This window comes from Mya arenaria, chromosome 11 (assembly GCF_026914265.1).
Source record: "Mya arenaria isolate MELC-2E11 chromosome 11, ASM2691426v1".
NCBI lineage: Eukaryota > Metazoa > Mollusca > Bivalvia > Myida > Myidae > Mya > Mya arenaria.
In genome coordinates, this window is record NC_069132.1 from 68,904,851 (window position 1) to 69,049,029 (window position 144,179).

General features: G+C 35.3%; 6 protein-coding genes and 2 pseudogenes across 14 annotated transcripts in view; 7 read left to right on the plus strand and 1 right to left on the minus strand.

Moving 5' to 3' along the window:
- LOC128207909 (protein phosphatase 1 regulatory subunit 27-like) overlaps positions 1-3,127 on the plus strand; it is an 8,900-nt gene extending 5,773 nt beyond the window's left edge. Inside the window, exon 4 of the mRNA XM_052911092.1 lies at positions 2,010-3,127. Within this exon, the coding sequence (XP_052767052.1) occupies positions 2,010-2,196 (187 nt within the window). The 3' untranslated portion in view covers positions 2,197-3,127. The remainder of the gene's footprint in view (positions 1-2,009) is intronic.
- Positions 3,128-6,449: 3,322 nt separating this feature from the next.
- Positions 6,450-9,510, plus strand: LOC128208727 (protein phosphatase 1 regulatory subunit 27-like). Its single transcript, XM_052912277.1, has 4 exons — positions 6,450-6,458; positions 6,698-6,740; positions 7,202-7,352; positions 9,324-9,510. Exons 1-4 carry the CDS (start codon positions 6,450-6,452, stop codon positions 9,508-9,510), a joined length of 390 nt encoding a protein of 129 aa, XP_052768237.1.
- Positions 9,511-24,378: 14,868 nt separating this feature from the next.
- On the plus strand, positions 24,379-25,348 carry LOC128208728 (protein phosphatase 1 regulatory subunit 12B-like; annotated as a pseudogene).
- A 3,283-nt stretch (positions 25,349-28,631) lies between these two features.
- On the plus strand, positions 28,632-41,895 carry LOC128207910 (protein phosphatase 1 regulatory subunit 27-like). Its single transcript, XM_052911094.1, has 3 exons — positions 28,632-28,812; positions 29,222-29,366; positions 41,709-41,895. The coding sequence occupies exons 1-3, from the start codon at positions 28,632-28,634 to the stop codon at positions 41,893-41,895; spliced, it is 513 nt and encodes a 170-aa protein (XP_052767054.1).
- A 4,609-nt stretch (positions 41,896-46,504) lies between these two features.
- LOC128208729 (protein phosphatase 1 regulatory subunit 27-like) lies at positions 46,505-50,022 on the plus strand (annotated as a pseudogene).
- A 1,208-nt stretch (positions 50,023-51,230) lies between these two features.
- On the plus strand, positions 51,231-69,030 carry LOC128207912 (protein phosphatase 1 regulatory subunit 27-like). 3 transcript variants are annotated; one of them, XM_052911104.1, is made up of 5 exons: positions 51,231-51,931; positions 52,891-52,929; positions 53,695-53,901; positions 54,447-54,597; positions 68,776-69,030. In XM_052911104.1, the coding sequence occupies exons 3-5, from the start codon at positions 53,721-53,723 to the stop codon at positions 68,960-68,962; spliced, it is 519 nt and encodes a 172-aa protein (XP_052767064.1). In that variant the 5' UTR covers positions 51,231-51,931; positions 52,891-52,929; positions 53,695-53,720; the 3' UTR covers positions 68,963-69,030. The 3 variants fall into 3 exon arrangements, with proteins under 3 accessions (XP_052767064.1, XP_052767063.1, XP_052767065.1); XM_052911103.1 differs by lacking the exon at positions 52,891-52,929; XM_052911105.1 differs by lacking the exon at positions 52,891-52,929 and having other exon boundaries at positions 51,231-51,850.
- A 414-nt stretch (positions 69,031-69,444) lies between these two features.
- On the minus strand, positions 69,445-112,639 carry LOC128207911 (uncharacterized). 7 transcript variants are annotated; one of them, XM_052911096.1, is made up of 17 exons: positions 112,294-112,639; positions 110,393-111,085; positions 99,242-99,356; positions 97,731-97,856; positions 96,608-96,672; positions 95,853-95,985; positions 95,337-95,458; positions 94,486-94,689; positions 93,457-93,549; positions 91,159-91,356; positions 88,262-88,545; positions 82,645-82,759; positions 80,910-82,146; positions 79,928-80,339; positions 78,601-78,861; positions 76,981-77,038; positions 69,448-73,503 (listed from the first exon to the last, which is right to left on the minus strand). In XM_052911096.1, exons 2-17 carry the CDS (start codon positions 110,846-110,848, stop codon positions 73,336-73,338), a joined length of 4,047 nt encoding a protein of 1,348 aa, XP_052767056.1. In that variant the 5' UTR covers positions 110,849-111,085; positions 112,294-112,639; the 3' UTR covers positions 69,448-73,335. The 7 variants fall into 7 exon arrangements, with proteins under 7 accessions (XP_052767059.1, XP_052767056.1, XP_052767058.1 ...); XM_052911098.1 differs by lacking the exon at positions 112,294-112,639 and adding an exon at positions 111,736-111,793; XM_052911095.1 differs by lacking the exon at positions 112,294-112,639 and adding an exon at positions 111,399-111,520.
- Positions 112,640-131,616: 18,977 nt separating this feature from the next.
- LOC128208730 (multiple epidermal growth factor-like domains protein 6) lies at positions 131,617-143,147 on the plus strand. The gene is made up of 12 exons (XM_052912278.1): positions 131,617-131,640; positions 132,340-132,403; positions 132,573-132,728; positions 132,933-133,049; positions 134,471-134,563; positions 135,040-135,156; positions 137,107-137,199; positions 137,670-137,786; positions 138,771-138,863; positions 139,342-139,458; positions 141,406-141,498; positions 143,083-143,147. The coding sequence occupies exons 1-12, from the start codon at positions 131,617-131,619 to the stop codon at positions 143,145-143,147; spliced, it is 1,149 nt and encodes a 382-aa protein (XP_052768238.1).
- The last annotated feature ends 1,032 nt before the right edge of the window (positions 143,148-144,179 follow it).

Genomic DNA, 144,179 nt, shown 5'->3' on the forward strand with positions numbered 1-144,179 from the left:
AACCCAGGAAAGTTGTATACCATGTATCGGTGCTTTTACCAAGCGCGTTAAAGAACCGAAAAGTTTAATTGCAAAGAGCACCCGGACTTTATTGCAATCACTTCCATCTAAATTCACTAATGGCATTTAAACACAATTTTTGACTTGAGGTCAAGCCACAATGCAACCAAAAGCACGGGCAGACATTATTAACCCAAATAAACAAGCAATGCGTCCGCCTCTTAGTTGCAAGTTCCATGTTAGAGAGTGGCAGTAGGCTTTCTCTGATGTTTGCAGTGGATTGACTGGGTACAGCTGCACTTGATTCGGTTTCATTGTGTGTATTTGGGCGGAGAAAAAGTTCCTATCATTTAATGCTGTAAAAAACCTTCAAATTCGCATTTGCAAAGAGTAGTTTCACGGCTAAAATGCATTGCAATTCATACTAGTTAGCTTTGACGAATCAAGTTGCTCAAAGTTGTAATCTCAAAACGTTAAGGCACTAATATAACTTCAGCTCCAAATATATAGCCACAGCTCTATTTTAGAGCTACATCTGTAGGCATAAATGAAGAACAACATCAGTCGTAAAATTACAGATGTAGCTATATTTGCTATACCTATCAACTGCAACAGTCTGGTGTAAATGTTCGGCTATAGCGGTATTTTTGGCGACAAAAGAATAGCTACAGTTGTATTTTATAGCTGTACCAATACAATGAAATACAATTGCAGCTATAATGTACAACTATAGCTATAAACGCATAAATGTTATTCAATTTGAAAGGTCACTGTTATAATATCGTGACTTTTTAGCCACATGGAACGCCATAGTAGGCACCATGTCTCAGTACTTCTTGTAACGTTGTGTCTCTTGTTCGATGTTTGTTTAGCCTTAGTGCTTACACCTTTAAACAGCGTTTTGATCTGGGGATCTTGTCACGTTGTGTCTCTTGTTTGATTTTTGTTTAGTCTTGGTGCTTTTATATTGAAGCAGGGTTTTGATCTGGGTATGTTGTAACGATGTGTCTCTTGTTTTGAGTTTGTTTCGCCTTGTTGTTGGTACCTTTAAACAGGGTTTTGGTATCGGCATCTTGTAATGTCATGTCTCTTGTTTGATGTTTGTTTAGTCTTGGTGTTTATATCTTGAAGCAGGGTTTGGTCTGGGTATGTTGTAACGTTGTGTTTCTTGTTTGGTGTTTGTTTAGCCTTTATGTTTGTACATTTAAACAGGGTTTAGCCTTGATGTTTATATTGCATTTCTGTTCATTGAGTTACCGGTAGTGCCCACAAAACCAAAGAAATTCTGGAAGACTGAACATTTTACAGGAAAACGGTAACATGAAAAAACTTCTGGCCATCATTATCTAGTTTATATTTTGAAAGAAGGGCTTATTGACAAGAACTTTTATCTTTATGTTGTTCATGAATTACATGACATTTGAGCTGTACATAAACATTCCCAAGATGTCCATCTGTTGTTTCAACCTTCTATTTAAATATAGTTAGCAAGAACACTCCCTTTATTCATGAAATATGCCAATCTCTCGGTCTTTCTTATGGGGCCTACTCATTAAGCTTTTTAAATTAAATTTTAAACTTATTGGAACATTGCCTTTATGTAAATTGATTTTAAGACATTTTACATAGTTGAGTACCAAAGCTATGAAAGTAACAAGAACGTTGTATATATATAATGAATACATTTGGACAGATTTAATGAAAAAAAAGTAAAATATTAGTATTAATTATGACAAAATACCCCAAGTTTTATGCTTAGAAGTTAGACCAGCAAAAATAATATTAAGTACAAGTATGTGCTGTTTCAGGTTTCTACATCTATGTAGGCTTACCGGTCTAAGGAGGATTTAAGATGCTGAGCAAACTTGTTTGAGAAAAAAAGAATACCATATAATCACTATGTTCATCTGTTCTCTCAGTTTTCCACTTGAAAGATGAACTGCCAAGCATCGTTGGATAGTAGTTTTCCTGAATTAATATTCCTGACAATTATAAAATTGTTGTTCCAGGTTTCTACTTGAAAGTGGGGCTGACAAGAACATCTTGACAGACGAAGGCGAGCGACCCCTGGATCTGGTGGAACCGTCTGACCTCCCAACCATCCGGGTCATGCTAAGTGACGTTAAACCAAATACTGATAACCAATCAGAAGACGAGTTGGACGATGACGTCACTGATAATGATGTCACTGGATGACATAGTTATATGTCTCGCGTTTTGGTGCTATTGTAAATAACTAATCAATTTGTGAAAACTCATAATTCATAGTGTGTGTTTATTGTTTCTGATATGAAGAACTGGACACTTTTTATCGTGTATGACGTCATCGCAGTCATATTCAAAAACTCATATTAGGCAGCAAAATGCCTGCATCAACATTGCAGTGTACATATTGGTCAGTCATTTAAATGCAGTATTATAAAAGGGTGTTTTAAAAGTATAAATAAACATTTAATAAGGCAATATTGCAGTAAAATGCAGTGTACATATAAATCAGGGTATAATCCAAGTGTTTAGAATTGTAGAACATCATCTCAGAGTCCTCATTTTTCCTAAACACACAAGATCTGGTCATTATGTAGTTTGCAAGTGTGTATTCAATTTTGGTCAATATAAGCCACATTTCACTAAACCTTTTGCCATGTTGGTTAATACATTTACCCGTACTTAATAAATTGATATATCCTTGGCAATCGGCTTGCAATGTTAGAACAATTAACCACCAAATATTATGAATGCCTTTAAAATGAGATCAATGATTACAATAACTATGACATTTAAAACAAGGAAATATTATGAAAATAACTTATGAAATGATATTATAAACTACGGCAATGTTTCCTTAATAGGATTAACCTAAAGTGTTACTGGATATGAAAACTTGGCTATAAATATACATCGGATATATACTTTTTACTGGAATTAAAGCGGTCATGTGTTCAATTACATTAAAATTATTGACTTAAATTTTGTGTTACAGTATATAACAGACAAAAACGATTGATGCGTTTTCACTTACTGGTATCATTTTAGGACTACTATGGTCATTTAATATAGAAAATAATACAATTCAAAAACGTTTGATCGTGAGTTGCGTATAAAGCCCATATTTATTTGATAACATATACATTACACCATTTAATCAATCGTTTTCATTACTTGAAGCGCTTTATTTGAAAGCTTTATAAATACCCTGTGATTGCTTTCAATGAGTGTTGTTAATTATTAAGTGATTATTAAGGTATCCCTTAAATCAAATAAATTGATATGCACTGCTTGAAGAGATATTGATTGTTTTGGGCTCTTTTTTCACCATAAATACTTAATCGAACCCGTCCGGAGTCTAGAGTGCAATACGAGAATAGAATTTCCAGCTAAAATATGTTTTTCACACAATTATACACTCTGGAAAAATTGCGGAGCAGTCTGGGTATTGCAATACAACATATAACGATCATTGGCTCTTTGAAAAAAAACACTATCTAAACGAGGTTTGTTTGCATATTTCGAGGTGCTTATAGTAAAAAATAGAACATTTTTTTGAACAAGATTCATTAGTCTAAATAAATTTGGGATAGCAGTGAAAATAAAGTTTTGAATATGTTTAAGGGGTCGAAACTTTGTATATCTGGCATTTGAATGTCCTTGCTTATTTGGAATGACATTAAATGCTAGCGAGTAACTAGTATAGTAGTATTTGGTAACAAATGGAAAACAGTGCATTCAATTTAAAATATTAAGTGTTTCATTGGAGGCTACCTGAGAAAAAAATTGTGCATTGATTTTTGACTAATGTGAGTAAAAATATCTCTGTTCCAAGGCTTCATGGTTGCAAACAAGAGGCTAGAATCCAGAGAGGCCTAGAAACCCAGTAGGTTTACACGCTTTTAATCTTGTTATGTGTTGTTATAGGTTGCGCTTTTAAAATATATGTAAAAACAGATATAATTTTTCATTAATTTTAGGTCTATGTGGTAAAATGAGTTGAGTTAGAGATTGCGATATGGCTTAATTACTTTTGAGATATTGGGGCCTGGACCTTACCATAAATAAAATATGTTTCAAGGCAACCGATCAGAATGTGATTGTGATGCAAATGGGCGATATCGAGATGATTGTTATATCCGAGTTCACTTTGTGGAGTTCCTCGTTCTGTTCCTTATGAATTATACAATCTATATGGACAAGGTACTTAAGCTACTTGAATAGTGTGACATAAGTCTTGTAGACTCTGATATATGTATACGAGCTGAAACCTGATGTGAAATATATGGATATTAGCAATGCAATACAGGGGTATGTGTTGGAGTTATAACCATGCTTTTTAAAGAGCAGGGTATTTAAAAAAAATGGGGCAATGTTTCAGGTATAAAGGGCACATTGTATCGGGCTAAAATAGGATATGAATTTGAAAGAAATGTTTTACAAATGTGTTTATATGAAATGTTAATCTACTTCTCCCAATTAGTTAAAGTTTTGTACATATTTTTACATCTAATAATAAAATAAGTTTTTAAACAAATAATTGTATGATGATATTAAGCATTCGATGCGATAAGGGCAGATATTAACACATCACCAAACTTTGATTGTTGAATTTGATTCAAAGACCGAAAAAGGGTACACAAGGTGGTCCCCAACAGGTCGCGGGCTCTACGAAAAGGGGCAGGGTGCATCAACCTTTTAAATTAAACATTCCGCTATTACCCTATTTATATGCACACAAAGATATCTTTGTTGACCAATTTTGAAATATAATTTTATTAAATGAGTTATTAAATTATAGGCCGATGCTTCAGTTGATTTCAACAAACCTGTTTGCCAAATTAACCCTTAAGCCTACACTAACTATACATTTTCCAGTTGAACTGATTAACTTTTTCATGAGCATTGTACTTGTTAGTGGAGAACTGTCTCTTGTTGCTCCTATTTGTCTAGGTGATGGAAAATGCTATTACTAATGTAAGAAAATTATGTACCAATGCAATAGATAACCTGTTGAATTCGTGTTTGGCTTGTCCCTTTTGTCAATGCAAAATGGGAACCGGACACGTTTTTGGGGGGTCAGACATCGAGAAAAGTAGTTTCGCTTGAAGTTTATTTTTTTTCAATCTAATGATAAAAATTCGCGAGCATATTATACTTTCCAGGACAGTAATTCAACTTTTAATAGCGTTTCTAACGCATTTCTCAAATATATAGCATTTGCTACGTTTTTTTTAACAAATATATAACTATTTTCCGCCCAGGTTTCCAATTTCTTTTTCGTGTTTGCCCCTTTAAAGTTACATAAACGTTTGTTGATAACCCGAAAACAAATTGGTTAACAATGAAAGACCTCTGCGTTGAAGAACACAATTAAGACACTTTAGACGCTTGATTTTATTAAATCCCGCGGATCATCGACTTATTTAGATGTTGAGAGGATTCACCGTTCTCGACATCACTGATGAAGGCAGAATCCTGTGTTTTATCGCAATGTTGTTTTTTTTGCAAAAACAAACATTAGTTGACAATACGTGCCATTGTTAACACAGTTATTGCCTAACTGTACAAACAGACCATAAGCGTCTGTTTCGATTTAAATGCGATATTCAATGTATTGATTGTGTGTATGGTAAATAACCCTATGTTATATATGTATTCATAACGTTTTTTTTAACAGAAAAACAAAATGAACTAAACTAAACTAAACAAATTTTCGTTTTGCGGGTTCGGGTAACGGGGCTCAGAATGCCCTTCATCCAAACTGTCGCATTTAATACGCTTCACTTCTATACAATTCTGACTTGTGTTCGTTTAACCAACAAACCTAGTTGCGATTTTGCATCTTGGAGAGATTTTAAACAGTAGAACCAAAATGTTTCAAGTATATGCTTTGAATGTTTCCAAAATCAACAAAAAAAGCTTGATGGTCTCTTTTATATAATACACGAAAACTGGTTTTGTATCTGGAGTGCAAGATTCTTAATTGCGTTGTGTATTTCATATAGATGGCACTGGCTAACAGTGAAAACGAAAACTTGCTCGGATGTAATATCTCCATGGACCATGTATTGCTTTCAAAGGGCAATATTTCTACATGTACTGAATGAGTCAAAAGTCGTAACAATATATACGAACTCTCAATCAGATAAGTACGGTGGCATAGGGTTGACACATTAATTAAAAAGAAATGGACATGACTTTCTTATTTTTCGACTAAGAATATCGTGGCTACAACTTACAACCTAATACCCACGACTAAGCTTGTCGTGGTCAGGACTTATTATCTCATTCCCAAGCAGATGGCTATATCGTGGCCACGCCATAGTGTTCCTCAATGCAATAGAAAAGCTTTTGAAAATACTTAAGTTTTAAAAGAAGTTTTGTTATTGCTGTTTGTTGCTATTTGATAAACGTAAATAAAATAACTCAATTAAAACATTGGTTGGAAAAAATAAACCAACATGAAATCTGTGAGCGAGTGTCTTTAAAACTAGATAACGGCATCAGCACTCAAGTTCTTTAACGGGAGTTGTAATGCATATAAGATAGGACCAAAGTACAATCTATTGTTGCTTTTAATCATTACTATGATGAGGAAATATGCTTGAACTGAACTTAAAAGTACACCAACGCGCTTGTCAGTGTTGTTTATATACTGCGATATCTTCTTTTTATCTTGAGTCGCCGAGCGAGTTTGTTCGCAAAACAGACCCCAAGTCTACAGGTGGATATCAGTGCAGTTAACGACGCAGGTGGGTAAGATTTCAGACATGAAAAAAATGTAAAATATAGCACTGAGTGCCATGTGCTATGGATTGGATAACAGCGCTGTTAATGTCACAGTTTGGGTTGAGTTTAGTATAGCAACTAGTGCCATGTTAACAGTCTACAAGTGGTATCCAGAGCAGTCAATGTCGCAGGTGGTTTCAGGTTTGCTTAAAATGTAGAAAAAAAATAAACGCTGGGTGCCATGTGTTAACAATCAAGAATAGTAGCTATTAGCCATATTAACGACGCAGGTGTAATAATAATAATAAGATTCAGTTAAGAAGTAGATACGCCGCGCGTGGATTCGGCATAGCTTTGAATTGTTTGATTGGGAAGATAGATATAATTATTGATGAGACACATAAACAGTAGTTTGATGTGTATATCACATCATATGGTATGGACTGCGGAAAAATAATGATAAAACATTATGTGTTGTTTCCAGGTCTGACGCCGCTGCACCAGGCGGTTCTGGACGGAAACGAGGCGGCCGTCCGACTGTTCGTGGCTCACGGGTCGACGGTAAACAAACAGGACGAGGATTCCTGGACACCGCTGCACGCCGCATGCGCAGACGGACACGTAGATATACTCAGGTAAGCTATCACTGTCCAGAATGCTTTGTATATTGAATTTAGTTGATGATGATCAAGCCTGGCACATGTGCCCCCCCCCCAGACACTTTGGTTTCCCCCAAAACATATAATCCAACATTTTCTCTTAACAGTATGTCAACGAGCGCGATCAGGAACCGTGTATAATAGATAATAAATATCGCGATCAGGAACCGTGTATAATAGATGATCAATATTGTAATATAGTCCTGAATCATGATCAAGCTAGAAAAAACAATCTATAAATGAGGTCCATATCCCATATATGGCCAAAACTATAATCCAGTACGTTTGAACTAAGTTTTTATGTAAGGCCCATGTCCAGTGTTATTGATTAAAAAAAATAGTACATGAAATCTATGTGTAAATTGCTCCCAAATTGGCACCCTGGAATTGGATACGTCCTGTCTGTGTTTCACGTCAGGAAAGCAGAACACCAAAATGTTTGTCAGATCGATCTTGCATTAGGTTCTCTTGAAAGCTGGACAACCAAGTATAATTGGACTGCCAGTCTGACTGGTGATTTGTCATAGCACTTAAAATAATACACTGATAAAACCTTTTACTTAAGCTGTCTCTTAGTGTTATCGATGGTGCGGAACAAGTGTTTTTGAGCCATATTGTCTTTTTCAACACTATTTCTTCTGGTCGTAATATATCATGTTACTTTAAACAATTTCCTTTTAATATGTCTATGAACACGGTAAGTTTGATATTATTTCTATAGATGAATTAATTACTGTAAGAAAACACCAACAAACATGCCTTTCCTACACATGCATCTTGTTGTTTCAGGTTATCTCTTTTGCGTATAATATCTAGTTTTTATGATTTATTGCGTTTGTCTGGTGTATTAACATACTCTATTTGCTGCAAATTCCCAGGAACATGTTGTAATTGCTCGGTTTGTACGTCTACTTGTACTTACGCTCGTAAATTAGCTTATAAAAGCACAATCAAAATGCCTTTGTGCAACGATGAGAAAGTCAATTTTCGGCAACTCAATGTTTGGTTTTAGTTGGTTGATGTGAAAGTGACGCAGACTTCAGCTGTAAAAATATATAATAGAACACTGCTATATTCTAAAGCCACATCTGTAGCCACAAATGAAGAACATCAGTAGTAAAATTACACCTGTAGCTATATTTGCTACACCTATCAACTGCAACAGTCTGATGTAATTTTACGCTGTATTTTATAGCTGTAGCAACGAGTTGAAATACAATAGCAGGTATAATGTAAGTTATAACTATTAACACATAAATGTTATTGAATTTGAAAGGTCACTGTGGTAATATCGTGACTTTTTAGCCAGGTGGAACGCCAAAGTTAGCACTCTGATCCATTACATCTTGTAACGTTGTGTCTCTTGTTTGATGTTTGTTTAGATTTCGTGTTTATACCTTTAAACAGGGTTTTGGTCTCGGCATCTTGTAACGTTGTGTCTCTTGTCAAATGTTTGTTTAGAGTTGGTGTTTATACCTTTAAACAGGGTTTTGGTCTGGGCATCTTGTAACGTTGTGTCTCTTGTTTGGTGTTTTTTAATGTTGGTGCTTATACCTTGAAACGGGGTTTTGGTCAGGGCATCTTGTAACGTTGTGACTCTTGTTTGATATTTGTTTGCCTTGGGGTTTGTACCCCATTATATTCAATTGTGTTACTGGTAGTGCCCACAACACCAAAGAACATTCTGGTAGACTGAACCTTTTGCAGGAATCCAATAACATGAAAAAACCTCTGGCCATCATAATGTAGTTTTTATGATGCTGAGCAAACTTGTTTTAGAAATAAATGTACCACATAATCACTATGATCATCTGTTCTCTCAGATTTCCACTTGAAAGAGGAACTGCCAAGCATAGTCAGATAAATGGTTTCAGGTTTCGATGTTTAGTAGGTTTCCTGTAGCGAAATGAATTAACAATCCTGACAATTATGAATCTGTTATTCCAGGTTTCTACTTGAAAGTGGGGCTGACAAGAACATCTTGACAGACGAAGGCGAGCGACCCCTGGATCTGGTGGAACCGTCTGACCTCCCAACCATCCGGGTCATGCTAAGTGACGTGAAACCAAATACTGATAACCAATCAGAAGACGAGTTGTACGATGACGTCACTGATAATGATGTCACTGGATGACATAGTTATATGTCTCGCGTTTTGGTGCTATTGTAAATAACTAATCAATTTGTTAAAACTCATAGTTCATCATATGTGTTTATGGTACTCGATATGAAGAACTGGACAATTTTATTGTGTATGACTTTATCATGGCCATATAAAAAAATTCATTACGCTGCAAAATGCCTGCATCGTCATTGATGTGTACATATTAATCAATCATTCAAATACGGTATGATAAAGGGTGTTTTAAAAGTATTAATAGGCACTGAATAAGCCAATGTTACAGAAAATTGCAGTGTTTATATAAATCAGGGTGTTTCCAACTGTCTAGAATTTAAACATCATCTAAGAAATCAATCCTTTTTTTCTAAGCTTACGCACACGATCTAGTTTTGGTCACCATGTAGATTGCAAGTGTGTATTCAATTTCGGTCAATAAAAGCCACATTTAACCAGTCCATTTGCCATGTTGGTAAAATTTGCCAACATGGATTGGTTTTATGCATGAACCAATACCAATTTGGCAATCGGCTTGCACTCTCAGAACTATAAACCACCATTTATTATAAATCATTTTTATAAGATCGATAATTTCAATTACTATGCCATTTAAAACAATATATATATATATATATATATATATATATATATATATATATATATATATATATATATATATATATATATATATATATATGTATAATTTAAGAGACTGATCATAAACAACGACCCTGTCACCTTAATAGGATGACTCTAATGTGTGTCTTGTTTTCAAAACTTCGCTATGAAATCATTGTAAATATACATTGGACACATTCATTTTTGCTAATGACTTCAATTCTGTGTTGTACGATATATTGGACAAAACTTGTGCGACAATACATGAGTATTCATCTACTGGTTTTACTTGGATAGCTTTATAAATACCCTGTGAATAATTTCAATGAGTTTTGTTAATTATTAAATGATTATTGGGTATCCCTTAAATCAAATAAAATTGTTATGCACTGCATGAACAAATCTTGATTGTTTTAGGCTCGCTTTTCAGCATAAATACCTAATCTAATACGTCCGGAGTACAACACGATGAAAGAATTGCCAGCTAGCAGATGTTTCCCACTCAATTATATACCATGGAAATAAAGTTAGCCGTGGAGCATTCTGGGCCTTACAGTAGATCATATAGCAATAACGATCACTGGCTCTTTGAAACTCTTAACGAGTTTTGTTTGCATATTTCGAGGTTCTTAGAGCAGAAAATATTTTTTGATCCATATTTATGTGAAAAGCAACAGACACAAGCTCAGTAGCCAAAGGTTTATACATAAGCCCCGTTTAACGGCACAGGGTAAACGCCAATGACATAGAACACACAAAAAAATTACAAACAATAATCATGGAACAACGGCACAAAACTCGTTTTAAATATGCATTGCAAATGTACTCTTTTCTAGATTTTAAATAGTAAGGAGTGCCATTACACTAAGGACTTTTATATTGCATTACAAAATATATCAAAACAAACTTGTGCTATGCTACATAAGTTTTCATCTACTCATGTACTGGTTGCAACAAAACCCTATATTTATTTCATAACATATCCATTACATCATTGAATCAATCGTTTTCGTTATTTGAAGCGCTTTATTGATAACTTTATAAATACCATGTGATTAATTTGCGATGAGTTTTGCTAATTAATGAGTAATTATTGAGAATCCTTCAAACCAAATAACTTGCTATGCACAGCTTGAAAAAACCGTATCGTTTGAGATTCGTTCTGCAGCATTAAGTTCGAAATCAAAATGTTGAGCACACTTGATCTTTTCCCGTCCAGAGTGCAACACGAAAAAGAATTTCCAGTTAGCAGATATTGACCTCATAATTATACACGCTGGAAATAAAGTGAGCAGTGAATATTCTGGGCCTTACTGTAGATCATATAACAATAGCGATCACTGGCTCTATGAAAAAGACAATATATCTTAACGAGTTTTGCTTGTATGTTGCGAGATGCTTATAGTTATAGAAAAAAATAAGGCAAATCTGGAATATCAGTGAAAATAATGTTTTGAATTTGTTTCAAAATTAGCGACTTACTAAACCTGAAATATGAATGGCATTGGTTATTTAAATGGTTATAATTGCTAGCTTATAGCAAACTAAGTAGTATGATTTATTACAAATGGAAAACTGTGGATCTTATTTATAATATTAAGTGTTTGTGTTGGAGGTTATCTGAGAACAAAAATTTTCGCATTGATTTTTGGCATTTGTGCGTAAAAATCACTCTGTTTCAAGCGTTAATGTAAACCAGAGATCAGAATCCAAAGAGGTCTACAAACACAGAGGGGATACCGGCTGTTGGCACGCGTTTGATTCTTATATTCGTTCATTTGAAAAACCTTGAACTACCATAAATAAAATTCTTATACGGAAGCCGAACCAGCCGATCACAGGGTAATTGTGATGCAAATGAGAGATATCGAGATGGGTTTCTCGATGTTATATTGAACTGATTGTTATATCCGAGTTCACTTTGTGGGTGTTATGTTTATGTTCCTTATAAATTATACAGATTGTATGGGCAATGGAATTATGGTGCTGGAATAGTGCGATACAAGTCTTGTACACACTGATGTATGTTTGTGGGCTGACATCAGATGTGAAATATATGGATATAAGCAACGTCTTTACAGAGGTATATGTTGATGTTAAGGCCATTTTTTAAGTGCAGGGTATTTCAGAAATTAGGCAGGGTGGCACCGAAGGTGAAAAGGGGACATACATTGTATCGGACTGTAACCAAATAAAATATTGTATGATTTAGACAGGAAATGTTAAAAATGTGTTAATTGTGTACAACAGCCAAATAGGAAGCGTTTTGTATACATCAATAAAAATAAATTAAGTTCTTAAACAAATCAAAATAATTATGTGATAATATAAAGTATTCGAAGTATACACATAACTCAAGTTTATTTTGATTGTTGAATTTTATTAAAAAAGAAAAGAAGGGCACACATTCCTGTGTCAAACAGGCCGAGTGTTGTACGAAAAAAGGGCAGGGAGCAGCACCCTTCTTAAACTCTTCAAATAAAACTCTACACGTGCGAAAGCTTTAATATCGTTGTTAACCAATCTTGAAAAATACATGTACCATATTTAAATAAATATTAAATTATTGGTCGATTCTTCAGTTGAATAACATCCACAAGTTTGCTATGAATATTTATTCAAAAAGCTACAGAAACAAGCTCAGTAGCAAAAAGTTTAAACATAAACCCGGTTCAGTGGCACTGGGCAAACGCCAAAGACATAGAACACAAAAAGCAAAGCTGATATTGTCAATATCTTACCCATTGAACTGACGAATTATGATCTATTCTTTCTTTTGTTGCTCTTATTTGTTTAGCTGATGGAAGAATGCTATGATAATAATGTACGAGAATGATATCCCAATGTGAAAACGTGTGTAAATCGTGTTTGCTTTGTCCCTTTTCCGTGGTCACTGTAATATGGCCTGTTTTATAAGGGCTCAGACATCAAAACTTTTAATTTTGTATTTAACGTTCCCAGCATTAAAGGTTAAAGCAACGAATATATAATTAACGCTTTTCAGAGAAACGTAACTGTTTCTTCCACATTTCTTGATATTTATTAAGTATGTAAGGAATTTCCTCAAATTTTGTTACATCTTGGAATGGGACGGGGTCTATGATATTGTTAAATAATCCGTAACTTACATATAATGTCATTATTGTAGACAAATGTTTTTCTTTTGTATTATTCTGAAATATACCAATTATACGTGACCTAGCAAAACAAGGACATTGCAAAGACTGTCAGTTTTTGAGTTTCAGAAACTAAACAACCGCTTGAAGCTTTTTGTAGTAATATGTAACATTATTAATGGCATACGCTATCTCTCTTTATCTGTGAAACTTTGTTTGCAGCATTAAGTTTGTGAACAATGTAAGGAACATTAGCTTTGTGAACATTCTCAGTAACTGAAGCAGCGGATAAGTAGACTGCCAATTATCAGTTTGCATATTGCTTTGTTGTTGATAACCGGAATACAACTTGGAAAACAATGAACGATGCCGACAATGGTCCAAACTTATAAACCTCGTAAATGAAGAACACTTTAGACGCTTGATTTTATTAAATACGAACCATTAACCTATTTTAGATGTTGAAAAGTTTCACCGATCTCGACATCACTGATGAATGCCCAAGGTATTCGCTGGGAGTTGTAATGCATATTAGACAGGAACACGGTCAAATCAGTTTCATGATGAGGGAATATACTTGAATAGAACGTTATAGTATCGAAGTACCCCAGGACGTTAATGGAATTCTTATACTGTGAACTCTTTATTTTCCAGTTGTATCTATAACACTGTTGTTTTCAACAATGAGTCGCCGAGCGAGTTTGTTCGCAAAACAGAACCCGGAAGAAAAGAAACCAAAATGTGTCCGCTTTCCAGACGAGCTTGTCTTTCTTGACAACATAAAAGAGAATGACGTGCATGCTCTTGGATCCATGCTAAGGAGAGCAAGTCTACAAGTGGACATCAGTGCAATTAACGACGCAGGTGGGTCAGAGTTTAGACATTACAAAATGTAGAATATAGCAATGAGTGCCATATGCTAAGGATTGGATAACAGCGTTGTTAATGGCAGTTTAGAAGTAGATACACCGCGGTTGGATTCGGCATAGTTTGGAATTGTTTGATTGGGAAACATATATAATTATTGATGAGACACATAAACAGTAGTTTGATGTATGTCAACGAGCGCGATCAGGAACCGTGTTTAATAGATTATAAATATAATAATTTAGTCCTAAATCATGATCAAACGTGAAAAAACACACAACTTAAATCAGGTTCAGATCCCCCTGGTCAAAACTATAAACTAGTACGTTTGAACAAAGCTCTTGTGTGAGGCCAAATTCCAGTATTATTACCTACGGATTTAGCGAATGAAATCTATGGGTAAATTGCTCAATTGGATAATAAGAATGTCTCTCACAAATTGGCACCCTGGAATTGGATACGTCCTGTCTGTGTTTCACGTCAGGACATCGCTGGAAAGCAGAACACCAGAATCTCTGTCAGATCGATTGGCTATATTGCTTTAGGTTCTCTTTGAAAGTTAAACAACCAAGCTTTATATGACGGCAATACCGACTGATAATTTGTCATAGCACTTAAAAGAATATCCTATTAGAATCTTTGACTCAATCTGTCTCTTAGTATTATCGATGGTGCGGAATAAGTGATTTTGAGCCATATTGTCTCCTTCAACATAAATACTTCTGGTTGCAATACATGTATGCCATGTGACTTTAAAATATCTACTTTCAATAGGTCTATGCACACGGTCCGATTTAGCTTATTTCTATAAATATGCAAAATTACTTTGAAATAAATCCAACAAAAATGCTTTTCCGACTTCTGCACTTGTTGTTTGAGGATATTTCTTTCACGTATAATGTCTAGTTATATTATGATTTATTGTGTTAGTCTAGTGTATTCACATGCTATTGCTGCTGCAAATTCCCAAGAACATGTTAATACTGCCCTTTTTGTTCGTCTACTAGTACATCCACTCGTAAATTAGCTGATAAAAGCATGATCAAAATGCCTTTGAGCAACTAAGACAAAGTTAATTTTCGGTAAATCAACGCTTCGATTGAATTAGTTGATGAGAAAGCGATGCAAACTGTACACGTATGGATCCTCCGCGAAAGTGCCCGCCTCACCGCCTGATAGCTCAGTGGTAGTGCGATCGCTTCGGGTGCGGAAGGTCGGGGGTTCAACCCCGGCCGCGTCAAACCGAAATACGCTTAAATATGGTACCAGTTGCGCTCGGCATTAGAAGGGTATTGCTGGGAAAATGGTGTTCTCAATACTGGTTCAACCCAGGAAATTTGTATCCAAACATTCTAAATGCAAGAGTTAGGATATCGCACCTGGATTTTACTGCGAATGCAATCACTTCTTAATCATGTCACTAATGGCTTTTAAACACAATCTAGGTCGCGATGTCGTCACGGCGGGGTCAAGCAATAATGCAACCAAATATCGCAGGCAGACCTTGATTAACTCAAATGAACAAGCAATTAGTTTATTATTATTACTATTAGTAGTACGTTCAATGTTATACAGAGGCAGTGGGCTTTCTCTGATGTGTACAGTCAATTAACAGGGGCTATAGATGTTGCACTTGATTCAGATTAACTGAGTGTATTTGGGCGGAGCAAAAGCCACGATCATTCAATGCTTCAAAACCTCCAAATGTTCATTTGTAAAGGGTAGTATCACGGCAGAAATGCACTCACCAAAGCAATCGATTCTAGTTAACTTAGACGCACCAAGTGGCATACAAGTATACTATCATAACAGTAAGACAAAACATATATCTTCAGCTGTAAATATATAGTAAAGCTGTATTTTATAGCTTCATATGTAGCCATACATAAAACATAACATCAGTCGTAAAATTACAGCTGTAGCTATATTTGCTAACCCTATAAACTACATTTGTACAACAACCTGATGTAAATATACGTCTGTAGCTGTATTGTTGGTACTGCTGTATTTTATAGCAGTCAGTAGTAACGCGTTTAAATACGATAGGAGCTATAATGTACAGCTGTAGCTATTAACAAATACCTGTTATTGAATTTGAAAGGTCACTGTTGTCATATCGTAACTTTTGAGCCAAGTGGAACGCCATATACAGGACCCTCCCAGCAAGCAAGGCTAAATGGGTCCCGTATGGGCTGAATCTGGGCAAAAAGCCCATATGGGGCCCAAATTGGGGAATTGATTCTGACAATCATTAATCTTTTATCCAATTTAAAAGTGCACCAAGGATCGAGGCTGTACGAGGATATGAACCAGGGTGCCACTGCTGCTAATGGTGATGAGGAGGATGATGGCCCTGTAACAGCCAAGACCAACACCCCCCCCCCCCAACATTCCAGCTACCCGTTCATTATTCGATGCTCGGCAGAGCAGAATCCAAGAAGGTAAATAGAAAATTTTAATGGAATGTAAAATGGTTTTCATAATTGAACCTTGCATCTTTTTATTATTATAAACATCAACAAACAGCCAATCACATTATTGGTTTAATGGTTCACTGTATATTACCTGAAGTGTCTTGTTTAAATTTTTATTTTTTGACAGAATGTTATTTGTTCCAGATCGGGACATCTGGATCTTTGTGATTTTGGAAAACCAGCAGGAGCAATTGCGACAGCATACGCAGCTCCTGCGTCTCATCCTGGCGAGAGGTTCAGCACAAGATGCAGTTCCGAGTGAGTTGCCAGAGGGGATATCTTTCCACCTCAAAACTGTGGTGGATTTGGCAGCTTTCAAAGAGCGAAAGACACAAGCGAATGCTGCAACATCCGTTGTAAGTTTCCGAAACATAGTTGACTGATTTTTTTATGAGGTGTCTTTAAATTTAAAAATGCATAATTTAAGCTTTAAAATTACATTTTGAAGTGACGTTATTCATTTAAGTTTGTTTTTGAAACGTGATCTTATATTATCAATATAAGGGCAGACACACAAACTGAGCCAGTATAGGGGGCGCTGACAGTGATTCAAATTTTAATATTTAATTGTACCACATTGAGTGTGATACTATGGTTCTGCTTGAAAGTTTTTGCTGTTTTCCATTCTATGTGGATTTACCGGCATTTTCATGCACAACTTTTTGTTCAAGGTAAAATACTTGGCAGAATATGGTGGGAGTGACACAGTGGACACGGTTTCCCGGATAATGAAGACGGTGTTGACAACAAATCTGGCCCGCCAATACAACCTAAAGGGAACCAAACAGAAAGAAACTGGACAGACTCCACTTGATAAACATCTTTTTTCAGTAGGTGGTTTTGTTGTTGTATATATTAAGGTGTGCTAAATGAAACAACCTATGCTGTGCATATACATCAATGGATTTAAAAAAAATATAACTGAGTATTAGTGTTAAAAAATGACAGACTTTTTAAGATACCTAAATTTATCTGCCTAGCTAAAATTACCATATATATAGTTGATGATAAAATGCTGCTTATTTATGACTAAACATTTGATAATCACTTTGATGAAATAACTGTCTCAGATATTCATCTATCCACTAACACTATTTACAGGATGTGTACAATTGAACCCAGCAACACACTTTAGAACCGCAAGGAAATGGAAGGGGCCATATAGAAGTGGCTTTCCGAGTCGCGGAGTCGTGAGGTTGGCCACAAAAACCGAGCAAGGGTCACCCCGATGCTTCCTGAGTAGAATGTTGACTTATTTACTTACCATAAAAATTCGGATTTACAACTCAGAATTAAACCAACAAAAATTGTCAGGCTATTTTTAAAATTGATAATGTACAATATGTATGCTTCTATTGTTTTATCATAAACACATCAATGTCGTGTGACATGTTATGTAGTTTGTATGCAAAATGTATCACAATAATGTAATAATGAGATATCTCTCAACTTTTTCCCTAAATTTTCATATCGTAGCAGGGTTTCAAGAAGAGCATTTCTTATCTATATATATAGGCAAATCAATGTTGCTTTTACTTTTTTTGTATAAACATAAGACAAACTGTCCATGACAAATAAGAGACCCATCAACAAGACAAATATGTTAAGTTCACATTTGGATGATTGTTCTAAAGAAGACTCTTAATAAGCGAAACCTGTTGACATTGAATAATTATCATAATATCTCGGAATGATGTCGGTTTTTGTTTTACTATAATATTTTCTTATCCTGGGTACACCATTTTAAACTTTGATACACTCACAATAAACTTATTTTAAGATGAAGTAAGAAATTTGGCTTAATGAAATAAGCTACTTAAGGGTGTTACGCTTAAGAACGTTCGAGAAATTGGGGCCAGATGACTTTAATTATATCAACCCCATTTATTTCCCTGGCGATAACAGTGATCCCAGATTTGTACATGGTAGATACATTTTTTCAACCTATGGATTGAGTGTGTATATATTAATTAATCCTTCCTGATATACAACAATGAATTAGGTCTAAATGATATAATTTTATAATGTAAATATTTGTTATAACTTATATGCTGTTGCTCTACTTTTGTTTCATATGTATTTTGTAATGTAACTCAATATACATGGAGGAAATAAGGATATATATATATTTTAACATATGTTTTAACATTCAGTCATGTCAGTTCACTAGTCAGTATTACAAGGTGCATTAATTGTGTTAGTCAATAGCTCTGGTTTGTGTTTAATTTTTTCTCCTTTTAAATTTTATTTTTATTTTACATGTATGATTTTTGTGATTGAATCCAATGAACCAATTAACTTGAAACTGTTATTTCATTTCTGGTTTGAAACGCTGCTTTATGTCTAAGCAATATTGTTATACTTGAATGTGTACTCCATGCTTTGTTTATACGAATTGTGCGTCTTTCGATTAGTGTATTTTTTTAAACACAGTCGTAAAAGCATTCGGATTTCCGCGGTCATTTTTATCGAAAGCAACCTCAGATGTATGCCGGTACATCAGTTGAAGTAGTTTGTAAATTTCTTAATTATATCATTAATTAAATGTAAGGTTTTAGAATTATATTTATTGATCTAAGTTTAAATTGATTGCCAGTGAGGTGTATTATTGCAAACATAATTAAGATTCCCAAGAGTTAAGTCAAAAAGTTTAACTGCTAAAAAATTTACTACGCGATCTACTTGCAGCGGACTTAAACGTACCGCTTTTTGAGTATGTAAACCGTCCAAATACATCAGAGGTTGTTTTTGATAAAATGGCCAAGGAGCTCCGAATGTCGTTAAAGCCTTTAAAATGTTTTTTTACATGTAATTTTTGACACGCTTTTTCAGTTTGACAGCTTTAACTGACAGATACAATCAATAAAACAAAGTTTTCACTTATTATTAAGTTATTAATCAAATTACCATATAAATCTAGATATTTTAAGCTTGGTATTGTCAAACTAAACTGAAAAAATGTGTCATAATTTCATTCACATTTTTTCTTGTGAGCCACTTTTATATTGCCAGTATTACGCAACATCTTAACATTGTCAGTATGTAATTTTTGTCGACTATTTTAGTGTACATCTTGTTTTACATTTCTAATGTTTTCATGTTAATAAACTTAATAAGATTATTGCTATATTTGTTGTGTAATGAAATATTATGTTGACATTATGTCATTTGTACTTCTCAACATAGCTGTTTGTAAAGATAATCAATGAAAGGATAGTAATGCAATAGGTGAACACTCAAGATCAAATATTTTAGGTAATTGGAATCAATATATTATAATCTGTAATGACAAAAGTAACGGTTTACCCCAAATTAATTGCTTAGGTAGGGCATATAGAGCCCACAAATACCATGTGGGGCCCATATGGGTCCCATATCAAGCCCTGTTCAAAAACCCATATGGGTCCTAAATCGAGCCCAGTTCCAATACCCATGTGGGGCCCATATGGGTCCCACATTCAGCCCATATGGGTTGCCCATATGGGACCCACATGGAGCCCTGTTGCAAAACCCATGTGGGGTCCAGATGGGTAACCCATATGTGTCCCATATGGTAACCCATGTGGGACCCATATGGGTCCCATATGTTTTGCTGGCTGGGCTGTTCCATTACTTCCTGTAACGTTGTGTTTGGTTTTGGTTTGGCCATCGTGCGTTTATTGTGTCTCTTGTTTGGTGTTTGTTTAGCCTTGGTGCTTATACCGGAACTTTGATCTTGTCTTATCCCATTTCATTCCAATGTGTTACTGGTAGTTACAGCAGACCGAAGAACACTCTGGTAGACTGAACCTTTTGCAGGAAAAGAATTTCATGAAAATAATAATTCTGGCCATCATTATGTGTTTCTTATTTGAAAGCAGGGCTTATTGACAAGAAATTTAACTTTATGTTTTTGTTCATGAATTACATGACATTTGAGCCGAACAAAAACATTCCGAAGATGTTCATTTGTTGTTTGACCCTTCTATTGAAATAGCAAGTTAGCAAGGACACTCCCTTTATTGATGGAATTAAACCATCTCTTGATCTTCTTATAGGGTCCATCATTTAAGCGACTTAAATGAAATTTTCAACTTATTGGAACATTGTCTTTTTTGTAAGTTGATTTTTAGGACATTGTAGAATAGTTGTACACCAAAGCTATAATGACAAGCAAAAATGTGGTATATATAATGAATACCTTTGCACAGAGTTGATGAAAATTAGAGTGGATTTAAAATAGTTTTAGGTTTCGATGTTGAAGGAAAGGAAATAAACAATCATGACTATTATAATTTATCTGTTGTTACAGATTTCTACTTGAAAGTGGGGCTGACAAAAACATTCTGACAGACGAAGGCGAGAGACCCCTGGATCTCGTGGAACCGTCTGACCTCCCAACCATCCGGGTCATGCTCAGTGACGCGAAACCAAATACTGAAAACCAATCAGAAGACGAGTTGGACGATGACGTCACTGATACTGATGTCACTAGATGACATAGATATATGTCTCGCGTTTTGGTGCTATTGTAAATAACTGATCAATTTGTGAAAACTCATAATTCATCATATGTGTTTATTTGACCCGATATGAAGACCTGGACACTTTTTATTGTGTATGACTTTATCATGGTCACATTTAAAAACTCATATTTCGCTGCAAAATGCCTGCATCAATATTGCTGCATACACATTGATCATTCATTCAAATACGGTATGATAAAAGGTTTTAAAAGTATTTAACAGAAATTGAATAAGCCAATGTTACAGAAATTGCATTGTGAATATAAATCAGGGTATTTTCAACTGTCTAGAATTTAAATATCATCAAAGAATCCTCTTTTTCTAAGCTTACGCACAATACTAGGCTTTGTCATCATGTTGATTGCAAGTGTATATTTAATTTTGGTCAATAAAAATCATATTTCACCAATCGCTTTGCCATGTTGGTAAACGTTGCCAACATGGGTTTATGCATGAACCCATACCGATCAAGTTATATACATTGCAATCGGCTTGCAATGTTAGAACTATAAACCACCTTTTATTATAAATCTTTATTTATTTTTTATAAGATCAATAATTTCAATAACTATGACATTTAAAACAATATTAAAAGGAATATAATTTATCAGATTTAAGTAATACTTTGATCATTTGATCATAAACTACGACCCTGTCTCCTTCATAGGATGACTAGCTATCAAAACTTTGCTATAAAATCGTTGTAAAGATGAATTGGACATTATACGATATATCAGACAGAGCTTGTGCTACGATACATGAGTTTTCATCTACTGGTATTATTTCAGGACTACAATTTTCATTTCATGTGGAGAAAAGTACAATTTAAAAACGGTTGTCGTCAGTTACGTCAAAACCCATGTATTTGATAACATATACATTAAACCATTGAGTCAATCGTTTTCATAATAAAAGCGCATTATTTGATTGTTGTATGAGACCCTGTGAACAATTCAATGAATTTTGTTAATTATTAAGTGATTATCGGGTATCCCTTAAATCAATTGAAATTGTTGGCACTGCTTGAACGAATCTTTATTGTTTTCGGTTCGTTTTTCAGCATTAATATCGAAAACAAAATGTTCATCATACTTTATCTAACCCGCCTGGAGTGCAACGCGAGAAAAAAAACATCCAGTAAGCACATTTGTTGCACATAATTATACATTCTGGAAATAATGTGAGCAGCGGAGCATCCTGGATATTACAGTAGCTCATACAACAATAAGGATCACTGGCTCTTTGAAAAAGACAAAATATCTGAACGAGTTTTGTTTGCATGTTTCGAGATGCTCATATTAAAATGTAAAACATTTGATCAAGTTTTACGATTAAATAAATTTGGAATATCAGTGAAATTAAAGTTTTGTATCTGTGAAATTTGAATGGCTTGTTTATTTAGAATGGTATTAAAGACCAGCTAGTAGCTAGTTTAGTAGTATGATCTATAAACAAATGCATTGCATTTAGTTTATAACATTAAGTGTTCCATTGGAGGCTACCTGAGAACAATTGTTATGCATTGATTTTAGGCTAATGTGCGTAAAAGTCTCTCTGTTTGAAGTGTTAGTGAAAACAAGATATCAGAATCCGGAGAGGCCTAGAAACACAGGAGATTAACACACTTTGATGCTTCCGATGGCTCTACGAAAAAGGGCAGGGAGCAGCGCTCTTCTAAAAACCTTCTAGCTAAAGCCCTATTTGTGTGCATGCTTTGATATCGTTGTAAGCTAATTTTGAAATTCGATATTATTGAATAATTATTAAATTTTAGGTCGATGATTCAGTTGAATTCCACAAACCTGTTTGTCAAGTTTACCCTTTATACCCTTAATGTACGAAAATCAGATAACCAGTAGATAATTTTCGTTTTGCGGGAACGGGGTACTGGGACTCACAATGCCGCGCCTCCAAACTGTCGCATATAGTACGCATTCACTTCTATACAATTTCTGATCTATGAGCGTTTTACCACACGCTCCTCGTGGGGATTTTGTTCTAAAAGATGTTTTCAACAGTAGAACCAAAATGATTCAAAAATCAACAAAAAATCTTGATGGTCACCTTATACACGAAAAACATTTTTATCTAGAGTGCAAGATTCCGAATTGTTTTAACTATTTCAAATTGGTTGTCCTGATTCACAGACTCGACTACTCGCTCGGATATTAGATATCCATGGACATATTAACACATCACATCATCTATAGTGCAAGATTCCTAGATGTCCTGAATGTGTCAAAAATCGTTACAATATATACGATCACTCGCTCCGATATGTATGGTGGTATTGGGGTGACATGTGTAATTTTATCTGTTGGCTACGAATTACATTCCTCTTCAAACGACTTCGTATGTCGTGGCCACGACTAACAACATAGTACCCAAGACTAAGTCAATTATGGTCACGACTTACTATCTCGTTCTCACGATTTACTATTTTGTTCCAAGGACTTGGCTATCTCGTGGCCACGACCTAGTTATGTCGTGACCAAGATATAGCAAAATAGCTATCAGATATCTAGGAATATGTTATGACAAGATTGGAAGACAATATTTCCTCTGAAAATCCTCATAAGTCCATGAGATTTTTCTTGAAAATAACACACTTTTGTTCGAAGAAAATAGTCTGTACACTTACAAATCTAATTTAGATCTACTTGAAAGATGCAAAAAAATATCGATTAAACAAAAACACAAAACATAGGTCAGAGGTAGCTTAAATTCACATTTCAAAGGGACAGGTTTGAATTTCGTTTGAAATGGGAACACAATCATCAAAAGTTCGAAAAGATGCTCTAGTGATGATAATACAGAAATGTTTTATTTCATTTCAATAGAGTAAAGAGACTGTTTGTTGTAAGTTTATAAACGAAGGTAAAGTAACTCGGTTAAACGGTTTGAGAAAAAATATCCTACCATGAAATCTCATTCGGAACACCTCGGCCATTTTTCATCTAAAACAACTTCTAATGTATGCCAGTACATCAGTAGAAGTAGTTCGTAAAATTTTAAGTAATAGTTGATTGTAGTGTTTAAATGTATATTTCATATAAATAAGTTTATTTCCAATGAAGTGTATAATAGCATAAAAAATTAAGATTCTCAAAAGTAAACTGCTCTATTGAAAGAAATACACAATCTACTTGCAGCGTAGTTAAACTGACTGCTTTTAATCATGTTTATGGTAAGTGAATATACTTTAACAGAACTAGTATCTAAGTACAGCAAGACGCTAGTCAATGGATTTCCTATAGATATCTTTTTTTTCCAGTTGCATCTATTACACCGTCGTTTTTAACAATGAGTCGGCGAGCGAGTTTGTTCGCAAAAGAGAACCCGGAAGAAAAGACACCAAAGGGTGTCCGTTTTCCGGACGAGTTTGTATTTTTGACAACATAAAAGATGATGACGTGCATGCTCTTGTGTCCATGCTAAGGAACGCAAGTCTACAAGTGGATATAAGTGTTGTTAACGGCACAAGTGGGTAAGAGTTTAGTTTTGAAGTAATTTAGAATATAGCAGTGAGTGCCGTGCTAAGGCAAGCTGGTCTTGAAGTGTATATCAGTGCGTGTCAATACACAGTTTGATTTGAGTTTAGAATTAAATGTAGAATAAAGAGCTGAGTGCCATGTTAACACACTACAAGTGGTAACCAGGACAGTGAACGTCGTGGTTCGGTTACAGTTAAGCATATCTGAATGTATACAAAGTAGTTATATAGCGCTTGGTGCAACATTAGCAGTCAACAAGCAACTATTAGCGTTGTAAATGCAAAAGTTGGTAGCATTTGAGCATAGCTCTTGGTGCCTTTCTACAAGAGTATATCAGCGCAGTTAACGACGAAGATTGGGTTAGCATATAATATAGACTATCACGCTAAGAGTCATGTTAATAAGAGTAAGTCTACAAGTAGATATCAGTATAGGAAAAACGAGGACTGGTTCGGCATAGCTTTGAATAGTTCCATCGGCAGCTTTAATACTTTATAAAACACACACAGTAGTTTGTATATGGTTTGTATCATTTCATTTCTTTCTTGTGTAAAACCAGATGTGTTTATCACAAAAATTTTGACGTGAATCAAAATTTATCTGACTCTTAATAATAGAGCGGTCTATGTAGTTTCTTAAATCTGACGCCGCTGCACCAGGCGGTTCTGGACGGGAAGCGGCTCATGGCTCACTGGGCGACGGTCAACAAACAGGACGAGGATTCCGGGACGCCGCTGCACGCAGCATGCGCAGAGGGACATAAAGACATAGCCACGTAAAGTAACACTGCCTAAAATGCTCAGTTTTTTTAAATGGTTCGTAAAAAATATATTATTCGTTTTTAAGTTTGGTTAGTGGTCATTAAGCCTAAAGTACGGTGCCTTCAGGAATATCGATTCCCTCGAAACATGTAATACCACATTCTCTCCGAACAGTTTGGCAACGGGCGCAATCAGGACTCGTGTATGATAAATGCTTTATTTTCGTGGCCGTTGTTGACATGTCCTGTATCATGATCAAACGAGTGAACACAACTACAACTATATACCATAAATACAAGTCGAGATCCACCTTGTCTCGACTAAACAATTGGAAGTTTGAAGGTCAAGTGTTCGGTCCATTCTTAGTATTATAACTTGTTTGAATTTTGTGCGTGCCAACTTAAGGACTTTCATATTGTATTACAAGATATATCAAAAACAACTTGTTCTATGCTAAATAACTTTTCATCTACCTATGTTCTGGTTGCGTCAAAACCCTATATTTATTTGATAACATATCCATTACACCATTGAATCAATTGTTTTCGTTATTTGAAGCGCTTTATTTGATAGCTTTATAAATACCATGTGCTTAATTTGCGATGAGTTTTGCTAATTAATGAGTAATTATTGAGAATCTTTCAAACCAAATAACTTGCTATGCACAGCTTGAAAAATAATCTTAACTTTCAAGGTTCGTTCACCCGCATTAATTTCGAAATTGAAATGTTCAGCACACTTGATCCATGCCCGTCCAGAGTGCATCACGAGGAAAGAATTTCCAGCTAGCAGATATTTACCTCATAATTATACACTCTGGAAATAAAGTGAGCAGCGGAGCATACTGGGCCTTACTGTAGGTCCTATAACAATAGAGATCATTGGCTCGGAGAAAAGGACAAATCTCTAAACGAGGTTTGCTTTTATGTTGCGAGGTGCTTATAATTATAGTAAAAAATAAAGTCATATCTGGAATATCAGTGAAAATAATGTTTTAAATTTGTTTCAAAATTAGCGACTTAGTAAACCAGGAATTTGAACGGCCTTGATTATTTGAAAGGGTAATAATTGCTAGCTACTAGCAAGCTAAGTAGTATGATTTATTACAAATGGGAATCAGTGAATTTTATTTATAATATTAAGTTAGATTGGAGCTTATCTGAGAACAATATTTTTGTATTTATTGTTGGCTAATGTGCGTAAAAATTACTCTGTTTCAAGTGGTTATGTAAATAAAAGATCAGAATCCAGAGAGGCCTACACACACAGACGAGATACCGGCTGTTAGCACGCTTTGGATTCTTATATTTTTTCTTGCGAAAAACCTTGAACTTACCATTAATAAAATGTGTTATAAGCAGCCAAATCAGTCGATCAGAAGGTAATTGTGTTATCGAGATATGGCCGTGATGCTATATTGAACTGATTGTTATATTCGAGTTCACTTTGTGGATTTGATGTTAATGTTCCTTATAAATCATACAAATTGTATGGGCAAGGGATATTAGGTGATGGAATAGTGCGACATTATTCTCGTAGACTCTGATGTATGTATGTGAGATGAATTCTGATGTGAAATATATGGATATAAGCAACGTCAATACAGAGGCATGTGTTGATGTTAAGGCCATTTATTAAGTGCAGGGTATTTCAGAAATTAGGCAGGGTGGCTCCGAAGGTGAAAAGGGCACATACATTGCATCGGGCTGTAACCAAATAAAATATTGTATGATTTAGATAGGACATGTTAAAAATGTGTTTATTGTGTACAACAGTCAAATAGGAAGCGTTTTGTATACATCGATAGTAATAAAATAAGTTTTTAAACAAATCGAAATAATTAGATGATAATGCAAACATTAGAAGTATACACATAACACAAGTATATCTTGATTGTTGAATTTTATTAAAAAAAAGACGGGCACTCATGCCTGTGTCCAGCAGGCCGCGGGCTGTACAAAAAAGGGCAGGGAGCAGCACCCTTCTTAAACTCTTCAAATAAAACTCTATTCGTGCGCAAGCTTTAATATCGTTGTTAACCAATCTTGAAATATACATGTACCATTATTAAATAAATATTAAATTATTGGTTGATTCTTCAGTTGAATAACATCCACCAGTTTGCTATGAAAGCTGATATTGTCAATATCTTACCCATTGAACTGACGAATTATGAGCTATACTTTCTTTTGTTGCTCTTATTTGTTAAGCTGATGGAAGAATGCTATTTTATTTATGTACGAGAATGTTATCCCAATGGGATAACATGTGTAACTCGTTTTATATAGGGTCAGACATAAAAACTTTTAATTTTGTATTTAAAGTCGCCAGCATATTATTATTTAAGGTTAAGGCACAAACTAAAATAATTAAATTTACTAACGCTTTTCGGAAAAACGTAACAGTTGTTCCACAATTCTTGATATTTATTTAGAATATATGGTATTTCCTCAAACATCATTTATACATCTTGGGCTGGAACTATAGATATTGTTAAATAATCCGTAACTTACATATAATGTCATCATTGTAGACAAATGTTTTCCTTCTGTATTGTTCTGATATATAAAAATTATGCGTGACCTGTCAAAACAAGGACATTGTTTGTCTTTACGACTGTTAGTATTAGAATTCAGAAACTAAACAACTGCTTGAAGCTTTCTGTAGTATTATGGAACATTATTAATGGCATTAGCTATCTCTCTTATCCTGGGAAACTTTGTTTGCAGCATTAAGTTTGTGAACAATGTAAGGAACATTAGCTTTGTGAACATACTCAGTGACTGAGGCGGCGGATAAGTATACTGTCACATATCAGTTAAACTGTTCATATTACATTGTTGTTAATAACCGGAATACAACTTAAACGATGCCGACAATGGTCCAAACTTATAAACCTTGTAGATAAAGAACACTTTAGACGCTTGATTTTTATAAAATCCGAACCCGTAACTTATTTAGGTGTTGAAAAGGATTCACCGATCTCTACATCAGTAATGAATGTCGAATCCATTGTTTAATCGCTTTGTCAAATGTTCGAAAACAATTTGTGAGCGAGTATCTTTAAAGCTAGAAAACGGCATCAGCACCCAATGTATTCGCTGGGAGTTGTAATGAATACACAACAGGACAAAGGTACAACTTATTGTTGCTTTTAATCGGACAATGATGGTTCAAAACAGTTTCATCATGAGGAAATTAACTCGAAGAGAACGTGATTGTATCCCAAGACGCTAATGGAATTCTTATACTGTGATCTCTTTATTTTCCAGTTGTATCTATAACACTGTTATTTCCAACAATGAGCCGCCGAGCGAGTTTGTTCGCTAAGCAGAACCCGGAAGAAAAGAAACCAAAAGGTGTCCGTTTTCCAGACGAGCTTGTCTTTCTTGATAACATAAAAGAGAATGACGTGCATGCTCTTGGATCCAAGCTAAGAAGAGCAAGTCTACAAGTGGATATCAGTGCAATTAATGACGCAGGTGGGTAAGAATTTAGACATGCCAAAATGGTTTGAGTTAAGTATAGCAGCTGATGCCATGTTAAAAGTCTACAAGTGGAACAAATGCAGTCAAGGACGCAGGTGGTTTCAGTTCTTAGAATGTCGAATTAAGCGCTGGGGGCCATGTTTTAACGGTCAAAAATAGTGGCTATTAGCCATATTAACGACGCAGGTGAAAGAATGTTGAATATAGCGCTGAGAGCCATGTTAATAAGATTCAGTTTTGAAATAGACACGACGCGGATGGGTTCGGCATAGCTTGGAAGTGTTTGATTGCGAAAATAAGTTAATTTTTGATGAGACACGTAAACAGTAGTTTGATGTGTATATCACATCATATTGTATGGACTCCGGAAAAATAATGATAAAACATTCTGTGTTGTTTCCAGGTCTGACGCCGCTGCACCAGGCGGTTCTGGATGGGAACGAGGCGGCCGTGCTCGTGGCTCACGGGGTGGCGGTCAACAAACTGGACGAGGATTCTTGGACGCCGCTGCACGCCGCATGTGCAGAGGGACACGCAGATATAGTCAAGTAAGATAACACTGTCCGGAATGCCTTGTCCTAAGATGATCCTGAAAAAAAAAATCGTTTTAATATTAAATTTAGTTGATCATGATCAAGCCTGACACATGTGGCCCAGGCACATCAGTCTTCCCCAAAAAAAACATATAATACCACATTCTCTCTTAACAGTCTGTGAACGAGCGCGATCAGGACCCGTGTTTAATAGATAATAAATATTGTAATACAGACCTGATATAAATCGGGTCCATATCCCCCAGGCAAGACTATAAACTAGTACGTTTGAACTGTAGTTCTTATGTAAGGTCCATGTCCAGTATTATTACGTAAGGATTTGATGTATGAAATATATGGGTAAATTGCTTGGATAATAAGAATGTCTCTCACAAATTGGCACCATGGAATTGGATAAGTCCTGTCTGTGTTTCACGTCAGGAAATCGCTGAAAAGCAGAAAACCAAAATCTCTTCAGATCAATTGGCTGTCTTGCTTTAGGTTTTCTTGGAAAGCTAAACAACCAAGTATAATATGTCGGGCAGACTGACTGATGATTTGTCATAGCACTTAAAAGAATATCCTGATAGAACCTTTGACTCAAGCTGTCTCTTGGTATTATCGATGGTGCGGAACAAGTGTTTTTGAACCATGTTGTCTTTTCTAACATTAACATTTCTGGTGTAGTATATGTACGTCATGTGACTTTAAAAAATCTACTTTCAATAGGTCTATGAACACGGTCCGTTTTAGCTTATTGTTATAGACGAATGCTAAATAAATCCAACAAACATGCTTTACTGACTACTGCATCTTGTTGTTTCAGGACATTTCTTTCACGTATAATGTCTGGTAATTATGATTTATTGTGTTAGTCTAGTGTATTATCATGTTATTGTTGGTGCAAATTCCCAAAACAATGTTAATACTGGCCTTTTTGCTCGTCTACTAGTACATCCACTCGTAAATTAGCTGATAAAAGCATGATCAAAATGCCTTTGTCATTGTGGGGGAACGGACACCGGATATAGTTCAAAAAGTGATAAATCGATAAGTGTTTGATTGTGACACCTGGTAAGTTTTTCTATCAGTTTTTGTGTTTCATGGTGATATATATCAAAATCGAAGAGTTTCGAATAGCCTCATCCTATGCAATATAGGAATATGATGGAAATGTGTTTCCTCTTTTGCATATTAATAGCACAATTCTCGCCGAAAGTTGCATGATCGCTCACAAATGTTCATTAATGTGGTACGATTTCAAATATAAAACAACAAATAGAAAATAAAAATAAAAACTGAATTGAGCGATTTCATTGTAATTACAACATCCAGTATTGTGTAATATATCAATACGAAATATTTTGTTGTTACGGAGATATTCATACTTTTTGATGACCTGATGGATGAAGCAAATACATAACTGAACAGGGGATAGCTATTAAGTGGACTGAGGATAGTAACGATGTATTTAGAATAACGAGTCTGTGGTAATGATTACGGCTTTTTACGGCAAGCTTGGGGGGAAATTGTTCGATGTTGTCCATATCGAGGGATGAGAGCAAAAAATGTTGTTGTTTTTTATCGGTATGTACTTAAAACTGTTTCATTCATATAGATTAGTTAACCCTGATGTGTTTTTCACAAGCATCAACGTTCGAGTTGCAAATATTAAAATATTTGAAATAAGCCATAATCTGATTTATTGAGGAACACAAAACATATGGCCGTAGATTTTATGTGGTGTTTGCTATACATATATATGGTATTGCTTTGTAAATCAAGTAGGTGAATCTAGTAGTAAATCTATCAGGTGCCAGATTATATCCTTGTACTCATGAAATCACTGTTTGCAATAACAACATCGGTACTGCATTGTTATTCTGAAAGTTAAGTAATTGTGTACGTAATTCAACAAGAGTCGAATAGTTGGTAAGGAAGATGATATTAAAGGTTGTTGCCTTGGACCTATCAGCCTCTGGTTAAATGTGATACGTCTCGCTACAACTTGCAAACTACTTGGATACTAAATTAGACGTGCGTATGATAAATATTTATTAATTTTTATGAAGACTGGAGTAAACGAAAAAGTTCCAATTAGACATACATGTATAGTGTACATGTATATAAACAGTGTTACTATCATATTTTGTCCCATTTTACATGCTATCCCCAGTACACAATTCTCAACTTTGTAACTATCATCAGTACATAATACGGCTATCTCCAGTACAGTACAGTGAACATTTTAAGGGCATATCTTTAACAGTTTAAATGTTCATTGCCAGTTCTTACAATAAAATTAGTTTAGCTCATGCTTATAAAATCGTTCGATTTATTATTTATTCGATCTATTTCCTAAAAATAACAATATTTGTCGAAATTCTGTGAATTTTGAGGTGATCATCTCAGATTTGAAGTAACATATTTCATGGCCTGCTAAATCGTAAGCATTATAAAGTACACCATAGGCCAAATTTAGCATTCAGCTTTTACTTCAAACACTTGTTTCATTTGTGGATACGGTAGATAAGCGTTAACACAGCAAGATCTTACCGCTTGTAAAGAAAAAACAACTGCATATTTGTCTGTTTACTTATCTTTTTTTGAGCTATATCCGGTGTCCGTTCCCCCAGAGTGTTTGTGCAACGATGAAAAAGCAAACTTTCGGCAATGTTTCGATTTAATTGATTGATGTTACCGATGCAAACTGTACAATTATGTATCCTTTGTGAATATACCAGCCTCGCCGTCCTGATAGCTCAGTGGTAGCGCGTTCACTTCGAGTGCGAAAGGTCGTGGATTCAAACCTCGGCCGCATCAAACCAAAATGAGTTAATATGGTAGCAGTAGTTCCCTTGCCTAGCACCGAAAAAATGCTGTATTTAGTACCGGTTCAACCCAGGAAAGTTGTATACCATGTATCGGTGCTTTAACCAAGCGCGTTAAAGAACCGAAAAGTTTGATTGCAAAGAGATAGGGTATCGCACCCGGACTTTATTGCAATCACTTCTATCTGAATTCACTAATGGCATTTAAACACAATTTCTGACTTGAGGTCAAGCCACAATGCAACCAAAAGCACGGGCAGACATTATTAACCCAAAAAAACAAGCAATGCGTCCGCCTCTTAGTTGCAAGTTCCATGTTGAACAGTGGCAGTGAGCTTTCTCTGATGTTTGCAGTGGATTGACTGGCTTTAGTTACACTTGATTCGGTTTCATTGTGTGCATTTGGGCGGAGAAAAAGTTCCTATCATTCTATGCTCTAAAAACCTTCAAATTCTCATTTGCAAAGAGTAGTTTCACGGCTAAAATGCGGTCACCATTGCAATTCATACTAGTTAGCTTTGACGAACCAAGTGGCTCAAAGGTATATCCAAACGGTAAGACATTAATATAACTTCAGCTCCAAATATATAGCAACAGCTATATTTCATAGCTACATATGTAGTCATAAATGAAGTACAACATCAGTCGTAAAATTACAGCTGTAGCTATATTTGCTACACCTATCATCTGCCACAGTCTGATGTATATATACTGCTGTAGCTGTATTTTTGGCGACAAAAGAAGAGCTACAGCTGTATTTTATAGCTGTAGCATCGCAATGAAATACAATTGCAGCTATAATGTACAACTATAGCTATTAACACATATTGAATTTGAAAGGTCACTGTTGTAATATCGTGACTTTTGAGCCACAAGGAACGCCATACTTAACACCACGTTTCATTACTTCTTGTACCGTTGTTTCTCTTGTTTGATGTTTGTTTAGCCTTGTTGCTTAAACCCGAAGTTTGGATAGCTGGTAGTATTCGGCCCATTTATAATTCCGCAAGATTGTAAAAATTAGAGACCAATAACAATTCTAAGTCATCTTGGAAAATTATTCACATCGCTGTTAAATAATAGATTAAATAAATATTTGGAAGAAAATTCTATACTAGAAGAAAATCAAGCTGGTTTTAGAGCAAAATAGGCAACGACAGATCATATTTTTGTTTTGTATAAACTTATAGATCTACTACGGGCTAGAAAGAAAAAATATACCGCTGTTTTGTCGATTTTTCCTCTGCATTTGACAATATTAACAGAGTTTATTTGTGGAGAAAACTACTCCAGTATGGCATACCAGGCAAATCTGATGTATGATATACAATTTGTACAGCGATATCAAATCCTGTGTTTTCGGTGATAATAACATACTATCACAATTCTTTGAAAGTAAAAAGGGGGTCCCACAAGGAGAAAATTTGTCACCGATAATGTTCGCAATTTTTCTGAATGATTTGGCATCCTATCTTCTTAATCGGAACAATACAGGAGTCGAAATAACTGTACGCAACGAACAAAACTTGGTTACCTATCTAAAAATACTCGCCCTACTTTACGCTGACGATACAGCGCTACTTAGCGAAACTGAAACAGATTTGCAAAAAATGATTGATGATTTTGATAATTATTGCAGTACATTTGATTTAAAGGTCAATATCGATAAAACAAAGGTAGTTGTTTTTGGCACTAATAGGCCGACTCCCTATAATTTCAAAATAGGAGAAAATATAATAGAAACGGTTACTAAATATAAATACTTAGGAGAACTTTTTTCAAGCTCTGGAAGATTTCTTAACGCAAAAAAACCCATTTAGTTGAACAGGCCAGAAAGGCAATGCACTTACTATATAAACGTATTTACAATCTAGATTTACCGACTGATTTACAATTACAATTATTTGACCATACAATATTGCCATTCTAGTATACTCTGCTGAAGTATGGGGCTATGAAAACCTAAAAAGTATTGAGCAAGTTCATCTTAGTTTTCTCAGAAAAATAACAAAAACTAAAATGAGCACGCCTGCTTATATGCTGTATGATGAAACTGGACGATACTCATTAGAAATTACCATAAAATGTAAAATGATAAAATTCTGGATATCCATTCTTCGAGGTAAACAAACTAAATTAACACATATTTGCTATAAGTCTATGCAATATGATAATTCCAGAACTTTTAAATGGACAGATAACATCAAATCAATTTTAGATAATACTGGGTTTTTCAATGTATGGTTAGAACAATCTACAAACATAAACGCTAATTTACATTAATGTGTTAAACAAGTCCTTATCGATCAGTTTAAACAAGATTGGCACTCTGTAATGAATAACTCTTATAAAGGCAAAAACTACTCACTGTTCAAGGAAACCCTCGAATTAGAAAAATACTTTTTAAATCTTGCTCCTAATTTGAAACTATTTATGAGTAAATTCCGTATGGCGAACCACAAATTCCCGATAAAAATAGGAAGATATAATAATGTTGACTACGCAGAAAGATACTGTCATATTTGTAGGTCAGACCATGGTGATGAATACCACTACTTACTAGTTTGCCCATCCTTTTCAAATGTCAGAAGAAAATACCTACCAACCTATTATTTCAATAGGCCAAATACAATTAAATTAATTATACTGAGTTCCCCAATACCGTTTGCAATTTATTTATACGATATGCTTGTTCAAGGCACAGCCTTTGAAATCTGCACTATATTGAATATCCCTTTCATCCCTCATATTTTGTAAAGATATTTAAAATAACTGTCTCCCTCTTTTCCATGATAAGACACATATTTCATAGATGTACGACAATATAAAAAACAACATTTTATTTCCGCCACTCGAGACAAAGTCATCCTTCTTCGTATTAGTATAATTAAGCTTTTATTGATACTGTTGACTAACCTTATTTGTCCTCATGTTGTCATGTATGTATGACCTGAATGTAATAAAGATATTTGTTGCTGTTGTTGTTGTTGCTTAAACCTTTAAACAGTGTTTTGGTCTGGGCATCTTGTAACGTTGTGTCTCTTGTTTGATGGTTGTTTAGCCTTGGTGCTTATACCTTGAAGCAGGGTTTAGGTTTGGGCATCTTGTAACATTGTGCCTCTTGTTTGGTGTTGTTTTCGCCTTAGTGTTGGTACCTTTAAACATGGTCTTGGTCCGGCCATCTTGTACCGTTGTGTCTCTTGTTTGATGGCTGTTTAGTCTTGGTGCTTATACCTTGAAGCAGCGTTTTGTTCCGGGCATCTTGTACCGTTGTGTCTCTTGTTTGATGTTTGTTTAGTCTTGGTGCTTATACCTTGAAGCAGGGTTTTGGTCCGGGCATCTTGTACCGCTGTGTCTCTTGTTTGATGTTTGTTTAGTCTTGGTGCTTATACCTTGAAGCAGGGTTTAGGTTTGGGCATCTTGTAACGTTGTGTCTCTTGTTTGGTGTTGTTTTCGCCTTAGTGTTGGTACCTTTAAACATGGTCTTGGCCCGGCCATCTTGTACCCTTGTGCCTCTTGTTTGATGTTTGTTTAGTCTTGTTGCTTATACCTTGAAGCAGAGTTTTGGTCCGGGCATCTTGTACCGCTGTGTCTCTTGTTTGATGTTTGTTTAGTCTTGGTGCTTATACCTTGAAGCAGGGTTTTGGTCTGGCCATCTTGTACCGTTGTGTCTCTTGTTTGATGTTTGTTTAGTCTTGGTGCTTATACCTTGAAGCAGGGTTTTGGTCCGGGCATCTTGTAACGTTGTGTCTCTTGTTTGATGTTTGTTTAGTCTTGGTGCTTATACCTTGAAGCAGGATTTTTTGTCAAGGCATCTTGTAACGTTGTGTCTCTTGTTTGATGGTTGTTTAGTCTTGGTGTTTATACCTTTAAACAGGGTTTTGGTCCGGGCATCTTGTAACGTTGTGTCTCTTGTTTGATGTTTGTTTAGTCTTGGTGTTTATACCTTTAAGCAGGGTTTTGGTCCGGGCATCTTGTAACGTTGTGTCTCTTGTTTGATGGTTGTTTAGTCTTGGTGTTTATACCTTTAAGCAGGGTTTTGGTCCGGGCATCTTGTAACGTTGTGTCTCTTGTTTGATGTTTGTTTAGTCTTGGTGCTTATACCTTTAAGTAGGGTTTTGGTCCGGGCATCTTGTAACGTTGTGTCCCTTGTTTGATGGTTGTTTAGTCTTGGTGTTTATACCTTTAAGCAGGGTTTTGGTCCGGCCATCTTGTAACGTTGTGTCCCTTGTTTGATGGTTGTTTAGTCTTGGTGTTTATACCTTGAAGCAGGGTTTAGGTCTGGCATTTTGTAACGTTGTGGCTTTTGTTTGATGTCTGCTTACCTTGATGTTTGTATTGCATTTCATTCGATTGTGTTACTGGTAGTGCCCACAAGACCAAAGAAATTTCTGGTAGACTGAACCTTTTGCAGGAAAAGAGTAACATGATTCAAAATTCTTGCCATACGATTTATTTCAAAGCAGGGCTTATTGACAAGAAATTTTATCTTTATGTTTTGTTCATGAATAACATGACATTTGAGCTGTACATAAACTTTCCCAAGACGTTCATCTGTTGTGTCAGCCTTCTATTTATATAATGTTAGCAAGGACACTCACTTAATTCATGAAATATAGGAAGCTCGTGGTCTTTCTTATGAGGCCTACTCATTAAGCGTTTAAATTTATATTTTGAATTTATTGGAACATTGTCTTTTTTGTAAGATGTTTTTAATAAGACATTTTACAATAGTTGAGTACCAAAGCTATAAAAGCAACAAGAACGCTGTATATATATAATTAATAGATTTGAACAGAATTGATGAAAACTTATCATGACAAAGTAATAAGTAATAAGTAGTTTGGAAGATGCTTTATGCTTAGAAGTTAGACCGGCATGAATAATATTAAGTAAACTTATGTGCTGTTTCAGGTTTCTTCATCTAGGTAGGCTTACCGCAATCGTAACAACTCGGCCATCTCCGGCAAGCTTCGAGATAGACCTCGTAAATAGTAGTAAGGATATACGAAAGTGCGATGCGGCTGCCGGCGATTAACACCGTTTTCAATCCGCGTAAAGAAGGCCCATTGTAACAACAAGGAAATGGATTGTGTTAAATTAAATGTGCTTGTTTAAGAGAAGATATTTATTGTAACCTCAAAAAATGTTCGTTTTATAAATATTAAGATGTTTTCTTATAGTTGAAGCACTCTATTTTCTCTAGAAAAATCGTGAGCACACAGAAAATGTACTTGACAGTCATTGAAATGATCATACAGTTCATGGCATGCATGAATCATTACATCGGATTAAATGCATGCATGGACTAAATGTCAACAATTTCTCAACAGTTATAGGAATACCCTATGAAATGTAAGTTTTAAGTCATACTTTGCCGTGTTATTTTTCACACCATGCCTTGCCATTAAAACAACATTACTATTCTGTAAAATCATTGATTGCATTGTGCAGACTTTTGTGGATTGGTAGGATGGGTGTGAGCTTGGCACCCAGTCAGCTTTACCAGCTGAAATCTATGCATGCCTTTACTTCAGCATTATTGGGTTTGGGCTGCAGATTTTTTTTTGTGTAAACAGTTCTGTGAGGTTGAGGTGGGGCGGTGACTATCCACGCAGTAAGCTCAATTGTTAGAGTACCAATACAACGTTCATGTGGATATGCACCAGACAATTGTAACCACAGCCTCCCCAGGTCTGGGGAATAGTGGGGACTTTGACTTTCAGTACAGCCAACCCCAGCTAAAATCCCCACCCCACGGACGATCCAAAGGCAAAATCCCTGCCAAATGCCCCCACACCCCAGGGACTCTAGGTAAGGTCCATTCCCCTTTATATTTTAAGCGAAGATAAAACCACCGCATTCAACCAGCACTGCAGGGCCACCTGATAGGTAAAAACACGGCCTATTTCCCCTGGTTAACCCCAGTATTCCCCCGGACCTGGGGTGGGGGGGGGGGTACAATTGACTGGTGCACTAAGTTGACAAACCTTGTCTTAAAATTGTATTTGTTCAAGGCAGATAATGCTTCACTTTACCTCCTAGGCTGTGGATAAAACCCACTCATTAGAAGTTTCCTTACACATTATACTTGTCTAAATCTATAATTATTAGTCTCAATATCTTTGAGTGAATTGTTATTTGTTATTAAAAACAACAACACCAAATGAGTAACTGATAAGATACTCAACTGATTTATTTTTTTGTAAATAAAAGCCTTAAACAAATATTTAGCCAGGTTACTAAGCTTTTCAGCAATGTATACCAGACTTTTTTCAATAATACTTAATCTATTTTGAATATAATTAGCCTTTAGATCACTCTTCACCAAATGACTCTTTTATGTCCAACTCCATAAAATGCAAACAAGAATAATTACAGTTTGGATCAACATGTCTCTTAATTTTATTTCTAATATTAGTCAAGTAATAACAGAGCCATGTGTATGCAATCCAATGTAAAACTAATGATAAATTAGGTTTTGCTCCCATTTTTACTTTCATTTCTGTGCCAAGCCCTTTTAAGTGCATTGAGTCTTTTGGGAGACTTCACAATATTTCTGGCGCTTAATCTCCATATATGGCTTTAAGTTGCCATACAAATTTAAGTCTTCATTACAAAATATACTGTATGTCTCCACTTTAACCATAAACACACAATGAGAGGACTATTTAAAGCATTACCATGTGTCAGAATTATAGATCTTTCTTTACATTTTATTTGTCTAATTGTATTACCGGTCTCTTTAGCAATATCCTTGTGCCTCTTTGAGTACTTGGCTTGACAGTTTGGTTTTTAATACATTGTTTTGAATGTTTTATTTGTACACAACAATGATGATGATGACACTATGCTATGCAAAAACCTCAACACATTTTCTTCAAACAAAAAAGGACAGTCATTCAGAATAACTTTTATTACATCATTTGAGAAAATAAACTCATACAATCAACGAAATAAACATGCATCTGTAAAATCACAAGTCATGTTATGTGTTCGTTAAATTCAACTTAATAAAGAAAATAAATATTGGTTGCAGTAAGCAATGCGCATCACTTCTAATAAACATTCCAACAGACTGAAAAATAAGTCAACACAAATGGAAAAACTGTTTGCGAGTCAGCTAGTATCTTATTTTATGCCTTATCAGATTGCTATGCAAGCTGGAAGCTTAGAAAATCACTCTTATGTCTGTTGCCTAAGAAGAAACAAGTATGGACATCCTTTTCCTGAGGTCAAGAGAAAGTATCTTGGAGGTCTTGAACTCACAACCTTGAATTTGGGGCTCTAGACCACTTTCACCTTTTCACATTTTAAAGAGCCCAGTTTACAATATGGCATTTGCAAGGATGTGCCCTATTAACAGATTTTCTGAAGTCTTAAAAATTGAACTGAACAAAATAGTTCTCCTTTATTTGGTCTGCCGATGCCATCTGTTTCTGTTTTTGTAGATATCTTCCCTCCATAATATAGGAAAACCACTTAAAGCGTATATAAATTCTTTACCATTTTACCCTTTTAAAATATATGTTCGGATTTATTTAATAATCACGGACCAACAGATGACTTTTATCTTCAACTTCACATCGGTATGTAAGTCATCAAATATTTGAGACGACAAGATGTTCCACTGAACGCTTTGTTTCCATCTTGCACTCATTTTTCCAAGGAAGGCGTTGCAGTTGTGTTAAGATGATTGCCATGTATTGCAGGTCAATCCTCATACAATGGCATTTTTGATTACATTCGGATTCCAGTGCCTGAAAGAGAAAACAGAAAATAAGAAAAACAATAATAGGAATTATATTTTCAGATCAATTATTTTAAAAGCCTGTACAACAACAGAAAAGTATTCACAAAACATTAAGTGCAACACCAATTTAAAGCTGCATCCTCACAGTTTTACTGTTCTGACACCTTTTTTATTTTTGTCTTTAAACGAGCCAATTGGCAATTATTGTGCAAATGTATGGAAACCAGTGATATTAGACTGCTGACATAATATCAGATCACAGTCTTTCATATACAAGTTTGAAAATTTGGTAAAAATTCCTCCAACTAGTCATATAAGGTCACACATAATAGAACAGATTTCAATTGTTTGGAAAATATTTATTTGCTATTGCTTTAAGCCATATAATTAATTATATGTGTAATTTTAATTTAATTACTCCTTTGGGCTTTTGAAGAATGACCAAGAAGAACTGACAATCTGTGAGAGAGCAGCTTTTAGCTCTGGACTACTGGTTAATTGAAAAATATGAAATGAAATTGTTTTCATGTTTAAATTCATCTACAATGTTGATATTTTAATACTGTCAATCCTTGTTGGTTAATTGTACAAACATGCAGGTACTTTTGGGCTTAAACCAATAGGATACTTGACTGTTAAATTATTGTCCGAATTTCGAAAATAGCACAACTATTACCTCATCTGCCTTTTTTCATTAGAACAAGCCGGGAATCAGAGTCAGCTGCACCCCTGGTACCATACTCTTCCCTGAAAATGACAATAAGATTAAAATTTAAATGTCTGCATTTCATTGGCACAGTAAAAATGTCAGCATTTTTCAATGTTTCTGCATCACCACCACTGGTGGATATCAAAGAATTTAGTCTTGAAAGAAATGTGTGCTGGTGTATGCGTTCAAACTCATTTTGTTAAACCAATAGAATGAAGATCTAATTTATTTAGAGAACTATATTAGTGAACAGGGCCGAGGTATTCAATTGTGCCATTACATTAAGTTGTTCGCTACCAACACTCACGGACATATAAACCATACATCTTTGGTTAAAAGAATGTAAATTTTAATTATAAAAAATTAAAGTTAATGATATGAAATGTATGAGATAAATACACTGAGAAAGAAAGTCTAACCTATTACTGTATCGATCTAAGTAAAGTCAGATTCAGACTTATTTGTTATTAAAAAAAAAACACAAATAGAGTATTTGTTTTGTTAATTTTTGCCACTGATCACTGGAGCTTCAAAATTGTTATTTACTAAATTACTGTAGAATCTGTCAAATGAAAGAAGACTTTACCCCACCCACTAAGAATTAATGACATTTCCAATTAGTTTCTCATTAGGGCTTTTTTAAAACTATTTTTATATTTTATTAAAATACAATAAGTATAAAAATAACACTTACACACAAATAAGTGGTAAAAGTTTGCTCCTCATTCTGTCTTTGGACTAACATATCTCTTGGTTATTTAAATATCTTCTTGGTCGGCCATGATGGACTATTTTCTTACGACCCGTATTATATCCGAGGCCATATCTTGATACTAGCCGAGGAGTTCCGATTGGGCTTACCGGTCTGAGGAGATGCTGAGCAAACGTATTTTAGGAAAAAGAATACCATATCATCACTATGTCAAACTGTTCTTCTCAGGTTTCCACTTAAAAGAGGAACTGCCAAGCATAGTCAGATTAATGATTTCAGGTTACGATGTTTAGTAGGTTTCCTGTAGCGAATGGAATTAACAATCCTGACACATATGAATCTGTTGTTCCAGGTTTCTAATTGAAAGTCGGGCTGACAAGAACATCTTGACAGACGAAGGCGAGCGACCCCTGGATCTCGTGGAACCGTCTGACCTCCCAACCATCCGGGTCATGCTAAGTGACGTAAAACCAAATACCGATAACCAATCAGAAGACGAGTTGGACGATGACGTCACTGATAATGATGTCACTGGATGACATAATTATATGTCTCGCGTTTTGGTACTATTGTAAATTACTGATCAATTTGTACTATGGTACCCGATATGAAGAACTGGATAAAAAAATTTGTGTATGACTTTATCATGGCCATATAAAAACTCATGTTACGCTGCAAAATATTTGCATCAACATTGATGGGTACATATTGATCAATCATTCAAATACGGTATGATAAAAGGGTGTTTTAAAAGTATTTATAGGCATTGAATAAGCCAATTTTACAGAAAATTGCTGTGCTAATATAAATCATGGTGTTTCCAACTGTATAAAATTTAAACATCATCTAAGAAATCAATCCTCTTTTATCTTTCGCACAAGATCTAGTCTTGGTAACCATGTAGATTGCAAGTGTGTATTCAATTTTGGTCAATAAAAGCCACATTTCACCAGTCCCTTTGCCATGTTGGTAAAATTTGCCAACATGGATTGATACCTTAATAGGATGACTCTAATGTGTGACTTATTATCAAAACTTCGCTATGGAATCGTTGTATATATGCATTAGCACATTCTTTTTTACTTGAGTCTGATGCTCTATCACATTAAAATAAAGGTCTTCAACCCCTCTTGTACGATATATTGGACAAAACTTGGGCTACGATACATGAGTATTCATCTACTGATTTTATTTTGGGACTACAATTTTCATTTAATGTTAAGAAAATACAATTCATAAACGTATGTCGTGAGTTGCGTCAACCCCCCATATTTATTTGATAACATGTACATTACACCATTGAATTGTTTTCATTATTTGAAGCGCTTTATTTGATAGATTTATAAATACCCTGTGATTAATTTCAAGGAGTATTGTTAATTATCAAGTGAAATTGTTTTGCACTGCTCGGCTCGGTTTTCAGCATTAATACTTAATCTAACCCGTCCTGTATACAACACAAGGAAAGAATTTCCAGCGAGCAGATGTTTTCCACACAATTATATACTGTGGAAATAATCTGATCAGTGGAAAATACTGGGCCTTACAGTAGATCATTTAGCAATAACGATCACTGGCTCTTTGAAAAAGACGATATCTCTTAACGAGTTTTGTTTGCATGTTTCGAGGTCAATATTATTGTGAAAAACTACAGAAACAAGCTCAGTAGCCAAAAGTTTAAACATTAACCCCGTTTACTGGAACAGGGTAAACGCCAATAACATAGAACACAAAAACAATAAAAACACAAACAAGAAACATTAAACAACAACACAAAACTCCACAAACAACACAGTGCATATATGCTATATAAAAAAGCTAGGTATGTTTATCAAGGAGTGTTAGGTACTGCCTTGGACCGGTCAGTAAACTGTAAACTGGGGGTTTAAACCAGTTTACGTGCACAAACCTCACTCTTATCCCAACAATCCTGAATAAAGTAGAAACGTAAAAGTAAATCTTACCAATGTATGCATTAACTTGAAGAAACTTAATAATAAAACAAATAATGATAAACTAATAGGTTAACCACAAGTACTTCAATGATTAGGGATCGCGACTCCATCTGCAGACGAAGGAATACAATCCAGACTACCTAATGAAAAAAATTAATGATACGATGCAGTTATTGTTTGTAACAATTTTTATGACTGAATGTCCTTGTTTCTTTGAAATGGTATTAAATGCTAGCTAGTAGCTAATAGCTAGTTTAGTAATATGATATATAACAGATGAAAAACAATGTATATAATTTAAAATAGTAAGTGTTTGATTGAAAACTAAATGAGAATAATTTTTGCGATTTTTGACTAATGTGAATAAAAATATCTCTGTTCCTGTTCCAATGTAAACAAGAGGTTATAATCCTGAGAGGCCTAGAAACCTAATAGGTTAAAAGGCTTTGATTATTGTATTTTTCCTGAGGATATCTCCAATATCTCATAAATACTCAAATCGCAATCTCAACTCATTTTACTACATAAAAGCATAGCATGATTTAAAATTTGCGTCTTGTATAATTTTTGCAATCGATTTTTTTCCATAGAATGTGATCATTTTATCAAAAGATTTTATCCATATTTTAAGGAAAACTAATTCTAGAGCAAAACATATACTTGCGTCATTGTTAAAAAACAATGAATTGCACGCAAACACATATTGGCAATGGAATAATGTTCTTGGACTCTTGATCAAAGGTTTTGATCAACAGGTTTTATTATAGATAAAACATTAAAAAGGTGTGAAAACATATATTTTATAATAAATTTATGTCTATGCGGTAAAATGAGTTCAAACTGAGATTGATGATTTTGACTTGATGTTTTCGACATATTGAGGTTTGGACCTTACCATAAATAAAATCTTATCTAGGCAGCCGATCAGAGACTAATTGTTATGCAAATGAGTGATATCGAGATTTGGCCGTGATGCTACAATGTATATTGAACTGATTGTCATATCCGAGTTTACTTTGTGGATTTTATGTTTATGTTCCCTATTAATCATAGAGATTGTATAGGCAAGGGACATAAGGTGCTGGAATAGTGTGACATTAGTCTTGAAGACTCTGATGTATGTGTGTGGGTTATGGCCATATTTTTAAAGAGCAGGGTATTTCAGAAATAGGGCAGTGTGGTTCAGGTGAAAATGGCATATTGTATCGAGCTGCAGCCAATTAAAATATTGAATGAAGTGGACAGAAAATGTTATAAATGTTTAAATATGAAAAAATGTGTGTAATAGTTAACGTTTTGTATACATTGGTACGTATAATAATAAAATAAGTTTTTTCAACAAAATAAATAATTGTATGATGATATTATTCATTTGATGCCATAAGGGCAGAAGTATACACATCACCGAAGTATTTTTTTGTTGTTGAATTTAATTAAAAAAGACCGAAAAAGGGGTACACAAGGTGGTCTCCAACAGGCCGCGGGCTCTACGAATAAGGGCAGGGAGCAACACCTTTTAAGCTAAACATTCCGAAATTACCCTATTTATATGCACACAAAGATATCTTTGTTGACCAATTTTGAAATATGATTTTATTAAATGATTATTAAATTAAAGGTCTAATGATTATACTTTCCAGGATTGTATTTCATTTTTTCAATAGCGTTTCTAAAACATTTCTGAAATATAAAGCATTTGCTACGTTTTTTAGCAAATAGTAGCGATATAGCTGTTGAACTATATTCCGCCCAGTTTTTCAATTTTTGTTACGTCTTTGCCCCTTTAAAGTTATATAAACTGTTGTTGATAACCCGAAAACAACTTGGAAAATAATGAAAGACCTCTGCGTTGAAGAACACTTTAGACACTTCATGCGCTTGATTTTATTAAATCCGGATCATCAACTTATTAAGATGTTGAGAGGATTCACCGATCTAGACATCACTGATGAAGGCCGAATCCTGTGTTTTATCGCCATATTTTTTTTTTTCATAAACCATCAGTTGACAATATGTGCCATTGTAAACACAGTTATTGACTAACTGTACAAAGAGACGATAAGCGTCTGTTTTGATCTAAATGCGAGATATAATGTATTGATTGTGTATATGGTAAATAGCCCTATGTTATATATGTGCCCATAACGTTTTTAAACAGAAAAAAAAACAAAATGAACTAAACTAAACAAATTTTCGTTTGGCGGGTTCTGATAACGGGGCTCAGAATGCCCTTCCTCCAAACTGTTGCATTTAATACGCATTCACTATACAATTTCTGACTTCTGGTCGTTTCACCAACATCCTAGTTGCGATTTTGCATCTAGGAGAGATTTTCAATAGTAGAACCAAAATGTTTCCTGTATATGCTTTGAATGTTTCCCAAATCGACAAAACAAGCCTAATGGTCTCTTTTACATAATACACGAAAACTAGTTTTGTATCTGGAGTGCAAAATTCTTAATTGCGTTCTGTATTTCATATAGGTGGCCCTGGTTAACAGTGAAAACAGCCACTTGCTCGGATGTAATATATCCATGGAACGTGTACTACTATTCAAAGGGCAAGATTCCTACATGTACTGAATGTGTCAAAAGTCGTTACAATATACACGAACTCTCGCTCAGATATGTACGGTGGCATAGGGGTGACACGTGAATTTAAAATCAATGGACATGACTATCTTATTCTTTTCAACGACTAAGTATGTCGTGGCAACAACTTACAACCTAGTGTCCACGACTTAGTATGTCGTGGTCACGACTTATCATCTCATTCCCAAGAAGTTGACTTTAACGTGGCCACAACAAAGTGTTCCTCAAGTCAATAGAAAAGCTATTGAAAATGCTCAAGTTTTAAAAGGAGTTTTGTAATTGCTGTTTGTTGTTATTTCATAAACGTAAGTAAAATAACTCAATTAAAAATAGTTTGAAAAAACTATACGAACATGAAGTCTGTGAGCGAGTTTCTTTAAAACTAGATAACGGCATCAGCACTCGAGTTCTTTACTTTGAGTTGTTATGAATATTCGACAGGACCAAAGTACAATCTACTGTTGCTTTTAATCATTACCATAATGAGGAAATATGCTTGAACTAAACGTAATCGTACCTAAGTACACCAATGTTATCAATGTTATTCATATACTGCGATCTCTTCTTTTTCCGTTTAACATATTACAACGTATTTTTTAACAATGAGTCGCCGATCGAGTTTGTTCGCAAAACAGATCCCGGGAGAAAAGAAACCAAAGGGTGTCTGCTTTCCAGACGAGCTTGTCTTTCTTGACAAGATATAGGAGAACCACGTGCATGCTTAGGAGGGCAAGTCTACAGGTGGATATCAGTGCAATTAACGACGCAGGTAGGTAAGATTTTAGACATGACAAAATGTAAAATAAAGCAGTGAGTGCCAAAAGCTAAGGATTGTATAAAACCGCTGTTAATGTCACAGTTCTAGTTAAGTATAGCAGCTGGTTCCATGTTAACTGTCTACAAGTGGTAACCAGTGCAGTCAACGTTGCAGGTGGTTTCAGTTTTGCTTAGAATGTAGAATTAAACTCTGGGCGCCATGTGTTAACAACCAAAAACGGTTGATATTAGCGCAAGTGTAAGAATGTTGAATATGGCGTTGAAAGCCATGTTAATAAGATTCAGTTTAGAAGTAGATACGCCGCGCGTGGGTTCGGCATAGCTGAGAATTGTTCGATTGGGAAAATAAATATAATTATTGAAGAGACACATAAACAGTAGTTTGGTGTGTATATCACATCAAAATGTATGGACTTCGGAAAAAAATAATGATAAAACATTATGTGCTGTTTCCAGGTCTGACGCCGCTGCACCATGCGGTTCTGGGTGGGAATGAAGCGGCCGTCCGACTGCTCGTGGCTCACGGGGTGACGGTCAACAAACATGAAGAGGATTCCTGGACACCGCTGCACGCCGCATGCGCAGAGTGACACGCAGATATAGTCAGGTTACACTGTCCAGAATGCCTTGTCCTTAAAATGGTCCTGAAGAAAATCCGTTTTAAGTTTTGTGCTGTTCTTCCATGTTTCTTGTTTGTGATTTTATGTTCTATGTGCTTGGCGCTTACCCAGTGCCATTAAACCGGGTTTATGTTTAAACTTTTTGCTACTGAGCTTGTTTCTGTAGCTTTTCGCATAATATTGAATTTAGTTCATGATGATCAAGCCTGACACATGTGGCCGCCCAGACACTTCGATTTTCCTCAAAAATATATAATACCACGTTCTCTCTTAACAGTCTGTCTACGAGCGCGATCAGGAACCGTGTATAATAGATAATAAATATTGTAATATAGTCCTGAATCATGAACAAACTAGAAAAACTTTTGTAAAGTTCATGTCCAGTATTATTAATTTAAAAATTTAGTAAATGAAATCTACGGGTAAATTGCTTCATTGGATGATAAGAATGTCTCTCGCAAATTGGCACCCTGGAATTGGATACGTCCTGTCTGTGCTTCACGTCAGGAATACGCTGGAAAGCAGGACACCAAAATGTTTGTCATATCGATCTTGCAGTAGGTTCTCTTGGAAAGCTGAACAACTAAGTATAATTTTAAGACCAGACTGACTGATGATTTGTCACAGCACTTAAATGAACATCCTGATAAAACCTTTGACTTAAGCTGTCTCTTAGTATTATTAGTGGTGCGGAACAAGTAATTTTGAGCCATATTGTCTTTTTAACACTATATTTTCTGGTCGTAATATATCATGTTACTTTAAAAAATCTACTATTAATATGTCTATGAGGACGGTCCGTTTTATATTATTTCTATAGATGAATTAATAACTGTGAAAACAAACATGCCTTTCCTACCCATGCATCTTGTTGTTTCATCTCTTTCACGTATAATGTCTAGATTTTATGATTTATTGCGTTTGTCTGGTGTATTTATAACCTTGTTTGCTGCAAATTCCCAAATGCATGTTATAACTGCTCGTTGTGTATGTCTATTAGTACTTACACTCGTTAATAAACTGATAAAAGCACAATCAAAATGAATTTGTGCAACGATGAGAAAGTCAATTTTCGGTAAATCAATGTTTGGTTTTAATTGGTTGATGTGAAAGCGACGCAAACTTCAGCTGTAAAAATATATAATTGAACACTGCTATATTCTAAAGCGACATCTGTCGCCACAAATGAAGAACATCAGTAGTAAAATTACAGTTGTAGCTGTATTTGCTACACTTGCAACAGTCTGATGTAATTATAAGGCTGTAACTGAATTTCTGGCGACAAAAGAAAGCTAGATCTGTATTTCATAGCTGTAGCAACAAGTTGAAATACAATACCAGCTATAGTGTACAGCTATATCTATTAACACATCAATGTTATTGAATTTGAAAGGTCACTGTTGTAATATCGTGACTTTTTAGCCAGGTGGAACGCCAAAGTTAGCACCCTGATCCATTACATCTTGTAACGTTGTGTCTCTTGTTTGATGTTTGTTTAGTCTTGGTGCTTATACCTTGAAGCAGGGTTTTGGTCTGGGCATCTTGTAACGTTGTGTCTCTTGTTTGATGTTTGTTTAGTCTTGGTGCTTATACCTTGAAGCAGGGTTTTGGTCCGGGCATCTTGTAACGTTGTGTCTCTTGTTTGATGTTTGTTTAGTCTTGGTGTTTATACCTTGAAGCAGGGTTTTGGTCCGGGCATCTTGTAACGTTGTGTTTCTTGTTTGATGTTTGTTTAGTCTTGGTGCTTATACCTTGAAGCAGGGTTTTGGTCCGGGCATCTTGTAACGTTGTGTTTCTTGTTTGATGTTTGTTTAGTCTTGGTGCTTATACCTTGAAGCAGGGTTTTGGTCCGGGCATCTTGTAACGTTGTGTCTCTTGTTTGATGTTTGTTTAGTCTTGGTGCTTATACCTTGAAGCAGGGTTTTGGTCCGGGCATCTTGTAACGTTGTGTTTCTTGTTTGATGTTTGTTTAGTCTTGGTGTTTATACCTTGAAGCAGGGTTTTGGTCCGGGCATCTTGTAACGTTGTGTTTCTTGTTTGATGTTTGTTTAGTCTTGGTGCTTATACCTTGAAGCAGGGTTTTGGTCTGGGCATCTTGTAACGTTGTGTCTCTTGTTTGGTGTTTGCTAAATTTTGGTGCTTATACCTTGAAACGGGGTTTTGGTCAGAGCATCTTGTAACGTTGTGTCTCTTGTTTGATTTTTAATTGCCTTGTAGTTTGTATCCCATTACATTCCATTGTGTTACTGATAGTGCCAAGAAGACCAAAGAACAATCTGGTAGAACCTTTTGCAGGAATACAATTACATGAAAAAACTTCTGGCCATCATTATATAGTTTGTATGATGCTGAGAAAACTTGTTTTAGAAAAAAAGAATACCATATAATCACTATGTTCGTCTGTTCTCTCAGATTCCCACTTGAAAGGGGAATTCCCAAGCATAGTCAGACCAATGGTTTCAGGTTTCGATGTTTAGTAGTTTTCCTGTAGCGAATGGAATTAACAATCCTGACACATATGAATCTGATGTTCCAGGTTTCTACTTGAAAGTGGGGCTGACAAGAACATCTTGACAGACGAAGGCGAGCGACCCCTGGATCTGGTGGAACCGTCTGACCTCCCAACCATCCGGGTCATACTAAGTGAATTGAAACCAAATACAGGTAACCAATCAGAAGACGAGTTGGACGATGACGTCACTAATAATGATTTCACTGGCTGATATAGATATATGTCTCGCGTATTGTAAATAACCAATCAATATGTGAAAACTCATTACTCATCATATGTGTTTATTATACCCGATATGAAGAACTGTACAAGGTTTATAATGTATGACTTCATCATGGTCATATTAAAAAACTCATATTACGCTGTAAAATGCCTGCATCAACATTGCAGTGTACATATTGATCAATCATTTAAATACGGTATGATAAAAGTAATAATAGACATCGGTTATGCCAATGTTACAGGAAAATGCAATGTACATATAGATCAGGGTGTTTCCACCTATTTAGATTTGTATAACATCGTCCAAAAATCCTCATTTTTCTAAACTTACGCACAAGATAGTCTTGGTCATCATGCAGATTTCACATGTGTATTCAATTTTGGTCATCTTTTCCACCAGCATGGGTTTATGCATGTACCAGTACTAAATAAAATTGCCAATCGCCTTGCAATGAAACCACCATTTATTATAAATGCATTTATAATAAGATCAATTATTAAAATAACTATATTATATAATTTAAGATATTGATTATAAACTACGACCCTGTCACCTTAATAGGATGGCTCTTATGTGTGACTTGTTATCAAAACTTCGCTATAAAATCGTTTTAAATATGCATTGCAAATATACCATTTACTGGAATTTAAGCTGTAAGGTGTTCCATTACATTAAAACTAAGGACTTTAATTTTGTGTCAATAGATATTTCAGACAAAACTATTACGATACATGAGTGTCCATCTACTGGTATTTTTAGTGCTACAATTTTCACTTAATGCGAATAATAATACAATTTTAGAACGCTTGTCGTGAGTTGAGACAAAACCCCATACTTATTTGATAATATAAACAATTCACCATTGAATCAATCGTTTTCATCATCTGAAGCGCTTTATTTGATAGTTTTATAAATACCCTGCGATAAATTTCAATAAGTTTTGTTAATTATAAAGTGATTATTGGGTATCCATTAAATCAAATAAAATTGTTATGCACTACTTGAACAAATCTTGTCTGTTTTCGGTTTTTTTTTTAGAATTAATATCGAAAACAAAATGTTCACCATAGTTAATCTAACCCGCCCGAATTGCAACACAAGGAAATAATTTCCAGCTAGCAGATGTTTTCCACATAATTATACACTCTGGAAATAAAGTGAGCAGCGGAGCATTCTGGGCCTTACAGTAGATCATATAACAATAGTGATCACTGGCTCTATGAAAAATACAATACATCTTAACGAGTTTTGCTTGTATGTTTCGAAGTCCTTATAGTTATAGTGAAAAATAAGGCATATCTGGAATATAAGTGAAAATAATGTTTTGAATTTGATTCAGGAGTTGCGACTTAGTAAACCTGGAATTTGAACGTCCTTGTTTATTTGGAATGGTATTAAATGCTAGCTACTAGCTAGTTAAGTTGATTATTTGTAACAAATATAAAGATAAACAGTGCATTTAATAAATGATATCAAGTGTCAGATTGGATGTGATTATTATAAACAATAGTTTTGGCTCACGTGCGTAATAAAACTCTCTGTTTATGTAAACTGTTGACGCACTTTTCATTCTTGTTATTCTTCCTGGGAAAAACCTGTAGCTAACTATTAATAAAATTGTGTTTCTAGGAAGCCGAAAAGGCCGATCTGAGGGTAATTGTGTTGTAAATGAGTGATATCGAGATGGGTTTCTCGATGTTATATTGAACTGTTTGTTATATATATCCGAGTTCACTTTGTGGATTTTATGTTTATGTTCCTTGTAAATCATAGAAATTCTTTGGGCAACGGACTTAAGGTGCTGGAACAGTGCGACGTAAGTCCTGTAGACTCTGGTGTATGTATATGAGCTGAAATCAGATACGAAATATAAGGATATAGCAACGTCTATACAGAGGTATGTTTTGGGGTTATGACCATGCTTTTAAAAGAGCAGGGTATTTAAAAAATGGGGCAATGTTTCAGGTATAAAGGGGACATTGTATCGGGCTGTAACATACTAAAATATTATGAATTTTACAGAAAATGTTAAAAAGTGTCTTTAATTAAAATAAAATTGGGGTTCAGCTGCCAAATAGGTTATGTTTTGTATGCAGTTATACTAATTAAATAAGTGTAAATGAAATAAATTAAAATGATTAGCTTTTAATTCTATGAGGGCAAAAGTATACATCCGACTCAAGTGATTATTGAATTTTATGGGGGATAAAAAGAAGGGTACACATGTTAGTCTCCATGAGGCCCCGGGCTCTTGGAAAAAGGTAGGGCGCAGTACCCTTCTAAAAATCTTCAGCTGAGCCCCTATTTGTGTGCATGCTTAACTATCGTTGTAAACCAATTTTGAAACATACCATTGTTAACAAATATTATATTATAGGTCGATGCTTCAGTTGAATTCCAAAACCCTGTTTGCCAAGTTAACCCTAAAGCTAACATCTATAATACCTTTTCCCATTTAACTGCCAAATAGTTTTATTGGAATTGTTGCTATTACATGTTCAGTTGATGGAAGAACGCTATTATTTTAATGTATGAGAATGGTTGATCAATGTGAAAAATAACTTGTGTAACTCGTGTTTGCTTGGTCCCTTTTCTCTGGTCATTGTAATAAAGGATTTGTTCTCGTTTTATGGCGTCAGACATCGTGAAATGCAGTTTCATATGAATACAGATTTATTTTCATTTTATTTAATGATAATAACTGGCCAGCATATTATTCCTTCCAGGATAGGCCAAGACTATAATAATTCAATTTTCAATAGCATAACAACGCTTTTCTGAAAAATATAGCATTTTCTGCTTCATTATTGACAATTATCAACGATATAGCTTTCATTTGAACTATATTCCTTCCAGGCTTCCAATTGCTGTTTTGTGGTCGCCCCTTTGAAGTCGGTAAAATAACTCTTTAACACAGTTTAAAATAAAAAGATAAATAATTATTTTCAATTATTTTCTTAGATTTTAATCGAATATATATGGTATTTTCCCAAGTTTTGTTACATTTGCTTAAGAAAATCTGTTAAACTCGTCCGTGACCTGTCAAAACAAGGACATTGTTTTAAGACTGTAAGATCTAAAAATTCAGAATATTAACAATCGTTTGAAGCATTATATAGCGTTATTTAACATTATAAATGATATCTCTCTTTATCTGTAAAATAATGTTTATATCACTAAGTTTGCGAACAATGTAAGATACATAAGCTATGTAAACATTCTAAGTAACTGCATTTAATTGAAACAGCGGATAAGTACACTGTCATTTATCAGTTAATAACTGTTCATATTGCATCGTTGCTGATAACCGGAATACAACTTGGAAAACAAAAAACGATGCCGACTATGGTCCAAACTTATAATCCTCGTAGATTTAGACACTTTAGACGCTTGATTTTATCAAATCCGAACCATCGACTTATTTAGATGTCAAGAAGATTCATCAATCTCGACATCAGTGATAAAGGCCGAATCAAGATATATCGCTGTGTCAAATTTTGCGAAAAATAATATGCAACTTATTGTTGTTGTTTTTATCAGGCAATGATAGTTCCAATTGTTTTTTCATGAGAAAATATTCTTGAACAGAACTTAATAGTATCGAAGTTCCCCCAAGACGCTTGTCGATGGAATGATTATACTGTGACCTCTATGTTTCAGTTATATATATCACGGTCGTTTCAACAATGAGTCGCCGAGCGAGTTTGCTCGCAAAACAAATCCCGGAAGAAAAGAAACCAAAGGGTGTCCGCTTTCCAGACGAGCTTGTCTTTCTTGACAACATAAAAGAGAATGACGTGCATGCCCTTGGGTCCATGCTAAGGAGAGCAAGTCTACAAGTGGATATCAGTGCAATTAACGTTGCAGGTGGGTAAGAGTTTAGACATGACATAATATATAATATAGCATTTAGTGCCATGCTAAGGCACGCTGGTCTTTAAATAAATATCAGCGCGGTTAAAGACAAAGTGCGTGTTAATTCATGTAATCAAAAAGTGGTTACCAGCGCAGTGAGCGTCGCAGTGGTATTATTGTTTAGCGATGTATGTATAATATAGCGATTGTTACCATGCTAAGGAAACCTGTCTACACGAGTATATCAGCGTAATTAACGATGCATGGGAGTCAAATTATTTAGTTAATTATGTCTAAGACCGGAGGCCCATGGTTATTAGAATTAGTATCCAATTATATATATCAATGTTGTAAACAACGCCGGTGAGTTCGGCATAACTTGGAATGGTTCCATCGGCAAATATAGCACTTGAGAAAACACATAAACAGTAAGTTGTTTATGTTTTGTATCATTACAATTTCCCTTGCGTGGAACCCGATGTATAAATATAAACGAATTTGATAGACTTTTGAATAAATTTGTTACTAAATAATAATGCGTTATATGTCGTTATCAGGTTTGACGCCGCTGCACCAGGCGGTTCTGGATGGGAACGAGGCGGCCGTACGACTGCTCGTGGCTCACGGAGCGACGGTCAACAAACAGGACGAGGATTCTTGGACGCCGTTGCACGCCGCATGCGCAGAGGGACACGCGGACATAGCCAAGTAAAGAATCACTGGCAAGAATACTCTATCCTTGGAATGGTCCTGAGTTTTTAATAATTAAGTTTGGTTGGATGTCATCAAGCCTGACAAATATTGGGCTTTCTGGCACTCCGGTTTTCCCAAAGGCATATAATACCACTTTCTCACTTAACAGTCTGTCAACGAGCGCGACCAAGACCCGTGTATAATATATAATAAATTCGTTACTATAGGTCCAAGTCGATTTCAACGTGTCCTGAATCATGATCAAATGAGAGACAAAAACAACATTAATCACACACTCACACAAATCAACATGGTTGAAACTATAAACTAGTACATTTGACCTAAGTTCTTGTGTTAGTTCCGTTCCGAATATTATTATTTAAAGATTAAGTAAAATAAACAAATTGCCTCACTGGATATTAAGAATGTCCGTCGCAAATTGGCACTCTGGAATTGGACACGTCATGTCGGTGCTTCACGTCAGGTGTTTTATGTAAGCATGAAACCAAAATCTCTGTCTGACGCATGGCCGGTGTAACGTTGTAAAGTGACCCCCATAGAATAATGACCCCCCGGTCATTATTTTATATAAAATAATGACCATTTTCTATAAAATACTGACTCCCCTTATAAAATAATGACCCCCCGATTTTATCTGTAAAATATTGACCCCCCCCCCCCCACTTAGCCTGTTACTAACATATCTATATCAATTCAAGTCACTGTCGTGTTTCTATGGCTTTTATATTTGTTGTTGTTGTTTTTGCTTCTGGAGCCGCTGCATGTTACTGCTGCAGAAGCTGCTGTGTCTACATCTATTGAAATGAAATATAAAATTGCTTCCATTTGAATTTCATTTAAATTATCATCAATGTAATACAATATACATAAGTCGCTTTAACGTAGCTGTATATGATTCAACTTCAAAGACAACATTGTTCTACTTCATCTGACGTTAGATAGCCTTTGTTCATACCGTGGAGGCATTGCTTAAAACGAATGTGTTAAAAATGCAAGGCTTTGAGGAGCTATTTAAGCAGTCACTGTTCGTGCCATGACTTACATCAAAGTCCATGATGTCACTGAGCGGTGTTTTTTATGTTTTATGCAGACTGCATCATTTCTAAAAATAGTTCCTTTGATTTACCTCAGAAAAGCCGCTCGTTCAACATCAAAGAAAACGACAGCGACACCGAAAGCAGTTCTACGTAAACGCGTGTATATATAAAGGTCTGTGGTAAGCAGTCAGTCCAACCTTGCAGCATGGACGAGAAAGATTACACAGATGTTGTAGAGTTTGTAAAAAATGGGAAGTATCCCGTTTCTGTAAAAGACAAGAACAAAAAGAGGAATTTTCGTAGAAAGTGCAAACCTTTTATTTTTGATGACGGGTTGTATTATAAGAAAACCAGCTCATCAAAACGTTTGCAAGTTGTTAAGAAAGGGAAGACAGATGACATCATTCAGAGCATGCATGCATCAGATCACGGAGGACATTTGGGAGTTTCAAAAACGTAAGTTTGATATAATGATTTCATTATCATGACCAAAAAGGAACTTGTGATTCCTGTGAGCCTGTGTTAGATATGACATTTAAGATTATTTAAATTAGTACGAAAGCTGAATAACAAAAGCGTCAAAACGTGACTGAACTCGTAATAACGAGATAAATATCTCGTAAAAACGACTAAGTATCTCGTTATAACGAGACAACTATCTTGTTATTAGACTTGTACGGATTATGACGGACACGGACACTGAGAGCGAACAACCGACAGGCAGGGGATACTCTCAAAGTTATTTCATGCTTTAAAACAGTCATGTATGTATAAATAAGGCGTATCAGATGAGTCGTTTTACAAACTAACATTAAGCTCTAGATCTTTGTATCAGTTATGATTAATTTTCGATTATAATAACTGTAAATATATTGTGAGAACAGTCCGAACGCAATATTTTGGTTTTCGCTGACAAAACCATTATACTGAAAAAGGTAAAGAATATATAACGGTACTTGATTTTAAAGTTTATAATATAGGTGAACAGGTCTTTGGATCATTCCATTATTAGATAAAACTGAAATAAAGTGTTTTGTCTATATATTGTCCGCTTTTCATGCCAATAGTAAATGATACTGGTTTATTTTGATATGCAGTGTGCAATATTAAAGTATAGTCCGTTTAAAAAAGCTGATTATGAGATACGAGTTTATTGTCAATAAATAGGGGTGTAATGATCGGATGACTCCAGGTAAATGTTATTGTTTTGATAAGTATTTTATTTACTTGATGCATTAGCATATTCACTTTAATTTAATTGTCCTCTAAAATGCTCTGTACTTAATGAAATTACAGATATTAATTTCTCATATAGAGTCGCTGGCCCAGTGGTATCGTTCAGATCTATGACGATAGCGGTTGTGGGTTCGAACCTCAAGTGAGGAAGTTTTTTTTATGCCCCCCCCCCCCCCACAAAGTGGGAGGCATATAGTGATTGCACTGTCTGTCCGTTCGTCCGTTCGTTCGTTCGTCCGTCCGTCCGTCCCGTTTCGTGTCTTCGTCATAACTTCTTAACTGTTGAATGGATTCGAATCAAACTTCACAGAATTGTAAAGCACCATGAGAAGGTGTGTCGCGTCCAACTCTCAGTTCCCCAGGTCCAAGGTCAAGGTCACACTTAAAGGTCAAAGTTCAAATCTTTCGTGTCTTGGCCATAACTTCTTTACTATTGAATGGATTTGAATCAAACTTCACAGAATTGTAAAGCACCATGAGACGGTGTGTCGCATCCAACTCTCGGGTCCCCCAGGTCCAAGGTCAAGGTCACACTTAAAGGTCAAAGTTCAATTTTTTCGTGTCTCAGCCATAACTTCTTTACTATTGAATGGATTTGAATCAAACTTCACAGAATTGCAAATTTTGAGTTCAAACATTTCAAGGTCAAGGTCATCCTTCAAGGTCAAAGGTCAAATTAAGGTCAATGTGCTAGGGGGGCATTTGTCTCTTACAGTGACAGCTCTTGTTATTTCATTTTTGGAAAGAATTACATAGTTTGTATTTAGTAATGTTATGTAAAAATCTAAATCACGAGAACCTCACTTATCTCGATTTTGCATGTATAATTCAAATAAGGTCCGAGTACACATAATAAGTAGACAGTATCCTCCAAGTAAACTATAAGAATGCCAGGAAAGTATTTGAATTCCGCCGAAAAGGAAAAGGTTGTATCTGTGCACTTATGAGGATCGAACCCATGATCATAACATGTGTAGTGTTCCGCATTCTTCCATTATACCACTACGCCACAGTCATTGAAAGTTGCTTATGTAAACTCAAAACTAATTCTAATAATTCTATCGTCATTTAGAACATTTAGAACAACATGTATTGGATTTCAACTTGTCTCAGGTGCATCCATGGCTAGCTTTATTTTTAGTAATGATACTACAGTGAAACTTGTAATAGGTGACTTTCCGTGAGACCTTAACAAAAAGGTCACGTATGACTGGGAGTCTTTTAATTCAGGTCCACTAACGTCAAGTGTTTCAATTTATTATTTGTTCTTGTAAATCCTGATGCCTGTCTTTTTCTTGGATTATGGTATTTAAATTGATATAAGATATTCCCTATTTAGAATATGTATACGTATTTGCATTATTATTTGTCTAATTCCTTTTTACTTGTTTTGCAAGCCATTTTGTCTGCCGTGATATCATATTACTGCACATCGGTTGAGTTTTCAAATCCCGCGTTTATTCATCGGGTAATGGATAGGTTTATATGAGATTATATTTCCATCATATTTTATTATTGTTTGGTAATACTAAAAGGAGCAGGGATTTTGAAATTTCGAAATTTTAATTAGGTTGGTAGCTCCAATTCGATTTTCTCACAAGAAAAGTTGTTCGTACGGATTATATAAAATGAACTCGTGCATCCACAGATCGTCCAATTTTGGACATATTAGAAGTTATGGTTAAATTGACTTAACTCAGATAATAAAAGAGAAAAATAAACATTTTTGCCATAGCACACAGTAAAGTTAACACGCTGGTAAGAAATCCAAGATCCGAAGCGCTATATGTTAATGACTGAAAAATGCATGAAATTCGTTTAATTAAGCCATATTATCATCACGGGGTGCAAACATTACGGTCGTTTGTGGCGTCAGACAGGGAGTCTTTTAATTCAGTCAGTGACTTTATATAGATTTTTTTACGTCAGGCGGTCGTAAACAGGGTCGTATACGGCAGGAAGTTGTCTAAATCAGTGAGTCGCTAAGGCAAGGTTGACTGTATTTTGGTAACTTATCTGGACTAATAGTTATGTTTGCTTTGTTTCAGATGGGAAAAGATTTCGACTAGGTTTTACTGGAAAGGATGTTTCGAAGATGTACACACGTTTATACAGAACTGCGACAACTGTCAAAGAAAGGTGAACCTGAAGAAAGCAAAGAAGCCACTGCGACCTATCACAGTTCCCGCCGAGGCTTTCAAGCAAGTGGGCATGGACCTTATAGGTCCTCTAGAAACCTCTTATCAGGGTAAGTTTTGTCTGTCGGTTTGTTGGGCTGCTTTGGTAGACCCTGGTGACTTTGACTCGTAGACAATATATGTCGGGGCATTGTGGTGCCGCATAGCGGTGTTGCTGCATAAAGATGGTCAAACAAAATTATGCGGCGATTTTCAACGCATGCAGAGGGCATGTTTAGGCGGCAGAAAGGCCCCCTTTCGCCGCATAAAGAAACCCATTAAAACATAAACGATAATTACTAGTTACTTCTATGAAGTTTCAACCAGACCAGGATCTAGTTTTATGTACTCACTCTCTCTTCCTCTGAAAAAGTCTTAAGTTCCGAAGGTCATTCCATCTTAAGTGGGGGCATATTTTATTCACTATACATTATATAGGGAAAAAAATTGTGAACGCAACTTCTCCTACACCGCTTGGTGGATTTTGTTCAAACTTTCACAGATGATCAACCTTAATGTGTAGATGATCGTAAAGACAGGAATTTTGGCTGTGATTGGTTTTAGCAAAATTATGGCCTTTTGATGTTTTATTCACTATACATTATATATGGAAAAAAAATTGTGAACGCAACTCCTCCTACACCGCTTGGGGGATTTTGTTCAAACTTTCACAGATGATCAACCTTAATATGTTGATGATCGTACAGACAGGAATTTTTGCTGCGTTTAGTCTTAGCAGAATTATGGCCCTTTGTTGTTTTATTCACTATACATTATATAAGGAAATATTTGTGAAGTAATAATTTTGGTATTAATATACTTATTAATTTCATATTTGAACACAACAAAGCTTTGAACTGGACCTTCAAAAAATTAATATGAAGATAACCTTGGCCTCTGAATGACCTTGACCTTCAAATTTAAAGCCTCATAAGGCCTTTGTGTTTGGAGTGGCTGCCACTATTTTTGTGACTAAAGTATACTAAAGAAATTATATATTTTTCAAGTTAAATTATATAAGAAATAACTGTTTTCTTAAAGCTTTTTAACAGATTTGTATATCCAATAAGCATTATAAGGAAAACAAAATATTTTATTACCTCCCTTAATTCTTTTTACTATATGTTTACATGTAGGATAATTAAAAGTGAGTGTTTCTTTACGTTTTATTGTTGACATTCCCTATTTAGACAAATGTTAAACCCATTTTTAACATAAAAATAAAAGCCTTATGGGACTTTAAAGTTTGAAATTTCCCAAAAGTGACTAAAACTTTGCTATTTATTTATTAGTTTTCTTCATGCTTGAGCACAACAACCTTTTTAAGACAAACTTAATATGCGCTAAAGATCAAATGATATAACATGTTACTAAGCATCATGTAGGGGTGCACCAGTGTCCTATGGACACATATCTAGTTGTTTTATGCGTGGCATGTCGCCGCATAAAGGTGGTCACCCTCTATATGCGTTGAAAATCACCGCATAAACGAGTCCGACCACCTTTATGCGGCAACACCGCTATGCGGCACCACAGGGCATAATAATGTTATGACCCCCGTAATAATACTATGACTGGGGGTCATAATACTATGACCGGGGGTCATAATACTATGACCGGGGGTCATAATACTGTGACCGGGGGTCATAATACTATGACCGGGGGGTCATAATACTGTGACCGGGGGTCATAATATTACGACTCCTCCACACATAGGAAAATGAGTCTCACACAAACCACTATATGAGGGTTATTTTCTGTGTGAGGCAGAGTCATAATATTGTGCCCCCGGTCATAAACTGTGACTGGGGGTCATAATTTTACATCTCCCCTACACATAGAAAACGCCCTTCACATAGTACCAACGGTTGCACTGCTCATTTTTAGTCACTATTATGCATAAAAGTAATGATGCGACTCATATTTCTATAAGGATCAGTTTGCTAAGTTACAATATACTTATATTGATAAAATCACCATGTCCAGTCTTCACGTGGTTTGACGGTGAAGTTAATGCTAAATGATGGTGGAAAACAACCTACTGGGTATTTCACCTCTGTACCACCGTACTCATTTGAAACGTTGTAATACATTGTAGTCAGTTTAACTTGAGATTTTTAGTTACTGGAGCGGTAGAGACGTATCGGTAATGCACCTGTTGAGTGGTGGTAAACTGAAATAGATTTTACGCAGTTTACGATTAGTTACAAGCAAAGCGACCGCCCATGTGAAACAGGGCCATGTGCGAAAGCAACTGCATTTCTTTTTAAGCACTGTAAATATATGTCGTATTTTTACGGGAAAACCATAGTTTATTAAATTAAATTTTGATAGTTCTGTATTTTTACGGGAAAACCATAGTTTATTAAATTAAATTTTGATAGTTCTGTAACTTAAACGCCGTCGACGGTTGCCAGCTGATATGTCAATGTACCAGCTGTTTATGACCTGTCAGTCAAATATGATCAGGCTTATTAGTCCCCTACGAGGACTATAGGAATGCCCTCCGTCAGTCTGTCCGTCCGTCCGTCTGTCCGTCCGTCCGTCCGAAAATCTGGATCCCGCGATATCTTCAAAATACTTAAAAAAAATTCATGAAACTTGGAATAGTGATAAAGGGCAATATGGAGATTATGCACGTCTTTTTATTTATTTATTTTTTTCGTTTTTGCGTCCGTCTGTCTGTCTGCTTTAAAAAACATTCAACACATCTTTAACCTAACTGGATTCCACTATATCTCCAAAAGTACATTGAATTTTTTTATGGAACTCCCCTACCGGTGTAACCGAGATAGGATTGCCCTCCGTCCGTCTGTCCCGTCTGTCCGTCCGTCCAAATTTTGTTTCCGGGCTATTTCTTGAAGACTATTGGCCAGATTTCAATTATTTTTTTTAAGAGTTATAGCATTTGACTAGCAATTTGCAATTTTCAAGCGAAATGAATGGGGGATTTTTTTCTTAAAGTAGTTTGTATAGAACATATCAACTGTAAACTTGAGAAAGATATTATTAAGAAACAGAGTAGTGCTTTTTTATTTTCCTTCCATTTTTGTCGAGCCCACCTTCGGTGAACTCGACCCTTAGTCGCCAGGTTTTGATGTTCGCTATATGTGCGTGCATGTGTCCGTCCTGATTTTTACGGACCATAACTCCAATTTGAATGAAAATGGAGGAATTTCTGTAAAAACTTCACACAAGTGATCACCTCCATGAGTTCTAGTTCTGCGCGCATGAACTGGGTTTATGGGTCAAAGGTAAAGGTCTTCTTAGAGATCACTGATAAATGCTTGTGCAGGGCATATCTGGTAACTGCATGAAGAGATTTTTTTTACTATAACTTCACACAAATGTTAACTACCATGAGATCTAGTGTCGCACGCATCAACCAGGTCTCCAGTTAAAGGTAAAGATAACAGAGGTCATTAGAAGTGCTTTTCTAGAGGATATCCTATATGCATGAGGGAATTTTTATGCAACATCTTAAAACTGCGATGCTGGCCCGTAGACATGCAGAATGAAATTCTAGTTTCTATGCAAACTCAAACTTGAAAAGAAACATCTATCGGCTGGGGATATACTAGTATTGTCTTTGACAATGCATCGTTGATTAAAATAAGTATTGTAAAATGCTTACATTTATACATTTCAGGAAACAAGTACATTGTCGTTATAACAGAATATTTGACAAAATGGGTAGAGGCAGAAGGGATTCCAGACAAGTCATCTGAAACTGTACTATCAGTATTCACAAAGTTTGTCACGACACATGGTTGCCCCAGCGTATTAATAACGGATCAGGGGAGAGAATTCTGCAACGACTTGAATGAAAAGTTTTGCAAGCAGTTTGGGATAGAACATAGAATTGCATCAGCATATCACCCACAAACAGGAGGACATACTGAAAGATTTAACAGGACTTTGTGCGATATGCTTGTGCACAGTGTAGATTTGTCGCAGAAAAATTGGGACATTAAGTTACCATACGTACTGTTTGCCTATAGAACGTCTAAACATGAGTCGACGAAACAAACACCATTCTATCTTGTGTTTGGAAGGCACGCACGCTTACCAATAGAACTAGACTTAGCAATGCAATCGGATGATAACCAAGACTCTGAATTGTCACTAAAGGAAAGAATAGACTCGTTCATTAAACTGTCGTGCAACAGAAAAGAAGCATCGTCCAATATTAAAACGGCACAATCGAAGCAGAAGAAATATTACGATTCTTCACTACCTAAAGACGATACAGCAGGTTTTGAAGTCGGCGACCAAGTCCTTCTTCATAACACCAGAAAATTGACGAGAAAAGGAGGGAAATTGGGTCTAAAATGGAAAGGACCATTCAAAATAACAAAAGTAACTGGAAAAGGCACTTATTTCCTAGAAGGAATGAAAACAAGTGTAAGTGGGAACAGACTGAATCGCTATAGGCAGAGTAATGACGATGCTGCTACAGATAACACAGAAAAGCGACCAACTGAAGGTCCAAAAGATGACCACAGTCTAATAAACAAAGAAACAGGAACCCAAGCAAACGAGAAAGCGTTTGAAAGACCTGCAAAAAGAAACGATAAATCTGACGACTGCAATCTCCCTCCAAAAAAGAGAAGAGTATCGCGAGAAGATGTTGCAACACAACCTACCAATTCTACAGAATCTACTAATCAAGAACCCCAACCATTTCAATTCAGACCATCTAATCAAGAATGGCAGGAACAAATCTCGAGTGTATTTAAGTCGGCAGTCAAAAACACGTATGCATCCGGTCCAGACAAATATATACGACGAGACGCCAAACCTACTAAAACTGTAAACATGCGTGGGGATGGCAATTGTTTGTTTAGAACATTCAGTTATTTAGTTTTTGGCGTACAAACACACCATAGCTTGATAAGGCAAGCGATTGTTGACTTCATGAAAGAAAACGAAACTCTAATGAAAGGCATTACACGTGATTCGGTTTCCAGATATCTAGACACGTCAATGATGGCCTCCGAAAACACTTGGGGAACAGAAGTGGAGATATTTGCTTTTGCAACTCTCACCAGAAGCGTTGTGTATGTTTATTCACAGTATGGCAGTAAGGAACAGTGGCGTTGGTTAGAATACAAACCGTTAGGCCTCATTGGTGGTAATTTAAGGGGTCGAGCAGTGTACATTCAGAATTCCAGCGACCATTTTGTCCCGGTGCTAGAGGTAGATGGCGAAGAGTTCTCAAGAAAGCCATACAAACGAATTCGGAACCACATTCCAGAAAGATACCACGCCCTTATAAGTGATGACATATTAGATGCTGCTTTAGTGAATTGTTACGCAGACGAAGCCTTGCTATTAAAACTTGACAAAAGTGTAAAGACTGTATATGTGAAGGCTTTTACTAACACGCCTTACAATGTAGAAGGGCTGCGTGGGTTATCTGACGAGGTGGATGCAAATATTTTCAATATAGTATGTGACTGGAGCGATGTCGAAAACATACTTAATTGATAAGTGACACGTGCAAGAATAAATCAACAACTCAGTGGAGAACGATACAATTTATGCTAAATTTGGTTTAACATATTGCATCTGATGAGCATAACAATGCGTGCTAAATATACCTTGTGTGATTTACTAACTAAAATAATAGCTTAAGATATAAACATATGTGACATGTAGTTTTACCAAAGCACAGGTCAACACCCTGGGACGTTTTGTTGGATTCGCCTCTATATTCCATACAGTTTTAAATAAAAAGTCCTTTCGTTTATGAAATTGTCCTTATTATATACCGAACAACACTCCCGAACCACGGATATATAGGATCTCACATGAGTTGTCATATGATATAAGATTTTATTAAACGAGCTCAAGAAAATGTTACATAGCGAGCCTCGGGCGAGCTTTATAACATTTTCTTGAACGAGTTTAATAAAATATTATATTTTTTGACAACGAATGTGAGATTCGTTTTATCACATGACTTAAAACATAAAAATAAAACATATAAAATAAACCCTTTTTAACGCTATGAGTACGCACGCTTTTCACGCCTTTTTTCTATATGGAATGTATTGGCGGAAATGAGTCACGTCAAAGTTATATTACACGTGTTAAATATAAAGAAATTCGTAATGATTATATTACATGAAAAACAAGCGATGTCATGTGATAAAATCAGATCTAGCAAATTCAACGATAATGCTACCAAGACCCGTATCTATATTCACACAAAAGTAAAAACACTCTAGAGGCCACATTTTTATATGAATCTTTATAAAATTTGGTCAGAATGCTAGTTAATTCGAGTGAGTTTAAAACTGAGTCATATTAGGTCAAAATTAGAAGTATGTCCGTCCGTCTGTCCGTTTGTCCGTCCGTCCGTCTGTCTGTCTGTCTTCCGGTAATGTCAAACACCCCCGGGGACGTAGACATGGTTGCGCGTCAAAATCGCAAGAAGGTTTAAAGAGTAGTTTAAAAAGATTTAAAAGAATGTTTAAAAGGGTTAACTAGAAATACATTCTGCATGCCCACGGGCAGATGTCGAGCCCGCTTTGTAGGTTTAAATTTTCACAGAAAGATTCATAATGGACATTTGTGAAGATGAAAGAATGATAATGACCTTGACCTTTGATATTGTGACCCCAAAAACAATAGGGGTCATTTACTCAATATGGGTGATCATCCTATCAGGTTTGGCAGCTGAAGGTTGAACAATAATTAAGTTATTGAGCGGAAACCGTTTTCAGTTTTAAGGTCTATGTAACCTTGAACTTGTTATTTGACATTTGACCTCTAAGTGTGACCTTGACCTTTGCCACAGAGACATAATTTTTTCGCGCGACACACCGCCTTGCCATGGAGAACATTTATGCCAAATTATATTAAAATCCCTCCATCCATATAGAAGTTATGCTCCGGACACGGATTTTGCGCCGACTCCAAGTGTGACCTTGACCTTTGACGAGCGGATCTGGGTGGTGTGCGCGACACGTCTTCTAATTAAGGTTAAAATATATCTCAAGTTAATGTTAAATTCCTTCAAAAAATGAGCGAGATATTTCGTCACGCAATCTGATTGGCACATACGAAATAAACAAGTCTCCGTGACGTCATATGGGCTGGCCACCGCTCTTCCGAATAACGGACGCGATCGTCGTGTTAATAAGATGCAATCGATTTTCTTAGAAGATAATCCAATAAATCGACTATTATTCTTTTGATATAAGTAGAAATAATATAAATGATAATATAAATATAAGAAATGAACGCCTTCTCGCTATAGTTCAACGGGTATATGAATACAACAAGTAGCGTGCATAGTTAACGTAAACCCCTTCGGGGTTTACGAACTATGCACGAGACTTGTTGTATTCATATAATCGTGAACCGACGCGAGAAGGCGTTCATTTCTTAAATATAGCTGCACTGAACTGCTCAGGGGTAGGGAGGAGGGCAACAGTAAGTGGTAGGTTGTTCCAATGGTACACAGTCCTGGGGAAGAAAGAACATTTATGATAATAAGAGGTTGCTGTAATTAACCTGTAACTCAGATCTTTTGCATGAATTGCTTATCCTTTTTGTGCTAAATGATTTCTAAAACCACTTTTCGAATGGTCATGAAAAGAAAAAAGGGATAATATTTTTAAGTCATTCATCATTGCTAGTTCCATTAATCTGTGTGGGACGTTTAATCACTATACAACTTTGATGACTACGAAAATGATTCAAATCACTAACAAACACTTGTCACTTACAGTGCACTTACAGTGATTCTGCTTGTATAATTAATAATTATTTAATTTCAATCGCAGAGAGGTTTATATAGTTGACTCCTAATCCAGTTGCACAGATTCGATTCTTAGGCGAGGAAGCTATCGAAGTATGTTACATCAGATCAGGATTAGACGAGTTCTGGTAAGAAGTCCAACGATACTAGATTGAAATCCAGCCACCCTCGCCCCCTGAAAACTAGCTAGTTCTGTGATTATAAATATTTTTGATTGTTGATATTCAAACAGGCCGTAAATTACAACAAGTAGTTGCGTATTTTGTTGATGGAACGTTCCTATGCAGTCCATCGCCTATGTTTTAAATGATAAACTGAGCAGCGCACAGTTTGTATGCCTGTCACCCATACACGACCCTGGTAGGCGTCGAACTCACAACGGTGAGGGGCAAGTGATTCTCGGTCGGAGACTTTAACCATTTTTTCTTTCCACACAAATAGGCATCGGTAGTGGTAATCCCTGAAGCTTGGATCAATTCCATCTAACTGCGGTCAAAAAAAAACGTGCAGTATGGACGCATGCACGGACGGGTGCCATCTCTCCTCCGATGTCTATGGATGAAGATAATTATGTTGTGCAAGTGTACCTTAGATAGGTTAGGTCAAGGTTTGGATTGGGGGGGGGGGTCCTTATTCTATAGGGGGTCACATTTCTACGTGAGGGGTCATTTTTCTACGTGTGAGGAGTCATAATATAATGACCCCCCAGTCATAATATAATGACCCCCCGGTCAATATTTTATATAAAATAATGACCGGGGGTCATTATTTTATATAAAATAATGACCGGGGGGTCATTATTCTATGGGGGTCACTTTACAACGTTACACCGGCCTGTCTTTCTGTAGGTTTTCTTTAAAAGCTTAACAACTTAGTATAATATGACGGACAGACTGACTGATGATCTGTTATAGAACTATAGAACAGCTTGATATTACTTTTGACTCAATCTGTAACTTAGTATTATCGATGGTGCGGAACACGTGTTTTGAGTAATATTGTCTTTTTCGAAATTTGTACTCTGGTCGTAATTTATCATGTGACTTTAAAAAATCTCCTTTTAATATGTCAATGAAAATTTTCCGTTTTAGATTATTGCTAAGTTAGTTTGAAATAGATCCAACAAACATGATTTCCCGAAGCCTGCATTCCGCTGTTTCAGGATATCTCTTGAACGTATAACATTATGATTTAATGTGTTTGTCTGGTGTATAAACATTCTGTTTTTGCTGCAAATTCCCAAGAACATGCTGTAAATGTTCTTTTTGTTTGTATATTAGTACTTCCTCTCGTAGATCAGCTGATAAAGTCATGATCAAAATGCCTTGTTGCAACTTAGAGTAACTCAATCTTCGGCAAATCAACGCATTGATTTAATTGGTTGATTTGTAAACAACGCATACTGTACATATATGGATCCTTTGCGAATGAGCCCGCTTATAAGTAGTGAGTTTGTGCAACATTGTCTTTTTTGCAAGTTGATTGTTAATACATTTTAAAACGTTTTTGTACACCAAAACTATAAAAAACAAGAAAGGACGTGGCATCTTTAGTCGTGGATTTTTTTTTACTACTGGGCGTGTTCCTCTATTTTTTCATTGTATTAGTATCCATACTGAATGCATATGAACACATTTGATAAAAGGTAGAGGAGCTTGGTCATGAAAAATTAGGAAGTTAGGTAGATGACTTATTGTCCGAGGTTTATGGTTAGAAGTTAAGACTGACAATTTTTCATGAAGTACAAGTATATACTGTTTCATGTTTCTAGGCAGGCCAACCGATCTGAGGAGTATTTTAGACGCTGTGCAAATTTGTTCTGGAAAAAAGTTACATAATATCACTTTGTTCATCTGCCCTTTCAAGAACTGTCAAGCATGGTGTTGAGCAAGTTTATTCTACGAAAAGGAATTAACTATCATGACAATTATGATCAAATCTGTTGTTCCAGGTTTCTACTCGAAAGTGGGGCTGATAGGAACATCTTGACAGACGAAGGCGAACGACCCTTGGATCTCGTGGAACCGTCTGACCTCCCAACCATCCGGGTCATGCTAAGTGATGTGAAACCAAACACTGATAACCAATCGGACGATGATTTCGATGATGACGTCACTCATAATGATGTGAATGGATGACATAGTGATGTGCTCAATTTTGCAAGTTTTGGTGCTATTGTAAATAACTAATCAACTTGTGAAAAATCTTATCTTGTTTGTTTTTGTATCGGATGTAAAACAGGGACAGTATTCAATATAATTATCATTCTTATCCTTAGACATGCCTCAGTGATTCCATTAGTTCTATTGGCCAGTTATTCTTACAATCCAATCAAAACACTCCAATTTTTCTCTTAAACCTAAATTGGTTATTGAATACGCTTCTGATCACTCTATTACATGAATATATTCAATAACATGTATTAGGTCATGTCACAAGATAAATGAGGCATGTATTTAAGTATACATATAGATCAACCATTACATTACAAGGATGTTTCTAATAGCATCTTATCTAAGCAATCTCACTTTTCCAAGCTAAATCACCTAGGTCGAGTCTTTGTCATGTTGTGGGTTGTAATGTTTATCCATTTTCTCATTTGTGAAATAAATGATATTTTTTCTGGAGTCCCTTGCTCAACTTTGCCAACATGAAACTTCTTGGAAAATAAAAGAACAGATATTCATTATAAATGCATTTATTATAAGATAATTATAATAATTGAGACATTTTAAAAATATTAAATATTACTTTATAAATAAGTTTCTTCATGGAAGCTAACAATTCACAATGAAAATAAAATGGTACAAATCTAGGCCGGTATTCATAAAACATCTCAAGTCATTTCTAAACTTGAGTCGATTTTCTGAAATTTTAATAGTCAAATTTAAAGAAAAATACAAATGTTTTCAACCTTATAAGTGTGGGTGTGTTTATTACATAAAAGTATTGATAAAATAGAGTAATTTAGATAATATTACAATATTTTATCATATGAACAGTGACATACTTAACTTAGAAAAAAAGTGACTTAAGTTAGGATAATGACTTAAGTAGATGTTTTATGAATACCCCTGATGTGCTTCAAAAATGAAACAAACAATATCGTGGGGTCAATGCCATAAGGTACCAAGTGACATTAAAAAATAGATGAAATTCCCCGTAATTCCGATCCTTCCCCTAGTCTCCCAGCAGGGAAAAAAATCCCCCGGAATTAAAAATAAATAAATATATATTTAACTTTTTAAGAGAAATTTTTCAGGTAATGATGACAAAGCGAAACTAAAGTATGTGTGTAAAACTGAATGTAAACAAACAACTCCACAAGGGAGAAAATTACTTCATGAATAACAATGAATATTTAAAAAAAAACTTGATAAATGCCATAAGAAACTTTTACATGAAATCATAAATTTTATTTGTGTAACAATGACCAAGGGCAAATAAATATTGCTATTTGGAAAATGGAAGAAGTTGATCATATTTATTCCATTCTCTTATTGTCTGAAAGTCATCATTGCTGATAGTAAGCAGAATTTGGAGGAAGGTAAGCCAAATTTATTGTCTCAAAAAAACATATTTTTCCCATGACATATTTTGTTCTGCAAGTGCATAACAGTATGACATGACAGTTTCATAAAAATATGATGATATATAAAATACTTTTGTATGTCCAAAAAGGTAAAGGTTTTCATAGCAATAACTATATGTGAATACATTTTTTCATAGTGCGTCTAAAATTATTTTGATATTTCGACAATTGATAGCTGATAACAACCAAAATCCCCCTGAATTTTCAGCCTTTCTGAACAAATCCCCTGGAATGGTATCCAGAAATATGGCATGTATGAGCAGAACCTTTGGAACTTTGTAGCGTTGACCCCACAAATTATGGTCTTGATATAAACACAAACAATACATGTACAATAAATAGGCACAACAAATATAAAAAGTATAAAAGCACATGATACATTATGGACACACACAAATAAATATATGTACAGTTAATGTTATCACAGAGGTCTTTGTAGATTATGGAATGAATGGTTATACTACATGTACCTAAAATATACTTCATTGCATGATTATACAGTGAGTCAAGCCATTAACTTGCCTAATTAGCCTTTAAACATAGGTAAAAATATAGAAAAATATTCATCTTAATCAGTTTACCTAGGCTACCTATATGTATGATAATACAGTTGAACTCTGTTATCTCGATATTCAGGTTACAGGTATGTCAAACTTTTTTCAAATATTTTGGGTTTAATTTGACATGTTTTGTATTTCGGTTATATCAAATGTTCGTAAACTTGATTAGATCTTCAGAAAAAAAAGCCACTGTGTTGTATTTTGAAAGTGTTATTTGTGTTAAATGGAAAGATGAATGCACCATCAAAACAAGGACATTTTACCAAGTCAAATTTAATATTTATGTAGTCACTGTATACACTTGTGAAGTCATGGTTATAAAAAGTACAGAAAATGATATATCTAAATCCAGTTGTATGAAATCACAGAACTTGAAGAGATCAAAGTTGAATCATGTGGCTTTAACTATAAAATAATGGGTACAGTACATCACTTCAACTTGGGCAAACATAAAGGGCATGCCATCAGTCATAACAAAGTAAAAGAACATTGTTCAGCATGGCATATACATGTACACTGGTTGAAACTAAAATCCTGTGTATTGACTTTGTTGCCTGCTTGGAGAGATGAATTTTTTTAAGTTTAAAAGGCCATTTCTCTGGAGTTCAATGTGTGATTTTGGCTTTGTATTAAACTTGGTTGAGATATTATGCCAATAAACTTCTAACCAAGTTGAGTAAAGATTGAATAAAAAATGTATAAGTGAGAGAGGATACTTGAAAGTATGATGCTGGACAACATGAGATCCCTATAATATTATGTCTGCAATGCTATAAAGGTTACATAATAAACTAATAATTGAGGTTTTATTACAATCAACTTGCACATGTTTGATTGAATTCAATTATAAACTAGAACTGTAAGCCATAGGCTAACGAATACCCCCCACCCCTCCATGTCTAGGTTGTTTGCCCTGGAGTTAGGCCGGACAAAGCTAATTTTGCCTACAAGGGGAGATAACTCCAGTCAGGGTCATGTGACCTGTACCAAATTCACAGAGGCGAAAGTTTACAACATGGCCATTAATTTCTGAAAGTTTGATAAAGATTTGTTGAATAATAACAAAGATGAATCCCGGACAGGGCTTATTTTGCCTACTTTAACACATCAAGGGGAGATAACTCCAGTCAGGGTCATGTGACCTGTACCAAATTCACAGAGGCGAAAGTTTACAACATGGCCATTAATTTCTGAAAGTTTGATAAAGATTTGTTGAATAATAACAAAGATGAATCCCGGACAGGGCTTATTTTGCCTACTTTAACACATCAAGGGGAGATAACTCCAGTCAGGGTCATGTGACCTGTACCAATTTCACAGAGGCGCAAGTTTACATCATGGCCATTAATTTCTGAAAGTTTGAAAAAGATTTGTTGAATAATAACAAAGATGAATCCCGGACAGGGCTTATTTTGCCTACTTTAACACATCAAGGGGAGATAACTCTGGTCAGGGTCATGTGACCCGTACCAATTTCACAGAGGCGCAAGTTTACATCATGGCCATTAATATCTGAAAGTTTGAAAAAGATTTGTTCAATAACGACAAAGATGAATCCCGGACAAAAAAAAAACGGACGGACAGACGGACGGACAACCCGATTCCAGTATACCCCCCCAAACTTTGTTTTGGGGCATTTAAGATCTACATATGAAGCCATGTTTTAAGTACAAGTTGTACAACTCTGTCATGTTCTGAACTCATGTTTTCTACTTTAATTAATCATTATAATCTTAACCATGGACTCCACTGACCAGCCACTGGCTACCCGATCCACTAGAAAAGTCAAATATTTCCTCAACATGTGTCTTTCTCTGACTAGCCAAACTACCTGTTTAGCTAGTACAAGATCAGAAAATATGTGTCCCTTACCTTAACATGGAATGGTTATTTGTCATGGATTTCATGACTCGGTTATTGACCTTTTATGTTATTGAGTTTTGGCAATACAGAGTAATTTGTAAATGCCCTTGAAAAACCCACACAGAGTAAAACAAAATAGTGGATTTTAATATTTGCAAAACTTGAGGTAAACCGTGCTTTTAACAGTTATTAACACCTATCATTTTAAAAAACAAATTATTGGACTAACACAATATAAAATTTAAACAGTGATACTTTTCAATACGAAGTACGAGCTTGTCTAAATTTCAAACACGAGGCTTTTGAGTTTCGCTACAGATTTGTCTTAAGACTTCCTGGGATATAACACAAGCAAATTGGAACCTAAAAAGCTTGGACTATTTGTATAATGCCATTTATAATTAACTATTTTCAGCCTTCGCTCAAATTTTTTACAACAAAGCAGACAACCGGACAGAGCAGATCCATATTGAACATCCCCATCCCCCAACTACTATCAAACAATGTAGACGTCCATATTGTCATCCCTGAAGCATTGTTTAGCCTCTTGTAGAATGCGCATTCGTGGCCCCATGGGAACCCCTATTTTCTCAAGCCTGTCTTCCGTCATATACGGCAGCTCAATCATCCCAATATGCTCTGAGTGAAAGTTGATCGCGTATCGCTGTAAAGGAAAGAATGAGCTTATAAATAACGCACAAATTTAGTATGAAATGTGTCAATCACTTTAAGTTTTGTAACGGCTGGACAATTATTAACTGAGGCTGTATTCATAAAGCTTTTTAGTGAAAATATTCAACTTAGTGAAATATTTTGATTTTTTTACAACACGTTTTTTCAACTGAGTGAATGAAATATCTAAAAACAAGAGATGCTTGTCAAACATTATGCCCCCGCCCTGAGCGCCATGTTGTCAGGATTATATGGACAATTGAATGAAATATGCATGGACCGAAATGACAGCTGATTTGTTGCCGTTAAGGCAGTTTTAAGATTATGACCATTAAAGTGTGAGGATAGAGTGTGTTATGACCATGACCTTTGACTCTATGCACTCAAAATCCAGAGTCATCAGCTGGTCACCAGAAACCTAAATGTCAAGTTCGAGGGCCATGGGTGCAGGCATTGTCAAGTTATCACACAGACAAGTTTTTTTTCGTTCAAGGTCACTGTGACCTTGACCTTTGACCCAATGACCCCTTAAATCATAAGGGGTCATCTATAAGTCAGATGCAACTCCAAGTCAAGTTTGAAGGCCATGGGTTCAGGCATTGTTGAGTTATCACTCGGACAACCTTTTACCATTCAAGATCACTGTGACCTTGACCTTTGGCTCTATGAATCCTAAAATCAATAAGGGTGATCTACTGGTCAGGCTTAACATCCATGTCAAGTTTAATGATCATAGGTTCAGGCATTGTTGAGATATCAGTGGGAGAAGATTTGTTAACTTTTTTGCGTTAAAGGTTACTGTGACATTGACCTTGGCCTGATGACCCCTAAAGTCGATAGGGGTCATCTACTGGGCAGGCCCAACCTTCATGTCAAATTTGATGACCATAGGTCCAGGAATTGTCGAGTTCGCTTTCAAGGTCACTGTGACCTTGACCTTTGACCCCTAAAATCAATAGGGGTCATCTACTGGTCAGGCCCAACCTCCATGTCAAGTTTGAGGGCCATGGGTGCAGGCATTGTTGAGTTATCACTCGGACAACCTTTTATCATTCAAGGTCACTGTGACCTTGACCTTTGGCCCAATGACCCCTAAAATCAATAGGGACCATCTTCTGGCCAGGCCCAACCTCCAAGTCAAGTTTGAGGGCCATGGGTGTTATCACTCGGATAACCTTTTACCATTCCAGGTCACTGTGATCTTGACCTTTAGCCCAATGACCCCTAAAATCAATAGGGACCATCTTCTGGCCAGGCCCAACCTCCACGTCAAGTTTGAGGGCCATGGGTGCAGGCATTGTCGAGTTATCACACGGAAAACCTTTAACCATTCAAGGTGACTGTGACCTTGACCTTTGGCCCGATGACCCCCAAAAACAATAGGGGTCTTCTACTGGTCAGGCCCAACCTCAATTCAATTATGAGGGCCATGGGTGCAGGCATTGTCGAATAATCACTCGGACAACCTTTTACCATTCAAGGTGACTGTGACCTTGACCTTTGGCCAGATGACCCCCAAAAACAAAAGGGGTCATGTACTGGTCAGGCCCAATTCCAAGTCAAGTTTGAGGGCGATGGGTGCAGGCATTGTCAAGTTATTACACGGAAAACCTTTAACCATTCAAGGTGACTGTGACCTTGACCTTTGGCCCGATGAACCCCAAAAACAATAGGGGTCTTCTACTGGTCAGGCCCAACCTCCAATTCAATTATGAGGGCCATGGGTGCAGGCATTGTCGAATTATCACACGGACAACCTTTTACCATTCAAGGTCACTGTGACCTTGACCTTTGACCCGATGACCCCCAAAAACAATAGGGGTCATCTTCTGGTCAGGCCCAGCCTCCAATTCAATTATGAGGGCCATGGGTGCAGGCATTGTCGAATTATCACACAGACAACCTTTTACCATTCAAGGTCACTGTGACCTTGACCTTTGACCCAATGACCCCCAAAAACAATAGGGGTCATCTACTGGTCAGGCCCAACCTCCAATTCAATTATGAGGGCCATGGGTGCCGGCATTGTTGAGTTATCACTCGGACAACCTTTTACCATTCAAGGTCACTGTGAACTTGACCTTTGACCCGATGAGCCCCAAAAACAATAGGGTCAGCTACTGGTCAGGCCCAACCTCCAAGTCAAGTTTGAGGGCCATGGGTGCAGGCATTGTCAAGTTATCACTCGGACGTCCTTTTACCATTCAAGGTAAATGTGACCTTGACCTTTGGCCTGATGACACCCCACAACAATAGGGGTCATCTACTGGTCAGGCCCAACCTCCATGTCAAGTTTGAGGGCCATGGGTGCAGGCATTGTTGAGTTATCACTCGGACAACCTTTAAAATTATTTTACTATTAAAGGTCACTGTGACCTTGACCTTTCACCCGATGACCCCCAAAATTAATAGGGGTCATCTACTGGTCAGGCCCAACCTTCATGTGAAGTTTGATGACCATTCGTCCAGGAAATGTTGAGTTATCACTCGTACAAGCTTTGGTCTACCGACGGACCGACCGACCGACCGACCGACATGCCTGTGCAAAGCAATATACCCCTCTTCTTCGAAGGGGGGGCATAAAAAATAACAACATTTTCAACTTAGTGAAGTTTTTCTAATTTTCAAGGCTATTTTTTATCAACTTTATAATAATGCTGAACGTTAAAGGACTGTTTTCTTGCCTATTTTCAGTTTTTGGATAATACAAATAATTCCTTTTTTGGGTTATTTTTTTTCGAGTTCAAATTTGAATAAAGGCTTTTTTTCCCACTAAATTTAAATCTTCTAAATAAAGCCTTATGAATATGGCCCCAGCCCCCAGGTGCTCGACTGATAGGTAAATATATGAACTCAGGAGAAATAAGCTGGTTGACTTATAGTTCTGATGCTGAAGATTTGATTTTAGCAGGAGAACCACAATTAAGGACTGTCAATTTCTTAAAATCTAGCCAGAGTTTGATCAAAGACATGATTGGGTAAACAGTTTTAAAAAAAAACAAATAAGAATTTTCTTACCACAACATTTACATTATTTTGAACAGTAATGTATCTTACAAAATGAATCTGAAACATGAACTTAAATCTGATGGCAAATACACACAATAATCTTAAATTCAAACATTGTTTAAAGACATGTTATAGCAGTTAATTAACACATACAGCCTGTGCTCATGTTAAACTGAAACTCAAGGCTTAAGCTGTGTGTTGTTGTTTTTTCTGATAAAATCACTAATATGAATCATAATGGTAAAAATAGCTATATCTGTAACAAATAACCTTTTTTAACAATCAGGCTTGGACATTTTGTCAAAAATAGATATGTAAAAAATATGCTGAAACATTTAAGAATTCACTTTCCTTAGCCCAAGTCTCAAACTCAGACTGTCTGTGAATACAGGCCCTGACAAATTACTTGAAATAAAGAGACTTGGGTCTTAAATTGTGATGACAAACATTCAAACCATACCTCATAGCCAAGCTGTTTCAAGAACAACTCCAGTAAAGGTGGCTCCGATCCAAAGAACCTGAAACAATGATACCAGGACGTCATAAAAAGTATGCAAAATAAAATTTGTAATGGCTTTGTAATTCACCTTAAATTCAATATTACAGTTATTTAACTGACAATATAAATTAACATTATGAAAAACATTTTGTAATCAGAAATATATGCATCAATGTAAAGACCTTAATTTCTTTATAGTTTTTCAGATCCTCATTTCTTACACATAATGTAACGTTTCTCCCCTAGCTAGCTCGGACACGCTACCTTAAATTAAACTATAAACCTATTCTCGGACTGCATTGTCCCAAAAATTAAGTATGAAATTAATAATATATACAAGTGATTAACAATGATTGCTTACAAAACCAATGATTGGAGAAATAATTATAATGGTTCAAAAATCAATGTTTAATTATGCCAAAACCAAAAACGCACAAACAGAAACACTACAACACCTATGCTATAACTTCAAACAAGACCAGCATACAAAACGCTTATAAACCAATCACAATATATCAGCGAAACCCACAGTCCTAAATGTATAGCTTTTACGGGGAATCAAACCATTGACCCTGTTCCGTCTGTATCGCAATGATCCAGGCTTACTAAGAGGCCAAAAAGAAACCCCACGGATGTCCGAACCTGGAAACTAGAAGCTGTAGCGCTATGCTTCACTTTAATTCTCCTAGCCTCCAATAGTTCAGAACCCGCCCTAAACAGTACAAAAAGATACTTCAAAGCTTCCCTATATATTAACTTGATGTTCTCACATCGGCGTCGAGACACGAACTAAATATTTCTATGCTTTTCGCTTCTTATATACCCTAACATCACGTGACCAGAATGGAATGGTCCATTTTAACAAACACGATGGGCGAAACCATTATATATAACTAACGTTACAGAGTAGGGGTGTCAAGTTTATCAAACTTATGAAAAAGTAGAAAACTATTAAGAATACAACTTAGTTCGTATTAATTAATCATTTACTAGCTAAATTTAGACATTTAATACTAAAACCATAACATAAGTATTAAATACACGAAATCATCATAAAGAACTTATAGCGATAAAGCGAAAATCAAATACTCTATAAAATTCACTAAAACAGAAATGATTATTTTCCGGGCTCCGGACTACATGATTCCATGAACATTACAATAATAATATTGACTATCAAATTATTATTACTTACTTTGTAAGTTTAATATTTACTATAATAATATTACACATTTAGTAATGGTAAAAGATTGTTTGTATGTACAAAAATAAATGGTTTGATACTACAGTCGGTCAAAGTACATGTATATAAACATTATCTTTAAGTTTTTAAGTGGTTAAACAATCAACATTATTATTGTTTAAACTACCCTCTAACAGGGCCAGCCATTGTTTTGTTTACATCTACCGCTTCACTTGATTAAAATCAATAATGACTGACTGCTGATTTACTCAATCAAATGTATTGGAAAACTTGAGACAAATACAGCCTTCTCATTGGACAAAATATAATGTTGACCACTCAATATAATATAATATTACCCATAATCGGGTTAGACTTATCAAATTCTAATAACCTACTTTGTAAGTTTGTTAACCCTTTTGGGGTTTGTGAGCCCGGGAGCCCATTCCCTGAATATCTCCCGGTCCGTACGGGCATTGACCATCCCAGTATGACCTTGACCCTTCGAAGGTTGGGACAGATCGGCTAGCTGGCGTTTAATGCCCTCCAGGTCTGTCACCACTGTGTTGTGTGTTCGCAACTCCGAGGAGAGGTGAGCTACACTACGGGCCAGCGTAACTACGTGTGATTCCAGACGCTGGAAACGCTTGTTTATGTTCCTGAAATAGTACAATTCTTTGTGTTAACAATGTTTTATATTGAAGCCCAGTTAAACTTACAGGGCTAAACAAAATGGCTGGAAGCCCGGATTTTTTGCATGATAGTCTGTCAAAATAAAATGCCAGCTCCATGTTTATACTCATAAAATACCTGTTTTTCATGTTTAGAGTTTCATATAGATCTTTTAACTTTCACTGTGGAAAATGGATTCGTATGACACTGTCTTTATGCCATGTTTACTTAGCAAAATCATTTCATGTCAATCATCAATATTTGCTGTTACAAATAGAATAATTTGTTAATATTTCCAATATTACATTAAATATATATGAAATTACAATGGGTCAATTGCTTAGAACTTTGTTCATGTTAACAACATTGTTATAATGATCCGTGTCAACTTTCAAATCTTCACTTCTTAAACTCTCACTGAAAAATCTTTGACAAATGGCAATTTTTGAAACAAACGTTTCAGCTGTTCAAAATAGTACTTTAATGCTAAATTCTCAATATCGTTATTATGTAAAGAATAAAAATTATAATAAAATATATAAGCATTATTAAATATTTCACTTTTGAGGTTAACAACGATGCCATTTACAATGTTGTAAGCTTTATCACAGTTCTGAACAAGCGGCCCATTATGTAATTATCGCAAGGCCAAAAAAATATGGTTTGGTTAGGGTTACATCCTTTCCAAAAACTGGAAGGGTGGGTAGGCATTTTATTTTTATTTTTTATTATTAGGCTTCATATAAAAACATTATTGAGGGAATGGCATTAAAGTACTGTTTTATATAAAGCATTACAGTTTTGAAAAATGTTTATTAAAACACACACTTAAATTCTTTTATTGTTTTATTTTTTTATTTTTCCCTTTTATTCATTTATCTTTATACCAATGGACTATAATAACAGTAGGGTCGATGCCTAATTTGTAGGCAGTCAGGTAACCCAAACAAAAAATCGTTGTTTTTAAGGCCCAATGCTAGTATAGAAATGTAGGTAAACATACAATATAGTGAAATGTTAACTATCCAATACTATAAAGAAACTAAGACTAACTTGAATTCCCGGGATTGATGTTTATGGTGCAGTTGTTTGCCTGGTTTGAATCGAGCCTCTCGTCGGAACGAGCTCGTATCAGAACTACCAATGCTCCACCTGCGCTGCCGACCGATAGCTGGTGGACCATGACCCGGGTGGCCTCCCTGTACGCGTGTCTGGAGATCGAGGTAGCGGTTCTCAAGGCTATGCATTTGATGTTGGAGAGAAGAGGACTCCCGTGTCGTGAGGATGTCCCCAGCAGGGTGTCGCAATGGTGTATCCCGTGTCTGGGGTAGGCCCGCCCCCATCCCTGCAGGGTTCAGCTGCTCTGTGTCGTGAGATTCCACAGTGAGTATTGTGTTGTCAATATCGATGTCAAAGGAGAGGTTGCTCTCTGAATCTGATTCCCGAACATCCACTAAATTAGCACCTTTGAAAAGAGAAAAGCAAACACTTAATTTTGTTTAGCTCAATTGTTAAGAAAGTAAGCTTACCATATATATTCACACTCAGGTATGTTTCAATACCTCATTTGAGAGGCCATGAGATTGTTCCCCTCGTGGGGATCAAACCCATGACATCTTGGTGAGAGGCAGACACATATACCACTAGACCACTCCACACCCTGGTGAGGATCCAACCCACAACCTCGTGGGTGAGAGACAGACACATATACCACTAGACCACTCTCACTTTCTAAAGCATATGATACAAAAAGTAAAACAGAAATCAACAAATGAAATTCCAAAGTATATGTTTGAAATCATTACCTGCATACTATAGAATGTATTAATGGACTTGAAACATATTGTTTCAGTTTCGTTTTTTCTCTGCGTACTTATCATATTAATCACTAGAACTTGACATGATTTTCTCACTATCTTCCCCAAAATTAATTATCCAACATGGCATATTAACTAAAGCAACATTTTGGTACTTATTTTGGTACAATATTATTATATAAACCCCAAAATGAAATAAACATCTTTCATTCCCCTACCTTTAGATTTTAAGTTTTTCTTCTGTTTCTTCCCATGAGATTTTCTCTCCATCCTGAAGTTCAACTCCGACGTTCTGCGAGGTTTACGCCCATCTCTCAACTGGCTCTCAACTGCGTGCTGATCTGGCATTCTTAGATTGCTCGCACTCGTAGATCGTGCAAGATTGGATGGAAATTCTTCTGTCGGAGAATCGGAATTAGCGGGTGACAGTGGGGGCAGAGGCGGAGTTATCGACCCCGTACTCTCGCTCCGTGATGGCACATTGTAGTCAAAAATGCTGCATGTCTGCATCTCCTGAGATAAGTCATGAGATTTGTTATGAGAGAAATCTCGAGATAAGTCCAGATTATGTCTATGCTCCTTGCTGGCGGCTTGGAGAGCAGTTGTTAGATCCTTTGTATGTTTATTACTCCTATGAACACTAGGGCTAGGCGCCCCATCACCGTATTCTGCAAACGACCTGTTAGCTGTTCTCCTATCATTTTTACCACCAAGTTCACTATGAAGGTTATTCCTCTGAGTCAACACAAGTTTATCTGGCCTCTGTGGAGAACGCGATGGTAATGCCGGAGGTTTTCTTGCTGACAATGGCCGACTACTGTGATATTCTGGGTACTTTGACGCCGGCCCAATTGCGTAATTTGGGCTACCTGGACTTCCAGGACTAGCCTGGCCAAAACTTTGGTGTGAACTCTCACTCGATTTCCTCAAATTTCCATCCATACCACCGTGTCCTTGAGGGTCGTGATTTGTAATTTCCTCGGAGAGTCTACTTTGCTGACTAGACGAGGACTCATTAAGGTGACCCTGCGTGCTGGAGCTTTGACCCATAGGGCTTTCACGATGCTGGGAAGTTGACTGTGCCCTAGGGTCAACCTGAACCCTAACTTCGGACTGAAAACCAGTCTGCCCATTGCTGTGACCCCTTAACTCAGAGTGAAAACCAGTCTGGGAATTGATATGACCTTTATTACCATTTGGCTGAAAACCAGTCTGTGGAAAATTCCCATGACCCCTAATATCATTGTGCAACCCACTCGGGGTGTTATTGCTATGGCCTTTGACCTCATGAGGTAAACCAGTCAGCAGATTATTGCTGTGACCCCTGCTGACCTCTGGCTGAAAACCAGTCTGAGGGCTATTGCCTTGACCTTTGACCTCTTGCTGGTAATGAGCCTGCATGTGAGCGGGGGCTGGAGCAGACACTGGCCGACTCGCTGGTGACTGTGAACGAACCTGTGAAAAAAGGGGAAAATATTATTTTTAAAAAGGCAATATTTGGCAATATGTGACCTCTTTTTCAGGTATAGCGTTTTACAGAACTCTTTAGAATGCAAACTTTAAACATAGAAATAAAGAAATATTCACTTATACAAATTTTTGTTACACCAATCAACATCTTCCCATGTCTTATGTAATTCAGTGAGCACCGAAATATATATTTCGGAGAGGCTTTTCTTCCTGTCTTTATTTCATGCTTTATTAATTAATTCGCAATTATTAATTGATAAAATTATTATTCCAATAAATTGCAACAAATTTCGTAATTGATTTTTCCCACAACGCTGTGTGCGTTAACGTTCCTTTTCTTACATTGACACAGGCTAAAATGAGAGAAACAGTGAACTTATATTAAAGTAAACCCACTGTTTGGATTTATTTTTCAATATAGCACATGTAAAAAAATATAAAACTAATACCACAATCAAAACAATGATTTCCACTTGACTATACCTGTTGTTGTGTTGTAGCCCTGCGCATTGCCGGAGAAACATACGGTGGAGGTTGGCTCCCTCCATACAGGCGGTTCCAGGCATTCCGTAAGTCGCTGCTGTTGGCACGACCACCACTGGAATAGATTAGCTTAAACTTAATTCATTTAATAACGCCTAAGTGAGAAGCGAGTGCACTTATCACTTTGCTAACAGGACAACCTGGAATCCGGATTAGATAAACATACATTTATGATGAAGGATGAGATATTCAGGACTGGAAGTAATGGTTCCCTTTATTCTAATGGTTCCACGCATTCTGTAACATGTAATGGCACGCTCACCCATGAACTAAGTTACATAATATTATAATGTATGATGTATATTATAATGTATAATGTGAACTAAGTTACATAATATTATAATGTATAATTTATATTATAATGTAGAATGTGAACTAAGTGACATAATATCATAACATATATTATAATGTAGAATGTGAACTAAGTGACATAATATCATAACGTATATTATAATGTAGAATGTGAACTAAGTGACATAATATCATAACATATATTATAATGTAGAATGTGAACTAAGTGACATAATATTATAACATATATTATAAAGTGACATAATATTATAACGTATATTATAATGTAGAATGTGAACTAAGTGACATAATATTATAGAATGTGAACTAAGTGACAAAATATTATAATGTATATTATAATGTAGAATGTGAACTAAGTGACATAATATTATAATGTACAGTCAAATTCCAAATTTAAACATTGTTATGATTATAGTGCAAATGCCTGAACACATACTGCTAAAATTTAGGAACCATAGCATTGGAATCAATAACTAATTGCCAGTCTAATAACATTCAATTTCTTGACGTTTAGCTCATTTACAGATACCTAAATATTATTTTAATGATTAAAATGTTTTGATTATTGTTATCAGTAAGAGGGACAACAAGTGGTCAACTATGTTAAGAACCATACCAGTGTAAACCAGGGTGTGTGTATTGATTGATATAAACTGTGGTTTGTCACTCATGATTCAAACGCTTAAGATATTTTGTAACTCTCAAAGGAGTTCCCTATTTGATGCATTAGCAATTTTTTTCAATTATTTTACCTCTTTTTTCAGCAATTTTTAACCCTATTTATTTGTTTTTTGTTTGTGAATAAAATGTGAAATGATGATTTATTTCTTATGCCTCGGTCTTATACTCAACGTTTGGCTGTGACTCAAGAATTTGCCTGAATATATATTATGAGTTAACTCTTCCAGGACTTTGGTTATGTGAAAGAGCCAATCTGGAATCCTATTCATAACTATTCGTTTTAAAAAGAAAGTGTTCATCAGCTTTGTAGGTTTTTTCAGCTGAAATTGGAAAATTTAATTTAACCCATTGAAAAATTTAAATTGGGACAATAAACACACATTTTTTTCATTGTATATATATATATATATAATGCTTCACACTAATTTATTGGAACTAATGGACGATTGACATACAATTAGAAACAAACCTAGCTTTATACATGAATGCATATAATTTTTTTAAATCAATTTTGAGAGACATATATTTTTTTCAATTTGGAATACATTTGTGTATGGACTCGGGCAACATGCGTTCATTCAAATATATTGAAGCATTTTTGTGGCCAAAGTTAAAAAATTTGCACGACGGCAAGGACACTAAGGCTTTGACAGTACCTCAACTTGAAAAAAAATGACAAAAAAAATAGCTCAAGACTTACAGACGAGTAAATCTGGCCATTATAGTTTTACAAATATATTTAACAATTCCTTCACAACATTGGTTCATAAACATAAATGTGCCTTTTTCTGTGAAAAAAATATGTATTGAACAAAAAAGATCTGTTACCTTATGGCTACATCCATGGTTCTTAATTTCGTTTGTTAAATCCAGTTTATCTCACTATGATAATCATTCAATTCATTTTAAATCACCAAGAGTCATTAAAAAATATATCCCTCGGAAAAAAAATCTTTAAACTAAGGCTTTCCAAATCCCTTTATCAAAATAAACATTCGACCCTGTTCCACTAAATTTCACCTGAATATTGAATTGTAGATATCTGCATTACACAAAAGTCTATCATAAAAACCAATAGAAGTCCATATGTCATAATATGAACTTATGACCAATTATAGCTTTTCATGAATTATTCATAATATTCCATTTTCGCGAATACCCCATGTGCCAAATGACAGAAAAGCTTATAGTTAGCAATAACAGATATCCATAATAGAAGAATTGCAAATTCTACTGGATTGTTAAAATTGAGAAGATAATATCATGTTTGCCGTATGAAATTTTTAACAAAGCTATAATCACTTGATCTCAAAATCTTATCAGTAAACAGGAATCATTTGATCCCTCAATATCCCATCAATACAATGTATTGCAATATCATAAAGTTTATCACAAGACCGGAGTAATAGATTTGTTTCAAATCTTAGTATTGGCATCAAAATTGGATTTTCGAAGGCTTTATGTGAATAAATATTGGAAAATCTCATTAAAATTTCATATTCGTACATTGTTAACTATTGGTCATATACAGATTTCCCTTAATGTTGAACTAATGCAATGATATTAATAAAGTTTACCATTCTGCAAACAAACCACAAAATCACCGCTTAAAGGCCAATATAAAAAAAAATCTGTGTTTAATCTTTTGAGGTGTGGGCAGGTAGCTATAGTAAGGCTTTCTGTTTTACATTATAACTTTCAAGGCCGGACCAATTTCTTCTTATGTTGAGCGTCAACCCTTAGTACGAAAATCTAATCAGCTAGTATTGACAAAGGCCGTTTCTAATTATATTCATGCAAATAATTACAAAAAGTAAGATGGATTAGAGCACTGTATACCAAGATAACATCAACTACAAACACGGTTTCTCTAGTTGACGTACCGCTGTAAATGGTTAGATCTTTTAAGACTATGAATTAAGGATAATTATAGTATACATCTTAAACAGCAAAGATTGTAAGTAGCATTATCTGCATGGAAAATACAGCATGGTATAGTAGTGTAGTTGGTAAAAAAATGTTATGAATTACATTTCTGTTTGTTACTTTAGTTTGCTAGAAAAAATCTTTGAAAATAGATTATTTACACATTTAGAATTTACAAGAGGGACCTGTCCAGGACTGAAGCGGATCAGCCTTTTAAATTCCAGGTAGTTTTGAGAGAACCTTATATTTGCTTTGGGAGGCTGTTCCATACCTGACTGACCTCAAAGCGGAAAGAGTCCTTCCCATATTAAGTTGTTCTTACTGATGGCAGATTTATACAGTTTTAATATCTGAGATTAAAATCACAAGGTTTTGAACATATTCTTGTGATAAACCTTATAGACATTGGTAAGTTTAAATAGCGATGCATGATGACTTTCTCTGCTCGATAAAAATGTGGGCAGTCGAATTCAATGAAAAAACCATTCATTAGTTAGGACAATTTTTTAAAACTCTGTATAGAATCTTTTCTAATTTTTCTGTGTTGGTCTTGCTACAAAAATGACATATAACACAACAGTAGTTGAAATTATATCTGATAAAATATTTAATGAAAATAAGCTAAGTCATGATTGTCAAATATCAGTTTAGTCTTTGAAGGATATTCAGTTGCTTAGCTGCTTTTTTTGCATATTTAAGAAATCTGAGCATCCAAAATTTAACAAGAGATGTTTGTCAAACATTATGCCCCCCCTGAGCGCCATATTGTCAGGATTATTTGGACAATTAAATGAAATTTGCATGTGCCAAAATGACAGCTAATTTGTCATTGCATTGGATGCCTTTGAGGCAGTTTTATGACCATTCAAAATGTGAGAATTGAAGGTACAGTTTTTAATCATGTTCAGATGATGACTGATATTTGCAGATAAAAATGTATCCTCTAAGCAGCAGGGAATAAGTAAATATGACATAAACTTTTATGATGAATATGAGTTACGACCTTGACCTTTGATCCTACTATCTCAAAATTCATAGGGGTCATCAACAGGTCACCCAAAACCTAAATGTTAAGTTTGAGGGCCATGGGTGCAGGCATTGCCGAGTTATCACCAAGACAAGTTTTTTGCATTCAAGGTCACCGTGACCTTTGACCTGATGACCCCCTAAAATCAAATGGGGTCAACTTCTAGTCAGGACCAATCCCAAGTCAAGTTTGAGGGCCCTGCATGCAGGCATTGTTGAGTAATCACCCATACAACTTTTTCGCACTCAAGGTCATTGTGACCTTGACCTATGACCTGATGACTACTAAAATCAATTGGGGTCATCTACTGGTCATGCCCAGCATCCATGTCAAGTTTGATGATCATAGAACCAGAAATTGTGGAAATATCACTCAGAGAAGCTTTCTTTACCCTTTCACGTTAAAGGTTACTGTGGCCCGATGACCCCTAAAATCTATAGGTATACTTTACTGATCAGGCCCAACCTTCATGTCAAGTTTGATGAAAATAAGTCCAGCACTTGTAGAGTTTGTGTCTTTGACAATATGACCCCTAAAATGAATAGGGGTCATCTACTGGTCAGGCCTAACTTCCAAGTCATATTTTAGGGCCATGGGTGCAGGCATTGTCAAGTTATCACCTTTTATCATCAAGGTCACTGTGACCCTGACCTTTAACCCAATGACCCCTAAAATCAATGGGGGGTCACCAACTGGTCAGGCCCAGCCTCCATGTCAAGTTTGATGATCAAAGGTCTAGGCATTGTTGAGTTATCACTTGGACAAGCTTTGACAACCTTTTAACATGAAAGGTCAATATGACCTTGACATTTGACCCGATGACCCCCAAAATCAATAGGGTCATCTACTGGTCAGGCCCAACCTTCATGTTAAGTTTGATAACCATATGGAATTGTCAAGTCATCACTTGGACAAGCTTTGGTATATCAACCGACCAACCTACCAACCAACCAACCAACATGTGCAAAGCAATATACCCCCTCTTCTTCAAAGGGGGGCATAATAAACTATCTACCTCAATGCCTAAAAGTGTAACTTAATGACTTGTTTACCAGTTTTTGAAAAGGATGTAATCCTAACCAAACCAATTTTTTTTTGCATTATATGAAAAAAAAAAATGAGAATGAGAAATTAAAAGTTGAAACGCTATTTTGAAATGGAAACTTTTTTTCAGTTTTGAGTTCTATAGAACAAAAATCCTCTTTTTATTATTGGTTAAGTTATCTCCAGTATTATCCTCTCTTTAAAACATAAGTCCCCTTAAAGGTGCACAATATAGGTTTATAGGTGCATTTAATTTTAATGCATTATCATGTTTACCTCATTTGATTTGAGTGAAAAACAAAAACAAATATGATTTAGGTATACAGATAAATAGGCCTTTATAAATGATTTTTTTTAAGTTACTAGGAACATGGCCACAAACTCCCCATTAAAACAAAGCGCTCAACCATTGCTTATATTTTTTATCTGTACCTAAATAAAATGCATTTTTGGTGTGTGTTTTTTATCCCTCATCTCTATTCAGGTGACAGACTTTAGTGTAATTTGAAGCTGTCTTCAAGCTGAAATTCAGGTATAAACTAAAGCAAAATCTATATGACAACCAACCTCAAGCCTTTCCCTGGAGCATTATTTCCCACTGGCCGTACATCATTGGCTCTGTTTCCCACGGTAACAGAGTTGGGCCCATTTTCCTGGTTAAACTCAGTATTTTCCCCGCCATTGTACATGTTAGTCATGAGACTACCAGTTGCTGATGAGGGTCGCGCACGGGGAACGGAGCTTGCTATCTGGGCTGCCGGGGCATGTTGACGAAACGCTACAGCAGATGGAGGTCGATAACGAATGATGTCAGCACGGGATCCTTCACGCTTTTCTGATGGTTTTGATGGCTGTACGAAGATATTTATATAGATCATGCATAAATTAATTCATTAAAAAAATAAACAAAATTATAATGTAGGTCAGACTATGATATATCATTTTAAAATATTTTCAAAATCCTATCGTATGTTGTTATGCATGTACAGGCAAGTATGAAGAGCAAATTTCATCCCAAATTATTTGGTATTAGGGTTCTAGCCACGTTTTGAGATGAAAGGTGCTGCAAAAGAGGGACAGGGTGATAATAGAGAAAAGGGCATATTGTGTCAGGCTATGAAGGCAGACGGGTGGGGTTTTAGCCATGTTTTGAGAAGGAAAGGTGCTGCAAAAGAGGGACAGGGTGATAATAGAGAAAAGGGCATATTGTGTCAGGCTATGAAGGCAGACGGGTGGGGTTTTAGCCATGTTTTGAGAAGGAAAGGTGCTGCAAAAGAGGGACAGGGTGATAATAGAGAAAAGGGCATATTGTGTCAGGCTATGAAGGCAGACGGGTGGGGTTCTAGCCAGGTTTTGAGAAGGAAATGTGCTGCAAAAGAGGGACGGGGTGATAATTGAGAAAAGGGCCAATTGTATCGGGCTATGCAGGCAGACGGGCGCCAATGCTGGTTTCCATAAGGGCATAAAGGTGCTACCATAAAAAGGACAGGGTACAGCACCCATTGGTTACTCTTTAGCTAAAACCCTAGCCTTAATAACTTGCTAAGGCCAAAAAAAAAAAATGTTTGTTATGGGTAACCTTCCCAAAAATTTTAGGTAGGGTAGGTAGGGATTTTTTTTTTTTTTTTCTTCAAAATCTGTCGTAAGTTCAGAGTGTTTCCTTGCACATGGCAGTCTTTCCTACATTACCGTCATTGCCTGACTTTGTTTTATCATATAAACAATAATTCTGAGCGTCCAATTCGCATTTATTCGCCCTTCGTAACTCTCTATTCACTAACGAATATTTTTCACTCAGAAACGGAAAAAAATAGTGAGGGTCGGCACATTTTTATAGGTAGGGTCCGGTTACCCGAAACAGACATATTTTTTTTTAAGGCCTAATGCAAAGCATTTGTCAATCATATAAAAGGTCATCATATCAAGGCTTTACGAAACTCTACTTTGTAGTCTGTATAATTTCGTTTGAAAAAAAATCATGAATGATTATTTAAATATTCCCCAAAAGACTGTATGCAAAGTATCAACCATAAATGTTGTGTGTGCAAAAAACTATGTTTACCGTAAACGAAATTGAAAGTCTGAAAATGGGCCACTATTTACATTTTAATCCAGGGCTCATGATTACAAACATAGTCCCAAGTCTGAATAAAGACTCAGACTCAGGAAAGCACTTTTATCAAATTACATACAATAATCATTATTCAACTGGTTTCACAAAAAAGTAATGATAATAATTGTACAACTTCATATAGTAATAAAAACTCAACGAATTTCATCATCAAGAAGGAATGAAGTTTTTCAGTTTTGTCACTTGAGTCTGAACTCAGACTTCAAAGACAGTTGGTAATCATGGCCCCAAGAGTTACAATTCGGGTTCCATGACATTTCTGGTCAATAAAGTTTTGATTCAGCATAGCCCAGAAAAGGGGTAGAATGTATTCATTAAAATCAATCAAGAGTTATGTTCCTTGACTTTCTGAAGACATGTTTTGGCCACACCAAACGGATAATTGTTGATCTGATTTTTCGCACTATTTTTTCAGAGAAATACAAAGAAAGCTTTTACGGTTTTAAGGATCAGAGTCACTTCTATTTTATACCAAAAACCAAGAATAAGAAATGCCATCCTGAATAATGGTAATGTTTTGACAATCTAATAAAAGCAAAAACCTTTTCTATATGAAGCAAACAAATCATGTCATTGTAAAAAAAAATATGTTTTTGTTGATTTCGGGAAGACTCAATGAGTTTTTATCTTGGAGTATTTTATAGGGATAAATTACACTTAAAAAGAAGGAATAATTTTATAATTGTTGAGCATTTTATTTCTAAATATGTATTATATCACCCTCTCCAGTTTTATAAACTAAATGAAATTCACTTTTTCTCTAGCTCGAGCTTCAATATGTTCCAGCCAAGATCTGACGGAAAATTAAGTTGGTGTGGCCTTGGTGTTGGTTTCGAACATGGGTATTTACAAATATCCACCACTTTGGCTTGCATGCGGACTGTTCACCAAGTTTTGATGGTAATACTAGCAATGATGTGAGGTCAACTGTAATAGACCATATTATATTATACAGGCCCATGTCTTACAAGTTGGATTAGAACCATCTAGGCCAAGCATTTTTTTAGAGGTAATTATTGGTTAAATGATATTAAGCTAGATTTTTAAATTCAGGGATGTGATTGAACTGGCTAAATGACTAAAACTATTTTGACAATGGGTTTTGGGATGATAAAGGCCCTCAATGGGGGTCAAAGGGGGAAAGCACCCTGCCACAAAAGCAAAACTGTTTTTTTATAAGGAAGCCCTTTTCAATGACACTCCTGACTTCTGTGTGAATCTGCTTATAAATCACATCCCTGAAATTTATGATATGATTCAACTTTTACGTTTTATGCAAAAGATTTAACCGTCACAAATATTAAGCTATTTGCAGTATATTTCTTGAACCTACCACATAGCCTTGCTGGGGCCCCTGTGAGCTATCGGTCACTGCCCGATAACCAGGCCCGTAATTATACTGAGAGTACATGACCGAGTCAAAGTCTGGAGATTTGCGGCTAGTGGGTGGGGGAACCACCAACATTTCCCCGTCACTGTCGAAAACCTCACTCCCACCACCATGGAAAAACCCTCCACCGCCCGGGTAGCCCTAGACATGGGGCAGACACACACACGTGTTAGTACATGTAGGCAGTGACACACGGGGTAAGGATTCACACAACATGGATAACACTCCAGATATTGTTTTCTTCCAAGATTTAAAGATGCACTCTTACTCCCAAATTAGCAGTACCACAATTAATACAACAGTTCTAATTTACCAAAGAATGAATAAAATAATATTGAAAAACAATGGTTCTTATGAAGAATACTGTGTGCAATTTGAATGAAAGGTGCAGAAATACCAGTCTTTCTACCTAATGAGACGATTGTTGATCTCCATAAATCTTTTAGGATCTGCCAGTCATATAATATTTGTGTGTTTTTAGCTATTAAATTTAAGGTTACAGTCTTGTTATCAGTAATTAACATTTTCCATAAATGCATTATTTAGTAAGTAGTTAAAGGTTTATCACTCAAAATTTGTTTGTTATACATGTGTAAGTATTGATTTTAAATACAAGTATCACTTTAAGAAGATTGATATTGCTATTTCAATTTGAATACTTTCTTAATAGAACTTGAAACTGACCCACTTTTAAAGATAACTATAAAATTCGAAGGTACACTATAATTCTTTTGCAAAAGAATTGATTTTCATAGTTATATGATTTTTTGTCAACAATTATTATCAATTTACAAAGTTGAAATAAGGCCCTGTAACAATATCTGGAGTGTTCGTGAAAACATTGCATGACAAAATACATAGGAGTAAATAAACCAGCCTGGGAAGTGTAAATATCACTTAATATAATAAATACCCTCGTAATGCCACATACATGCAGATGAATCTTCAATTGTAACACCAGAAAGCAGACTGTTTGTGAATTTAATTTCAGACATTTTAAAACAAACTTTTAAAGTACATCGTTGACATAAAACATAATTAATATATATTTTACAAGCTTCCCTCTAAGCAAACACCAACGCTTGCCAGCTACAGTCAAACCTGTATTAAGAGGCCACCTTCGGGGAAAAGGTCAAAGTGGTTGCTTATGACAGGTGAACAGTTGTTCAAAAAATTCCAAAAGGGGAACAACTATACAATTATTAAAGCAAGAGTTATGGGCCTTACCAAACATGTGTGCACTGTCTCAGACAACATGTGTACCAAATTTCATTTAAACATCTTTAATGTTTTTTGAGTTATGGCCAAGGTGTCTTATCTTTGCAAAACAGATGAGCTAAAAAGCCTATGATTTAAAAATATTTCAAAATACATAAGTAATGTTGTGCTCAGTCTCAAATATGATTTCACATCAGAATTTTCAGTTCAAGAAACAACAGTAACCATCACCTTAATACCATTCCAACACTAATGAAGACTGGTATGGTCATTTTGTCTAAAAGAATATTTAAATAACTTGAATCCTTTATGTTTTTGCTATGCTAAGATTTATTTAATATCAACCATATAAGAGGCACTGAAAACTCTATTTCTTTCACTTTTTTTTTATTTGTAGGTTTTCTCAACTAATAGAGAATATATTTTGATTTTCCTTGACTTTATTTTGGTTTTCTGGGATGAGAGTGCTTCAATATTCAATACAAAAAAAACTTCCGATGAAAAAACCATACCAGTCTCCACATGCAAAGATACACACAAACACAAACAAAATTCTCAAGGGGGAACATCTCCTGCAACCAGGTACTTTATTCTGTTTACACTTCATTAGTACCGTGGGAAAATTGAATGAAAAAATATCGTTTTTAAGAGTTTTAATAGAGATAGGGGAGAAAACTCTTTCAACTTAGGAGATCAACAATGACATCAAACAGGTCTTTTTTATATTCAAAAAGAAACAAACACACGTTTCATTTTATTTTTGTATGAGGTAATTTCATTGGCTAGGATTCCGAAGAGGTCCCCATTTGGCATTAATGAAACTACCTCATTAATTATTCATGATTACGAGATTTTCTTAGCACAATTTCCCACAGTACTCCATGAAGCAGAGCATAATAGTGTTATGAGGGTATTGAATGACGAAGGGGCAATAATTCGGGATTCACCGATAATAATTTGGGCTTTCTGGAAGGGAAGTAACTCCAAGTTTATTATAATTTACAAAGGGAGAGCATCACTTACCCCATTTCCCTTAGACCCTCCAGACTGCTTGCTCCCAATTAGTTGTCGAAGTCGCTCTTCAACAGTCGGACTTGTCATTACACCATTATTATTCTGCAACAAAAATTGTTTTCTTTTTAGAAAATGAACTATGTGCAGGAGCGTACCAGAAGCATTTTGAACTGTACACCTTTACAGTTGAGGATGGTGTCAACATGTGCAGGTGTTTCTTTATTTTGGTCTGAAAATGTTATATGGAGTTGGAGCGGGAGTTTTGTCCCCTGACATAGGAATGTTTTAAAAAATACAAATACAAAGGAACCATTTTCAAGCATTCTGAATGCTAAAATTTAAATTACGAAAAACTTAACCACTGAAAAGTTACATGTATATACATCCCCTTAGCCTTTGATTTTGTTTATGATTTTGAGTTATAGGCACTTGCCATTTTAATGGTGCCAAGAATTTACCAGTACTTGAGTATGGCCAGGTATGCCACTTACTGGGAACCTTACTGAAGCACCTCAAGAAACAAGATCAACCACAGAACTCTTTAGTCCGCAGGAGACATGTATCATCTGTACAACATTTAATTTCAAAGCCATGGAAATTCAAAGTTTCTTTCTATATATTTTATTTGAGTTAATTTTAAAGACAAATTAAGGGGACTAGACACCAGATGGTCCCAAAATCGGCAAATACAGTATTTCCTCAAAACAAGTCTAGAATTATCAATGCAAGCTAGTATGAGGCCGATAATACATCATTTTACAGGATTATAATTATTATACATATACAGATGCTATTATTAAATAAACTGAGATTAACATGGTAGACAAACCAAGTAAATTTTGAAAGTGGAAAAATATGCAATGCCTGCGAAAGATACATGTGTTGAAAGTGATGTGATACATCAGTAAGTAACATTCAATGCGTTGTACTCAATTTAATTCAAGTTTTTGACAATTTTCTTGCAATTGTGTCATTTGGTGTCTTGTCCCTTTAAGGCATAAATGAATTACACTCTTATACATTAGTGTATACACTCACTTGTGCATTGTTAAGAGGACTGCCAGTCCATGCTCTGTGTGCTGATGTAGGAGGGGCGCCAGGGCTTTCCTGGGTAGGCTGGGTTAGTGGGCGGGCGTTTGGGTGCCGGATAACCCCGCCCCTATATCCCCCAGCCCCCAGGTGGGTACGGCGCTCATCAACCCCGTGTTGGGCTACACCATTTACTCCAATCTCTGTTGTAGACTGAGGAATAACAACACATTACATATCATGTTTCTTATATATTCTTGATACTGCATACTGACCATACAATCACCCACAAAATTACTGCTTACGTAAACTATTTAAGCAAGAGGTACTTTTTATAATGAAAATACACATCAAAGTTATTCAACCAAACACTGACATCATTCAAACATTTTGTAAAAAAAGTGAAAACATTCTGATTTTTTTCGTGTTTAAATCAGACAGAGTCTAGTCTTGGACCTGAGACTGTTCATTATCATGGACCCAGCAGTTGACATTATCATGGGCCCAGCAGTTGACATTATCATGGGCCCAGCAGTTGACATTATCATGGGCCCAGCAGTTGACATTATCATGGGCCCAGCAGTTGACATTATCAGGGGCCCAGTAGTTGACATTATTATGGGCCCAGCAGTTGACATTATCATGGGCCCAGCAGTTGACATTATCATGGGCCCAGCAGTTGACATTATCATGGGCCCAGCAGTTGACATTGGACACAATATTGATCAGCACATCATCAGCAGTATAAGACAGACTCTTAGAAATAATGTCAAGAATATGAATGTGTATGATTTTAATAGTTTTTCAACAGCCAGTTAACTAAGTATGAAACATTTAATTATTCCATCATGAAAACTTACAATAATATTGTTGTGAGGTTTGTTATTGTTGTTTCCATCGCCATTTGGTTCCAGCCGCATCGTCCCCGGCAACAGGTCATTGTTGTCATGGTAACCAGACCGAGATAAAGGTTCCCCTCCACCTAAAATTATGAAGTTGTTTAACATACTGTTTTACTTTTATGTTAAGCTCTTCCTTAGTATAAAACATAATAATGTCCAAATTAATTATGATCTCATTCTTCTTGTTAGTATATGCAAGCATGCCTTAGTGTGCTTAAAGGAATTGGCCATGTGCCCTTATCCATTCATTCAGCATAAACACTTGAATCACTGAGATCAATTCTTTCATTTTCAATTTATTTAAATTATAATCATGATTCAAAATTAGAAAAATCTTCTATAACTGATTGATACTGATAAAGTGGACATAAAAGAACAGCTGGATAATTGATATATCATAATTATACCATTCATTAAAATTACACTCTACACTACATTTCCACCCTATTCCACTTAATAGCATAATTAACATACCATGTCCTGTATGCTGGCCCCCCATGAACGGGGTTGGGATAGCCCCAGGGAGACGTACAGCCCCGGGCATTACGCTTGCCCCACTCTCTTCTACAGGCGATGTGAAACCATTGCACTCCGGCTTGTATACATTCTGTAATTCAAATGTGTTGAAACTTTACAAACATCATCTATTTAATCTTGGTGTAGTTGCAATTCAAACAGTTACGTTAAATTGACACATACATATCATATAATTAAAGAGACCTTCGCGGAACTTAAATATTACTGGGATATGCATTTAAATTTGTTGAAACTTTTCAAACATCCCCTATTTAATTTTGGTGTAGTCCAAACTCAACCTATTATTGTAATTTGACACAAACAAATCATGTAATTTAAGTGATATTTGGAAAAACCTGGGATAGGTACTTATTTTCCTTCCCATTTTTATAAGTAGGAAATTCTATCGTTGGGCACAGAAGTCAACATAAGTCTCTTTTTTCTCTCAATCAAGCAAGGGGCATTACTCCACAGTAATCAAAACTAGAGTTAATGGCCTAATGCTTTACTTGTGCATATTGCCTTTTGTAACATGGGTACAAAGTTTCATCAGAATATTATGGAACCATTTTCAAGATATGCCAAAGGTTCTTGCCAATGACACAACAAAAAGAAAAGCTAAAAATCTTAAGGTTAATGATGTTCATTTACGTGAAACCTTCTATTGATATTTATAATAATGTACATATTTCAGGTCATTATTCAATATATACCTGAAAATGTTTCCGAATGTTGCCAATCAGTAGCAGAACGGTTTTCAAATGTCCATCTTCTATCTCTGAAATTATAAATGAGAATGCTATTATACTGGTATAAATATTAGGCAATTCAAACAAGAACGGAAGATTGGTAATAGAAAAAAAATGGTTTAAACAGTATTAATATGATGACAATACATCAGCATATTACAAGTATACAGGAAAAAGGATCCAAGAGATAACTTAGAGCTAATATTAACATATCTCTCCTTAAACATTTTACAGGCAGACACTCTTTGGTGAAAGATGGTAAACCGGTCCAAATTCTGAAGGTGATCATGAATATACAACATTATAAAGGCCACAATTTATAAGTACATTGTTAAGTGTTTCCTTATTGTCTCACAAAACAACCCATAACACAATTTTTTTAGTCTCTGCCATGATATTTTTTTTCACTTGTCATTCAGAAAAGGTGCAAGGTAGTAAAAAAATAAAAATAAAAATCTACCTACCTACCCCCCCTCCCCCTAAAAGTTTTGATAGTGAAACTCAAAACAGACAATTGTGGACATATTCGTCATTTTTTAACACTTAAATTGTGACCTTGAAATTTCAGCCACTCACAAAAAAATCAATAGGTGAAGCCACAATCAATTTTAATGATTCTGAACATGACATTAATTATTTAGTGAACATGTTTTTTTCTTCCATGATATAATAAAAACTTGCTATAATCATCACATAATCACATGTACTCCCCTATTAGCTGATTTTTTTTTTTTCGTTAATGAGCAACAAACCAATTTTTTCTTCAGGTAAACTCTAAACTATAGCTACATCACCACAATTTATCTAGTACAGTCAAAACCCGTTTGCTCGATATCGCTTGGCTCAATTTCGTCGTTGACTGATTTTGTTAAACTCTTGGAAAGCTTTCCCTTAAGCTCGATATTCCTGAGGGTCAAAGTGTTTTGGTCGGTCCCTGGGATATTGAGCCAACTGGTTTTGACTGAATGTACATTATTTGTATCTTGATGGTGAAAGATAAAATGTTCTATCTGTTTCTTTATGTAATGTTACTTAAATCCTTCACAAATTCACAGTTTTTTGTTTTTTTTCACACAGTTACACCTACCATCAGGCTGGATATCTGTGATGTCAACCCCGCGTTTACACACAAACTTCAGGCAGTTACGAATGTTACGCACACGCGCTTCCTTTGTTTGTGGGCTCGTCTCAACACATCGCAATGAAACGCCACCTAGACAATAGGAGGACATGTTTTCAATATACTTGTGTGAACAATTATAAGAGCTGTGGAGTGAACACCAACCCTTGTCTGTTGTATTTCTAACATTTCTAAAATTTCAGTCAAATAAGGGACATAACTCATTTACTTCAAAAGGCGCACAATATAGGTTGATACAATAAAAAGTTTGTTTTTGAATTTTAATAAAAACAAAACAAAAATGCACATGTTTTAGGTACAGATTAAAAATAGGCCATTATAAATGTTTTTATTTAATTAATAGCTTAGTAACGTGGCCAAAATTTCTCCTTTTTAATAAGCGCCAAACATCACTAATATTTTTTTTATCTGTACCTAAATCACATGCATATTTTTGTTTTGAACATTAAAGTCAAATAAGTTAAATACAATAATGCATAAAAATGAAAATAATTGCATCAACCTACATTGTGCGCCTTTAAAGCGGGAGTTTTACACGTTTATGTGTATGTGTGTTTTGTCTCCGACAATATGTGAATATCTTGAGCACCTTTTGAGTAACGGCCAGATTAAATTTTGTGCATGCCATCAACAACAATGCCAAGGCTACGACAAAACCTTTTTCCTTTTTCAAAAATAAGATGACTGGAAAACCTATAATTTGAATACTAAAATACGATGTTAGCTGACACCTGAATTATAGGAAGTACATTATTATTGTACAAATAATTCATAAGATTAATCCATCAGTCAAACAGAAATGGCAGCGAAAGAAAATGGATATTTATTCCTGGCAAACAGTTGTAATTGTAAACCATTTAGATGCTGTTTTATGTACCTGACACGTGGCTTTTAGACACGACACTTATTCAAACATAGCAAAACTGTCAAACACAATCACACATAAAAATTATTTAAGTAAGTTAAAGCTGCACTCTCACAGATTAATAATTTTGACAACTTTTTTTTGTCTCAGAATAAGCCAATTTTTGTCTGGAAACTAGTGATATAAGACTGCTGACAAAAGAGTGATATAAGACTGCTGACAAAAGAGTGATATAAGACTGCTGACAAAAGAGTGATATAAGACTGCTGACAAAAGAGCAGATTGCAGTTTTCATATTTACGTTTGAAAATTATTATTTTATGGCTAAAATAATTACATGAGCTTTAACAAAAATAAAATGTTCAGCAGTTTACCAAACAATTGAGAGATATCTTACATGACGGAATTGAAGGCACTAATGCCAAAATGAGCTGTTTCTGAGACAAAGGTCAAACCTGTCAATTTGTGAGAGTGCAGCTTTAAGCATTCTGTTTCAGACACATTCACTGGTGGGAAACATTTCTCACATAATTGTGATATCAATAATACATTATTTCAAGCTATCAACCATAAAAAGAAACAAACTAATTACTGATAATTTCGAGGATGGTGGGTAGCGTATATCCGTCCCCGATGCTGGTACGTAGGTCAGATATTATTGGTAGGTTGTGCCTGGTGAGAACTTCATTGGCCCAGTCTGTATGTTCCTGAAATAGAACGTCATATATGTATTACTACTATAGAATAAAAAAGTATAAGTTAAAACATTTTTTTTTACAATGATTGTGAACATAGTTATATTAACTTAATTCACTCTCGTTGGCATGATGCTGCGCTAGAGTGTTGTCTTTTGTTGTGGGGGAAACCAGAGGACCCAGAAAAACAACAACAATTGTCCTACTTTTGTGGCGAACACCAACCAAACTCACATGCGACAAAGCTGTGAATCAAGCCCAGGTCCCCTTGGTGAGAAGCGATTGCGCTTACCATTGTGCTTACCAGACAATTCAAACATAAATAATTAATATTTGACAGAACATGAGTTGTCATTAAATATGAAATTTGTCAATCAAGCCTTAGTTGCGCTTTTATAAATTTAAATAAAAAAGTTTTCAAATTGAACGCCTGTGATTTTTTTTATTGTTATTTAAATACTAGCTTGATAATTTCCAGCACTAAATACATAAATGTCGCTCTATAGAATACAAGTTTTCAAAGCTATTCGATTCTAATATCACATCGAAAGTTAGTACACTAGGTGCATAAAAAAAATATATAATGATATTGTATCAGGCATGCAACAAAATTTATGATATAATAATAATTAATATATCAAACCACATCTGAACATATCTGTTCAATTATTTCACATAAAGAATCTCAATTATTCATATAAATCCAACACAATTTTACCTAATGTGATGCGACAAAAAATCTCTCCATGGTCCAGAAAACACCGAACACAAACATAAAAAGTTGATAACTGGCCATAAAGCTGCACTCTCACAGATTTACCGTTTTACAGCTTTTTTTTATTTATGTCTTGGAAAGAGCAAATTTTTTGCGTATATATCTGCAAACCAATGGTAAAAGATTGCTGACAAAAGATCTGGTCGCAGATTTGCATATTTCAGTTTGAAAATGTTATATTAATTAAACAATTACTATACGGTTTAAGAAAAATGCATAAAACATTAATTTTTGAACTTAAATATAAAAGTATGCGATCTAATTTTTTGTCGGCAGTCTTAAATTACTGGTTTCCAAGTTTTTCGCAAAAATTGGCTCATTCCAAGACAAAAAATAAAAAAGTTGTCAAAACGGTCAATCTGTGAGAGTGCGCTTTAAAGCTGCACTTTCACTGATTGACAGTTTTGACCTTTTAAAAAATATTGTCTCAGAATCAGATGATTTTGGCATCAACTCAGTCGTATAAGGTAACTCATAATAGAACTGATCTCAATTGTTTGAAAAACTGCCGAAATTTTCATTCTTCTTAAAGCAATAAGTAGCGATTTTAGCCATAAAACATCAATTTTCAAACATAAAACTGTGGTCTGATCTTTTGTTAGCAGTCTTATATCACGGGTTTCCAGACATTTACGCAAAAATGGCTAATTCCATGACAATTTTTTTTTTAAAACATCATATTCATCGGTATGAGTGCAGCTTTAATTTTCAATAAGTATCTTCTTGTTATGCACCCATATTTTTTTTTATTGATTACCCTCTTAATAGAAAAGTATGCTACATATACTGTGGACATCTTTGTTATAGTCTTCACGACTAACGTTTGTAAGAAAACAAATGTCATATTAAGCTTGAATGAATGAAATGGTCCCAGATGTCAAACATGTGTCCATATGAATAGTTCATGTACAGCTGCATGATTGATCCAAAATACCATTTTGCCTTTTTTTTAACTTCTTTTATATCTGAGGCCTTGGCCAGTATTCAATATTGATCTTATCGTTATCCTTAGACATGCCACAGTGATTCCACTCAGCCTGTTGCTTAGCTCAATATACAGGTCATTTAAAACACTAAGATTCTAATCTTCAATTTAAGTTCAATTTAAGTTGCTTATCAAATAAAGCCCCAGAGCCATAATTACAAACAGGCTCAAGTCATGGATCAGACTCAAAACTTCATTTCATTGCGTCCTTCTTTCTCCGATAATAAAATTTGCTGAATTTCAGTACTATTCAAAATTGTACATTTATTCGCATTTATATTTGTTAAATGAAAGGAATAAAGATAATTCTTTACAATTTAATACCAGCGCTTTTCAGACTTCAGTTTAAACATTATATATTTTACAACGATTGTGAAGAAATTTATGATAACTTATACAACTGTAAGTCACTCATTTTGGCACAATGTTTGGAGAGAGTGTGGTCTTGTGTTGTGGGGAAAACCGGAGTACCCAGAGGAAACTCACTTGTCCGACGTGGTGACCACTAACCAAACTCACATGCGCCCAGGCTGGGAATTGAACCTCGGTCGCTTTTGGGCTGGTCAAAGTATGCGTGGAGTCCTTCAGACCCTACACACTTTGACCAGCCCAATTGCGTTCAAACCCTGATAATGACATCAAGCCCGCAATCCATTCCTTAAATGAACATCTGAAGTTTTACCACTTGAGTCTAAACTCATTCTTGAGACTGTACGTAATCTCTGCTCCTTGTGGGACATACTCATAGACCATAAGAATGTCTTTTTCATGTTAATAATATTTTTTTAAATGATTAAATTTCATATTATTTGATTAAATATTTCAAAGTGATGTTATCTAACCCAATCAAACACAATCAAATTCCAAGGTAATCAATTTTTTCTTTTGTATTACGTAACTGAGGAGAAAGTAATTGATTAAACATATTTGGATAATCACAAATCTATAATGGCTTAGAATGTTTGTCGATTTGAAAAGGAATCGAGGAACAAATCAAAATGGGTGATTCATGTGGCTATTGTCGTATTCTAATCTAAAATCTATGATTCAAAATTCCATGTTCGTAAAACTTGATAATATTTATATAAGTATTCTTACAACAAAAACATAATAACTTGGGCAAAAGCAGTTTAATGAGGAAATTAACTGTGCATGAATTAATAATTATGGTGTTTATTTCAGCCCGCTTAGATCAAATTATTGTTTGATAATGCAAAATCAAATAATAATTTTCTTAGTGTTTTGTGTAAATGTCTGTATTAATTTACGCTAGTTTGCATGGGTAAACCACTAAATAACACACTTAATGATATCAAATAATGACTGAATAACAATTTTTTTTTGTAAGAAGCTTTCTAAATGATTTAATCGGAATCCCTCAGGCAATCCCCGTTGAAAAAATATAAGTGTTAACACTCTTGCTATATTTTCTCGTTGTCCTCACATATATATAGAGCAGCCTTCAGCACTAATACACCAGTCGATTGAAACCACGCCCCCCCCCCCCCAGGTCCAGAGAAGAGCGGGGACTTTGAAATTCGGTCCAGACAAGCCCCTGGGAAAGATCCCTGTCCTGCTGGGACAAACTGCTGGTAAAATCCCTGCTGAATGCCTCCACACCCCAGGGACTCTAAGTAAGGCCCATTCCCAGCCATTTTTGGCGCAAAGACAAAACCACCGCATTCACCCGGCACTGTGGGGCCACCTTGGGGGCCCGTGGTTACAATCCTCAGGACACTGCATTTCATGGAGGGACACCAGAATCTCCAAGTCAGGTGTCCTGTCGGCACACCATCATTTTTTTAGCAGAAATTCAAAAAGGAACCCAAAATAAGAAAATAAATAAAAAGTAGTAGAATAAAATTAATAGTCAAACAAAATATTTTATTTACAGATTTTTAGAACAAGAGGTTAAATAGACCCCTGAATTCAGCAGGGACACTTGATTTGAACTTGTGTTGTCTCTTCGGGTTCTCTGAGATCTTTAATTTAATTCCCTGAAGAGACTGTTTAAAATCATCAAAATTAATGGCATTCAAGATGAACTGCTCAGTTGTTATGTCTTCCGCATTATTGACACAAATATTGATGACAGCCAAGAGTAAACTCTACTCTTCAAAGTAAACAATACGCATTACAAAGAAATGTAAGGTGACGATCTTCTATCTCCCACTCTCCTATTTACGATGATGATCTTTTATCTCCGTCTCTTGTATTTACAACTTAATTGCACTTCTCCCAAATCGTCACAAAGCAAAAGGTTTTCGACAAATGTTTGTATAAAGCGATAAAATAACATTTCAAAAACTCTTTACATTAAAGAAATCCGTTAAAATGATTCATCCTCTTCACGTTGATTACAAATTTATCATATTCAAACAAATCACTTATGACAGAATCATGTTTTATATACATGCAAAACCTTACATGTAACATCAGTCATCAAACTATTTTATTAAAGCTAAACACTTAATTTAATCCACCAACTTTAATGACACATATGTTTGTCTTACTGTCAGAACTGAAAAACGAAATCAAGCGCTTTTAAGAAATTGTGTGTATCTTATAAAATATTCCTTGTTATTACCGGTAGAACAGGGTAGTTTTAAGAAAATGTTTACGGTCATTGTAACACCAGTTAAATTATCGTCAATGTCAGCCACTATATAAAACCATTACATGACCTGCCTATCTTTTTAAAGAATACAGTACTAAGCTGCTTAACCCGATTTATTCACACAAAATCACGCCAGGTCTTTTATTTTTCAGTGCTGAACCATACATAATATCCACATTGAAGAATTTAGGGAAGGAAAAATGAACAACACTTCAAAACATAATGCTCAAACCACTCCAGAAAAACAATCTCTGGCTTATCTTTTTTATATTTTAAATCCCCACCTCTGCATTTTTCAAACATTAATAATAAAAATGTGAAAGCAAAGTATGTTTCTTCACAGAAAATAATTCATAACCATTACACAAATAAACCCACATCATAGAAAAGCAATTTTGCAAAACTTTGCGACAATGTGAAAATAAATTAAAAAAAAAGTGAAATTTAAGAAATTTTGTAAAGAACAAAAAAACCACAAAAATCAACGCTTAATTGTTTCTTTCCTGCAGTCCAATAAGGTGCATTACTTGACAAGTGTTAAATCCAGAGTTAAGGGCCTTGTTATGTACCGTACATGTGTGTATTGTCTCTTGTAACATATGTACCAAGTTTCATTGGAATATCTTGAAAAGTTCTTTAAGAAATTTTGGCAAAGTTGACCATGACGCTAAAAACATTAACAAATTTGTACCAGTACACTTTTACTTTAACTTTACTTTTGTCTTAAAAACAACAACAGACAAGCAAGAATAATATATTTCTAAGCTAACATATACAGCTTGATATTGATTATACAAAATTAAAAACACCCACCAAGAGGAGATTATTTCCGCTGATTTTTTTTCACTGTGTCAAGTATTTTTCATTCATTGAACAAAAAAATCAAATCCGCTTTACCACTCTTATCTCATTCTGGTTTCATGTTTGGCTTCTCAATTCATTTTCTTCTCACTATTTAAATTCACAATTCATCCTTTTAAGAACCTATGAATTTATTAAATAACTCAATACTTTTTCACACACAAAAAAAATTAAGTCCACCTGACCCATAAAGTTAATAATATCGCGATATACGACTCCTCAAATTTCTAATATCAAATTTTTCTTTATCTAATATTGGAAGTTGTGCAGTGGAGTCAAAAGCAATAATGAACCGATGCTATTATGTTCTATTGTAAACAAATTGCCGGTTCCGACATGAACACAGTATTGGCTAATCAATTCATTGATCGATCAGATAGGCAAAATTGTCAAACTAAACACTCCAGTAAATAACAATTAAATAAATGGAATACACTTAAAATAAATGGAGTACTCTTTTAAATGATACCGCCTTGTTGAACAAAGTCTTTTTGCAATAAAATAGGGGGTAAACTGTTTACAAAAGATAAATTATTACAAGCTGCAGTTTTTTTTGGACCTGCTGTAATTTCAGAACCCCCCGTCTTTTTAGCATTGCAAATTACCGGTTATAAATAATTAATGCAAAATAGAGAATAATAAATTAACTGCAAAAACTACACCAACTAAAATGCCTTTGTTTGGAATGATATGGTGTTTAACAATTTGAAAATTGAATGATAGAAGTATTAAACATTTGGCTGATTGTTCAGAAGTTTATAAAGTTAACAACGTTTTTAACAACATTGTTGTTAACTTACAAATCTTCACTGCTCTGGATGTTGAATGGATACATCTGTCATTTGTCATGTGCAGATCGAGTTCCTTACAGGATTTGAAACAAGTGTTTCAGCTGTATTCATTTTATTTGAATATATTTGCACATCAATAAAAAAAAATATCACTTTTAAAAATTAACAACAATGTCATTAACCATTTTGTTAATTTTAAATAAGACACATTCCTCACCTTTTTTCCCCACATTTTTGTGAAAATATATAACCCGAAATTCACAAAACTGGGTTTTCCCATGCCAGTACAAATAAAAGGTGAATTTCCGTTATTTAAAATCATGTAATGGTCCAATGACTATTGTTTCTGAAGTATCCTATGTATATTAAAACAGTATAACTTTGTTTGTACAAGAGGATTAGCTTGGGAAAAACAGAATATCTATAATTCCAGGCTTTAACTATTGAGCCAGGGCACTAAGAATTGTGAAAATAGCGACAAAATGCCTAAAATTGTGACTATACCATAGTATATATACATTAGCAATATTTTGGTGATTTTTCATCTAAGAAATTAGTTGGCAGTATTCAATAAGCAACTTAGATTGAACTTAAATTTATGATTTGAAACTAAGTGTTTTGATTGAAGCAACTTAGATTGAACTTAAATTTATGATTTGAAACTAAGTGTTTTGATTGGCCAGTATATTTAGCTGACCAATGCAGGCTTAATGGAATCACTGAGGCATGTCTAAGGATAAAGATAAAATCAGTATTGACTACTGCCCCAGATATTTATTAAAAAACAACAATTATAAATAAAAAATTATAAAAGTCAATATCTATTTATCTGTTCCTAGTTCTTTTGTATTTAAATCATTAAAGTCAAATGAGTTTAAAATGATAATGCATTAAATGAAAAAAAGGGAACATTTTGTCAACCTTTATACCTTTAAAGCTTCCATAAAATCAGAGTTATTTTACGTACTTTTATGAACAAAGACCAAACAGCATCTGGTAGATACTCCTTTTAACATAATAGTGTAAATCCAAGCCTCAAATGATTCAACGTTCAATAGCATTTAAACCAAACAAGCTTTTCAGTCACACATTTAAATTATTTTTTGACAATTGAGTTCTTATTTAAACATTCATTTGAGTATGTTTTATCTTTGTAACAAGCATTTTTCTCAAATTCAATGTCTGACACTTTAAACCTGATCGAGTCCTTTTGAGGTGTTCTAAGGTTCACTTTTGAGTGGCAAAAACACAGCAAACCTTAAAAGCATGTTTCGGCATTGTCTTTTTACACATATTTTATTTATAACAGGTACTCATATTAAATAAGAGTGCTGACTGAGAATGAAACTCTTCACATGTACACTGTTCAAAGGGCTTTATAACAGGTACTCATATTAAATAAGAGTTCTGACTGAGAATGAAACTCTTCACATGTACACTGTTCAAAGGGCCATAAAACATGGCTAGCAATTGCAAATCATTCAAGGGGGATGACTCCAGGCTGTCTGAGACCATTCAAATAATTCACTTCATTTGATATATCACGCCAATAAACACATTGTTTATTAGACAAATTTGGTAATTGCTTCAGTTAAACTTATAGAATTGACAGTGCTAATATTCCATTTTGCAAATATTTGAAAATTCAAGGCTGATAACTCTGGAGTGTCCTTGGTGAACTGACTGGGTATCAAACTTACTTGATGATAATAATGAAATATAATACCCAAACATTCTGACTATGCCTCAATCTGATATTGATAAGACAGCAGACAAAAATTATTTGGTTGAAAAAGTAATAAAAGAAAGAGGAGACAAAGTCTGACAATTAGGTGCCAAAGGAGAAGAAAGTGTAAATTTGGCAAAATTATGACAATTGAAGGGCAATAACTCAGAAGAGATTAAACATGCTGGCAGTGTTTTTTTTCATTACCATGAGAAAGGGGGTCAAAGGCCTTACTGATTTGGAATAACGCAACATTTTGTCTAAAATTGGAAATTCAAATAAAGCCTAAAAATGAGAAAGAATGACTTAAAGAATAGACAAGAAAGGATAAAGACTGTGATAAGTTTGTTTCTTCGAGAAAACATCAAATCTTCCATTCATCGGGTCCATTTCTTTCTACAAGAAAATCTCCTATATATTTTTTTTCTTATTTTCCTTTGGCGTAGGAATGGATTTTGTTCGAAATTGGTAAGAAAAAAAAATGACTGGTACACGAACTTGTCAGAAAAACAATACAGATAAACATATGATGTACACTTTGATAAAGATTAGATACAAAATGTTCAAGTTCTGACAGGGCACCAATTCAGCTAGGTCAAAACTGAAACTGTATGGGCCATTACTACCTTGTCACTAATGTGATATCTTTCTGGATGCGCCCCTCAAAAATTGTCAAAGTTTACTTTTTATTTCAATATGGGAGAAAAAAAGTAATAAAATATGCTAAAAATGCACCATATCCGACTACAAATTGTTAAAATTTTCTTATGAGCATAACTTCAAACATCCATGAAAATAGTTTATGCCATATACTTTCGGTTCTGAGGTAGGGGCGTATGTCAAAAGCTTACTAAGTGCTCACTTGCCTGGACTAAGTATTATAAAAAACAATCCATGTGTAAATGGCATTTCATCAAATTTACAATTTATAAATACACTGTACTTTTCATGTATATACATTATTAATTTATACGACAATGACATATATTACTATTTAAATAGTAAACAATACTGTGCTACTGACTCTGCCAGTAGAAACAATTACATGTTCATTGTAACAAAACTGAATGACATCAGGTTTCAGGGGTTGGCATTTATAAGTGGGGGCACAACATTGGACATGAGCCTTCCTGGGGCTTGTTTAAGTCTAAAATAATAGACGTGCTATACGGGATTCTTCCAATCCCTAAAGTCTAAACGGGTTCGTGCAAAAAACGCGTGTGTTTGAAAAATATTGAAGTTGTATTAAGTGAAGTATTTTATGGTTGAAATTGATCATAAAGGTTTATACCGGGGGTATTCATATTTTAACATCTAAGTGAAACGTTATTTTGCACACAACAAGCATTTAATGCATTAAAACACATTGTTTACCTTTCCAATAAAACGAAAGTTGACTGACACATACAACAATTATGCCAAGCAATACAACTCGATCCAATCGTAATAACTCGGCCACCTCCGAAAAGCTTTGAGATAGACCACGTAAATACAATCGTAACAACTCGGCCATGGCCGAAATGTTCCGATTGTTTAAATATTGTGCCCTGAAGCCTTACAGGTGCCCTTCATGTATATATCGTTATGTTTTGACAGAATGAAATGAAGAAAACCCATCAAACTCATAATTGTTCGTTGGATATTTATTTTTTGTGAACGGAACTAATATAAAATAACATTATCTGGTAATATTTCTTCTTTTTATGATATTTTATAGACGCAATATGCTTTAACCCGGAATCCCGATCAGAATAACTACCCAATTTTGGTACAAAACAATTTGTACGTGAAGGATTTGCCATATCAAAAATCGTAAAAAAAATCTGTCAACGTACAATTATTTGGACTGGGGCTTGTTTCAATAAAGGATTTTAGTTGTAACTTCGAAAATAACTCCCAAGTAACATCACAGATGGCATTTAGTTATCTTTTTTTCTGCTGTGTTTTACTCTTTAATACTGGCTAAGATTCTTTTCATAAATGTTGTCAAATAATGAAAATATGACACTTAAGATAATTCCACTTTACAACGATAATCTTTATTGAAACAGGCCCCAGAACCCAAACTATATTTATACATAAAAAACATGTAGAGTCTAAACATAGTAAGACAGATTCATGAATATTTTGGTTATTTTGAGTATAAACTAACGTTTCTGGTATATTCTTTGAATAGCCTGACAATCACAATGACAACAAATCGTTAGTTGTACAATTTTTATCCTGAATACTAATTATAATATCTTTAATATTTAGCTTTAATACTCCCGACAAGGGCATGACAGTTGTCTGTTTAAGAATAACAGTTATTTAATTGTAAGTAAGTGGAAGTTACTTTACCGGTATCGGTTCTAGACACACAAAGATAAATAAATCCGAAAAACAAACTACCTGTTATCCGGTTCCCAGGTATATAACATCGCGAACAAATGATCCTACCAGGTCAAACCACAGTAAACTATTTGTATTGAAGATCTGCCGCATTTAATGGACAACCATGCAATTCTGCCAGGTGTTACTAGTTTAGTTCATTTTAACATTTGTTTGTTGCATATTGCAAGTTATTTCATTAATATTTCCTGTAATTCCTTCATATTACTACCAAATACATCATACATGTACACTTTCCTTATTGTCTATACAATACAAATATTGGTTAAGCGCTTTTCGTGAGGAAGCGCTGGGGTTAGTGTAGTCCAAATAATTGTATGATGAGGTGTTTTTTTACGATTTTTGATATGGCAAATCCTTATCAAATCCTTAGGGATTGGATGAATCCCGTATAACACGTCTATTATTTTAGACTAGGGTTAGTGCTGTGGTAAGCGCATTCGCTTCTCACCGATCGACATAGTGTTTAAGGTTTGATTCCGGCTTGGGCGCATATGAATTTGGTTTGTGGCCACCAAGACGGCCAAATGAATGTCCACCGGGTACTGCGATATCATGGCACCCATAGTATATCACATTCTTGAGTTCTGAACAACGGATGTGGTCCGAGTCCGATACAATATGTACGTAGTAATGATTTTGTAATAACCAATAATTATTCTAAAAAAATAAGTTTAAACGAAAAACAAATTATGCCGATGTAGCCCCCCTATGATAACTACAGAGCAACTTTGGCTACACTTTTAGTTTATATGGGTGCATATACATCGAGTTATTTCACGGCCTTTTGGAGCTGTCAAAACCCCATTTCTAAGCCGAACAAAAAGTAACTAATCAATTATGTAAAAAACGTAAACATACATGTATACATGTTAAGATAACAATTCAGAAACAATATGTACCTCACATTCTCTCAGTGCCTGGGCGTTGCTCATTGTGGCGGGTCGGGGAGGTTTTCGTCTGGCCCCGACATTTTCGTCAGCACCAGCCATCGCTCCGATAGGTCCATTAGAGAAACAAGCATCGTCAGAATCGCCCCCTCTTCTCTTGCTTAAGGCAGTTGGACGTGGTGGGGGATTTTCAAAGTCCTGAAAGTCTTCACTGAATTTAACTGTAGGGGGTGGCTTTTGCTGCCCGTTGGATGAATCTGAGGATTTTTGCCGCAGTATGGACTGTCTTGGTCTTGGTGGAAGGGATGGAGCGAGTGTCTGCTCCTCTTCGACACCGTTTGTGATCACATCTTGTGTCGGGGATGCATCCACCGACCTCCATGCCAACTTCCGGGTATTGTTGAAGGGTTTGGGTGCGAGAATGGGCGGCGGCCTTTTCCCTCGCAGTGGTTTTGAGCTCACCGGCATAACAAAGAGCGGTTGTACATCGTCAAATACTGACAGTACCCTAGCTAGTTCCGTCCATTTCAGAGATAATTCGAAAAGAAACTTTCAATAGCATTTGACACTTGTGTCTACAATAATTGCACATACTGTATAGAACATTTTATATGAGAGAAAATGTTAGTAACATCCGTTCCTCCTCTTTGGTGTTGAAATAGCCATGGGTCCTATTCGAAGAAGGGCACTCATGGTTTCACAGAGCTGTAAAGAAAGGAAAAATTATCACATATTTGAATTAAGTCTAAACATGATAACATGCCACATGTGGACTTTACTTACAGCTAAGTATTTAATATTTGATAAGATGATCAGACGCTTCCCTTCTTACGTACCATTGTCTCAATCTTTATCACGGTACTCCACATGCATGTATCTAGCTTATATTTGAGCTGCAGATTTACACTTAATATATTAACTGATGGTGAATATTTACTTGTATTATACATACATGTACTTTCAGTATTCGGGTTAAACTGCCGCGACATTCATTATCTGAGCCAATGAATCCACTTACTTGTTAGAAAAGTGTACATGCATGAATGTCAGTTTCACTTTTTAAATAACTCCTTAGGCTCAGACCATGCAAATAAGGTGCATGTTATCACGGTTGCAACAAAAACTAATGGCATAATCCTCACCGTCGATCTTAGTTCACTTCACGCGGAATAAACGATAAAATTATTCAAATGTATTGAAATAAGAGATGCTGAGATATGATTATCCTCTGCGTACAAAAGTATTGTAGCTTTACATAATTTTCCATGAAATAGGTTTTGTCATTCTTTGTGAAAAAAAACGGAGATTTTAATTAAAGCTATGAATTATTCAATTAATACCGAAAATTCGCATACCAGATGGTATAGCTCCCGTAACGTTTTGGTAAATTGATAACCAAATGACATACTGAAATTTGATGTATCTTTCAACAGGCAAATATAATAATGTCGCTTTATGTCCATAATGTATCCCATATCTGGAAATATCAATGCACTTTAGTAATACAAACACCAGTCTTCGTGATATTGGTAGTTACATTGATTTAGCCGTCATGTGCTCTAATTAACCGCGTATCCTTTAGATATTGATTTAGATGGAACTGTGGGATTTCAATAACATGGGTACCTTATTAAAACTCTAGGTAATTAAAGAGGAAACACATTAATGTTATGGTCTCACTGTATGTATGCTTAACAGGGTAGGCGATACGTTATAATAAATAAGGTGGTTTTAGATCCACTTAAGATAGTATTTACATTCAATTTTCTTATGTTGTCCGAACACAAATGCTATTATACTTGTATAAAATTGTAATTCAACAGTATGTTGTGAATTTGCAACCTTATCCTTTAATTGTGCAAATATTACGTATTTACGAGGAAAGGTCTTATAGACGCCTATTATTCACATACTTTCACTAGATACCCGTTCCACAAAAATATTCACTTGGAATAACGTCCACAAACAGAAAAGGTGCCACATAAACTGTTACATGTATCTTTATTCCTGTTAGGTTTTTCCGAAAATAGTAAGTTAGTTCTACCACAGTTTCTGTAAGTTGTATCGATTTCAGTGTCCACTTTTAACAACGGAAAGATCCATTGACCAGTATCCTGAACCTTTTATAAAACCATTCACACCGATATGAAAATAGTAACCTATTACTTGAATGTCCGTCTACGAAACCATTTAACACTTTAACTCCAAGTCAGATACCGTATTCTAATGCATTCCGTGTTTACAAAACATTTTTAAAGGCATTCGCCATTCCCTATCACTGATCCGATAGAGTGATTTGAAATAGAAAGAAAAGTGTACTATGTTGTTCCGATCAAATATACATTCTTTCTAAAACAGGGCAAAAAACTTTCCATATATCCAATGTTTACAAATTATGCTATCTTGTTACATGCATTGTTTCATGGTTATATTGTTTCAATGTTCAATGGTTATGAACATAGTAAAATATTAAATGTATATAGATATTGTATTTGTGGGCTTTAAATTTTGACACCAAGTCAAAATGTAACCTAATGCATTAGTCACGGGTTTATGATCTAACTTTACTTCCCTCAAATACACTTCAAAAGCATATCAAGTTAAGTATGTTCCTAACTTAAGACATTTTCTTAAGTTAAGTATCACACTTGTTATATGATATAAATACTTGCTAATTTCTAAAATACTCAAAATAAACACTTTGCATGTTGAAATAAAAAAGACAAACGTATACTTTATTTTGATCAATTTAAATTAATTTGATTAGAATCTATGAAAATTTAAGCAAATCGACTTAGTCCAAATGACTTAATATAAATACTGGCCATGTTTTGCAGTAGGGTATGAAATTTAAACACATACAAGTTTGACCGTTTAAGACACAGTTGGCAAGTATAAGTATTTCTGTTCATGCATTGACTATTTTGTGGCTGTTCTTTTAGTTTAGAACACGCCTTTAAGCTCGCGATGATAACCTTTTGATCCCGTGAAGCGTTATACTCAATGGATTTAATCAACAGATTAGGGCAGATTAAAATTCCTAAACAGGAAAAACAATAATATCAGGATAGTTTAGTAATTTCACCCTATGTGTACAAAGTCAAATTTAGGGCACATTGACCCGTCATCCCCGAGCTTTAAATGTTACATAGATGAATGCATGTTTGCATTGATGATTTTTTTGTGAATCCTGATTGTTCCCACAAAGTAGTTTTACCATGCAGAAATCCCACGTTAATTGTCTTTCTAAAGCTAAGTCTGGGAGTTTTATGTTTATTGCCCCCACATACAGTACTGCAGTCATTTTTTTAAAACTTTACTTATGTTTCCACGATTGGGAAACAAGTTATTTCAACATTATAATAATCATCACTCTCGTTGGCACGCTAGTAACGTTGCACGCGAGTGTGGTCTTGTGTTGGGGGAAAACTGCATAAGTGAACTTATCACTGTAAAATGCCGCGAATTTTGCGTAAAATATTTTATGACGGTACGTATTCGTATGTTGCCATTTTTGGTCAGCTACAAGCCCAATTCTATTTATCTTATAAACTGATAGAGTTGTTGTTGGTGATGCTGTAGTTGCCAAGCATATATACTAATAAAATAAAATATGGGTATGGAATACCATACACAGTCATACAAATTTATTTTATTAAAAATGCTCGTTTGGACCAGGGACTTCAGGATGTTACGCTAAATGGAGCGCCCAGTTCGGCTCCAAATTTGGTACGAGGGTTCTGCCAACGAAAATGTTTGCTAATTGTAGTCTGCATTCTCATGCAAATTGATCTTATTTCCTTTACCATATTGGCACGCATGGTTCACTTGGACAGTTTAAGAGGGTAAATTGTGTTACATAATTGGACTAGCTGCCAATTACTGATAAACCCAACCCACTGTAGTAAAGGTGTATCGCCCACTAGCCAATAGCAGTCTCTCTGCTCAGAATACACTTGACCATTCATACATGTATTCACTCTGCTTGTAGCATCCATGCTGTTAAGAACTAATAAAATGTTGTCTTCTAACTGGAGTTAGTTGTTTACCTAAACCAGCTAACATACAAAACATGGTGTCAGAAGAAAAGTGACAATGACGTATAATTCGGATTAACGAAGTTCACTACATTCTGTGGACAATTGTCTTTGTGTTTTATGCCATTTTAAGAAGATGGATTCACAAAACAATCCTAGAATGGATTGGGAGTCAAAGGACTTGCCAAGTGCTTTTAGAAAGTTCAAGGAGCACGCAAACTTTATGTTTGGAGGACCTCTAAACAAAAAGTCTGAGGAAGCCCAGTGCAATTACTTAATGCTATGGGTTGGAGAAAAAGGAAGACAAATTTTCTCCACATGGAACTTAAGTGACGATGACAACAAGACACTTAAGAATTACTATGACGGATTTGAGAGCTACTGTGCCCCGAAGTCAAATCACATCTTCAGCCGTTACAAGTTTAAGTCACGCGCACAGGAAGATGGAGAACCATTCGAGTCGTTCGTCACGCAGCTGAAAATTCTTATAAAGGACTGTGGTTACCCAGTCGGGATTCAAGACGAGATGATCCGAGATCACATTGTGTTTGGGATTAAATCAAACAAAATCCGTGAAAAGCTAATCAATGAAGGATCAGAGCTCACACTGACAAAGTGTATAGACCTAGATCGCACCCATGAGCTCAGCCAGTCCCAAGTGAAGGATATCACTGCAAATGGACAATTTGTAAATGCAGTCGGGAGTCGGAAACCAGGCAGGACCAAGCCGCCACAGAGGGAGACGTTCCACAGACAGCCTGAAGCCCAGAACTCCAAATATGGACATAGTGAAGCCCGGAGTTCCAAATATGGACAAAGTGCAAGGACTAACATTCAAATATGTGACAATTGTGGTAACAAACACCAAAGGAAAGACTACTGCCCTGCCAAGGGAAAAGTGTGTCTTTACTGCAATAGACTGAACCACTTCGCAAAAATGTGTCGCAAGAAGGACAATGACAGCAAGAAGGTCAATGAGGTAAACAATTTTGATATAAGATCTGATCTCGATTGTTACTCTCAGAATGATTTCTTTGTAAATAGCATTGAACATGACTCATTGTCAAACCAAGCATTTGCCAAAGTAAAAGTAGGCACATCCATAATAGACATGAAAATTGACACAGGTGCGCAAGTTAATGTCCTCCCAAAGTCACTGTACTTGAAACTAAGCTTAAAGGGTCCATTACGACAAGCTCAGAAACGCCTCACTGCTTATGATGGCAAACCACTATGCGTGGAAGGTTACATAACCATACCTTGTAAGTACAATGGTCAAACTTACAATGAAGAGTTTTACATAGTTAAATCAGGTTCAAGCCCCATATTAGGCTTACAGACATGTTTGAGAATGAATCTGATAAATCTTGTACTTGAAATGGGTATAAAACTTAATGCAGATAAGACCGATATAGGCAAGAGCGAAATCCCCTTCTTTGGTCACATTCTCAGCTCTGAGGGACTAAAAATGGATCCTGCAAAAGTCAAGGCCATACAGGACATGCCACCACCAAATTCAAAATCAGAACTACAAACTGTTTTGGGAATGGTCACATACCTTCAAAGGTTTGCACCCAAACTTTCTGAAATCACACTGCCCTTAAGGCAACTACTTTCTAAGGATGTGGAATTTGTATGGGATATGCCCCAACAGGAAGCATTTCAGAAAGTCAAAAATGTCATAACTCAGAGTCCAGGTCCTGTATTAGCTTACTTTGACCCCAAAAAGGAAATAACTCTACAGGTTGATGCTTCCAAATATGGCCTTGCTGCAGTTCTCATGCAAGATGAGAAACCAGTCAGTTTTGCTTCGAAATCTCTCACTAAAACAGAGGTTAACTATGCTCAGATAACGAAAGAGCTATATGCCATTTTCTTTGGTTGCAAAAGGTTTCACCAGTACGTATATGGTAAACGAATCAAATGTCAGAGCGATCATAAACCACTGTTGGCAATTTGGAAAAAAGGCTTGCATTGTGCACCCCCACGTTTGCAATGTTTGCTGTTACAGTTGCAGAAATACGATGTAGAATTGATATTTGTCCCAGGTAAACAAATTCCTCTAGCAGACACGCTGTCTCGCAAATATTTACCTGACACATACCCAGAAATTGCAGAAGGTTTAGACGTGCATGTACACGCTGTCATGTCAAATTTACCTGTAAGTGATCAGAAAATGGAGCTGATAAGGACTGCCACAGAGTCAGATTCTCAAATGCAATTACTTGCAAAGGTTATTCTTGAAGGATGGTCAAATGACAGACCACAATGCCCCAGCACGCTTCTTGAATTTTGGAACTTTAGGGATGAATTGTCAGTAGCTGATGGCATTATACTGAAAGGAAACAAAATCCTTATTCCCAAGGAAATCAGACCCTTAATGTTGGAAAAGATTCATGAAGGTCACTTTGGTGTAGAGAAATGCACACAACGCGCACGCGAGGTTCTGTTTTGGCCAAATATGTCTTCAGAGATAAAATCACTAGTGCTAAATTGCCCAATTTGCCTAGAACACAGGTGTTCAAATCAAAAGGAACCCCTGCAACCTAGCAAAGTGCCCGATAGACCATGGCAAATCTGTGCCACAGATCTGTTCCACTGGAACAATTCTGATTGTGTCTTGCTGGTAGATGCATACAGCAGATATTTTGAGGTTAGCATGCTCCCAAACTCAAGGTCAGTCACAGTGATTGATAAATTGAAAGGTTACTTCAGCCGTCACGGCATCCCAGAAGTTTTACGATCTGATAATGGACCATGCTATGACTCTTTAGAGTTCAACAAATTTGCAGAACAGTACGATTTCAAACACATAACATCTTCCCCAGGTCACTCCTCGGGTAATGGACTTGCTGAAATTACCGTCAAGACAATTAAGTCTCTGTTCACAAAAACAAAACAGGCAGGAAATGACCCATACCTAGCACTGTTAGAGTATCGCAATGCCCCATTACAATGTGGTCAATCCCCTGCACAGCTCTTAATGAGCAGACAGTTAAGGTCAACACTGCCATTAGTAGACAAACAGCTTAAGCCACGAGTACATGATATGCAGACTGTTAAAGACAAAATGCATATTTCCAAACAAAAGTCAAAGCTTTATCATGACCAGTCTGCTAAGCCACTCAGATCTCTTGAAATAGGTGAAAGTGTAAGGGTAAGGCAAGGAAAACGTTGGTTACCTGCTGTAGTAGAAAAAAGGGTTAACAATAGGTCATATGTTGTCAAAACAGAGAACGAAGGATTATACAGAAGAAACAGGCAACATCTTTTAAAAACTAATGAGAAACCTTTTCCCACCAATGGTCAATCTTATCAGTCAAATCCATCCACCTCTGATCTAAATCCTAGCCCAATACCTTGTCCTGCTACAGAAAAGTCATCTTCTCTAGGTAATACAGTACAGCCACAAGTATCAGAGGAAACATTTAATTCCCCTTCAGTTGAAATACCTGTCAACTCACAAGCACAGACCATTTCAGATAGCCATTGTCAGACATCTGATGATAGGGTTTATTATACAACGAGATCGGGTCGGAATGTCAAAATGCCTCAGAAACTTTCATTGTAAATACATGCTGTATTGACTATGTAAATAATGTTTTCAGGAACTACTTTTTCATGTTTATATGTTTAATTCTTGTTAGATTTTAGATATAATAGAGAGTGTTCTTACATTAGCAGAAAACCACAAGACATGTAATATAAACTATGCAGTCATAAAATGGATAAGTCAAGCTGTGCATTTATTGACATAGGAACTTAGCAAATTACTACAAGCTGTGAACTCCAGTTCTGACTGTGAGAACCCTACTTCAAAGAAAGAGAGATGTTACATAATTGGACTAGCTGCCAATTACTGATAAGCCCAACCCACTGTAGTAAAGGTGTATCGCCCACTAGCCAATAGCAGTCTCTCTGCTCAGAATACACTTGACCATTCATACATGTATTCACTCTGCTTGTAGCATCCATGCTGTTAAGAACTAATAAAATGTTGTCTTCTAACTGGAGTTAGTTGTTTACCTAAACCAGCTAACATACAAAACAAATTGTAATGTTACAAAGTTAATTAGATATGCATATCACGTATTTTGCAATTACGTTGTCGCATCTAATCGTTTCCTACACTTTAACCCATTTGCGAATTTAACGCGTCAGAATGGATCATACTTACTTAAAAATGAGAGAGCAGGTTGTCCGAAAATGGATTTTTACCGTAGTATATCTGTTTACGTGAAAATCAACAACTGACATGACGTAGAGACTTAATAGAAACATTTTTGGACGTTAATGATTTTGCACGAACCATCGTGGTCGACATGCAAGAGGTTGAATAGTGCGTTATTTACATTTGTCTTCGTACCCATCCTTTTCGTACCATCTGGACCCGCGTTTCAAAACACACCTTGTTGATTATTTGAAAATTATATGTTTAAATATAAATTCTCAACAATTCTTATCAATTGTAAATACTTTTAAATGTAAAGTTGTACATGTATGCTTCTGCCTTCAGAATGTAAGAAGACACACTAGAAAATTGATGAGCTGTTCCTCCACACCAATCAAATTGTTGATGACAGTTTTTTTTCTATTTTACTTCCATATGACTGCAATATCATTTTTAGGAAATACAGAATACAAAATCAATACGTTTTGGATTAAGATAGTGCATAGAAATGATTAATCCTAGGGCAAATACTTGTACCTTGACGGATTCTTTTATGAGTCCTTATTAATACGGCAAATCCTTCTCATGAAGGACGCACTCTGACACACTTTTCGGCCAGATGTTTTGATTGGGATTCGGTATTAAAGCATATTATGTCTATGAAAGGTTATAGAACGATCTAAATTACCCGTAAGTGTTATTTCATATCAGCTAGTTCCTTCTACAAAAAAGTAAATATTCAATAAACAATTATGAGTTTAAGGTGTTTGTTTCTTATTACTTTGTCAAATTATACTGGTATGTACACGAAACTGTTTCATTTAAAGTTTTTTTAACCGAATTTAATTGAAGCGGTAAAACATGTTTTTAGTAAAATTCAATGCCAATTTTATTCAAAATATTCTTCCAATTACATGATAAAGTATAAATATAACTTTTATATTAGTAATCTGTTTTAAGCATCAACTACTTATCTGAATACAATTTCAATATCCCCCATTGGATAAGAAGAATGCCGCTGTGAGCGTCTACTATTTTAGACAAGTACAAATTCTTATTACTGGACTGGCATTAATATTAACAATGTGGTTGACACACTGTGTAGGTGCTCAGTTAAGCATTGCGTGTTATGATTACTATCAGGATGAGTAACTAGCGTACAAGAAGACAAGCACCACAGATGCTACCACTTGAAATAATGGAACCCTCGCCTGCAGCTCGACAGACGACGGAACAACAGCGGACATGCTACAACGTTCAGGAAAGAGTAGCTCAGTGGGCGACCTTGGCTCCTTTGCAGGGAGGAAAGAAGTCCTGGTGTACACAGATTGGAGGCGATGTACTGTTAAACATGCTGTAAGTGGTGTCCACTGAGTCAAGTATGGGTGAAGACTCGCTGTACATCCATCGGCTTGGACTCCATCAAAAGCCACTCAGCTACAACTGAACACACATAGGCGAACCGAAACAGAGTACTAGAAACTCCTGAAAATAATGAGGGCGCCCAGAAGATCTTTTTTATACACCTATTGTGTGATGACTGCGACTACTTGTCTCATTTGACTAGAGTGTTTGAGAAAAATGTTGCAGACTTGTCAGGCTCACATGTTCCTGGTGAGTGCAGTCTCCGCCCTAGATGTTAGCAGTGTTCCAAGTGTCATGCCAACTTTCTTTGGCGATGTTTAGGTGTCTTAGCTTGCTGAACAACTTTGGCTGCGAGAGGAAGAGACTATACGAATGGCTGGTACTGAAGGCATCATACAGAAACTGCCTGCTACTTTGCAATCCTATGATTCTATGTCAGACCTTTTACAAGAAACACTTAGAGCAGTATCCCAATATGGAGAAACTGTTTAGTACACATGAGACTCTTAGATTTAAACAGCACCAGTAGAGCGCAACACCATCAACGTACTACGAACGTACTTCCGCCTACAGCGGAAGGTTACATTACAATAGTAACAGAACATTGAAACACCATCAAACTATAAACAAACAAATATATACAATACTATATACATGTTTAGACATAGTAAAAATAATAACAAACAAACCAACCAACATTATTGGAACATATAATTATTAAGCATGAGGGTATTTACAATATTCACAACTAATACATTGAATCTAACATTCCATCAGGAACAGACGCTGTTTGTATTCAAGTTAGTTTATCATTGGGTTGTGGTTACAATGGCAAATATAGTCAATTTATGTTTGTTGCAAAATTTGACACAACTATAAAGCAGTGGATTCCACAATCATCAGTGATGTCGAGAACGGTAAATCCTCTATATATTTCAATAAGTTGATGGTTCAGATTTAATGAAATCAAGCGTCTAAAGTGTTCTTCACTTATGAGGTTTATAAAATTCGACCACAGTCGGCATCGTTCATTTTCAAAATATGGACAAAAGAACACCTTATGCAGAAGAATTTCATTTGTTACTGTACCACAATAATATCATGTTATGTTGTATTTCCTTGCAAATGATTTGCATAATAAGTCGAACATTGAGAAGTATTGCTTTTTCTAAACTGAGAAGCTTTTAAGAAATCGCCATATCAGACAAAATTCATTATTTGAGTGAAAAGAGAGAATAGTCTTAAGGTTTTCGTGATCGCTTATTCTTATTTTCCACGCTATTGTAACATGTTTATCAATGGCTGATTTGCAAATCCTTTTCCAAACAATTTTGTTTGGAAACATGGAAAAATTAGAAAATTATGTTGGATGATGTGAGGTCGTATTTGCCTAGAATACTATATATTTCTTGGATAAATCCACAGTTTGTCACATTAAAAACCTATTTCGAAGCGTAGTATATGCATTCAGTAACATAAATGACGTCATTGTACAATATACTATTTTGAAAGCCATCTTGAGAGGGATTTAACTGTATATTATCCGTCTTTTTCAAGAAGCCTTTAAAGTTTTAGCATACATGTAGTAGAACGAAGGAAGACAGCCCTGTAGCTTGACGGGTCAGATCTTATTTTGTTGCCTCCCTTGAACAGAACTGTAATCACTCCCTTCTTCATGTCTGGCGAATTTGAGATTTGTATCATATGAATCAGCAATTTCGTTATGCATTTACTTAAGGGATTCCCGCCGTGGATGTAGTTTTTTTTATAAAACATGTTTACATGTTTTGAGCACTGATGTAACCATATCAGTTGATATTCTTGGAATCTGTATGCACACTTGACGTGTATTATTTGTTAAATCATTCAGTTTCATTTCAACATACATTTCGTATTCTCTGTCAACAGGGTGGCATAATCAACCGTCTTACTTCGCCGGGCGGCCGAACTTGATCAGATGGCGGTAGTATCAGAGGACCTCGGGAGAGGGGGCAACGTCACTTGTTTGCACGAAGACTTCTTAAACGATAAGGACGTAATCGGACAAGTACATGGACGGGGAGCTCTGGACATTCAAATATAATACAAGAAAGCTCGGAAATGTATACCGTCTTCGGATTAGAACTGTTGAACTTAACTCATTTTATATTTCGTATTACATTGCAACACAATTGTCAACATTCAAATATCTAAATTTATATTAAGGGTTGAGTGCACAAAATTCAGTACAAAATTATAGTTGTGTCGACACTTGTTTATTTGGAAGGAAATGTACATTCGACTCATGTTCAAAACAACCGACATGTGATTGCAAGAGATTATCTCATTTAGCTTGAGTGGGGAATGAACATACGGATAGTTATGTTTTCGATTTCATTTCATTTTATGCCAAACATAAAATATTTATTATCTTAACCTTAAGTAAAGACAAACAAAGGAACACAATATAGGTGTGCCAACAAGCGGGGTATTTTATTTTGTATATTCTGACAATTCAATAACATTCACACAGGCACTGATTCTCTGAATAGCCATAACATGGTGAATGGCTCAATGTTCCTATACACAGTGATGAATGCTTCTGCATTGTAGTAATGTCCGGAATCAATGCCACTCACAGCCCTCTACACGAATAAACTCCCATTCGTACGTTGGTAACACAAACAATACCAAACTGAAAAATAAATATGCGTTAATAACACAGAAACAATCATCTATTTGTATATCATTTTTTGTAATCAATAAAACACGCTACTAGTGTACAATGACACGATCCTCTCCGTACCCCACTTGCTTATCGAATGATTTCCCAAATCAGTACATAACCCGATACTTGTAATTTCCTCGAGGAAAATGTAAAACTTATATAAACTACAGTACCCTACAAAATCTACCTCACAACCGAATTTTACATTTATTTATCAATTCCGATAATAAATACATATATATATTGAGGGTCACTCAGATTTTCCAACTCATGTGGTCAGATAATAGTTCATTGAATGTTATTGGCGTGTTCACCCACGAGTGTGAATGGTGCCTGAGAATACACATATGTTAATGAGGGTCTTTCAGCAAACTCACTCAAGTGGTCACTTTTTAAATCCCTTGAGTGAATGGCTTAGGAGTGTGCGTGTGAGTGGTGACTAAGAACAATGAATACAGATGTATTACTTGAGTGTCACTCACCTACACCACTCGAGTGTACAGTCCCATGATAGCACCTAAATGACGTCAAGGGTCTGAGTTGACCCAAATGTTGGCAACGGACGCGCCTCCACGTGATTAGGACATTCAGAAGCGATATGGAACAAATATTTAGTGATTGATGAACGACTTGTTTGTCAGTATAAAAATTTATACCTAGCGTTACCGAAAAAGACAACAAAGTAATCTAAATTTTATAAGGACGTTACGACTTACCGGAAAAGACGTGTTTTAATTTGTGTCCCAGCCCTTTGAAATAATTAATTTATTAAAAAAAATATTTCAATGATAAATCTCTTCATACCACCTGGTAAGCATATACTTTATATGTTGTAACTAAATGCTTAATACAGTATGTTAATCAGGATGCCCTCTATATAATTAAGATTGATAATGCTACTTCAGATAAAATATTTTGTTTAAGTTTGAGTGATGGACTTGGACTTAATAATAGAGTTTCTTATTATATGATGCGCGTACATTACATAAAGACAAGAAATTGCAGTGCAATTACAAATAATCGACCCTGGTGGGACTGGGAGTGAGTTGTTGCCAAACAGTTAATGTACGTTGCATTAATATTTCGCTGGACAAACAGTTTGCTAAATTTCAAAAACTATATTTCACTATGTATTTTTTTAAAATAACGTGTTCCATTAAAAAACAACTCTCCCAGCACATTAAAAGGAACGAGCTAGTTTTACCTACTTGTCATCAAAAATCATGCTGGAATTTCTAAAAGGGGCCCATTGGAATATGAGAAAAGAACTTCCGCGCGTGGACCCTGATACATGATGGAACTATTTCGAGGATTATTGTTTAAAAATGAGCAACCAAACCAGAATGATATCGCTTTTGGTACGAATACATGTAATTATGAATACGATCGCCTTTTACATTCTGATATTACTGACGGGGTGGTTATTAAAATAATTTTAAAATTGAAAAAGGGAAATCTCAGGGGCATGATGGATTCGAGGCTGAATTTTACCAGCATACATGGCAAGCCATAACTCCAGTTTTGCGTCAACTATTTAATAGGGGTTTTAGTACAGGTATATATATTTCCTGATACTTTGAGAGATAGTACGTATTATTGTCTAAGTGCACAAGTCGAGCTCTAAAGAGGATCCATACAATAATACGGGTATCGTTATGTATCAAATATTTTCAAATATGCGTTTGATGGATTGGTACTCTATAAATATATTTGCTAGTTTGCACAACATAGTCTTTTCCGGGTATTGACCTCTACTCCAATCTACGCAGGCGACGACGAAATGACACAACCCTTTCGTTGTAACGTTGGTACGAGACAACGGGACGTAAACAGTACGATCATATTTAATTTATTTATCAATAAGTTATTCTCCTTTCTACGGTCAAAGGGACATACGGGTAAATTCATTACCGTGCAAATCGCGAACATAATATGCATACTTTTTGCAGATGACGTTGCGAACTGCGCGGACACCACTATCGAAATTCACTTACTTTTAGATTCTATTTCGAAGTTTGGATAAATAGTGGTATGACTTTCATTCTGAAGAAAACAATTCATCGTGTTTAAAAATGGTGGACCTCTGCGGCCATACGAACATCGGTCTTATAATGGCGTCCTGGTAAATGTATTTAAAAACATGGGACTTATATTCATGCCTAAATCATCTGGGATAAAGGCAAAATTAAAACTAGCTGCACAGGCCCGGAAGTCGATTTTGGCTACGAAGGCTTACCAAAGATATTATGGACACTTTTCGAACTCTGAATCTATATTTTAAAATATTTAATTCAATGGTAAATCCATACTTAATAATGGAGCTGAAATGTACGGTACGCAAATGTCTGATATGCTGGAACAAATCCAAATCCAATATTGTAAAGATTTTCTTGAAGTAAATAATTATGTTTAATACTGTGTTGCATTGGGGAATGCGGAAGGTTTCCATTATGTATTGATCAGCATGTGAAATGTATTATGTACAGATGCAAACTACTTTGTATGTCTAATAAACGTGTTTCAAGAAACTGCTATTTAATGCTCAAACGGTATAAAGACATTGGAAGAAATACTTAATCTGTGAAAACTTTTTTTTACAGATATGACTTTTGTTTTGTTTGGGTAAGTCAAGAAGATGGAATTAATAGAAAAAAATCGGTATCATTTAAAGCTGCACTCTAACAGATTGAACGTTTTGACAACTTTTTTTTTCTTGGAACGAGCCATTTTTTTGCGAAAATGCATGGACACCAGTTATATAAGACTGCTGACAAATATCAGACCGCAGATTTTTGTATTTAAGTTCAAAAATTGACGTTTTATGCACTTTTCTTAAACCGCTGGTAACGCCTTAAGCATTAAAACATTAATTTTCGAACGGAAAATGAAAATCTGCGGTCTGATCTTTTGTCAGCAGTCTTTTATCATTGGTTTGCAGATATTTACGCAAAATAATGCTCTTTCCAAGACAAAAATAAACAAAGTTGTAAAAATGGTATATCGGTGAGAGTGCAGCTTTAAGCAAAGGTAAGTTGACTGTAAAAGACAAATTTGGTTTGAAAAATAAAGAGACTAAACACGATGTGACACATAAAAGCCTGTTTTTTTTTTAAATGAATACAGTAAATTACTTATGTATTAATTTACCATTTAATGTGAGGAAATTGTAAGCGAGATTTCGATGTTCTAGCCATAAATTATTATTTGAATTTGGTCGACATTTGGGTATCAGGGAAAATGGAGTGTGTAGACAAGTAGTTATAGCGCTAAAAGTGACACTCTTATTCAAAATCAATACATATAGATGTATAACAAACATAAATTTTGAGAGATAAACCTTTAACTACTTACTTAATAAAGCATTTATTGAAAATATTACTTACTGATAACATGATTGTACATAACCGTGTATTTAATGGCTAAAAACGCAAACATATTAAATGATTGGTGAATGCTAAAAGATTTACTATGATTTACTATAGTCTCATAAGGTATGAATACCTTGTTTTCTGCACCTTTCTTTCAAATTAAACTTGATTTCCCTCGTAAGAACCATTTTTTTTGACATTTATTCAACCTTTTTGAAATATTTTAACAATTATATTAATTTTGGTTAATGTCATTTGGGAGTAAGAATGCATCTTTTAATTTTGATATTACATGTGTAGAAGATGAAATTCATGTATTCTTTCAATGTTACAATCAAGAAAGGCAATAACATATATATTCCTGGTAAAAGGGTAGGCAAGATTTTCAAAAACTTCATTGATCTTATGCAAAGTCTGAACGAAACAGAATAGAAAATAGTGTATTCTTTGGTCATTTTACAATTAAACAAAAAACAAATAAGAATAATAATTGATTTCATGTTTTTGTATTGTGTATGTTGTATTGTGGGCCACAGGCCTTTCTTTACAGATGCAGTTTGACTTGACCAGCCATAATTAATAGTTGTTATATTCACCCCAACACCTGCGATCCGAGAAAATTATTTTTGCTTGCCTTGAACTTGTCTTCCGACCTAATGCAACATGGATTCCTTGAAAAAAATAACGGTGCTAAACTTCAAAGTAAGTGAATGTTCTTAGGAGAAACGTATCATTTTAAGTTTGAACTAAATTTTCGGAGTATACATAAACCGCTAGAAATTTTATTTTTTCATTCTGAAGTGTTGCCAGTTTGCATTGAAATGTATTGGGCAATTTATCAATAGTGTATATACGTATAACCTTAAAGCCTTGCAAATAAAATAGTTTCTACATGTAGCCAAAAATCTTGGAACCAAAAGGTCGATATATTTGCATGAAGCATAGTCTGAAGATCCTATCCCATAAATAAGTATATGTCGTATATATTGTATTAAGATTTTCAATTATAACTTTTGCATTTCATTTTTTATTTTTCCACCAATCGTGCGTTTGTCTTCAATCCTTGTATGTGTTGATACATTATCCCAATTCAATTCTTTTAAAATAGTAGTTTTTTTTTTTTCAGATGTAGAAAAATTCATTAGCGTAAGCTAAAGGTCGCGTTTAAGTGAGAAACTCATATTTAACGAAGCGTTAAATGTTAGTTACGATTTTTTAGGGATTTAACGGACTGTAAATGTATTATATTAAACAATGGATTAGAGCATCTGGTCCCTTGTTGTTTGTGACCAGAACATTTTGAAGTCAGCTTCATATATCAGTCTATATATATAAATGCATGACCAGCCTTAGTTTGGTATATTACCATAATTGCTGTACAATATGTAAGCGTTATGCCATCTTTTGTCTAACTCTAATGTAATGTTAGCAGTTTAAAACAAATGAAATGGTGGCGGTGGTATACACTGTTGTCCAGGGATTTGATATTTGAACAAGTAGTTCGCTCTATCATTTTCAATGTTTTGTACCTACGTCATTTGCACAATCCAACTTTACTTGAACAAACTCGAGTGAGGTCAGTGTAACCTTGGTTGCGAACTAATAAAGAAACACTGTCAGTCAGTTTCATAGGAAAATTGCTCATACGCCAACCGAGTGATTCTTGTTTCTAAACCGATACATCTTTAAGGTCCATGTATTATATTACATTCAAAATGTCATATACAAAGGCACAATTGTATTCGTTTAAATTGTTCATGAATAGCTGGTATATACATGAAGGGGTAACATACATGGACAATTGCAAACATGCAAGAGAATATGGAACTAATTTGTAAGTCATGCTTTCGACCATCGGATACTTTGAACAAGTGTTTGCCTTTTTTTGGTAAATGAGGCAAGGATTTTTGAATTGTAAAAATAGCGACATTAAATTGTTCAACAGTCAGATCTTTAAAACAAGGATTATCGAGAAAAGAATGCTGAAAATGGGGCTTGCTGCGACTTTTGTGCTTAAATACACATGCCGGAAGAAAGTTGCAATAGTACAGAACAGAATTCTATTTGGAAATGTGAATTTCGGCCATATTTAGGTTGTCGAAGTAACATTGAGTTTAAAACAATGACTTTTAAGGCTTTCAAAATTAACCCAACCCTTTCTGGTTTATGTATAACATAAAACTAAATTAGCGCGTTTATTTTGTGTGAACTGTGTTAAACCCCTTGTGTACAGAATTAGGCCTATATATAGACCATGAACGCACGTATCAAAATAATGAAAATAAATTCATATTGATTAAACAAAACGTAATATAAGACGTTCAGGTACAATATGGAAGCTTGTTAAGATAATGCAACTTTTGTTTAATTAATGAATGTGAGCTATTTCTTCACTATCACTTTCCGTTGCATAACTGTCATTTCCAAAGCTATTAAAGTTTGAACTGTGCTGTTTGTGGAGTTTTGTGCTGTTCTTCTATGTTTCTTGTTTGTGATTTTATGTTCTATGTCTTTGGCGTTTACCCATTGCCATTAAACCTGGTTTATGTTTAAACGTTTTGCTACTGGGCTTGTTTCTGCAGCTTTTTGCATAAATATTTATATCAGACATCTATAAGGAAGATTTAAATAAACTGTTCTCCTTTAATAAATTATTGAGATAACGTTTGCATTCCTTTAACAAAGCTTAATTCTTATAGAGAGTGTGTCACATTTCTATCACGGGTTTATACTCTTGCATACTTGTCATTTGGTGTATGCTGCTTGTGTGTGTTGTTATCTCTCTTTACTGGCTTTCACAATACGAATGTAAAACTGAATTTAAGATAAAATAGAAAAAAAAAAAAACAAAAAAAAAAACAAAAAAAAAACAACAACGATGGAATAAAAATAAATAGCTCTATTATTTTAAGAATAATTTTAACACTGGTTAGTTCAGTTGTTTGTGTATGCAATGAACCAATGTTTCTAAAACACTATATGGAAATTTTGATAGTAGACAATGTGTTTAAAACGTTAATACATAGTACAGTTGCACATTCAGTTTTACACATCAAATTTTTATACATCAATAGTGAAAAATAGCCGTCGCAACCAAGAATCGAGCTCGGATCTCTAGATTGCCTGTCAATTCCATAACCGCCCTGCGGCGGCTGATTTTGTGTTTTAAATTTTATTTTCTTAAATATCAATATAGATCATACGTATATTGATAATTTGATAATGTATACAAAAGTCGTGTACCGAAATAAATCATGAGAATTAAAGTATTTGAGTTTTCTGTTTTGGGTTTTAGTTGAGAAAAGGGGTAATAAATGTTAGGTGGTAGAAGATGAAGTTCAAAGAAGATCAAGAAGGATTACTGTTAATTCATTGAAGTAAATTATTTAAAAAGAAAACAACAGCATTTGCAGTAATTAAGAACTGGTCTTATTGGGAATACATTATTGCCAATGCAAAGATGATGAAAATTTATAACAATTGACATACTAAGGTCAAATTTACATGTAATTTCATTAGGATCTACTTTACTGTTTCATAACAATATGCTGTACTGTTTGCTGAAATGATCAATTGTCTTGCCAAATTTTCTTTCATTTTATCTCAACGATCGTCATGTATGCATGAACACGTTTATTTCCTGTCGATGATCAAAGTTCATTAATAGTATATATAAATATGTTGAACGTTTTATCTGAAATAAGTTTATGTTATGTTCTGTTCTTTCATGCTGTCAAGTAAATATATTTACGGTTTTAAATTGTATTGTTACATTGTATACCCTGTGATGACGATTAATCAAAACCTTCTACGTTTCAATTAAACGAATAAAGGCCCCCTGAAAGAAACAAATGTTTGTAAACCAAAGCTTTGTTCCTCAAATTGAAATAAGTGAAGGGTATTTAACCAAACAAATGAGTTTAGTAAATACAATAAATTAACCACTTTAACTACCAGCTTTGATGTACAATTTAATTAAGACTAGTTTAACAAATTAATGTGTAAACTATCTGTTTACCGGTTCGTGTATTTTTACAAAGATTTTCTTTCTTGTACGCTGTTCGCAACGTATAAGTTTTTTTTATTATACCATGAACACTATAAAAAACACTATAACAATACCACCAGGAGACAAAACGAATACACTGTTTTAAATCACAATGGTAAGGTCACTCGTTCACTAAAAAGCGGACACATAACGACAGAAAACAACAACAACACGACTTAACGTGCATTAAATGTATTTATATATAGTTACACCTTAACTTCCATTTCTTATTTGAACTGCCTTTCGGCTATTGCGCCTATGTTCCGATGAACGGAACATTTTCGGATGTTCGGATTGCGAATCATCGCATAACAATATACACGTAATTCAAAAACTGTTTATCTTGTTATTGTTTGTTTGGTGTCAGCAGGCCCCGAAAACCTTAAATCGCAATGCTTAAAAGTGTTAATTTATGATATATTAAATGTGTTGTTGGCATTAGTGTCCTTTGGATTCCCCACACTTTAACATCCCAACTGCGTGCATACCCCGATAATGCTATCAATTCCACAATTCATTCCTATGGTGGCATATAACTGCCGTAAAGTCATCACCTGTTAATGTTCGCGTATTGTTTCGTGTTATCCACTTAATTCGCGGAAAATATCTACCTATCTATAGTTAATATTCGCGTTACGTTTTTGGTATGATACATATCAAAAGACTTAAAACAGGCTTGAAAGTGCCCAGAACTGGCACCTATGACCCGTTTTAGCTGTACACCACAAATAGGTTAACTAGTTATGGTTAGTGAATTCCACTTAATAAGTAACATACTAACTGGTTAACGTAATACGATTCGTGTTACCACTTAGCTATAAATGCATTCCAGATTCAGGCGCTAACAGATTATCTAGTTATGGTTTGCGAATTCCACTTTATGACTGACATACTATCTGGTTAACGTATTAAGATTCGTGTTACCACTTACTAAGAGAAATATGCAAATCATAAGTAGATAACAAGTTGTATAAATATATTTAGAGAAAAGCTGTAACACGAATCTATTACGTTAACCAGTTAGTATTTTACTTATTAAGTATAATTTTTTAATCAACACTTTTAAGCATTGCGATTTAAGTTTTTCGGGGCCTGCTGACACCATACCCGAACGTTGAAGGTTATAGGTGTTAAATGTAATAATATCGCTAAAACAAAAATTAGCTACAGAGACTGAAGTTCATTACATTAACGAAAATATCGTCAAATGTCCTTTATTATGCTTAAAACAGAATCGGTCATGGATAAAATGTTGCATTTCTTCTTTGGTATGTTTTAATCATTTATAATTTGAGTGTTACCTTATACATAAATTTATACATTTCTCTTGATAATTTGTTATTTGTGAAGCCAGTTTACCGCTTTCGACATACTGGATTCGCATAAAAATGAAGGCATTCGGGTGTCCCTATACGTGTTTTTTTATGACAGCTTAAATTGATATTTATGAGCCGATGTTCAAACCTGGTCAGCTTCTTCGTTTAAAATCATTTATAATGTTATCGGCATCGTTAGCAATTATTTCTGCGGGGTCTATCCCATGAACAAATACGTTGAAGATACAGTAGGTATTTAGTCATGTTTGTGAAGGGGGTTATCATTTAATCACAATATTCATTTTGGTGAACAGAATTCAGCTCGAAGGCGGGTTGATATATTTGGAATCCTTACACAGTTGTCCAAGTCATCCAAATGCGTCAACGTGATTTGTTCTGCCGAAGAAGGTTTTGTGATGGGATCAACCAGCCAATCTGTGGTTTGAGAGACACTTAGTTTGCGGTTACAAAACGTTTATAAAAGAGATTAAATGAAGATTGAATAAGCATCACCGATACAAAATGGTAAGAATATATTTTCTCTAGTTTGCACCTTTTTGTTATTCGAATTTAATGTTTTGTATGTAAAATACAATTTAAATAAACTAGACTGTAATTATACTGATCTGCATACATGTATTTTAGTTTATGCTTTCTTTTCATCAAAGCTCTTTGATCTATAAGCCTTTACAGACAGCTTGAAAAAACCTTGCAAAGCATATATCAATTCATGTATTATTGGTTTAAACAGTATTTATTTAGAGAAACAATATCAAAAAATAGTACAACATGAGGCATAATCAAACATGTACATCTTTGATATTTTTGCAGTATGGTTAACATACAAGCATAAGAAGAAAAATATATTTTTGTTCTGCTATAACTGCAACTTACAGCGTCCGGCCGAAAGTAATATGTAATCAGTTTAGAATGACTTGTATTTCCAGTTCTACAGAAGACTTGTCGTTGTCATCCTTGCAACTCTGATAGCAGGTGTCCGAGGTGCTGCCAGTAAGTTGCTATTTCAAGTTGTTTTTCTGTTACAGTATTCCCTTTGAAATTGACTTTTTTATTGATTATAATTATACCTTTATTATAACATTAATGAAATTAAAACAAATACATAGTACAATATACAATTCTTTTTTGTGGGTTGTTTATATCTATATATTAATTACAGATGGATACGGAATTGCCTGTGTAAGTGGAACCGATACATGTTCCGTTTCTGGCACGGCTTGTATTGACGATGGAACAAGCACCTCGACTAAGAATTCGAAATGTCTGTGTAATGGAGACTATGTTGCCAATGCAGCAGTCGATGCCTGTGTGAAGAGTATGTGTTTTATAACCAATGCCTTTCAATGAAAAACATTAAAATTTATAAAGGGACTTTATGTTATTTGCATACAAAAAAAAACGTACCTAATAATATTATTTAATCCTATACATTTATGCGAAATTGTACCAAATTGAAAACAGGCGGGACCTGATATTCCACCCCTATAACTAATGTCGAATTACATATTTTTTTTTTTAGAGTTTGGAAAGACGTGTTCTGCCGACGCCGACTGTTTATCGTTTGGGACCTGCTCAACAACATGTGCGTGTAGTATCGGATATGTGGCCAGCAAGGACAGCACGAAGTGTCTTGGAAGTAAGTACTCTTGTATATATATATACTTTTTAAATCAGTTTGTGTAAAATTAAGAGGGGTTGAGCGAGCGAGCACAACTAGTCATTAAGATGTTACACACGATATTCCAACGGGCTTAGATTATTTTCCTCGGGTTGGGATCATTATTATGACGTCATGCATGTTAAGCTGTAAAACTGAAAGATAAACGTGAGGTAAATTGGAGGCCAATATGCACTCTCATGTCAGCATGCGTAAGATGCATCCAGTGAATACGATTGGTTGATACGACTAATGTGAACATGTTTAACATTTTAATTTGAGATGATGTGAAAACGTATAGTTAACGGCATCAGTAATGCAGAATGTTTGGACATAACAATCTATTCCATACAAATCATTTCAGTTTCATCTACGAGTATTAAAAATGTTTTTCATCAGGGGCGTACCTGAAGAGTGTATAATGTACACCGATATACTTAAGCAAGGTGTAGACATGTTTGGCCTAAGTATATGATATCATGATGGAACAGGAGGAGTGTCCCATCCCGTATGAAAATGTTGAAGACTGCCTTTATGAAGCAAATATTTAGTTATTTTAACAAATAACTTTAGTCAGTGAAAAGTTTCTTGTTTCTACATACCATAAGTCTTCGATTTGAATTCCTGATTTAGAGCTTTCCTAGTCAGAGGTACTAGAATATGCGTGGGTTCGCCCTTATTTTGACAATGTCCGGAATCAAAATATGCGAGTATTCAAAAAAAGTGTTATTTTACAAAGGTCAACTGCTTGTGTTTAACGTGTTTTTGCAAAACATTTTACTAAACATTTTTTTTATCTACATATCATATATTGAACGCTTTTACACATATTTTATAATTGAAATCTTGGAATCAATCACTAGCAGTATGATGATTATTTTGTCATTAAGTTAGACTTTATTCTCAGTGTATATGCTTTATTGCTATATATTTTATTCATTTTAATAAGTAATTGGTTTTAAAATTACGAACCAAAAAACGTAACACCCTCGTACCTACAGATGTTGGGTCAGCCTGCAATGTGGTTGGCAATTGCTTGGCAAACGGTGCTTGTACATCCAGTGTATGTGCTTGTGCAACAAATCATCATGCCAGCGCGAACAAAACTGTCTGCTACAAAGGTACGTCTTTTTCAGAAAGCACCACAGGATCTCAATTGATCGGATTTTGTTATATTTTTTTTATCTGACTATAAAACGCAGCGCTATAGCCATGTTCTCTTAAGTTAAAAGTATAGTTTAAAATACATATCTTGAGGTTTGTTTTGGTATCTGTTTATATTACATTCGATTTAAACTATATCTCATCAACAGAACGTTGCCGTTTTATTATCAATGAAACGATTTTCTTATCTCAGTTACATTGACGACTGTCACTAGTTACATAAACCATTGTTTCAGATATTGGACAAGCCTGTACGGCTGCCACAGACTGTGACTCGGCTATGGGTGCTATATGTGACCTAAATGCTGCATCCGCTACTTGCAAACTCGGTAATTAAGCGCTATTCAGCCTTATGTTAGTACACATGTGTCTCACTCGTTTCGTTCTTTTAATTATATCTTCGTTGTCATAACATTTGTCTTTCTAAATGCTAAAAACTATATGAATACTAGACCGTTATGTACAATGAGCATTGACTAACTGAAAAGCTTGTTACGGCTGCAGTCTTTGTTTTAATGATTTTGGATAAGGTCGCTATCTTTCCTGGGTGTTTGAGACTAATGTCTTAATTATTGTACGATAGGAGTCAAGTACAAGTGTCAAGAGTATGTGTTTTATTAGCAATGCCTTTCAATGAAAAGCATTAAATTTTATAAAGGAACTCGATGTTATTTGCAAACAAAGAACGTAACTAATAATATTATTAAATCCTATACATTTATGCGAAATTGAACTAAACTGAAAGCAGTCAGGACCTGAAATTCCAACCCGATAACTAATGTCGAATTACATATTCATTTTTTAGAGTTTGGAACGACGTGTTCTTCAACCTCCGAATGTTTATCGTATGGGACCTGCTCAACAACATGTGTGTGTAGTATCGGATATGTGGCCAGCAAGGACAGCACGAAGTGTCTTGGAAGTAAGTACTCTTGAATATATACGTTTTAAATCAGTTTGTGTGAAATTAAGAGGGACTGAGCGAGCGCTTACTAGTCATTAAGATGTTACACAATATGTTCCATTGGGCTAAGATTATTTTCCTCGGGTGGGGATCATTATAATGACGTCATGCATGTATAGTTGTAAAACTGAAAGATTAACGTGAGGTAAACTGGAGGCCAATATGCGCTCTCATGTCAGCATGCGTTATATGCATCCAGTGAAAACGATTGGTTGATACGACTAATGTGAACATGTTTAACATTTTAATTTGAGATGACGTGAAAACGTATAGTTAACGGCATCAGTAATGCAGAATGTTTGGACATAACAATATATTCCAGACAAATCATTACAGTTTTGTATCTACGAGTATTAAACATGTTTTTCACCAGGGCGTACCTGAGGAGTTTAAAATGTACACCGATATACTTAAGCAAGGTGTAGACATGTTTGGCCTCAATATATGATATCATGTGGGAACAGGAGGAGTGTCCCATCCCGAATGAAAGTGTTGAAGACTGCCGTTATGAAGCATTCCGCAGGTTTCTTAATGGGGCTGTACTCCGTATGATGAAATAGTGAAAAAAAAATGTCGAAAAATGACATAAACTTGGTATCGATGTGTACAATGTATTGAAACTTACTAACTGAAGTACCACATAGTTTACAATTAATTTATTTTTCGCAGTTTGATCGTATTTTTCCATTAAAAAAGAGAACTAGGTATTTCTAACTAGTACAATTCATTCCTTATGAGTGATTGGCTAGTTGATGTTATCACGTGATATTACCAAGTTAGGTATATAGCTTACATATTCCAACAGTTTAGGGTAAGCCTTCGTAGCACAGTGGATACAACACTGTACTGCAATTTCGGCGACACCGGTTCGAACCCGGTCTCCGACTCGATTTTTGTTTTACATTTTGGTATTTTTTTACAATTATGATAACAAAGAGTAAAACATTTTATTAAATAATTGTCCTGAGATTCGTAACAGAAAAAAACTATTTTTGGTGCAAATCTGGTGTACAGTCCCTTTAATGCAAATATTTAGTTCATTTAACAAATAACTTTAATCAGTGAAAAGTTTTTTTTGTTTTTACATACCATAAGTCTTCGATTTATATTCCTGATTTAGAGTTTTTCTAGTCAGGGGTACTATAATATGCGTACGTTCGCCCTTATTTTGACAATGTCCGGAATCGAAAAAATGCGAGTATTCAAATAAAGTGTTATTTTACAAAGGTCAACTGCTTGTGTTTAACGTGTTTATGCAAAATTGCAAAACATTTTACTAAACATTTTTTTATCTACTTATCATATATTGAACGCTTTTACACATATTTTATAATTTAAATCTTGGAATCAATCACTAGTAGTATGATGATTATTTTGTCATTAAGTTAGACTTTATTCTCAGTGTATATGCTTTATCAAAATATATTTTATTCGTTTTGATAAGTAAGTGATTTCTGAAAGGAATCATATTTAAAAAATGAATTTAAAAACGTAAATACCCGCATGTCTACAGATGTTGGGTCAGCCTGCAATGTAGTTGGCGATTGCTTGGCAAACCAAGTGTATGTGCTTGTGCAACAAATCATCATGCCAGCGCGAACAAAACTGTGTGCGACAAAGGTACGTTTTTTTCAGAAAGCACCACAGAATCTAAATTGATCAGATTTTGTTATATTTTTATCTGACTATAATACGCAGCCCTACAGCCATGTTCTCTTTTGTTAAAAATATAGTTTAAATTTCATATCTTGATGTTTGTTTTGGTATATGTTTAAATTACATTCGTTTTAAACTATATCTCATCAACATACAAAAAGAAAGAACGTTGCCGTTTTATTATCCATGCAATAATTTTCTTATGTCAATTCCATTGACACCTGTCACCAATTAGATTATCCATTGTTTCAGACATTGGACAAGCCTGTACGGCTGCCACAGACTGTGACACGGCCATGGGTGCTATATGTGACCTAAATGCTGCATCCCCTACTTGCAAACTCGGTAATTAAGCGCTTGTCAGCCTTATGTTAGTATAAATGCGTCTCATTCGTTTCGTTCTTTTAATATCTTTGTTGTCATTATAACATTTGTCTTTCTAAATGCTAAAAACTATATGTATACTGGACCGTTACAATGAACATTGAATGACTTAAAAGCTTGTTACGGCAGTCTTTGTTTTAGTGGTCTTGGATAAGGTCGCCATCTTTCCTGGGTGTTTGAGACTAAAATCTTAATTATTGTACGATAGGAGTCAAGTACAAGTGTCAAGAGTATGTGTTTTATAACCAATGCCTTTCAATGAAAAACATTAAAATGTATAAAGGGACTCTATGTTATTTGCATACAAAAAATGTAACTAATAATATTATTTAATCCTATACATTTATGCGAAATTGAACTAAACTGAAAACAGGCGGGCCCTGAAATTTCACCCCGACAACTAATGTCGAATTAATATTCATTTTTTTTAGAGTTTGGAAAGACGTGTTCTTCCACCGCCGAATGTTTATCGTATGGGACCTGCTCAACAACATGTGCGTGTAATACCGGATATGTGGCCAGCAAGGACAGCACGAAGTGTCTTGGAAGTAAGTACTCTTGTATATATACTATTTAAATACTTTTGTATAAAATTAAGAAGAACTGAGCGAGCGCTTACTAGTCATTAAGATGTTACACACGATGTTCCAATGGGATTAGATTATTTTCCTCGGGTGGAGAACATGATTATGACGTCATGCATGTTAAGTTGTAAAACTGAAAGATAAAAGTGATGCTAATTGCAGGCCAATATGCTCCCTCATGTCAGAAGCCTCAATCAGTGAATACGATTGGTTGATACGACTAATGGGAACGTGTTGAACATTTTGATTTGACATGAGGTGAAAACGTATAGTTAACGGCATCAGTAATGCAGAATGTTTGGACATAACAATCAATTCCAGACAAATCATCACAGTTTTGTATCTACGGGTATTAAAAATGTTTTTCATCAGGGACGTACCTTAAACATTTATAATGTACACCGATATTCTTAAGCAAGGTGTAGACATGTAAAAGTATTTCATTTGTGTATATGCTTTATCGCTATATATTTCATTCGTTTTGATAAGTAATTGGTTTTAAAAAATGAATCTAAAAACTTAATACCCTCGTGTCTACAGATGTTGGGTCAGCCTGCTTGGTTGTTGGCAATTGCTTGGCAAACGGTGCTTGCACATCCAGTGTATGTGCTTGTGCAACAAATTATCATGTCAGCGCGAACAAAACTATCTGCTACAAAGGTACGTCTTTTTCAGAAAGCACCACAGAATCTCAATTGATCGGATTTTGTTATATTCTTCATCTGACTAGAATACACAGTGCTTCAGCCATGTTCTCTTTAGTTAAAAGTATAGTTTGAATAACATATCTTGATGTTTGTTTTGGTATATGTTTAAATTACATTCGTTTTAAACTATATCTCATCAACATACAAAAAGAAAGACGTTTCCGTTTTATTATCCATGCAAAAAAAATCTTATCTCGATTCCACTGACACCTATTACAAGTTACATTATCCATTGTTTCAGACATTGGACAAGCATGTACGGCTGCCACCGACTGTGACACGGCTATGGGTGCTATATGTGACCTAAATGCTGCATCCGCTACTTGCAAACTCGGTAATTAAGCGCTAGTCAGCCTTATGTTAGTACACATGTGTCTCACTCGTTTCGTTCTTTTAATTATATCTTCGTTGTCATAACATTTGTCTTTCTAAATGCTAAAAACTATATGAATACTAGACCGTTATGTACAATGAACATTGACTAACTAAAAAGCTTGTTACGGCTGCAGTCTTTGTTTTAATGATTTGGGAGAAGGTCGCTATCTTTCCTGGGTGTTTGAGACTAATGTCTTAATTATTGTACGATAGGAGTCAAGTACAAGTGTCAAGAGTATGTGTTTTATTAGCAATGCCTTTCAATGAAAAGCATTAAATTTTATAAAGGAACTCGATGTTATTTGCAAACAAAGAACGTAACTAATAATATTATTAAATCCTATACATTTATGCGAAATTGTACTAAACTGAAAACAGGCGGGCCCTGAAATTCCAACCCGATAACTAATGTCGAATTACATATTTATTTTTGTTAGAGTTTGGAAAGACGTGTTCTTCCACCGCCGAATGTTTATCGTATGGGACCTGCTCAACAACATGTGCGTGTAATACCGGATATGTGGCCAGCAAGGACAGCACGAAGTGTCTTGGAAGTAAGTACTCTTGTATATATACTTTTTAAATCAGTTTGTATAAAAATAAGAAGAACTGAGCGAGCGCTTACTAGTCATTAAGATGTTACACACGATGTTCCAATGGGCTTAGATTATTTTCCTCGGGTGGAGAACATGATTATGACGTCATGCATGTTAAGTTGTAAAACTGAAAGATAAACGTGAGGTAAATTGGAGGCCAATATGCACTCTCATGTCAGCATGCGTAAGATGCATCCAGTGAATACGATTGGTTGATACGACTAATGTGAACATGTTTAACATTTTAATTTGAGATGATGTGAAAACGTATAGTTAACGGCATCAGTAATGCAGAATGTTTGGACATAACAATCAATTCCAGACAAATCATTACAGTTTTGTATCTACGAATATTAAAAATGTTTTTCATCAGGGGCGTACCTGAGAAGTTTAAAATGTACACCGATATACTTAAGCAAGGTGTAGACATGTTTGGCCTAAATATATGATATCTGATTGGAACAGGAGGAGTGTCCCATCCCGAATGAAAATATTGAAGACTGCCGTTATGAAGCATTCCGCAGGTTTCTTAAAGGGGCTGTACTCCGTATGATGAAATAGTGAAAAAAAGAAAATTGTCGAAAAATGACATAAACTTGGTATCGATGTGTACAATGTATTGAAACTTACTAACTGAAGTACCACATAGTTTACAATTAATTTATTTTTCGCAGTTTGTTCGCATTTTTCCATTAAAAAAGAGAACTAGGTATTTCTAACTAGTACAATTCATTCCTTATGAGTGATTGGCTAGTCGATATTATCACGTGATATTACCATGTTAGGTATATAGCTTACATATTCCAACAATTTAGGGTAAGCCTTCGTAGCACAGTGGATACAACACTGCACTGCAATTTCGGCGACACCGGTTCGAACTCGGTCTCCGACTCGATTTTTGTTTTACATTTTGGTATTTTTTTTACAATTATGATAACAAAGAGTAAAACATTTTATTAAATAATTGTCCTGAGATTCGTAACAGAAAAAACTTTTTTTGGTGCCAATCTGGTGTACAGTCCCTTTAATGCAAATATTTAGTTCATTTAACAAATAACTTTAATCAGTGAAAAGTTTTTTGTTTTTACATACCATAAGTCTTCGATTTATATTCCTGATTTAGAGTTTTTCTAGTCAGGGGTACTATAATATGCGTACGTTCGCCCTTATTTTGACAATGTCCGGAATCGAAAAAATGCGAGTATTCAAATAAAGTGTTATTTTACAAAGGTCAACTGCTTGTGTTTAACGTGTTTATGCAAAACATTTTACTAAACATTTGTTTATCTACAAATCATATATTGAACGCTTTTACACATATTTTATAATTGAAAGCTTGGAATCAATCACTAGTAGTATGATGATTTTTTTTGTCATCAAGTTAGACTTTATTCTCATTGTATATGCTTTATCGATATATATTTTATTCGTTTTGATAAGAAATTTGTTTCGGGAAGGAATCATATTTTAAAAAATGAATCTAAAAACCCGCGTGTCTACAGATTTTGGGTCAGCCTGCACGGTAGTTGGCGATTGTTTGGCAAACGGTGCTTGTACATCCAGTGTATGTGCTTGTGCAACAAATCATCATGCCAGCGCGAACAAAACTGTCTGCTACAAAGGTACGTCTTTTTCAGAAAACACCAAAAAATCTCAATTTATCGGATTTTGTTATATTCTTTATCTGACTATAAAACGCAGCGCTATAGCCATGTTCTCTTTAGTTAAAAATTTAAATTACATATCTTGATGTTTGTTTTGGTATCTGTTTAAATTACATTCGATTTAAACTATATCTCATCAACATACAAAAAGAAAGACGTTTCCGTTTTATTATCCATGCAAAAAAAATCTTATCCCAATTCCATTGACACCCGTCACCAGTTACATTAATCATTGTTTCAGACATTGGACAAGCATGTACGGCTGCCACAGACTGTGACACGGCCATGGGTGCTATATGTGACCTGAATGCTGCATCCTCTACTTGCAAACTCGGTAATTATGCGCTAGTCAGCCTTATGTTTCTGTACATGTGTCTAACTCGTTTCGTTCTTTTAATTATATCTTCTTTGTCAATATAACATTTGTCTTTCTAAATGCTAAAATCTAATTATATATACTAGACCGTTACAATGAACATTGACTAAGTTAAAAGCTTGTTACGGCAGCAGTCTTTGTTTCAATGATTTTGGAGAAGGTCGCCATATGTCCTGGGTGTTTGAGACTACAATTTAATGTCTTTATTATGTACAATCGGAGTAAAGTACAAGCGGACCGTCCACTTGATGAATCATGTGTTGTTCTCATGAAAACAATGGAAACATCGGCGACAAGCCCTGTAGCTTAATATCTAAGATTTATTTTGTGAATAAGATCTTTGTAGCTGGGGAGTGGGCTACGTTTATTTGACGACACGCCGGACTATCCATGGGCCTCGGTTCCAATGCTACCCTTGTTCTTAAACGTACACCACTGGCGAACAGAACCCTTTTGACGTGCCTCACGCAGACGGTAAGTATTTTAGTGAAGAGGCGGGGATCGAACCGACAATACGTGGATTGACAGTCAAGTGTCTTACCACTAGACTAGATTAGGGATCCGCCACACATCTATTGACCTTGAAACAACTCATATAATTAGTGTGCTAGTAAATAATAATCACTCAAAAGCGTGAAGACGTTGCAAAGATATGAAAATGTCGGCATCAATTCAGGCAAGTATTTTATGAGATACACACTGATGTTTTCTTTGGTGTCCATTTAATTAAAAGAAATAATTGTTAAACGTGTATCAATTTCGATTTATAGGTTATGATGCCATCTGTAGAGGAAGCACTGATAAGTGTGTATCCCACGCAGAGTGTTCAACATCTACGTCAAAGTGTGTTTGCCAAACAAACTACTCACCGAACGGAAATTTCTGCGGCAGCGCCGCAACAAGTAATTAAGCTGTGGTTTTAAGCATTTTTGATTGTATAGATTTGCCAATTAGAAATTAAATCGACATATTAAATATACATAACCGACATATATATATGGTCATAACAAAATTACAATCGCAGTGGCGAATCACCCACTTTCTCTTTTTTTTAAATACCACACATGTCAATCTTAAATAGAACACTTAGAAACTAACTTATCAAAGTAAAGCATAAACGACAATTTATGTCTTGATTGATGTCTAGTATTATCATTAAATAATTTTCGCAATACGTAAACAGTAGGAACTATGCAATATATCAATTAAACATGTATTCATATTGTACATTTTGTTTGTAATTTCAATTTATCAAAACAATTTGAACTTCATTTCGTATGATATTCGGCCGCATGGGTGTATTATTTCTGGTAAATGAATGTTATGCTCTTATGTGTACAACAATTAAATTACAAAATAATAGTTGGAATCCCACATGTAGCATTAAAAAAACAAATATTCAGTATTGACTTGTCTTGATGTTCGTTTTGGTATCTGTTATACCAAGAATAAACATATTTTGGTGTAAACATAATTGTAAGCCTACACATATAATTTCTTCAAACGAATAGTGTTTATAATTCATGAACATTTCTGTTTCAGTGATACTGGCATCGATTGTCCTGATCGCAGTATCCCAGCTTGGGGTTTTCCTGTACTGTCTTTGATCAACACACCATTATGGTAGTCAACCAGAATGAACTTGATGAACAAAACAAAGAGCAGCATTTTTGGAACCTTGTTTTTGAAAACATCTGGATAAGAACTTTAAAACGAACGCCAATTTCCTCTCAAATTTGATATGTTTATATATAGAATGATAAATCATCCTGATACCAGTTAAATACAAACAATACACTTTCTAGTCAATCAAGCAACAAAGATTTTACGTAAACCGTTACTGTGGATTTCTGTTCTATTTTTGAGTGTTTTTACTCATGTTAGCACTAGCTCAACACTTTTGTCCCACGTGTTTACTTTTCCAAAATGCATTTACTTGAAGCATAAGACGTGCATTATTTTCTGTGATGTGAAATCATGCTAAATGTATATATTTATTCTAAAACTAAATAAACAGAGCCAAAACTTTTTGTATTTTCACCAAACATGTCTTAACATCACAGCAATGTAATATAATATTTTTCAACACGCATGTTTAATAGGATAGACAATCGCATTTGTGAGTAGATATGAAGTGTATTCCATGGATGTAATATGTGTAATTTGAGTGGTTTTTTGTGAATTACCTGTTATCTCAGAGCACCTCGGGTGGTAACAGCTCAATGTTTTCAATGTGGGCTGTGACAAATGACCAAGTACGTTATTTGAGTAATGATTGTGGTGTGTCCAGAGTATCGAGTCCGGTCGAATTTTAAAAGAAGGGGGAGTGTCACGATTGTAACTTGCATATGTCAGAATGTGTGAGTGTTGACTCAGTTGGTAGAGCGAACGGTGTTATAAGGATAGATCATCTGAATGGTGGCATATTGTTCTGAGCGTGTGTATTGTACAAAAGTTTGAGGATACATCAATAACGACTTTTAAAAAACTCATTGCGTAGTATGCATGTACCTGGTTCTACGAACAAGCGAATTCTATAATACACCAATGGTGTTTATCATTCTTACATAAGACAAACCGAGGTAAAAATGGGGTCCACAAAACAGAAGACGGAAAACTGGATGAGAAAGGCTTAAATA

Bases quoted from the DNA above. Each gene is read 5' to 3' on its own strand.
- LOC128208730 (XM_052912278.1), top strand. From the start codon at position 131,617: ATGAACAAATACGTTGAAGATACA. The intron at 137,200-137,669 runs GTAATTAAGCGC...CATTTTTTTTAG, and splicing joins ATCCCCTACTTGCAAACTCG to AGTTTGGAAAGACGTGTTCT. The intron at 138,864-139,341 runs GTAATTAAGCGC...TATTTTTGTTAG, and splicing joins ATCCGCTACTTGCAAACTCG to AGTTTGGAAAGACGTGTTCT.
- LOC128207911 (XM_052911096.1), bottom strand. From the start codon at position 110,848: ATGCCGGTGAGCTCAAAACCACTGCGAGGGAAAAGGCCGCCGCCCATT. The intron at 94,690-95,336 runs GTAAGTTTTCAT...GTTATTCCTCAG, and splicing joins AACCTCACAACAATATTATT to TCTACAACAGAGATTGGAGT. The intron at 91,357-93,456 runs GTAAGTGATGCT...CCCCATGTCTAG, and splicing joins GAGGGTCTAAGGGAAATGGG to GGCTACCCGGGCGGTGGAGG.
- LOC128208727 (XM_052912277.1), top strand. The intron at 6,741-7,201 runs GTGGGTAAGATT...TGTTGTTTCCAG, and splicing joins CAGTGCAGTTAACGACGCAG to GTCTGACGCCGCTGCACCAG. The intron at 7,353-9,323 runs GTAAGCTATCAC...CTGTTATTCCAG, and splicing joins GGACACGTAGATATACTCAG to GTTTCTACTTGAAAGTGGGG.
- LOC128207910 (XM_052911094.1), top strand. From the start codon at position 28,632: ATGAGCCGCCGAGCGAGTTTGTTCGCTAAGCAGAACCCGGAAGAAAAG. The intron at 28,813-29,221 runs GTGGGTAAGAAT...TGTTGTTTCCAG, and splicing joins CAGTGCAATTAATGACGCAG to GTCTGACGCCGCTGCACCAG. The intron at 29,367-41,708 runs GTAAGATAACAC...CTGTTGTTCCAG, and splicing joins GGACACGCAGATATAGTCAA to GTTTCTAATTGAAAGTCGGG.
- LOC128207912 (XM_052911104.1), top strand. From the start codon at position 53,721: ATGAGTCGCCGAGCGAGTTTGCTCGCAAAACAAATCCCGGAAGAAAAG. The intron at 53,902-54,446 runs GTGGGTAAGAGT...TGTCGTTATCAG, and splicing joins CAGTGCAATTAACGTTGCAG to GTTTGACGCCGCTGCACCAG. The intron at 54,598-68,775 runs GTAAAGAATCAC...CTGTTGTTCCAG, and splicing joins GGACACGCGGACATAGCCAA to GTTTCTACTCGAAAGTGGGG.